This window comes from Erythrolamprus reginae, chromosome Z (genome assembly GCF_031021105.1).
Source record: "Erythrolamprus reginae isolate rEryReg1 chromosome Z, rEryReg1.hap1, whole genome shotgun sequence".
In the NCBI taxonomy this organism is placed as follows: Eukaryota; Metazoa; Chordata; class Lepidosauria; order Squamata; family Dipsadidae; genus Erythrolamprus; species Erythrolamprus reginae.
In genome coordinates, this window is record NC_091963.1 from 89,810,388 (window position 1) to 89,954,566 (window position 144,179).

The window sequence follows — 144,179 nt, forward strand, 5'->3', positions numbered from 1 at the left end:
AGTTCGTACATGCAACAGCACAACAAGCCTTGCAGAGTCCTGCTCCAAGCGACGATGGCAGACCAGCTGCTCAGTTGGCGCTAAGAACACGGAGGGGAGACAGCGGCGATGAGGCATCCAGTCCCACACTTGCCCCCTACTGCAATCCCCAAATAATAAGCCCTCCCAATAATGCCAAGGCCATATTTCAGAGTTCAAAAAATATAAGCCCTTGTCTTATTTTGGGGAAACATGGTATATACACACAAAAATATTATAATATATATACTTATACACACATATTGTTATAAACATATACTCATATATATTCATACACATATAATCATATATATATCATATTCATACACATATAATGTGGTAGGAAATTTGTTGCAACATAATACATTGTTTATTGACTTTATTTCCAATGATAAAGGATATTTGATTTGATTGAACAATATCCATAAAAGTTATTAAAAGACAGAACAAATATGAACGCGTGTTCAAAGAAAGATATATTGAAATAGAGCAAAGGAAAAATAATAAACAAAATAAAGATGAGTTGTGTGACTGAAGATTATCCTTAAACATGACCAGAATATATATTGATGAGTAAACAATAGTTAACATGCAACACTTTCACAAAACTCTGCTAAAACTGAAATTTTGAACATTGAGTAACTGTTCCAAAAACAAGAGCAAACATTTTGCTCACATAGCAGTTCATTATCAGTTACTTAAAAGAGCTTCATTCTGCAAGGACCATATTCTTTGACTGTAGTTTATCCATTTCTTGACCAATATTTCCTTCCACTGTATCACATTGGGCAAGAAAAGCCTGAAAACAAAAGACAAGCAATATTTGTCAAAATGTAATATTCTTATTAGATTTCTAATATAAAAGTGATGATTTAATTATTTTAGTTATTAATTATGCATTGAAAACCGCATATTATTCTATTAGAGCATCTTCTTCCTTATAGTTATTATAATATTAACAGTTTTCTTCTTCTCTTTCATTTTCTTTCTTCCCCCTAGTGTAGTTCTCTTCATTTGACAAAGTAACTGGTTGACAAAATGCATGTAGTCCTTAATGAAATTACTTCTACATGGAGGGAAATAAGCAGTGGGTTACCCAAGATTTCATTTTAGGGCCAAGACTGTTCAATATCTTCATAACGATTTAGATGAAGGAATAGAAGGGAAACTCATCAAATTTGTAGATGACACTAAACTGGCAGTAATTGGCAATATCAAAGAAGATAGGCTTACGATCCAGACAGATTTCTATAGGCTTGAACACTGGATGTTATCTAATAAAATAAAATTCAACAGAGAGAAAAGCAAGAAAAACCAAGTGTACAAGTACAAACTAGGTGAAGCAGTAATTGTGAGAGGGATCTCGTAGACAATCACTTAAATATGAGGCAGCAATTTGCAGCAGCCACCAAAAAAGCCAATACAATCCTAAGAATTCAGGGGAGAGAAACAAAGATGATTAGGGATCTGGAGGCAGGAACTGTTGCAGGAACTGAATATGTGAAAACAAGGACCACGATTCGATAGCAGTGTTCCAATGTATAAGGGACTGTCACAAAGAAGAGAGGGTCAACCTATTTTTTAAAGCACCGGAAGGCAAGGTAATAAACAATGGATGGAAACCAATCAATGAGAAAAACAACTTAGGACAGTGATGATGAATCTTATTTTCTCTTGGGTGCCAAAATTATGTGTGTGCGCACTGTCACACATGCGCAAATGCCCACACACATAATACAATACCCCTTCCACACATCCAACCCACTGCATGTGTATGCACGACCCATCGCGTATGCATGCATGACCTCCCTGTTTTGGCCTCCCATCCCAAAACAGCAGTGGGAGAGGGGAAAAGCCTGCCATCCCCAAACAGAGTTGGAAGTGGGAGGACTTCTTTCCCTAAATGGAGTTAGAAGAGGGGAAAGCCTCTTTCCCCAAACGCAGCTGGGAAAAGGAAAAAGCCTCTTTCCCCAAATGTAGCTGGGGTGGGGCAAGCCTCCCATCCCCAAATAGAGCTCAGGCGGGAGAAAAGCCTTGCATGCCCTTGCAGCGCTGAGGTAGAATCTCCAGATATCTAGGAAGGCACAGGCCACAGAAAGTGAAGAGAAAGCATGAGCTTGTCTGACTCGAAAATCAGCTGGCGAGCGGAAAGCACTCACATAGTGCAATGTAGCTGAGGTGGTCAATGGCTTGCATGCATGCAGAGAGGGCTCTGCATGCCACTTGTGCCATGTGTGCCATAGGTTTGCAATCACAAACCTAGAACTAAGGGAACATTTCCTAAGAGTGATTAACAATTAACCAGTGGAATGGCTTGCCTTCAGAAGTTGTGGGTCACTCCATCACCGGAGCTGTTAAGAAGAGTCTAGACAGGCAGTTGTCTGGAATGATATAGGATCTCCTTCTTGAGCAGGGGAGGTGGACTAGAAAACCTCCAATGTCCATTTCAACTCCATTAATCTGTTTTTCATTTATCCTATTTATATTCTACTTATCTTTTATTTTGTTGCAATTTTTTTGGAAAGGAAGATGGAATTGTACAAGTCTATGCTTTTGTTTATGAAATAATTGCAGCATATGCACATGGAAATAAATTTAGAAATTATTAGTATTTTATTTTACAGATAATTGGTTTAAATTATCATAATCCTTTTTGAATATGATTTCTGGAACAAATGTACAAGCACACAAGTTTACACACACAAAGGTATAAAATATTTATCTATTACATAATAATACATAAGTTCTATTAAGAGGTTTATGTAATCAATGTCAACTATTGTAATACAAAAGTTTGCAAATATTAAATCATGTTCAATTATTTTTTTATTCTTCAAATATGAATGTGTAAGTCATGAAATAATAAATATAAGTACTTGCTGGACAGGCTTCAGAAACTGAGAGGAAGTGGTTGATCTCTTGTCTCTGCAGCTGTTTCCAGATAATATTAATGGAGGAAGAGAGAGCTAGACCTAGGTTCTTGCAATGTGGAATGCTGCAAGGTTCTGATCACTCACCTTTAAATGTTGTATGAAATGTCTGGGTAAGATCATTTGATGGCACAGGATGCAGTATCAGTACACTCTACTTACTCAGTGTATTGTTTGTTGACCTTTTATTTCTTTGGTTTGGACTGATAGATTGATACAACTTCATCTTTGACAAAGGATGTGATGCTATTTCAGTGTTGACTCAGTAAACTTGCAGCAGTGAAGGCTTGGATGGAAATGAATTGTCTCTTATTCAATCCTACAGTCTTGTTATATACAGTAAGTGAAAAAGGATGCTGTGCTGGAATTCTGTCAGCCTTCCGAGTACACCAGACAGGAAATAAGATTTGATAAGCTACATCCATTTTAAAGCTACACTGTATTTTGCAACTCTGAAGGTACAAGCCTCTCAATGCCAATTTTAACCATTTACAATTTCTGATTTCTAATCTCTCTTTACATGCAAAACACTCTAACTTTATTATAAAACTTACCTGAACTTTTTTCACTAGCCCTTTCTTTTTTTGTTTACTATCATTAAAGTTGTCTGGTAGGATCTGAGAAGAACAAAAATAAATATCATTAAAATTGTTTGGAACAACCTGAAAAAAATTAATCTTGGCTGAGAAGTTAAATATCTTTAAGGAAAACAAAGGCAATCCAGTTGCCTCTTGAAAATTCAATTCAATTCAATTCAATTTATGCCGCCCCTCTCCGAAGATTTCAAAATATTAATATCAGTTAAATATCTTTATGGAATCATTTTTCAAAGCGCTTTTTTCACAAAATAGATACAATTAGCTGTTTGCTTTAATTTAAAAGAGAAGTGAAGCTTAATTAAATTATTTTGATCAACAACTCACAATAATATTTTGCAGCTCATTAGATGATATATACTTTGGGAAGCACTGAAATAATTATGTTTCCTGGCCTGCCTCCTCAGATAATTAACAATTTAGTGAGATTTTGTTCTTTCGGGGAAGTAATAGTATACTCTTATGAAGTCGTGGCCTTAGTGGTAGTTCTCCTATCATTTATTAATTTTATTTATTTATTGGACATATGCCGCCCCTCTCCATGGACGCGGGGCGGCTTACATTTCAATAAAAAATACAATATATAAAACACTTCTAATCCAATTAATAGAAATAATTAATGTAAAAATTATCTTAAAAAGCGAAACATTTAAAAATCAAATATTCACATGCATACTACCACATCCTGCACATTCACTGGGCAGAGGCTGAGGTCTAGTGGCCCCAGAAATGATGGCATAAATGCGTTTTCAGATTCGTACGAAAGGTAAGGAGGGTGGGGGCAGTGCGAATCTCTAGGGGGTGTCGATTCCAGAGGGCCAGGGCCCCTACAGAGAAGGCTCTTCCCCAAGGTCCCGCCAAACGACATTATCTAGTTGACGGGACCTGGAGAAGGCCAACTCTGTGGGACCTAACCGGACGCTGGGATTCGTGTGGCAGAAGGCGATCCCACAGGTAATCTGGTCCTATGCAATGTAGGGCTTTATAGGTCATAACCAACACATTGAATCGGGTCCAGAAACCAATTGGCAGACAGTGCAGTCCACGGAGCGCTGGAGAAACATGGGCATACCTTGGCAGACCCATGACAGTTTGCGCGACTGCATTCTGCACAATTTGTAGTTTCTGAACACTTTTCTTTTTTAAAAAAAAAAATCTTTATTGGTTATTTACATTGATAAAACAAAACAACATAAAAAAACATATATACTTACAAACAAGACAAAATAAAGCATTATGCTTTATACATTAAGTAATTTTGGTATCAGAACTTAGGGTAGATACCTGCTATATAGCACGATATATTTTTACTTGCAGCTTATTCATTTGCAACCATTTCAATTCCTACTTACTAATACATGTTAATCTCCTTAAATTATCAATATCTATTTCTCTATGTTTCCTTTCGTTTCAACTATATTTATTCTGTGGTATAATGGTTTATTAAAGCAACTATACTTACATTTGACAACAGTTTGTTTTTTCTCTCCATTTTTCTCCATTTTCATTTGAGTGTGTATTCACAATCAAGATTTTAATTATTTGTATACTTTTTTTTGTTATCCAGACATACCACCTGTTGTGGTTAGCTCTGGCCCAGCTCCTACCCCAAGGAATGTGGAGGTGGAGGTGGGGGAAACATCCACATGTCACAGGCCTGTTTTGCTCCCGATAGAATCTGCCGATGAAGTCTCCTCTGACAAAGGAAGGGTGAGTGACAGGAAAGAGGGGAGTTTGGCAGACAGCCCAGGAGGAGATCAATCATCCTTATCATCCCTGGATTCTGAACAAGAACTTATGACGGACCCACACATGCATAGAGTGATGCATAGGAGAGAACAAATGAAGGATTATTACAGGAGATAAGTGAGGTCACCTGTGGTTGGGTGGGGCTGCTGTAATTAGTGCTACAGATAAAAAGAGCAGTGTGCTGGTTTAGCCTCGTGGAAGTTTATCTGATTCATAGTTTCGTCAAGATCGTGGTTTGCTGTTTCCCTGTTCAAGACTGCGTGTGGAATTTCTGGACTTTGGAATTGGACTCAATTTCCCAGTTACTGGGTGAGAAATTGAATTGCATTTAACCTGTGCCTTGTGTTTACCAGAAAATTCCTTTGACATTTAAAAAGGGAGTTGTTTCTGCTTTTCTGTTGATAAAGACCGTTTGTTTTCCTTCTATCGTGTGGTGTGTGTCTGTTTGAACTAATTACCCTGTAATTAAGGGTGGTTGGGACACGCCAGCAGAACACCACCTGTCCCAAGTATTGTGGAATTCCTTGTTATCTTTATCCTGTAGTTCTTCAGTAAGCAAGCTTAGTCATCTCTACAACCTCATAGAACTTTGATATCAAATTAAACATAGTCGGGAGGGTCTCCTGCTTCCAGTGTTGGGCATATATGATTCTTGCTGTGGTTGTCATATGTAGTATTAAGTGTCTGTCATTTTTAATAATTTTATGCCTAATTGTTCCCAGGAGGAAGAATTCTGGTTTTAATGGTATTTTTTCCCTATTATTCGTTCGATAATATCTCTAACTTTCTTCCAAAATTCCTTGACTAGTGGACACTTGTGTAAACTAGTATCTTTTCTCTTTACATTTCCAACACTTCGGGGATAGTCTAGGGTACATCTTGGCTAATCAAGCAGGTGGCAGGCGCTACCTGTAAAACATTTTATATACTCTGTATAGGACAGATAGCATTAATTTATAGTTAGATGTCCATAGTTTCTCCCACTCATGTAAATTTATAGTATAGCCGAAATTTTGGCCCCATGCTATCGTGGGACCTTTTACTTCTTCCTCCATTAATTCTTCTTGTAAAAGGTACTTATATATCTTGGAAATTAGTTTGTTGATTGGTCCGAAAAGTATTTTATCTAAGATACTTATTTTTTGGAATCCCAGTTTATTTCTGTCTTTATTGTATCTCGATTTGATCTGATAGTATTGGATACAGTTTAGATTAATCCCTTTTTGTTGCAGATCTTTAGTAATTAACAAATTATTCTCATCCAGTATTGATCATATATTATTATTTTATTCTTATTCATTACATCTTGACAACCATCTTGGAATTTGCAAATATTGAGATTTTTGAATTATTAACCTGAATGAACACTTTTCAAAGGTAGCCCCACGTAGAGAGCATTGCAGTAGTCGAACCACAAGGTGATAAGGGCATGAGTGACTCTGAGCAGAAACTCCCTGTGCAAATAGGGCCGCAACTGGTGCACCATATCGGAGCTTGCATTTGCGGAAACTAGTCTGTTTGTGCCCAAGCAGCAAACTAGTTAAACCAGCCCACCAACCCAACCAGCCAGCCAGCCAGCCAGACCAGTAGAAATGGAGTTAAAGTCTTCAATGAAACATAGCAGCAGGAGGAAGTTGTGGAAAATGTATATTTACTACTACTACTACTGTCTATACTATGAATACAATAAACTAGTATATTACTAGTACCTTGCTACAACTATCTTAGTTCAATAACTCACAGGAACCAACTTGTATAGCATTTCAAAGCATATTTCCACGAACGGCAACAGCACACACAGCTAACAGTAAACAAGCAGAGAACAGACAGAGAAAGAGAAGGGAGCTCTTGCCTAATTAAATACTATTCACATAATTGCTAGGTTGCTGCAAGCTGAACTGCCTCTTAATGACAACATTCTCAACAGAGGCCTACTTTCTGTATTAAGATACAGGGGATGGGCATAAAAATGGAAACACCTTGAAAAATCATCAAAATATCTTTTAATATGGAGTTGGTCCACCTTTTGCAGCAAATACAGCCTCAATTCTCTGAGATATTGATTCATACAAATTGTGAATTGTTTCCAAAGAAATTTTAGCCCATTCTTCAGTTAAAGCACCCGCCAGTTCTTTTACAGACGACGGAGGTGGAAATTGACTTCTTACTTGAATCTCTAAAATCAACCATAAATGCTCAATAATGTTGAGGTCTGGTGATTGTGGTGGCTGAACTTCATTAGAATGTTCCTCGTGCCATTCTTTAAGAATTCTTGCTCTATGGATTGGTGCATTATCATCTTGAAAGATGGCATCCCCCTCTGGAAACAGTTCTTGAACCATAGGATGCATTTGGTTGGTTAAAATTCCTAAATAGTGATGGTTGTTAATTCTTCCCTGAGGGGAAATCATTGGCCCGTGGATTTCCAAGAAATTGCACCCCAGATCATCACTGAACCCCTGCCATGTTTGACGGTTGGGAGAAGGCGGTCTGGATGAAATGATTCTTTTGGCTGTCTCCAAATGTAAACACGGCCAGGGGTTGGAAAAATGGTAAATGATGATTTGTCAGGAAAAAATCACATTTTGCCACTGCTCGAGGGACCATTTCTGGTGGTTTCTACACCACTCTAAACGCTTTGAAACATTTGTCTTTGAGAACAGAGGTTTTCTAATTGCAGCTCTTCAGTGGAATCCAGATTTGTGAAGCTCCCTTTGAACAGTTTTTGTGGAAACTGGGTTCTGTATGTGTCTATTGAACTCTGCAGTGATTTTAGGAGCTGTGGTTTTGCGATCCGCTCCAACAATTTGCTTTAGAGTCTGACGGTCTCTCTCTCAGACAACTTCGACTTTCGACCAGTCTGAGTAAGTTTTCCCTTCTCTTTCAAAAGCAGTCATTACTTTTGAGACATTACCTCTTGAAACGCCACGTACCATTCGGGCACTTTCTGTTACACTAGTGCCTGCCATTCGAGCACCAACAATTTGGCCCCTTGGAAAGTCTGAGAGGTCTGCCATTTCTAGAAGGTTATAACTAATTTCCTTAAATTTCTGTAAAAAAAGGGTAGTTTAAAAAAACATCAAATTACAGATTTTTTTTTAAAAAAACCATTAAAATATGTCAAGTTTTGATTGATTTCAACATGTTCAAACATTATGATGCCAAAAAGTCAAGTGTTTCCATTTTTTTGTCCAACCCCTGTATTACCCAGGGGTTTTAAATTCCTGACACCCCATCTAATATCTTAATGCAGAACTACACAACTTGTTTATCAAGGCATTACATTTGCATACATTTACATCATTGCATCTACCTTCCTTATGTACATATACCTCAATTTTAATCCATCCAGATTCTACAAGTTGTGTTACATTCTGTACTTTAAACTCAATATACAGTCTTCATTTCGTTGGCTTCCTGTACCTTCACTTATTTCTACAAATATACAAGCTTTGTTTCCTGGTTTTTACAATATTAACATTCAATTAATATCTTACATACCCCAAATCTGTTAGCTTACATGACTTGTTCAAGTCAATCTATTTTGACCAAGTCCTAGCTATGTGTTTAACTATACAACATAGTTTTCCTTAAAATCAGAAATTCTTTTGATGTTTCACTTCATTTATAGTTTGAACTAGATCATTCTTCACTTGATGCCTTCATTTACTTTCTGAAGTATAACACTGTTTACAGGACAGGTCAGGAATTTCCTAGAAGAGGCATAATTCACTTTGTTCCCTGTAAATATATTAGTTTAATGAAAATCCCTGTGACTATCACTTCATTCCACTGAAAGATGTGCAATTTATTTCTTGGAAAATATCATTTACAGTTTCTTTTTTGGATAGATGAGTTATAGTATATTCCAATACGATATTTAAAACATTCTTCTATGTACTCATTTTTAATTTTAACTAAGATGTTCATAGTGGTGAAGTTGGGCAGTGCAAAAGGAAAAGGTTGACCTCTGCCCTTTGACTCTGCTTTTCTTCGTGTCTGGGAAACCTTTTGAGGCAAGAAAAGTTTGGAAAATTTTGTGAAACAGAGGGGTATCCTGAGCAGCAGCATAGTGGAGAGTAACTGCCCGCTGAAGCAAAAGATGTCCTCTTTAACTCAGCGTGAAAGTGTCCTGTCATGTTATTCCAACATGGTGGACTGGAAGCCATAACTAGCCACAACAGAACTGGAAGAATTGTTCAAACAGCCTACACTTGATTCGAAGTGTGTGGAATATTTTGACTCTGTGGTGAAATAATTTGGACAACCATAATTAAAACTTCAAAAAAACAGACTTTGACTCCATCTTCAACTCCACAAGGATCTCCATCCCCATCTCCATTATAACAAAGAACGATAACAACCATGTTGGCGAAGGAAAAAGATAAGGAAAAGGAGAAAAGTTTGGCCCAGCCAACTCTCCAGACCATTCAAGACTTTATGCAGAAAACTCAAATTTTTATGGAAACGAATAGAGAAGAAGCAAGAAAACACCATGAAGATATAAAAGCAGAAATGGGAGAGCTGAAAGTTGAAATGGGAGATTTAAAAGTTGAAATGGGAGATGTGAAAGAAAGCATGAAAGTAATGAATGGAGAAATAGAAGTTATACAACAAACTTTAAAAGACAATAATCAAAGGATGAAAAAAGTGGAAGAAAAGATGGAGACAGCAGAACAGAAAATCGATGAATTTGAAGAACATAGTAGTATAATCTATAGAGGATTTGACGAAGCAATAACTCATTTAGAGCTACAACACGCTTCACATGGGCTGACATTCCAAAACGTAACTGAAGAAAAAGATGAAGATTTAAGTTAAAAAATGGCCGAAATAATAGGAGAGATTTTACAAATGGATCCTCAAGAACTGTTAAAAGAAATCGATGAAATTTACAGAGTACAGACTAGCTATGCCAGAAAGCATAACCTACCACAGGAGGTCCATATTAAGTTTATCAGGAAGACAATCAGAGATGACATTCTAAAATGGACAAGAAAAGAAAGCTTGAACTACAAAGGAAAAGATATTATAATATTAAAACAAGTCCCAAAAAGAGTGAGAGAAAGCATGAGGGAATACTATTTCCTTACCAGAATATTAATTAAAGAAAACATAACATTCCGATGGCTTATCGCTGAAGGCCTCTACCTATATTGGCAAGGTGCCAGAATAAAGATGGCGAATGTAGATGAAGTTAGGGTGTTTTATGAAGAAAGCGGTTTGAATAGGTCCGAACAACCATGCAAAGAGATTAAAGACAGAGAAGAGGAGCAGGGGGCTACCTGCAAAGAGAAGGAGGAAACACAAGGCACTAAGAGAAAACAAACACAAATACAACAAGAATTGGTACTAAGCAGCAGACTATGAGAACCTAAAGAAACCAAGAAATACTATAAATAGAGATGTCGTCAGACATAAAAATCTTCTCTGTTAATGTAAATGGATTAAATAACCCAAGAAAAAGAAATCAAATATTTGCAAAACTCAAAAAACAAAGAGTACAAATAAATATCTTACAAGAAGTGCACATTAAAAAATCGAATAGAAAATTATTATGTAATTCAAAATTAGGAAATATCTATACAAGCTTAGCTAATAAAAAAATGGTATAGCAATGTATGTTGATGATACAATAGATACAAAACAACTACATAGTGATCAAGAAGGCAGAATTTTCATTGTACAATTAAAATTAGACCCAAAATCTCTCGTCATTATATCTATATATGCACCAAATGACAAACAAAAACAATTCTATAAGGAACTATACGATAAATAATTGAATTATCAATTGAAAATATGATAATAGTGGGTGATTTCAATGCAATTTCAAATAGCCAAATGGATTTTTCTGGTAAAAAGAAAGAAAAGAAAAAGAAAACAATATTGCCAACAACTTTCTGGGAAATGAGTTCAGAATTACTTTTAAAAGATATTTGGCGTGAACACCACTCACGAAATAAATAATATACTTTTTACTCAAATCCCCATAAAATTTGGACCAGGATAGACATGGCTTAGGCCCCAGCCCATACGTCTGAATTAATTACTGACATCGAAATAGAAACAAATAGCTGGGCAGACCACAATCCATTAGCAATTTATTGGAAAGTAAAGAAAAAACTAAATAATTGGCGAATGAATAGAAATATCCTGAGAGATCCTCAATATACAGAATGGATTGAAAAAGAATTAGAAATTTTCTTTAGTATAAATAAAAATACCGAAACAACACCACAAGATTTGTGGGACACAACAAAGGCATATATTCGGGTTTTGACAATTTCTTACACAGCAAAAAAAAAAAAGAGAGAGAAGGACCGTTGAAACTTACCTGAACGGTCTTCTCGATGCACTGCGAGGAGAGTCCAACATGGGTGATACTTCAGCCTGATTGGTTAGGGACTGAGTTAAATTATAATATTAATTAGCTCCGCCCTGTAGTCACCCCCTTATAGCTCAGTCAATAAAAACGAAGGAGTAGTGCAACTAACACAACTTTATTAAGTAAACTTCAACAAACACTGAGCCCCTGGGCCAAACGGCCGGGTTGGGTTTGGACTCTCCTCGCAGTGCATCAAGAAGACCGTTCAGGTAAGTTTCAACGGTCCTTCTCCAATGCACTGCTGCGGAGAGTCCAACATGGGATATACCCAAGATTACGATACCAGGGCGGGAGAAGGCTGGACCAGGGGCGTATGGGCATCACACACCCGCTGCAGCACTTTTCGGCCAAATGCCGCCTCCCAGGACCCGAACGAGTCAAGTTTATAATGCTTTATGAACGTATTCGGAGTGGCCCAAGTCGCAGCTCGGCAAATGTCCTCCAAAGGTGCCTGGGTGGACCACGCCGCAGAAGTAGCCGCACTCCTTGTGGAGTGAGCCTTAATGTTCTCAGGAACTGTCCTAGATCGTGAGGTGTAAGCTGTAATAATACAAGACGTCACCCATCGACTAATCGACGTAGGAGACACCTTAGCTCCCATCGTAGATGTTGCAAAAGACACAAATAAGGCCTCCGTTCTACGGAAAGTGGACGTCCGACGAACATAGATTTTAAGGGCTCGACGCACGTCTATCTTGTGCCAGCGTAACTCCAGCGGATGGTGACCCTGTGCACAGAAATCTGGCAACACAATATCCGTTGATCTATGGAAGAAGGTGTTGACCTTTGGGAGGAATGTCGGGTCCGGTCTTAAAACAACTCGATTCTGTTGGAAAAGACAAAGGTCAGGCCTTACCGAAAGAGCCTCCAAATCCGACACTCTCCTGGCCGATGTGATGGCCACCAGAAAGGCAGTCTTAAAGGATAAAAGGCGCAGGGAAATACTGCGGAGAGGCTCAAATGGGGGCGCCATCAGGATATCCAAAACAAAGGAAAGATCCCATGATGGGAATCTGTGTACCGTCTGGGACCGTATGTTAGCTGCTCCCTTGAGAAAATCCCTCACCCATGGGTGATGAGCGATTGTTCTCCCTTCATCCAGCTTGATGATGGTTGAAATCGCCGCCACCTGTCTGCGCAAGGTGTTAGGGGCGAGACCCCTGTCTAGCCCGGTCTGCAGAAAGGATAGAACGTGTCCTACCGATGCTGATTGTGGATATGTTCCAGCGGCAACACAGAATTTGTGGAAAGCTGACCAGGTGGACTGATAAATCCTTGTCGTTGACGGCCTACGGGCCGCTTGTATGGTGGAAATCACAGCTTGAGGAAGCGCTGCTGCTCTCAATCTGTCCCCCTCAAGCGCCACGCGGCAAGCTTCCACCATTGGGGATCCGGATGGTAAACTGATCCCTGGGTTAGTGAGACAAGGTTGATCGGGAGTCGCCATGGTGATGTGATTGACACATCCATTAAATCCGCAAATCATGGGCGGCGCGGCCAATAAGGGGCAATGAATATCACCTCGGCCCTTTCCGCAATTATTTTGGCCACTGCTCGGTGGATGAGGCACACCGGTGGAAACGCATACAATAGGCCCTCCGGCCACGGGCTCCTGAGGGCATTGATCCTCTCGGCTCCCGGACAAGGGAAACGAGAGAAAAAGCGACACAGGTGTGTGTTTTCTGCTGTGGCAAATAGATCCACCAGCGGAGTCCCATACCTCCTTGTCACCGCCTGAAATGCCTGATCTCCCAAACTCCACTCGGCCGGTTGGAGGGTGGACCTGCTGAGCCAATCCGCTTGCACATTGTCTACCCCGGAGATGTGCTCTGCCCTGATTGAAAGCAAGTATGTCTCTGCCCATGAGAATAGAATATTCATCTCTCGCATCAGTCTTGCTGACCTCGTCCCTCCCTGATGATTCAAGTGGGATCGAGTCGCCACGTTGTCGGTGAGAATTAAGACATGAGTGTCCTGACACTCCTCTAGGAATGCCTGAAGAGCGAGAAATACTGCTCTCAATTCCAGAAGGTTGATGTGGTTGTCTGCTGACTCTGACAATGTCCACACCCCCTGAGCCACTTGAGTCTCTGAGTGAGCCCCCCAGCCTCTGAGGCTCGCATCCGTGGTGATAACCACCTCCCTCTGTTTTAGGAAGGGGGAGCCTCGAAGAAGCGCGGGCGAGCGCCACCATGGGAGCGACTTCTTGACACTCCTTGGGATTGATACCAGACGCTGGGAGTGGCTCGATCGACTCCGCTGGTATGGGAGGAGGAACCACTGCAGGGGCCTGGTGTGGAATCTGGCCCAAGGGACGATGTCTATGCAAGATACGAATGACCCTAGTATCTGAGATAGCAAGGCTAAGGTCACTCGTTGCTGATGGCAAAGAAAGCTTACCATGTCCCGAATCTTCATCTTGCGTTCGTCCGAAAGGAAAACCTCGCCCAGCTGAGAGTCTATCACCGCTCCCAAATGTTGAAGACGGGTCGTGGGAATGAGATGACTCTTTGGAAAGTTGACTGTGAAGCCGTGGTCTTCCAAGGTCCGAATTGTCAACTGCAGGTCCGTGCGAGCTCTCTCTGGACATCTGGACAGAATAATAATATCGTCCAGGTACGCCATGAGGCGTACCGAACTGGATCTTAGGGAAGCTGTCAGGGTGTCCAGAAGTTTTGTGAACGTCCTGGGCGCCGATGACAACCCGAACGGCATCGCCCGGTACTGGTAATGGTGCTCGTTGACACAGAACCTGAGGAACTGGCGATGTTCCGTGTGTACCGGGACATGCAGGTAGGCCTCTTTCAAGTCTATGGAGGTCATGTAATCTCCCCTCCTGATGCAAGAAAGTATCGTGCGGAGTGAGTGCATTTTGAATCGTACATATCGTACGTAAACATTGAGCTGCCTCAGGTTTAGAATAAGCCTGCATCCCCCCGAAGTCTTGGGTACCACGAATACCACTGAGTAGTACCCCTGCCCCCTCTGGTCCAATGGAACCGGCTCTATGGCCCCTATGTCCTCCAGGTGTAGTATCTCCTGCTGTAGGAGAAACCTCTTGTGGGGGCATGCAATCCAAGGGCATTGAACAAAACGCTGGCGTGGCAAACGGAGGAAATTGAGCTTGAGGCCCCGACAAACAGTGTTGATGGCCCAAGAGTCTGTGGTTGAGTCTTCCCATACCAAAGAGAATGCCTGAAGGCGGCCTCCGATGGGAATCCCAGTGGTGCAGTCACTTTTGGCCACGGAATCCCTTCTGGCCTGCATTCCCGAAGGGTTTTCTGGCTTGTTGATATTGCCGCCCTCGGTTACCGTAGCCTCCTCTGTTGCTCCTGAATGTATTTTGATGGAATCCTCCAGAATACGGCCTGGGATTTTGTGTGCCTGCCGTGGCAGGCTCTTGACGAAAGGACTGCCGGCAGTAAAATGGCGTCTGGCGACGATCGGCTCGTTTGGCTGATTTAGGCAGCACCTTCTTCTTGTCCTTATCCTCGATAAGGACTTTATCCAAGGCCTGACCAAAGAGCTCTGAGCCATGAAAAGGAGCCGAAGCTAGCCGCCACTTAGATTTTGCGTCAGCTTGCCAGGAACGCAGCCAGAGCAACCTCCTGGAGGACAATGTGGCCGCCATCGCCTGTGAAGCAAATTTGGTTGCAGTCAGGGTAGCATCTGCCGAGAACTCAGAGGCCAAAAGAAGCTTGCCTATATCCTGCCGAAGGCGCCCCTCCTCCGGTCCTACCCTGGTCTGCATCTCTCGCAACCAGAGAATGCAAGCCCTGTTAAAGAATGAAGCGGATAGCGAAGCCCTTAAAGCCCACGAAGCCATCTGATGGATCTTTCTTATTAGTGTTTCGGCCCTCTTGTCGTCAGGCTTGAGGCCCTCTGCAAGTTCCGACGGGACCAAAGCACTTGAGACCAAGCTGGCCACCGGTTGGTCAATGGTCGGGAAAGCCAGGACGTCCTCAATCTCAGGGTCAAAAGTGTACATTTTTCTGTCCAACATTGAGGGACCCTGAGCTGCCGCCGGTTGTTGCCACGGTCGCTTGATATTGTCCAAAAATATCTGCGATGATGGTATGTGGCATGACTCAGGCTGGGGCTCCGTAAATAGGCGCACTGCTGGTTGAGTGCCCGCTGCTGTTTCAACCGGCTTGGACGCTGCAGATAAGGCGGCCACCTGTTTCGCTTTCCTCAAGAGGACGTCGAACAATGCTGGTTTGAAGAGCATTGCTGAGGCAGGTTGATCAGGAGGAGGCCCCTCATCCTCCGACAGCTCACACTCATGATCCGACTCCCCTTCCTCCTCATCCATTTCAGAATCTAGTGGGAAGGAAGAAGCCGGTGGAGCTGACCAGAGATCCCTTCTGGGCGGCCTTGCTTGCTGCATCATTGGCTTCTGGGGCCCCACAGCCATGCCTTGAGTATAGGCACAAGTCAGCATCTCCTGCAAGGCAGGTGGCATAGACTGCCAGGTTTCATTGACTCTGAGTCCAGCTGCCGATGGGGTAAAGGTTGCAGATGGCAAAGTAGTTGCATATGCTGGTTGAGGCGGTTGGTATATGTAGCCTCCTGCCCCCCATGCATTTGACTGGGGCAGTAAGAACTCCGGTCTAGGAGGTGCTTCGCTGGGCTGGCTCATAGGCTGTCTGCCTGGGGATAGCTCAATGCTGTGCACCGATGGCTCAGAACCCCTCTGTATGCCCGGGGAGCAACCAGGTAGCCATTGTTGTAATTGTGGCTGCACTGATGTTGTGGTCTGAGGAGGAGGTGAAGGAACCAGCGAGGCCTGCCTCTGGGCGGCCTCCAGCTGCGCCTCCAGTGTCCTGATCTTCCTTTCTGCCTCCTTTAATGATGATGAGGAGGTCTTAGATTTGGTTCTGAAGGAGGTAGCCTTTGTGCTCACTTTTGGAGCTTCCTCCCTCCCAGATACTGCCTCAGCCGGGGCACTGGCTGCTTGCTCTGCCATTAGTACAATAACACTCACGGTTGAAATTGAGAATTTAATTGTGTGGCTGCCAAACGTTCGCTCTCTACAAGTAGATCCATGATCGAGCTCACCGACAAGCACAAAATGGCGCTGCCCGGTGGTGCCGTGGGCGTTCCCCAGCTAGCCAGGCAATTTCCGGCAAGCCAAAATGGCGGGCGCCGTTGTGGGGCGGGAAATTTTGGCGGGTGCTTTTAACTGCGTCAACTGTCTTCCTGACAGGGGCCGCGGCGATACCGCTAGCCTTACAGCCACTCTGGGCGCAGTAGGAGGCCTCCACGGCTCGACTGTGATACAGATCGCTTCCTTTATAGCGATCAGCTGTGAGTCGGCCGTTTGACGCGCCGCCGCCGAAATCGGCGATTCTCTGCGGCGTCTTCAAAGGGACCCATCTGAAGCTCCTATTGAAGCTATTGTCCCGTCCGGTGAGCTCAACACAGTAATGCGTAGGGGGGGGGGGGGGGAGCCGCTGAGGCAACTGTACCGTCGCCCCTCCGAGCTCACTGAGGTATGGCCACGGAGGCCAGAGACCTCAGTGTAAGAAAACGGCTCTGGATCCAACCACAAGGCAAAAAGAGGGGTCTAGCCACGGAGGTCAGGGACCCTGCCAAGGGAAAGCCGTTCCTCTGAGCTGTTCCCATGGGGGGAACGAGCTCTGAGGAGGTAGATAGATGCAGGTTGTACCCTCGGGGGGTAGGCACCTGACTCTTCCAATCCGTTTCTGCCTCTGTGAAAGAAAAGAGAGGGAGAAAAAGAAAAACATTAATTCAATGTATTTATTTATATCAACAGTTAAAATTCATTTCATATTCACTTTAAATTCAAAAAACCAAGAGAAGAAAAACTCAAGTCCCTATCACTACGACTGAGTTTTTTAAACTGAGCTATAAGGGGGTGACTACAGGGCGGAGCTAATTAATATTATAATTTAACTCAGTCCCTAACCAATCAGGCTGAAGTATCACCCATGTTGGACTCTCCACAGCAGTGCATTGGAGAAAGAAACAATATCAACAACTAGAGAAAGAATTGAAAGAATTAGAAGTAGAATTACAATGTAATGAATATGATAATAAAGTGAAAAGGAAGATGGAATTATTAAAACATAAAATAAATTTGATAGAACAAGAGGAAATAGCTGAAAAAATAAAAAGAGCTAAACAGGAACATTTTGAACATGCAAATAAGCCGGAAAAATTGTTAGCTTATAAACTGAGAAATGACAGAGAAACTAAAATAATAAAGAAATTGGCAGATAGTAAAGGTATAATAAGACATAGAACAGATGAAAAAAAGGAAACAGCGTTAGTATTTTATAAAAATTTATATCAAAAAGAAGAAATAAAAGAAGAGAAGATTTTTGATTTTTTAAGTTCTATTGACTTACCAATATTAACAGAAGAACAACAACAAAAGCTCAGTGCACCATTTACAATGGTTGAATTACAACAAATACTTAAAAATCAGAAAAATAACAAAGCCACAGGTCCGGATGCTATACCCACTGAATTTTATAAATTAAATAGTAATACAGTGATCCCTCTATTATCGCGAGGGTTCCGTTCCAAGACCTCTCGCGATAATCGATTTTTCGCAATGTAGGGTTGCGGAAGTAAAAACACCATCTGCGCATGCGCGCCCTTTTTTTCTATGGCCGCACATGCGTAGATGGTGGAGTTTGTGTTCCCCGCCGCCCACGCAAAGGGGAAACCCGATTCGGCTCCTCGCTGCTGCTGCGCTACCGAGCAGATCAGCTGCTGGGTGGCCGAAGGAACCTTCCCTGGGTCTTCCCGGCCGCCCACGCAAAGGGGAAACCCCGGCTCCTCGCTGATGCCCACCACTCGCCCGCCCGCCAGCAAGAGGGGGAAGACCCAGGGAATGTTCCTTTGGCCGCCCAGCAGCTGATCTGCTCGGCGCAGCAGCAGCGAGCAGACGAAGATCGGGGTTTCCCAGCCGCCCACGCAAAGGGGAAACCCCGGCTCCTCGCTGATGCCCCCGCTCGCCCGCCCGCCGCCCGCCAGCAAGAGGGGGAGAGATAGAGAAAGAGAGAGAAGGAAAGAAAGAGATGAGAGAGGGAGGAAGAGAGTGTGAGAGAGGAAGAAGCAAGATAGAGAGAGAGAGAAAGAAAGAAAGATGAGAAAGGAAGGAAGAGAGTGACGTCATCGGTGGAAAAATCACGATATAGCGTTTCGCGAAGATCGAGATCGCGAAACTCGAGGGATCACTGTATACTTACCTTGAATATATTAGAGATTTTTAACAAGATAATAGCAGATGGTAAACTGCCTAGATCCTGGTCAGAAGCTTTAATAACATTAATACAGAAATCAGGAACAGAGAAGGAAAAAATTCAAAATTATAGACCAATATGGTTATTAAACATCAATTGTAAAATTTTTGTTTCCATATATGCTAGTAGATTTTAAAATATTATGAATGAAATAATAAGGACAATTATAAGTACATTGGAATTTTATGAACAACATCCAGAAAAACAAATGGCGTTAGTATTCTTAGATGCTAAAAAAGCATTTGATAACGTAAATTGGACTTTTATGAAATTGCAACTAAATAAGATGAACGTTGGTACAAAATTTTTAAATATTGTTGATGCTATATATTCAAACCAATCAGCCAAAATTATATTAAATAATGAACAAACAGAAAGGTTACAAATACAAAGAGGAGTTAGGCAGGGTTGCCCCATCTCACCATTGTTATTTATTTTAACATTAGAAACATTGTTAATAAAAATAAGAACTAATAACGACATTAAAGCATTAGAGATCAAAAAAGAATCTTACAAAGCTCAGGCATTTGCTGATGTCTTTACTATAGAAGATCCCTTGACATCAATATTAAAATTAATAGAAGAATATGGGAAAGTGGCAGGTTTGAAAATTAACAAGAAAAAGATGCAATTATTAACCAAAAATATGACAGCCTTACAGATAAACCAACTGGAAAAGTTGACAAGTATGAAAATAACAAAGAAAGTAAAATATTTGGGTATTTGGATTACAGCCAAAGCCATATCGTTAAAAAATGAGAACTACGTGAAACGTTTAGGTCAAATTAAAGAAGATTTAGAAATATGGAATAACTTACAATTAACATTATTTGGAAGAATTTCTATAATAAAAATGAACATTCTCCCTAAAGTACTGTTTTTTATTTCAGGTAATTCCAATTAACCTGGGAGTAAAAATTTTTAAAGAATTGACTAAGATTACAAAAAAATTTATATGGCAAGGGAAAAAAACAAGAATAAAACAAAGTGCACTAGAAGATTTGAAGAAGAGGGGCGGGCTCGCCCTTCCAAACTGGAAGCTATATTATCAAGCAGCAGCCTTATCCTGGATAAAAGAATGGTTAATTTTGGAAAATAGAAGATTATTAAATCTAGAAGGACACGACCTAATGTTAGGTTGGCATACTTTTGTTTGGTATGATAAGTACAAACAGCATTCCTACTTTAAGAGACATACAATTAGAAAGGCCTTATTGAACGAATGGAATGAGATTAAAAAAAATCATTTTCTAGTAATGCCAGAATGGATCTTTTCTAATAGAAGCTATATGTCCCCCAAATTTATTACAAGAAGGTAAAATATGGAAGTATAGGGACTTACTAGACAATCAACTGAAATTGAAAACGAGACAAGAATTACAAGAAGTAGAAGTAGTAATGGATTGGTGGCAGTATGCGTAGATTAAATCCAGATTTCAAAAAGATGTAAGAACATATATATTTAAGAAAGATAAAAACATATTAGGGAAATTATTAATTAAAAATCAAGGAAAATTGATCGGGAAAGTATATAAATATTTGATTAATTATAGAACGATAGGTTGGATTTTAAAATATATTATGGTTAGTTGGTGTAAAAATTTAGGAAAAGAAATAGATTTAGATACATGGGAAAATGTCTGGACATATAATTGGAAAATAACTATATCGGCTTCTTTTAAAGAAAATCAAATTAAGATGTTTTATAGATGGCATTTACCACCTAATAGAATTTCAAAGATGTTCCCAAGTACATCGCACAATTGTTGGAAATGTAAAAAAGAAATCGGTACACATTTCCATTTATGGTGGATGTGTCTGAAAGCAAAGAACTATTGGAATAAGGTGGAAAGATGGCTAAGAGAAATAACACAATAAGAAATTAGGAAGACTCCAGAATTTTTTTTTATTAGGGATCACAAATAATAAATATAAAAAAGAAATATATTATTTATTAATTCACATTTTAGTAGCTGCAAGGATTGTATTCACACAAAGATGGAAAGAATTGGAAATCCCCAAAGATGAAGAGGTTTCTAGCAAGATTATGGAATGCGCAGAGCTAGATATGATGACGAGGCAGTTGAATAACTAAGTAGAAACAGAGTTTTATAAAACTTGGCAGAAAATCTATAGTTGGTGGAATAAAAGAAATGTTTAAAGATGTTAAAATAAAGAGTATAATAGTTAAATTTACTAGATAGAATATATTATATAAGATATTTTATAGAAATGTTTACTTTTCTGAATTGATCTAAACTATAATTAGCTTTTCCTTTTTTATTAAGAAGACTTCAATACCGAGCGGAGCAACTGTAGCTCCTTTCTATGTTATGTGTTTTGTTTTGTCTATTCTATGTTTGTTCGACATGTTGTGTCTTTTAATTTGAAAAATAATTTAAAAATTTTTTTTTAATGAAACTTATATGGCAAAGTGAAAAACCGAGAATCAAATTAATTGATTTGCAAGATAGTAGAAGCAGATGTGGCTTTGAGCTCCCGGACTAGAGATTATATTATTATAAAGCAGCACTATTGGTTTGGCTAAGAGACTGGATCAATTTGAAGAATAGACTATTATTGTTACTGGAAGGCCATGACCTACAGAAAGATGGCATGCATTTTTAGCGGATAATGAAGGTAAACCACAACAAGATTTCCACTGACATAGGTGGGGAAAAAATTACCTGGAAATTCCTCATTGGCTGTCCACCATGGAGGCAATGATTTACCCAAATATGATTGATATAACTAAAATAGTCAAATACAAAGATATTTTGGATGGATTTGGGAAATAAAAAAGTAGAGAAGATTTGGAAAAACAAGGTAAAGTGATACCTCATCTTACAAACCCCTCGTCATACGAACTTTTCGAGATATGAACCCGGGGTTTAAGATTTTTTTGCCTCTTCTTCCTAACTATTTTCACCTTACGAACCCACCGCCGCCACTGGGATACCCCGCTAGCAGACTTCCGTTGCCAGCCGAAGTGCCCGTTTTCCCCTCCAAGTGAAACCCTCACCTCCGGATTTTGCAATGCTGCAGGGGAATCCCAGCAGGGGAATCCCACCAGTGCGAAAACGGGCACTTCGGCTGGCAACGGAAGTCCGGAGGTGGGGTTTCCCAGTGAGGGAAGCCTCAGCGAAATTGTAGCATCGCAAATGTAAATGCGGAAGTCCAGAGTTGGGGTTTCCCATGGAGGGGATCCTCAGGGAAAACATTGTTTCGTCTTGCGAACTTTTCACCTTACGAACCTCGTCCTGGAATCAATTAAGTTCGTAAGACAAGGTATCACTGTATAACTATAGATTGATGGCCTTACTTCCAATTCAAGATACAAAAAAGACAGTGAAGGAATTGGAATTGAAATGGAAACCCAACAATTAGATAAACTCTTGATGGGCCCAGAAGATAAAATTATTTCCAAAATATACAATTAACTGCTACAATTTGATAGGGCCAAAGACATAGTAATAGGGTCAATAATTGCATGGGGAAAAATATGGGACACAATATACCCTTGGCTGACTGGGAACAAATAGAAACTTTACAATAACAAAATTAACATCATATAAAGAAAACCATTATAAAATGTTCTATCACTGGCATCTGGCCCCTGCACGATTAGCTAAAATATATCCAAATTTTAATTTGATATGCAAAAAATGCAAAAAAGAGCAAGGCAGCATGTGTACATGATGTTCGTGCTATGAAGTGAAGAAATATTGGACAAAGATACACAATTACAGGAAATAATAGGAGCAACAGTAGAATTTACCCCAGAACTTCTCTTATTAGGTATATTTAAAAGACAATGCACTAGAAGTACCAAGTATTTAATTTTGCTTATCAAAACAGCTGCTAGGATTGCATATGCGTAATGCTGAAGGAACCCAATGAGCTCATTGAAAGCTTGATAATCAAGAAGACATGTGATTGTGCAAAAAGGTGTGTTGTTCATACCTAATATGCCTCTTTTAGGAGTGATGGAGATAGCAGCCAGGCTCTCTGATTGGACTGAGTCTGTCAAAAACTGTTAGGTGACATCACTGCTGCTATGCCCTTCAGTTTGAAATGAGGAAGCGAAGCGACAAACTGTGTTGTACCATAAAAGACAAAAGATTCCTCCGTAAAAGTGTCCTGAAGCCAGAGTCTATGCAAACTAATTGGAAGAGGCTGGTTGCTATATCCATCACTCCCAGAAAAGGTATATCAGGTAAGACCAACACCCGTTCTCCCTCATGGAGGAGGCATGGGACATATCAAAGTTGGCTGTCCAAATGTACAGATGATAATGGTTACTAGAATGGAGAGGGTGAAGCCCAAATAGCCGCATGGCAAAACTCCTCGAGAAATGCATGGATAGCCCTAACTAATGAAGTGGCGGTGCTCCTGGTTGCGTTAGCAGTGGCAGTTGGTGAGCCTGTCGTTCATACACCTTCACTATGGTAAAACGAATCCATCTGCTGACCATGGACAGCCTCACCTTGCGGTTGAATAGAAGTTGGTTGAAATGACAGAAACATCATCTCCGACCCGTGAAATCCAGTGATCTGCTTGATGTAGATATGTAGCGCTCATTCACATCCAGGGTATTCCAGCATTTTTCTTGATGATGATGGTCATGAACAAAAACTCAAGGCAACAATCTCCTGCGCCCAATGGAACCAAATATTCACCTATAGCAGGAATGTTGGATGTAGTTAAAGGGCTACTTTATTGACATGGCCTATACACAAATCTGACTGACAACATTGCCAACTCGGACACTCTCCTGGCTGAACTAATGGCCACCAAAAATTCCACCTTACATATAAGGTGACGCAAACTAGCCTCCATGAGTAGTTTGTAGGGCAACTCCATAAGGGACTGCAACACTAGGAAGGTCCCAAGTCGGGTAGTGGTGTACAACTGGAGGGGTGATGTTGGTGGCACCTCACAAAAAACTTTTGATATGTGGATGATGAGACAGCGAACTATGGCGCCTGCCCAACAAAACCAATGCTAAGGTCGCCATCTGCCTATACAAAGTGTTCGGACTAAGTCCTTTATCCAGGTCATCTTGAAGAAACTGGAAAACCTTAATAGACGTAGCCTTAGAAATGTGATATGTGAAGTTACACTGGCCAATTTCACATATCACCCACAGAATGCCCACCAGGAAGTGTCATAGATCTGGGTAGCTGAAGGCCATTTGGTGGCTTGCATGGTAGCAGTGATCCTGTCTGGAATCTTGTCTTTCTTTAGAGCGACTCACTCAAACGCCAGGCAGTCAGTGTGAACCACTGTGGGTTCGGGGGAATCAATGACACCTGGCTGAGCGAGTTTGGCCTCTGAGATAATCTCCAAGGTTGAGACATGGAAAGAATAATCAGATCTGCAAACCATGGTCTGCGAGGTCAGAAAAGCGTTACAAGTATGACTTCTTCCTTTTCTTGTAGTGTCTTCTGAATGACGTGTAGGATGGGAGCATAGAGAGGAGTCCCTTGGGCTGGGGATCCAGAGAGCGTTAGTGCTCACTATTCCTGAGGTGGCAAACTGTGTGATGTAACTGCTGAGTTGTGCATTGTTTGTGTGGCAAAAAGGTCCACTGGCATGCCAAACATGTCCGACAATTCCTTGAATAACAACGGATGTAGTCGCCATTCTGCCTGGTTCACTGATGAATAGCTAAGTCTAGTGGTTTCAACATTGGCTACGCCCGAGATGTGGTCTGCCCAAAGAGAGAAGATGTTGCTCCCCACAAAGGGTGAGATGGCATGCCTCCACCATACCACAAGCTGCCCTGATGATTGATGTGCACCTTGGCTGCAATGTTGTTGGTCATCATCAACACATGATGGCCAGTTACTAACAGGCTAAAATGGCATAGTGTCGGATGTATCACTCTCAACTCCAGCCAATTGATGCTGCACTTGCTGCCCATGGCGGTCCACTGACCTTGGACCATATGTGAGGCAATGTGGGCACCCCAGCATGTCAAACTTGAATCCGTTGTAAAGATCAATCGATCTGGTTCCCAAAACAGGCTTCCATTGGAAAGAGCCTGGGATCTCCACCAATTGAGATTTGCAATGACTTGTGTTGGAAGATGCATGCTGGCTGGAGACGTGCCGGACTTCTAAAAAGGCAATGGAAACCACTGAAGGTCTCGTGAATGAACCCAAGCCCAGGAGATGATGGTGAATGTAGATACCATCTTGTTTAGCAACTTTGCCAAGATAGATATATGTGCTGACCAGCCTCTCTGAATGGTAGCCAACAGTTGCTATTCGCTCAGATAGAGATACACCTTACCCTGCATATAGTCAATTCTGGATCCCAGATGTAGTAATCTAGTGGTGGGAGACAGGTGACTTTTCTCCAAATTAATGGAGAATCCATGTGGTCTCAGGACCTGGACGGTTGTTTGTAAGTCAATCTGAGCCCAAAAAGGAGTAGATGACTGAATTAATATATCATCCAGGTAGCACTGAACACACAAGAGTATGGCCCTTAGTACCGCAGCCAGAGCCGCTAACAATTTTGTAAAAACTCTAGGGACTGATGACAACCCAATGGCATTGTCCTATGTTGGTAATGAGTTCCAGTGAAATGGAACCATAGAAATTGCCGATGATTCAGGACAACAAGCAAATGTAAATATGCCTCAGTAAGATCAGTGGAAGAGAGGACATTGCCCCCCCTCACACCTAAAATAGTGGAATGTGCCTGCATCTTGAACCATTTTAGATAACATAACAGTCTAAACTTTTGAAATCTAGAATTGCTCTCCACCACCCCCTTCGAAGTCTTCGGACTACAAACAAGAATGATTAGAATCCCTGTCCATGTTGATCCACAGGGACCGCCTCGATGGCATGGATATCCAGTAAATGCTGAATAGCTGTCTCTATGAGGATCTTTTTGGCTGGTACTCTGGAAACTAGACAGCAGGGGCAAGGGGAATGGAGTAGAATTCAAGCGAGTGACCCAATCATTTCTTGAACCCAAGTGTCCAAAGAAGACTCATACCATTGGTCCGCAAAATAATTTAGCCAGTCTCTGATGGGGGGTGGTGACTCAGAATCACACTCACTGAGGATGCTGGAAAGAATTACCTCCTCCTCAAAAGGGCCACTGGGATATAAATGGGCAGCCACTCTCAGAGTGGTCCTGGCACTGCCTGGGCTTCTGACTATAAAACCTTTCTGGCCTCTGGGTATTTGCATCTGCACAATAAATTGGTTATCTATGGTTGGCGATGGCCGAAAATCAGGACTCCTGGTCACTGATGGCAGGATCTTCCCATGATCTCTAGTTTCCATCAACAATAGCTCTAAATACTCACCAAACAGGTGGTCTCCCCCAAAACTAGCCATTGCCAACCGCCACTTATGGTGGGTGTCCAATTGCACAGAAGTCTGTGAACCTTCAAAGAAGCACCCATGGATTTTGATGCAAAACGGGCCGCATTTAATGTTGCTTCTGTTGTCAGTTGGTCTGCCACTATCAATGTTGATAACTTGGTGAAGACAAGCATCCATTGGTGGAGCCTTCTCCTGTAATTGATGAAGCCAGATCAAAGATATGCGGGAGAAAAAAGATGCCATCGTCAACACGCAGATCACCCAGGCCACTGTTTGGTGCATCTGTTGAAAGGACTGCTCTGACCTACAATCCTCTGGTCAAAGAGACTCAGCTGGATCCCCAGATAAACTTGATGAGTGTAGCACTGCAATTGATCCATCCACTGATAGTACTTGTAGCACCGTGCTAGGTCCAGGCCCACATTATACAGTTTCTTTTCAGCCACTGATGGATTTGGCCATCCCGAGCCAGGGGATGACCACTGCCTGAAGATGATACCCACAAACATCTTTGGTGGTGGAACCACTTCTTGTGAAGCTGTGCATTCCAAGAACAGTGGGTCTATCAAGTCCTGTACCTATGGCTGATCCAGTTCCCAGTTTATAGGCACTAAATTCGCAGCTATCTTGGCCTTCTGCAGCAATAGCTGGAAAAGTGTATTGGAAAAAGACCAAAGCACAGTGGCTGGTCAAATTGGACTTCGTCCTCCTCTGAGAGATCCAAATCGGATCTAGCTTCTCCAGCTGAAACCTGAGACTGAGCATCCTCTCCCTTGGAATGGTCAGACCCCTGATCCAATGAGGATTATAATTCTCTTCACAAGCATACTCCTGATGTTCTCTGTGTTGACAGGAACTCTTGGGTTGCAAGCGGTCCTGTTTTTGAGCCTGTTGAAGACCCTCTGCAATTTCCGGTCAAAATGCCTCTGCCACAATTGCCTTCATCTAATCAGGCAGGGTCAGTCTGGGTTCCTGTTGGGACCTTAAGCCGGCCACTGGGGGAGTGAATGTAGCCTCAGGCGCTGTCATCCGTTAACTGGACATTGATGGAGCAATGATCGTCAGAGGAAGAAAATTCCCTCCAAGTCCCCAAAGTTGACAATTGGAGTTGTGAACAGTGCAATCCAGCATGGCGCTATCTATGCCCAACATTGCTGCTTCTGAAGTTGCTACCGCAGTATGTGCCTCCATGGGTAGACCTCTCAACTGCACTTTGTTACAATTTATCTAGTGCCTTGTGGCAACATTTTTCAGTCACCTTCACTGCCCTCCAGTCTTTAGAGGAAGTCATCTCTCTTTTTGATGCCTTGGCCAGAAGCTCAATGTCCTTTGGTCTGTGATGGTCCTTGGGTCCCTTGGACTGCTCAGATACAGCCATTGGAGAAGCGCTAGAAGCCATAATAACACCACAGATGAGGCCTGGGACCAGATGGGTCAGGCAGTGTCATGTGCAATAATCAGTCAAAAATCCAATTAACGACCATCCCTAAGCATGAATTAACTGTAACTCAAATTGTGTTGACGGACAGCAGTCAGTATGCTGTGCTCTTTTGGAGCATGACTGCATGTGAAGATGGATGTTCTACCTATTGGGCTGATGCAGCGTGGCCCTTGAATTCCATGCCCTTGTGGGGTGTGGTAGTGCCATTAGCTGATGGTGTGCTCTTGTGATGCATGGCATCCTGCTCACCTGGGGGTGCCCACACTCCACTGATATGGTCAGCAGCCAAGTATGTCCATTTAATATAATTTTTTCTTAAGTAGCTTTGAATGGCACTAGAGCCCTCTCTTTGTGATGATAGGAGGGCTCCCAGTCCCAGCAAGGTAAGCCATTATGTAGTAGGCTGACAAGCCAATATAGTACTTTAGGCTACACAAAAGGGCAGATGATGAATTAAAATGGCCACCACTAACTCATGGGCTTCTAATTATGGTCTCTTCATATAAAACCACTGCTGCTATTCCTGGTCAAGCAGCCAAATTAGCCTTAAACCAGTTAGTGCATCTGCTGACAATTCAAGTGTCTGGAAGCGTAAAATCGCCCCTGCAGCCACTTCCTATGTCACCCAAATCGAGGTCCTAATGAAGGTCAGTGATTTTGGGGGGAATTTGGGGCAAGATAGGAAGCTTTTGGAATGGCAATTTGTGGAGGAATTTGGGGCAAGATGGGAAGCTTTTGGTGTGGTGATTTTCGGGGGAATTTGGGGCAAGATACGAAGCTTTTGGAGGAGTGATTTTGGGGGCAATTTGGAGCGGTGTAGGAAGCTTTTGGAGGGGTGATTTTAGGAGCAAGATGGGGTGAAGGAAGCGGCAGGCTAGGGGGGATTTTGGCAGCAGGATGGGGTGGCTGCGGGGAGCAGAGGAAGCGGAGGGCTAGAGGGGAAAGTGGCAGGGAAATGGGGCAGCTCCGGCATCCCCGCCTCAGGTGCAAGCAAAAGGGGGTGGGGAATTCCGGCACGGAATTTCCATGCAAGCAAATGGGAAATCCCGGCAGTGACAGTCACAAGGCAGAGGAATCCCTTTGGCAGTCAGAGAGCGCATGCGCAGTACGAGAGCGCAGGCGCAGTAAGAGAGCCCATGGACCCGGGCTCAGGTTCTTAAGACGGAAAGGGTTTTTAAGATGAGGCAAAGATATCTTAAACCCCGAGTTCGTATCTCGAAAAGTTCATGATGAAGGGTTCGTAAGACAAGGTATCACTAACATCCATATGGCGAAGTAGAAACAATGGCATATACCTGTAAGAAATACCATCTACCTACAAGAAAATGAAGAAACTAAGGCGGTAGGAAAAGCAAGTAGGATGCTTGGCTGCATAGCTAGAGGTATAACAAGCAGGAAGAGGGAGATTGTAATCCCCTTATATAGAGCGCTGGTGAGACCACATTTGGAATACTGTGTTCAGTTCTGGAGACCTCACCTACAAAAAGATATTGACAAAATTGAACGGGTCCAAAGACGGGCTACAAGAATGGTGGAAGGTCTTAAGTATAAAACGTATCAGGAAAGACTTAATGAACTCAATTTGTATAGTCTGGAGGACAGAAGGAAAAGGGGGGACATGATCGAAACATTTAAATATGTTAAAGGGTTAAATAAGGTTCAGGAGGGAAGTGTTTTTAATAGGAAAGTGAACACAAGAACAAGGGGACACAATCTGAAGTTAGTTGGGGGAAAGATCAAAGGCAACATGAGAAAATATTATTTTACTGAAAGAGTAGTAGATCCTTGGAACAAACTTCCAGCAGACGTGGTTGGTAAATCCACAGTAACTGAATTTAAACATGCCTGGGATAAACATATATCCCTTGTAAGATAAAATACAGGAAATAGTATAAGGCCAGACTAGATGGACCATGAGGTCTTTTTCTGCCGTCAGTCTTCTATGTTTCTATGTTTCTAAAGTTGTGTGGAATTTTAGAATTCAAATAGACAAGCATATGCTACACCATTCATGACAACAACTGTATATAAAAAAGATAAAAAGATCTGGACAGTAGATATGTCAGTACCTGGAGATAGAAGAATAGGAGAGAATGAACTAGAGAAGATAACAAATACAAAGATCTGCAAATAAAAAGAGCAACTGTGGCAAAAGGTAGTAGAAGTAGTGATAGGCGGTTTAAGTGCAATCCCCAAACAATTAGAGTCTTAATGAAAAATGTATGTTTGTATGCAGTAAAGGGCAGCCATTTGCGGCCCTACTGGAACGCTCTGGGGGTAAGCACATGTGTGCATGTGCCCCCATCCTTCAGCTTTCTGCATATGCCCAGAATCATGCCTGAAGCAGTTTCGCCCAGAAGCCACCAGCGGGAAGAAATCCTCCAGGAAGCTCATTGGGGAGACAATATTGCTTCCCCGTCACCTACTTACCAGAGTCTCTCTGAGGAGCTTCTCTCCTTCCTGGAGGATTTCTTCCCGCTGGGGCACCCCGATAAGTCCCGCTCAGGAGCCATCAACAGGAAGAAAGCTAGCTAGCTTGCTTGTTTGCTTGCGTGCGGCGTGCTTGCTCATTCATTTATTGTCTTATATGTTGCCAAACTCCCAGAGGACTCTGGGCAGATTACAACCAAATATACATACAATGTAATATAACCACCCCATCCCCCAAAAAACCCAATTCAAAACAATTTAAAACCAACAGTTAACAATTGAAATGTTTTTTTTTAACCCTGCTGTTCTGTTCGGGTCGTATGTGACCCGAAGCCAAGTTTGAGTCCCTGTAAAAAATTTTCCCTGCATATCTGAAACTTGAAATTTCATGTAGGTTCATCATTTCAGGGGTTCTCTCTATGAGAATTTTTTTGGGGGGGTGGGGGGCTTAGTTTTTGCTGGGCAAAAAAAGTTACAAATCTTATGTTCCTGGGTCACCCTGACCCGGACCGAAAACTCTTCATTTGCAGTGCTTATGTTTGGTCTTTTTGAAAGCTTTTTTCACTTGGAAAGTAGTCTGAACATTTCTGCACACAATGATATGAAAATTGAAATGAAAAAAGTAAATCTTATTGGTTTATTTTGCGGATATAATGCACGCCCCCCCCGTTTTTGTGAAAAAATTTTCAATTTATGGATAGTTTTGCTTGCAAAATGCATTCTATTTTACTAAAGTTGGTGTGGGATTGGTAGCTTGAACATTTCTGAATATAAGAAAAATATAAAGGAACTGAAAAAAATGATTCTTATTGGTTTTTTAACATCAGAAATAAGGCCTCCCCCCCCCCCTTGGCTGCTTGCAACCATTTTTACTTTTTATTTTTTTATGCTCCAAATCCGAAATATTCTTTAAAATCTTAGGCATTCATTTACTCAATTTAACAATGCTGATCATCAAAAAATATTTTTGGGGTGGTGGCTAATTGTTTTCTGGGCAAAAAAAAATCATAACTTTGAATCTGTTTCTGTTCGTATGTGACCGGACCAAAAATATTTTTTTTAGGTACTTGAATTTGATCTTTTTGAAAACTTTTTCAACTGGAAAACTAGTTTGAACATTTATGAACATAATGATATGAAAATTGAACTGGAAAAATTGAGACTTATATTTTTATTTTGATCAAAAAGCCCCTCCCCCCATCCTTTTTTAATTTCGTGTCAATTTCTATTTTTTAAGGCTACAAATCCCTAAGGAATTTTCCCCCAAAAGGTTTGATATACTAAATTGAACATTTCTGAATATAAGAAAAATATAAATGAACTGAAAAAAATGGTTCTTATTGGTTTATTTTTGCCACAAAAGGGCCACCCCCCCTCGGCCTTGCTGTGTGCCATTATTGTCACTGTTTATACATATTTGTCTAGAAATATTTGGAATATCCTTTTGAAAATCAACCACATTGTAGCCAGAGAACTAATTTTATGAAACAAATCCATTTTACTAAAAAAAAGTATGTAAGTTTGAAATTAACAGCATAATGTTTATATACATTGAAATAATTGAGGCATACTTTATGTGCAAAATAAACCAATATGCATCAATTTTTCCAGTTCAATTTTCATATCATTATGTTCAGAAATGTTCAAGCTACCAATCCCACACCAACTTTAGTAAAATAGAATGTATTTTGCTAGCAAAACTATCCATAAAGTGAAGACTATTTAAAAAAAACGGGGGGGCATGCATTTCATCAACAAAATAAACCAATATGCATCAATTTTTCCAGTTCAATTTTCATATCATTATGTTCAGAAATGTTCAAGCTACCAATCCCATACCAACTTTAGTAAAATAGAATGCATTTTGCAAGCAAAACTATCCATAAATTGAAAAACATTTCACAAAAACAGGGGGGGCGTGCATTATATCCGCAAAATAAACCAATAAGATTTACTTTTTTCATTTCAATTTTCATATCATTGTGTGCAGAAATGTTCAGACTACTTTCCAAGTGAAAAAAGCTTTCAAAAAGACCAAACATAAGCACTGCAAATGAAGAGTTTTCGGTCCGGGTCAGGGTGACCCGGGAACATAAGATTTGTTACTTTTCTTAAACAGAACAGCACAAACTTGCATATCTTTACTGCTCGAATCTGGATGGCTTGCCATCTGATCAATGACCCCAGGCTTGCTGGAAAAGCCAGGTCTTTACGGCTTTTCAGAAGGCCAGTAGGGAGAGGGCAGTCCAGATTTCGAGAGGTAGCTGGTTCCAAAGAGTCAGAACAGCCACAGAGAAAGCCTTCCCCAAAGGGCCTGACATTGTTTAGCTGATGGGATCTGGAGAAGACCAACCCTGTGGGCCCTTATTGGTCGCTAGGAGATAAGCGGTAGGGGACAGTCTTGAAGATTCTCCAAGAAGGAGAGCAACTTATCGGGGAGGCTCTGGCAAGCGGGCAACACAGCAGAGCATCGTCTCCCTGTCGAGCTGCTCCCCTTCCCGGTGGGACTGACTGGGGCGCCTCTGCCGCCGCTGCTGCAGTTGGCCAGCGGTGGCTGATATCAATCCCGGCCAGTAGCCACCAGCAGGAAGAAATCGTCCAGGAAGGAGAGCAGCTCGTCGGGGAGACTCTGGCAAGTGGGTGACATGGGGGAGCATTGTCTCCCCGATGAACTGCTCTCCTTTCTGGAGGATTTCTTTCCGCTGGTAGCTCCTGGGAGGAACTGACCGGGGCACCTCTGCTGCTGCAGCCAGGTGGCAGCAGTCAATCCCACCTTGGAGCCACCAGCGGGAAGAAATCCTCCAGGAAGGAGAACAGCTTGTCGGGGGGACGCCGCCACTTCTGGGTTGCCCATTTGCCAGAGTCTCCCACAATGAACTGCTCTCCTTTCTGGAGGATTTTTTCCTGCTGGTGGCTCCCAGCTGGGACTGATTGCTGCCGTGCCTCACAGGACCCAGCCCTGTGGCCGCCGACCAGCAGCATCGGCAGCAGCAGAAGCTTCCCATGCCCACCAGATGAGTGCCGCTCTCTCGGGACTCATCTAGCGGGAAGCACTGTTGCTGCTGGCTGAGGTGGCACGATTCAGCTGCTGCATATGCGCAGAAACCGAATCTCACGTGCACAGCCAGCAGTGATAGAGTTGCACGCGCAGCTACATTTCCACCAGTTGAACAGCATTCCATGCTATTCTCCCTGCTGCCCATCTGTGTGTGTGTGTGTGTGTGTATGCATGTATTTATTTATTTATTTATTGACTTAACTCCCAGAGGACTCTGGCCAGATTACAACCACCCCCACCCCCCAAAAAACCCAATTCAAAACAATTTTAAAACCAGCAGTTAACAATTGAAATGTTTTTTTAAAACAAACTTGCATATCTTTACTGCTCGAATCTCGCTGGCTTGCCATCTGATCAATGACCCCAGGCTTGCTGGAAAAGCCAGGTCTTTACGGCTTTTCAGAAGGCCAGTAGGGAGGGGGCAGTTCAGATTTCGAGAGGTAGCTGGTTCCAAAGAGTCAGAATAGCCACAGAGAAAGCCTTCCCCAAAGGGCCTGACATTGTTTAGCTGATGGGATCTGGAGAAGGCCAATCCTGAGGCCCTTATTGGTCGCTGGGAGCTATGCGGCAGGGGGCAGTCTTGAAAATAGCCAGGTAGGGCTTTAAAGCAACACCTTGAATTGCACCCAGAGACCAACTGGGAGCCAGTGCAGCCTGTGGAGAATCTAATGGAAAACGAACCACTGTTAGATCCTAGATTTAGAAGATTCCAGAACAGACAGCAGAAATTGTATGGGAAAAGGAAGTGATTCTGTACTATGTGTAGTCTAGAGTGACTGATTTGTCACTAGAGCTATATAAAGAATGGGAGCCTGGGTAACTCCTTTGTGGAGTGCAACTATTCTTCATATCGGCTGTTTCTTCCAGGGTGCTCTGATGAAGTTTCTCAGAAATCACAGCTTCTAACAATGAAAGAAACTTGTTTTTCCTATGAAGCTGTAGTAATCTCAGGAACTAAAGATAAAGATACGAAGCATGATCTTCCCACCTGAATTCAGTTTTTGAAGGGTTGCTCAAATAGGTTTTATACACTGGTGAACATTCAAAAAAACATAATTATTTCTTAGCAAGAACTCCTATTATGTTGTAATATCAAAGATATTTTGTTTGACATCAGGGCTAGATTCTTTAAGCTAACTATTTTGCCTAATGTTCAGAAAGAACTAAAAGGATTTAATTGGTCCTTTAAATGTACATAATTTGGCTACATTACTTGGAATATCTATCTTTTTATCAAGCTAATAACTTGACTGCGGAGGGCCTAGATAATCGGCTTCTTCCAAGGACTGCTGAAGCTGGAGGGACACCACCTTCTGAACAACATTCCTCATAAAGGGAATGTTGGAGATTGGACGACAGTTATTAAGCACGATTGGGTCCAGGGAAGGCTTCTTGAGGAGGGGGCACACGAGTGCCTCCTTATAGAGAGCTGGGAAGGTTTCCCCCCCTCAAAGAAGCATTGACAATCTTCTGGATCCAGCTCCGTGTCACCTCTCTGCTGGCCAAAACCAACCAAGAGGGACAATGATCCAGTAAACAGGTAGCGGAACTCACAGCTCCAATGGCCTTGTCCACTTCATCAGGTGTCACCAGGTCAAACTCCTCCCAGACAGATTGACAAGGACAGGCCCCAGTCACCTTGACTAACTTGTTGTCAGCCGACTCTGCTATCCAATTGGAGTCAAGGTCCATCCGGATCTGAGCGATTTTATCAGTGAAAAATGTGTTAAAATCCTCGCCACTGCTCTGCAAGGGCTCCCCAACTCCCCCCTGGTTAAGAAGGGAGTGAGTCACCCTAAACAGAGCAGCCGGGCAAGATTCCGCTGATGCAATCAAGGCGGCATGATACGCGCATCTTGCCTCCTTGAGAGCCATTTTGTAAGTCTTAATATGAGCTCTGACAAGTGTTTCAGAAAGTACTCAGAAAGAGGAAAATTTCACTAAAGGACTTACCTCCTGTGTGGGTAAACATACTGCCTTTTCATTGCTATTGCTGTTGTAGCACTGGGTGTGTGAGGAAAGTTGCAGGGAGCCCCAGTCGCTGAAGATCAGGTGCAAGGGGCGGAAAAAGATGGCGCCGAGAACCCAAGACCCTGACGAGTGAAACGGAGTGCATTCAGAGTGAGTAAGCCTGAGCAACGAGTGCAAAGGCTCCTGGAAAGTCTCAGGAGTAGGGGGAGTCACTGAAAACTCCTGAAGATTGCTAGAAGACCGCCCCGGGAAGCTGGAGAGTAGCAAGGACCCGAAATAATGCCTAACAGCCAAAGCCTGCTCAAAGGGTCGAACAGGGATAATTAGAGGCGGAAGAGTAGAAGACCAAGAAGCCTCCCGGATGCCAGAAAAAGGATGCGAGTGGGGAGTCACTTAAGGTTTGTCAAGAATCATGTCGTACAACACTCAATGATTGTCATGGGGTCAAATAAGCAATGAAGAAACAATCAATATTAATAAAAATCTTAGGATACAAGCAACAAGTTACAGTCATACCATCCTAAGTGGTAGGAAAAGGATAATAGGAATGATGAGAAAAAACTAGTAGAAATAGAAGTGCCAACTTAGTAAAAGTTTGACAGTGTTGAGGGAATTATTTGTTTAGAAGAGTGATGGCATTCAAGGAAAAAGTGTTCTTCTGTCTAGTTGTCTTGGTGTGCAGTGCTCTGTAGCGACGTTTTTAGGGTAGGAGTTGAAACAATTTGTGTCCAGGATGGGAAGGGTCAGTAAATATTTTCATCACCCTCCTTTTTTATTTGTGCAGTATACAGGTCCTCAATGGAAGGCAGATTGGCAGCAATTGTTTTTTCTGCAGTTCTGATTATCCTCTGAAGTCTGTGTAGGTCATGTTGGGTTGCAGAACCAAACCAGACAGTTATAGAGGTGCAGATGACAGACTCAATGATTCCTCGGTAGAATTGTATCAGCAGCTCCTTAGGCAGTTTGAGCTTCCTGAGTTGGCGCAGAAACAACATTCTTTGTTGTGCTTTTTTGGTGATGTTTTTGATGGTAAGTGACTATTTTAGATCTTATAATAGAACCTAGAAATTTGAATGTCTCTACTGTTGATACTGGGTTGTCTAGTATTGTGAGAGGTGGAAGGATGGAAAAGTTTCTCCTAAAGTCTATCACAATTTCTACGGTTTTGAGTGTGTTCAGTTCTAGACTGTTCTGGTCACACTACAAGGTTAGTTGTTCAACCTCCTGTCTGTATTTGGATTCATCATTGTCTCGAATGAGTCTGATCACTGTTCTATCGTCTGCAAACTTCAGTGGTTTAACAGATGGATCATTTGAGATGCAGTAATTGGTGTATAGAGAGAAAAGAAGTGGTGAGAATACACAGCCTTGGGGGCGCCTGTGCTAACTGTACATGTATCTAATGTGATTTTTCCTAGCTTCACCTGCTGCTTCCTGTCTGTTAGGAAGCTTGTGATCCACTTACAAGTGTGTTCAGGTACCGCTAGCTGATTTAGTTTGGTTAAGAGAATGTCCAGTTTGATGGTGTTGGATGCTGAACTGAAGTTTACAAAGAGGACCCTGGCGTAGGTCATTGGAGATTTAAGATGTTGTAGAATGTAGCGCAGAGCCATATTAACAGCATCATCTATCGATCTATTTGCTCAGTATGCAAATTGCAGGGGGTCTAATAGTGGATCCGTGATGGTTTTCAAGTGGAACATCATTAGCCTTTCAAAGGTTTTCATAACTACAGATGTCATAGCAACTGGTCTGTAGTCATTCAGTTCCTGGATTGAGGTCTTCTTCGGCACTGCGATTATAATAGAGCATTTGAAGCAGGAAGGAACAATCACAACTCTAGTGATTTGTTGAAGATTTGGGTGAAGATGGGGGCCAATTGGTCAGCACAGACCTTTAAGCAAGAAGGAGTTATCTTGTCTGGGCCTGGTGCTTTTCCAGGCTTCTGTCTATGAAATACATCTTTCACTTCCTTTTCTGTGAACACTAGGGGTTGTAAACCCAATGGGATGGGTTCAGTTGAAGAAGATTTGGCTGTTGTTGGTGTGTCTGGGATGGAGGTTGTGGAGATAGGTGGTTGTGGTTTCTTTTCAAACCTGCAGTAGAACATATTCAGGTCATCTGCCAGTTGCTGATTTCCTTCAGCTTGGGAATGTGGTTTGCTGTAACCGGTGATGTTTTTTAGAGTTTTCCACATGTTTGCTGGTTCATTTGTTGATAATTGATTCTTTAGCTTTTCAGAATAATTCCTTTTTGCCACTCTGATCTCCCTTGTTAATATATTTCTGGCCTGATTGTACAGCATTCTGTCACCTTTTCTATAGGCTTCCTCTTTGGAATGACATAACTGCTTAGGTTTGGCTGTGAACCAAGGTTTATTGTTATTGTACATTTGTAAGTTCCTGGTTGGTACATATAGGACTTCACAGAAGCTGACATATGATGTTATAGTATCTGTGAGTTCATCTAGGTCTGCAGAGGTGTTTTTAAAAATATTCTTGTATATGCAGTCAAAGCAAGCCTGTAGCTTTAACTTTGCTTCTTCAGTTCAAGTCCTCACTGATTTAAATCTTTATTTGTAAGCAGGTACAAGGTGAATCATGCAATGGTCAGAGTGGCCCACAGCTGCTCTTGGTAAGGAACGATAAGCATCTTTTAGTGCTGTGTAGCAGTGGTCTAAAATATTATTGTCTCTGATGGGACAATTTACAGGTAAATGTACATGTTGAAAGTATTTTGGTAGCTCATCTCTTAAGTTTCCCTTGTTTAAATCTCCCAAAATAATGGCCAGTAAATCAGGGTATTTGGCTTCAGCTTCCGTAATCTGATCAGCTAGAGTTCTTAGTGCCTTTTTTACAGATGCTTGTGCATGGATGAAAACCGCAGATATTAAGAAAGAATTAATCTCTCAAGGAGAATAAAAGGGTTTGCAATTAATAATTAAAGACTCCAAGTTTTCATCACAGAATTTTTGTATAATGGTGATGTCCTGAGACCAGCATTGATATATACACATAAGCATCCTCCCTTTCCCCCCGATAATTCTGTATTCCTATCTGCGCAAAGTATCTGGAACACTGGTATACGCATATTATTATCATAAATTTCCTCATTTAGCCACGTTTCAGTAAAGCATAGGGCAGATGTGTTGTGAATCTCTTGAAACGGTTGGAGATGTGCTTTCCAAGAAAGAATCTACATTGTTACCCTGGGACTTGAATTAATTACAACCTTTGCTAGCGGTTTCAGCATACTAGCTTGGACACTTGTGCTAATTACCATATTTTTTGGTGTATAAGACACATCGGTGTATAAGACGCACCCAGATTTTAGAGGAGGAAAACAAGGAAAAAAGTATTCTGCCACCAGGCATGGGGGGATTCCCCCCCTTTTCTCTGACCTCTATATTGATCAGATGGACCGAGTGTGTATGACTGTGTAGTTAATGGGTTTTTAGTTTAAATTTTAACGTTAGATTTGTATTGTATTGTATTACTGTCTTGCTGTGAGCCAACCCGAATCTTCGGAGAGGGGCGGCATACAAATCTAATAAATTCAATTCAACTCAATTCAAAAATGGTGTACAGTGATCCCCCGGTTATTGCGTTCCCGACCATTGCGAACAGGCTAATTTGTGATTTTTGAACCCGGAAGTCAAAACACCATCTGCGCATGCGTGCCCTTTTTTTCTATGGGCACGCATGCATAGATGGCACCGGGCAGATCAGCTGCTGGGCGGCTTCCCTAGGTCTTCCCCCTCTTGGCGGGCATCAGCGAGGAGTTTCCCCACCGCCCACGCAAACTCCTCGCTGCTGCCGCTTCGCTCGGGCCGCTTCCCAGCTGAGTACTCAGCTGGGAAGCGGCCGAGCGAACGGCTTGTCCGCAGCCTGCCTGCCCACGCGCCCGCGGCTCGCGCGCCCTTCTCCCGCCCACGCCGTTCGCTCGGGCCGCTTCCCAGCTGAGTACTCAGCTGGGAAGCGGCCCGAGCGAACGGCTTGTCCGCACCCTGCCCCTCTTGCTGGCGGGAGGGCTTTCCAATGAGTCCCGAAGACAAACGCGGAAGTTTGACGTTTGTCTTCGGGACTCATTGGAAAGCCGCGCGGCTGTTTTAAAACGTCGCCGCCGGCATGGGCGGCTTCCTAGCAGCCCCCCAAACCCGGGTTGGGGGTCCGGGGGGGTGCTGGCAAGCCACCCATGCCGGCGGCGACGTTTTAAAACAGCCGCGCGGCTTTCCAATGAGTCCCGAAGACAAACGCGGAAGTTTGACGTTTGTCTTCGGGACTCATTGGAAAGCCGCGTGGCTGTTTTTAAACGATCGGAGCCGGCCTGGGGGATCGGAGCCGGCCTGGGGGGGCTTTCCAGCAACCCACGAGCCCGGGTTGGGGGCTCGTGGGTTGCTGGAAAGCCCCCCCAGGCCGGCTCCGATCTTTTAAAACAGACGCGCCACTTCTCCGCTGACTCCTAAAGCGGGGAAGTTCGCCAGGAGTCAGCGGAGAAGAGGCGCGCCTGTTTTAAAACGATCGGAGCCGGCCTGGGGGATCGGAGCCGGCCTGGGGGGATCGGAGCCGGCCTGGGGGGGCTTTCCCTTTCAGGGCGGGCGAGCGGCGGGAGCGGCAGCAGCGAGGAGTTCGCGTGGGCGGCGTGGAAACCCCAATCTTCGGCTCCTCGCTGCTGGGAAGTAAAAACACCATCTGCGCATGCGCAGATGGTGTTTTTACTTCCGCAGCGCTACTTCGCGAAAACCCGCTCGTTGCGGGGGGTCCTGGAACGGAACCCTCGCAATGATCGGGGGATCACTGTAGTATTATATCATTTAATAAAATACCAGTGTAGCAGAATACTTTTTACAACCATGTATACTTTTTAAAACCATGTACACCTTTAACAAACTTCAAACTTGACAGCTTCAAGGTCTTCAAGCTTGTGGACTTCAACTTCCAGAATTCCTCCACCAGTCATGCTACCTTAGGAATGGGAGTTGAAGTCCACAAGCATTAATCTTGCCAGGTTTGAAGACCATTGCACTTCTAAACCTTAACTCAGGGGTCTTCAAACTTGACAGTTTTAAGACTAGTGGACTTCAACTCCCAGAATTCCTCTACCAGTCATGGGAGAAGGGTCTTGGTTGGAGGATAACATTCCACCCAGCTACCCCATCATCATCATCATCATCATCATCATCATCATCATCATATAATAAAATTTAAATTTATTAGATTTGTATGCCGCCCCTCTCCGCGACTCGGGGCGACTCACAACAATAATAACAATAGTGTGACAATGTAACAAATCTAATATTTAAAAAACATATAAAAACCCATCATTTTAAACCATACAACACAAGCATACCATACATAAAACTATATAAGCCTGGGAGAGATATCTCAATTCCCCCATGCCTGGCGATACAGGTGGGTTTTAAGCAATTTACAAAAGGCAAGGAGGGTGGGGGATCTACCTACCTCCCCTAGGCACCACCCAGATTTCTTTCTTGGTTTGCTAAAACCTGGAAGCCCCATTTGCGCTTTTACGGAAGGAGGGACGAGGAAGTAAAGGGGGGGATCCACCCAAAGACCACACACACACACACATCGCCCCTCTAAGATGTTAGCCCAGATGCCGCCCCCTCTCCAAGCCGTCCCCTCCCCCTTCTTCCCCAGTTGGGACAAGGCTTTCCCGTGAGAGATGAACGTAGGGAAAACAACCTTCGGGACCAGAGCTGGTCTCTCGCGGAAGGTGCTTCCCCATCATATCACTCTCTCTCTCTTTCTCTCTCTCTCTCTCTCACACACACATACTCTCCCCTCCCTTCTCCTTCCCTATGGCTTCCTCCAAAGCCTTTTTGAGCAGTCAAGGCAAAACGCCTTTCTCAGGTGGACATTTTCAGGGTCTACCTTTCCTATCTACCTACCTCCCTTTTCTCCATCCCAGTTTGGATGGCGCAATGGGATGCCAGGGTGTGGGGTGTGTTGCTCTCCAATGCAACCCCTTGGATGCGCAGAGCGCCGAGGTGATACCCGCCTGCTTCTCCTCAGCTGCTGTCACGCACTCCCACCTCACCTGCCTCACTGCAACCTCCCAAAGGCACCCTGGAGGCAGAAGATTGGGGTGAGGGCTGATGAAGATGAGCCCCCTCACACCTGCCCGTTTCTCTTCAGCTGCCACCACGTACCCTGCCTCACCTGCCCAGCGGCGGGCATTCCATGCAGGGTCCCTGATGGCACCACCCCCAGTTTGGATGGGGACGGCTAGTTGCCACGGGTATCCAAACTGGGGGTAGTGCTGGCAGGGACCCCTGCAGCTGGGCAGGTGAGGTGGGGCACACGGCAGCAGCTGATGAGAAATGGGCGGGCGTCCCCTCAGTGCTCTGTGCATCCAGCTGGTGGAGAAGGTCCACGGGGCGGCCCTGATTGTCCAGCATGAGGGGGCTCATCTACATAAGCTCCCACACCACCCATCCGTGTTGTTGTGTGGCAGGCTTGGCTGGTGACTGACTGTGGCAGGAGCCGGTTCTCCTCGGCTGAGAGCTGATTCAGCCAGGGAGAACCGGCCCCTGCCCAGCCCCTGCCAAAGCCACCGGAGCCACCCAGCAAGAATATGATATTCTTGATGGGCAGAATAATAAAACCAAGAGCTTCTGGCACAGAGACATTTTTAATTTAACAAGGGATAAAACTTCCAGAATATTAACATCAACTTTGAGCCTTGCATTAACAACATGGTTTGGACTACCTTTTAACCCTTGGAACTTGACTTTCATCGTGCCTTCAGATTGGGAACTATATTTCGACTCTCCACCTCTCCCTTCCCTCACATCTATTGTTCTCACTGGTTTTACAAAACTAAGACCTATACTGACTAGACTAAGACTATTGTGTTATCAGGAGTCTCTTGCTTCCTCAATATTTACATTGGACAGATTGATTGGGATGGTTGTTTTATTTCAATTCTTAAGTATCTGTACTGTTTTTATCTAATTTCTATTTACTGTTATTTTATGGTAAGGGGGAGAATAATTGTTTAGAGAAATTGAATTGATGTATGGACGGGCCGAGGGCAATAGCCGGTGTCCCCTCTGCTGAATGTGGAACACAAGCAGGTGGGGGCCCGACTGTAACCCCCGACTCGATGATGTGAATGGTATGGTATGTGAATATGAATATATATAGTATATGTGGGAATGGGGATGACTGACTGATTAGTTAAAATGAGGCCACCGGGGTGAAGGCCAGTATCCCCCCTCCTGAATGGACTTACAGAGGCAGGTGGGGCATGAATGCATGGGGCCTGCCAGTGGTAAGGGAGACTTATGGGATTGGAGAAGGGATCTCCGGGGAGCACAAGGGATGGAGCATTATAGTTGCAATGGGGAGAAGTGGGTATGATGGAAACTGAGGGGAAGACCGCTCATGGGGAACCAAGTCTTGCTACCTTACAGTGATTCCTTGTTCTGACCCCTCGAGTTCAACCCGTATAGCTGGTGACAGTGAATGTCAGGGTCCTGGTCTCAGGCTGTTGCTGCTGAACGCCAGATCAGTAACCAAAAAAGCCTCTCTGATCCGGGACATGCTCCTGGAGGAGGAGGAGGCTAACTTGGCATGTATAACTGAGACCTGGCTGGGCCACAAGGGGATGTTCCAGTCAAGTTTCAGGTGCTGCACCAGTCACGACACCAGGGAAGGGGTGGAGGAGTGACTATTATAGTCCGGAAAACCCTTAATCTTCGCAGGATCCCTGCATCCGAGACAGTCAGCTGTGAGTCTCTCCACCTGAAGTTGGACCGAGGGGTTCGGGTGGGCTTGTTGCTAATGTACCTGCCTCCCAGCTGCATTGTAGAGCCCTGCCTACGCTGCTCAAGACAGTAGCCGAGTTGGTGGTGGAGTTCCCCAGACTGTTGGTCTTGGGGAACTTTAACCTATCATTACTCAGTGAGTTCTTGGGGGCAGTGCAAGAGTTCATGGCTTCCATAGCAATCATGGACCTGACTCAAGTAGTTGAGGACCCAACTCATAAGAGCCAACACACACTCAACCTGGTTTTACTCTAGGGGCAGTGGATACATGATCTGATTTTAAGGGGTATAGGAACTTTTCCCTTTCCCTTGGAAGAGATGTCTAGAGCGATGCTGAAGGGCCAGTAAATCCAAGTCTGGTCGAACATTACTAAAAACTTATATTAGGACTTATTTAGTGGCAATAGGGGCAGCAAAATGTGTGTATTTTTCAGCTCTTATTGCGTACATAATTCTCACCCGGCTGCCCTGTTTAGGGTGTCCCACTTGCTTCTTGAGGTGCAGAGAGCAGAAGATCCCCTGCAGGGTAGAGCCGAGGAATTTGTTCAGTTTCTGATGAACAAAATCGCTAAGATTCGGGTAGACCTAGACTCCAATTAGGCAATGTCAATCAAGCTGACTGGAGCAAGTCCTAGTCCCGTTGTGTGGGATGAGTTTGACCCTGTGCCCACTGATGGAGTAAACAAGGCCATAGGAACGATGAGTATCCTCACTTGTTAGACCCATGTCCCTCCTGGCTGGTTTCAGCCAATAGGGAGGTGACACGAGGCTGGCTCCAGGTCAACACTTCTTTGAGCAAGAGGCCCTTTGTGCAACCTTTGAAGGAAATGGTTATGAGATCCCTCCTCAAGAAGCCTTCCTTGAATCCAGCCTCATTGAATAACTATCATCCTATCTCCAACCTTCTCTTTGTAGGGAAGGTTTTTGAAATAGTGGTGGTGCTCCAACTCCTGCGGACCTTGGAAGAAGCGGATTATCTGGACCCATTTCAATCTGGCTTCAGACCTGGTTACAGCATGGAAACCGATTTGGTCGCATGGATGGATGATCTCTGGCAGGCCTGGGATAGGGTGCACTCCTCTATCCTGGTGCTTCTTGACCTCTCAGTGGTTTTCAATACCATCGACCATGGTATCCTTCCTTCAATTTTATCAATATCTTTTTGTAGCTGAGGTCTCCAGAACTGAACACAGTATTCCAAATGTGATCTCACCAGTGCTCTATATAGCGGGATCACAATTTCCCTCTTCCTGCTTGTTATACCTCTAGCTATGCAGCCAAGCATCCTCCTTGCTTTTCCTACCGCCCGACCACATTGCTCACCCATTTTGAGACTGTCAGAAATCACTACCCCTAAATCCTTCTCTTCTGAAGTTTTTGCTAACACAGAACTGCCAATACAATACAAAGTCTTGTAAAGTAGACATCTAGCAAAGGCTCCTGATCTTCCTCCTCCTCCAAGTCAGACACTACTGTCATTGGCATATCTGCCATCTCTGGTGGTCCTTCAGGTTCATCCAGGTTTATTTCTCCCTCACTCTCACCATCAGCTGGCAAAACCATTAGCCCAGGGTATCAAGATGGGCCTGGCTCATCCTCAGAATCTATCATTAGTAGAGCGGGATGAAGAGAATCCACAACAACCATCTCCAGCCAACAACTTATCTTCCAAAATCATGTCCATAAACATCAAGAATTCAGTTGAAAATAAAATAAAATAAAACAGCCAAACTCTCAAGAGAATTTGACATTCCACAAAACTTTATAAAAACTTAACATAAATTTTAGCAAATCTTGTGGATTTCAAAACATATTTTAACGATTCAGGAGATTTTGTTGGAGTACAGAAATTATTTAGACCACTGAAGGTTAACCTCTGTGACAAGATGTTATATCACAATAAGGTGACTATAGATTAATTTATTTATGTTGACTATTATAATTAATCACATTTAATAATTCTAAGGTCATCATTTAAAATTAAAGAACTAAGATTTCTTTCAGTTAACCATAATATGTTGTCATTATTTACTTACTATAGCATCTATTTGTTCCAGAATTTTCATAAACTGCTCAGCAGTTCCTTTTATCCGCTTATCCAATTGACTAAGAGCTTCAGTTTGATTATTCTTTGAAAGAAAATCCTATATGAAAAAATACACTGTTTACATTATGCTTAATCATAACTTAATTGGAATAGGCATTTTTATTATAACAACTGTCCTATATTATTCATACCTCTGTAAGTAATTCCATGTATACGAAAGGTAATATGCATCCAACTTTCTACGCAGACAAGGATTGGTCCATATGAATATAAATGAAATTTAATAATATACATCAGTAAGCCTGGATACACCATTCATTTTCATTTAGTCATAAACATCACATACTCAAACTTCCTTTATATGCAAACTTCTATTCTCTCATATTTTCTTCTGTCCTTACTGCTGTAGAAGCTGGCTGTCTTCTTTCTCAATCTCAAGCCCTTCCCCAATATCACATGTACAGATCACACATGCTCTTACACATCTGCATCATTAATTGGGGCGGTTACTTTCAGATCTAGGCTCTATCATAATAATAATAATAATAATTATTATTATTATTATTATTATTATTATTATTATTATTATTTATTAGATTTGTATGCTGCCCCTCTCCGCAGACTTGTTAATATTAACAACATTCATAGTCAAAGTCATATCACTCTTTCCTCACTGAGAGGAATTCCAAAATCTCAATTAGAGTAAATCTATCACAATTCTAGAGTAAAATATGCATGATCTACACATATCTCAGTCATTCCTCCAGAGCCTAGATATTATATAGCAATCATTCAAAAGAAAATTGATTTTCATATAAAGATACCTTTTGACTATGTATTTTGCTAGATTTTATCTGTTTCTAAACTGACAAATCTGTACCTGATTTTTACAAATAGATATTAACTATTGAAATGCAAAATAACTTACTTTCTGAATCTCTCTAAGATCTTTATTTACTTCATCTATTTTTTTAGCAAGCTGTTCCACTGATTTCTCCAAAACTTTTAATTTCTTTAATTCCGTCTCCTCCTCAGGACTGTTCTGTTAAGAGAAGAGAACATTACTATCATGAAGTAACTGGTTTGCTGGTGTGGATGCATTTCAAATAAAAAGTATAAATATTATAATCACAGAACAATATATATAAGGGAACAACTGAACGTCAGCCATAAATCACAACAAAATTTGCAATAAAACACACTACGAGCAAGAAGTTATGTGGCAAAACTACAGCCTATTCCATTTGAACTTAAACTGATGCTAATGTTACTGTCTCAGTATAATTGTTCTGCAGTCTATGGGGAAAGTGAGATGCTAAATTTACTTTTCTGGCTTCAAATTGCTACATATTTACCTATAGCTAGGTTATAGATAACAATCTCCAATTGTCAAAATCTAAGGTTTTTTAGTACAACCTCTGTTTGATTACTGGTGCTATAATAGAGCTGCCCAGAGTCCTTTGGGAGTTGGGTGGCATTACAAATCTGAACAAATAAACAAAGTTAAACTATATTTATACCTAGGAAAGATGGGACAATATTTTTCATCACATGTCTTTCAAATCTTATTTCTAAGAAGCAAGTATATGATTATATTGCAGAATCATTTTATCACAAATGTTGAATATTACAATACTAATATATTATTTTGCAAACCATTTTTGCATATTTGCTAATCAAAATTTATTTATTTTATTTATTTATTTTGTCCAATACACAATGAGGGTTTTAGTGGGTATATATCTATATACACATAGTAAAATACATGATGAAGGTTATAGAGGAGATACTCATGGTAAAATATATTTAAGAGATAATAGAAAAGAAGTTATAGTAATAGAACATATCAATGAAAGAATAGAAGATATATAGGAATAGAAGAAAGGTATAGGAGATATAGGAGAGCAATAGGAAAAGGGACGGAAGGCACTCTAGTGCACTTGTACTCGCCCCTTACTGACCTCTTAGGAATCTGGATAGGTCAACCATAGAAAATCTAAGGGTAAAGTGTTGGGGGTTTGGGGATGACACTATGGAGTCCGGTAATGTGTTCCACGCTTCAACAACTCGGTTACTGAAGTCATATTTTTACAGTCAAGTTTGGAGCGGTTAATATTAAGTTTAAATCTGTTGTGTGCTCTTGTGTTGTGGTTGAAGCAGAAGTAGTCGCCGACAGGCAGGACATTGCAACATATGATCTTGTGGGCAATACTTAGATCTTGTTTAAGGCGTCTTAGTTCTAAGCTTTCTAGGCCCAGGATTGAAAGTCTAGTCTCGTAGGGTATTCTATCTCGAGTGGAAGAGTGAAGGGCTCTTCTGGTGAAGTATCTTTGGACATTTTCAAGAGTCTTAATGTCTGAGATATGATATGGGTTCCAAACAGATGAGCTGTATTCGAGGATGGGTCTGGCAAAAGTTTTGTAAGCTCTGGTAAGTAGTATGAGATTGCCAGAGCAGAAGCTACGTAGGATTAGGTTTACAACTCTTGAAGCCTTCTTGGCTATGTTGTTGCAGTTGGCTTTGGCACTTAAATCTTTTGTTATTAGTATACCAAGGTCTTTAACCAAGTGGGGATTATCTGTGATAATTGATTATTCAGTTCGTATTTGGAGTTCAGATTTTTCTTCCCAATGTGTAGGACAGAGCATTTGCTAGTTGAGATTTGGAGTTGCCATGTGTTAGACCACTCAGAAACAGCGTCAAGGCCTTTTTGGAGAGTAGTTGTGTTATCGGTGGTGTTGAAGAGTTTTACATCGTCAGTGAAGAGGACACAGTTGCTTGTGATGTAATCGCAAAGGTCATTGATGTAGAGCAGGCCAGGTGTGCCACAAAGCTTCAGCTGGGCGGGGCGCTGCCGGTACTTCCGTCCTGGGGCTCCCGCTCGCAGCTGTCCCCCGCCTCCTGCTCGATGCCGCGGTTTTCGCCGCTCTCCTGCTGGGCCCCAAAGAAGGAAGGCAGGAAGAAGGAGAGCTCCATTCTTCGCACCTTTTTCCCGCCTTCCTTCTTTGGGGCCCAGCAGGAGAGCGCCGAAAACCGCGGCATCGAGCAGGAGGCGGGGGACAGCTGCGAGCGGGAGCCCCAGGACGGAAGTACCGGCAGCTCCCCGCCCAGCTGGAGCTTCTCTGGCATCGACGGCAAGTGTCCGATGGGAGCGGGGGGGGTTGCCGCAGCGGCCGCAGGCAGTCATGGGGAGATGGCGGCGGCGAGAGGGATCGCTCTCTCTCTCTCTCTCAGCTGACTGCAAGCGGGAGCCCTGACGGTGGCGGTTGGACGTGCTGCTGGACGTCATACATGCTGGCACTGCGTGCCTGGCATATACGGTGTCCAGCACCACGTCCAGCTGCCGCCGTCAGGGCTCCCACTTGCAGTCAGCTGAGAGAGAGAGAGAAAGAAAGAGAGACATATAAGAGAGGCAGAGAGAGAGAGAGAGAGACATAGCAAGAGAGGCAGAGAAAGAGAGACAGAGCAAGAAAGAGAGACAGCAAGAGAGGCAGAGAAAGAGAGATAGAGAAAGAGAGACATAGCAAGAGAGGCAGAGAGAGAGAAAAAGAAAGAGAGACATAGCAAGAGAAAAAGAGAGACTTAGCAAGAGAGGCACAGAGAGAGAAAGAGAAAGAAAGAGAGACATAGCAAGAGAGACAGACAGAGAGAGAGAAAGAGAGAGAAAGAAAGAGAGATAGCAAGAGAGGCAAAGAGAAAGAAAGAGACATATAGCAAGACAGTGAAAGAGAGAGAGAGAGAGCAAGAGAGAGAGAAAAAAGCAAGAAAGAGATAGCAAGAGAGACAGAGAGAGAGAGAGAGCAAGGGAGAGAGAAAGACATAGAGGAAGGGAAGGAGGGAGAGAGAAAGAGAGCAAAAAAGAAAGGAAGAAAGAAAGAAAGAGGGATGGGGAGAGAGAAAGAAGGGAAGGAAGGTAAAGAGAGAAAGAGGGAGAAATAGAGCAAAAGGGAGGAAGAGAGAGGGTTTTTTTGTCCAAACTTTTCTTTAGCCCGCCCCCCCCTTTCAGTGTTCCCCTGGATTTTGAAAATATGAATAATGTGCCGCGGCTCAAAAAAGGTTGGGAAACACTGATGTAGAGAATGAAGAGCGTTGGTCCCAGTACATTACCTTGGGGAACACCGCTTTTAACTAGGATGGGGGTGGATATGGTGCTTCCTATTTTGACCACTTGTTGTCTGTTTGACAAGAATGCTGTAATCCAGCTGTGGAGGGATCTTGAGATGCCATAGAATTTGAGTTTTAGGAGTAGTTTGTCGTGGACCACTGAATCAAAGGCTTTGCAGAAGTCAATATAAATTGCATCTGTAGATTTCCCTTGATCTAGATGAGTTGTCCATATATTTTTGCAGTGGAGGAGCTGCAGGTTGCAGGATAGTTTTTTTCTGAAACCAAATTGTTTGTTAGAGAGCAAATTATTAGTTTCTAGATGGAGAGTAATTGATTTGTTTATAATTGATTCCATGACTTTGCATGTGACGCAGCATAGTGAAATTGGTCTGTAGTTATCGACAAGAGAGGGGTCCCCTTTTTTGAAGATGGGGATGACCATTGCTTTCAACCATAGCTTAGGAAGTGTGCTGTTTCTGAAGGATTTTTCAAAAATTATGCTTAGTGGTTCAGTTATGGCAGAAGAGAGCTTTTTTAGGAAGTAAGCACATAGACCATCTGGTCCGACTGATAGAGAAGGTTTAAGGTCATGTAATGCTTTTTCAACTCGGTCTTCTGTGAAGTCTACTTGGGTTAGGTCGTTGAGGGAGTTTGAGGTGAGATTGATGAAATTGGGGGATGAGCCATTGCTGTTAACAAAGATAGAGCCAAAGAAAGAGTTGAGGAGGTTGGCTTTGGATGAATCATCATGGTATTCTTTGTTGTTGGGTCCTTTGAGAGGTGGGATAGGTCTAGAGTCTTTGAGTTTATTGTGGACAAAGTTGTAGAAAGCTCTATTAGATTTGGTGCGTAGGAGGTTTTCCTCTTGTTTGCTGTATTAGTTAAGGCATTCTGTTTTTATTTGATTGCAAATGCTTTTATATCGGCTTTTGAAGTTGGAGACTTGTCGTTTTTTGTTTTTCCTCCAGAGAGATTTTTTCTTGTTTGTAATTTTCTTATTGAGATGGGGAGGTTATTTTTTTTGTTTATGGTACATGTTAGAGATACATGAAGTCTGATGATAATTTTCATTTCAAGTAGGAATGTGTTGTAGAGGTCATCAGTAGTGTAACATTCAGAGAATAGAATTTTCTTTAGCATGTTTCAGGATATACTCATATAAGTGAGAGAAAGAAAATATACTTTGAGCCTGAAGCAGGAGACCCTGAAATAACTAAATATCTAGACAACCTTAATGGTCAATATTAAAGGATTCCTATGACCATAGTTGACGGATGATAATGCCAACTGGAATAATGGCACTCTGTCATTGTCCCAGAGGTTAGTCTCTCTGCCATGTCATTTTTTTGAACTTAATAACAGAAGGAACATGCATTCGTTCAGTTTATATGTTTCTCCTTAGTTATGCAGAATCCTTGAATCACCCCATAAGATCCTCCATTTAGTAGTAGTCTGCATGAAGCTTCAGGAGCTGTGCTTCAGAGCAACTGGTGAGCTGTTCTGCTGGGGGTGGGGGCTGCAATCACTTAAATGTTGAAAAATAAACCATTTTGGAATTTATTTTTCAAACAGGCAATAAATTGTGACTTCATTTATAAATTTATGGAGTTATTATATGTGTAAGCTTAAAAAAAAGGCTTGTTTAACTCACAGCTTATTGCCCCTTTTTGAAGCTCTGTGCCATTTTTGAGACTTTGTTAAAACAAAGAAAAGGTTTGCTAGAGGAATGCTAAAATAAGGAAGCATGGAGTATCATTTTATTAAAAAATTGATGGATAAACATGATGAAAATCTGACTACATTTTACTATATTTAAGTAATCTGTGGCTTTAGATTGCTTTGTTGTGGGTGGCTGAAACTTTTCAATTTTTATGAACTCTGATTGGCTAGGAATAGTAACTGCTTTATTAAAAAAATCTATTATTTGACCACAAGAGGGAGCTAGCAAGAATGAGCATATTTTAACAGAAAATCATTCATTTCATTGACCAGAAATTCTCAACCTTCCTAATACCACTATCCTTTAATATAGTCCCTCATGTTGTGGTAACCTCTAATCATAAAATTATTTTAGTTGTTACTTCATATCTGTAATTTTGCTACTGTTATGAATTGTAATGGAAATATCTGATATGCAGATGTATTTTCATTGTTACAAATTGAACATAATTAAATCATAGTGATTAATCACAAAAACATTATATAATTATATATTGTGAAATATTTATTTCTAATTACAAATACATGAAATTTTATCTTAAAGCATTGTTTAGCATGGGTAATAATCTTAATATAACAACAGTAAACTCCATTACTACATTTTGCGACAGTATGCGGTATCTGATGATTTTACAGTACTGTACATGATTTTACATTTACCCAGTAATTATAGTTCATGAAATGTTGTTTTACCTCCAATACTGCTGCTTTCAACACTGTAGCTGCTCTCTACATGTGTGACCGGTCTGCATAGGTACATTATGGCACCATCCCTGTTACATACACCAGTATTTGTACAGGGTGTATCTGATGGGGTTGGTGCAATGTCAACACGTCAGGTACTCATATGTGGAATTATCTGCAGGTGGGGGGACCCACCTGGAGACAGTGGTGTCTCGGTTCCTAAGACCATCAGAAATATGTGTTTTCTGATGGTCTTAGGCAAGCCCTGTGAAAAGGTCATTCAACCCTCAAAGGGGTCACAAACCACAGGTTGAGAACTGCTGTTATACACCAATTATGTTCTAAGCATGTCATAAAAGAAGATCTAAATGTTAAAAATAACACAAAAGAAGAACAAGAGTTCAATCATATATAAAATCACGTATCAAAGCACTGAGACAATTTCACAAAAAAACTGACAATGTAAAGGACTTAGTTGCAACCATGGAATAAAAATATCACGCCCATCTTTATTATGATGATAGATTAAATCCAATCCTTTCAGCACTACCAAAACAAGAGTTCCAAGTAAATCCACAACTCAAGAGGACAACTTTGAGACTTTTTGTTCATGGATAATAACAAGGTTGACAATTATTTGAGAAACAGAGCATAGACATTCCAGAGAAGAATAAGATTTTATTCTACAAGGATAAGCGAAAAGGTGTGCATTTAATTTAATGACGCTATTTATTTATTTATTTATTTATTTATTTATTTATTAGATAGATAGATAGATAGATAGATAGATAGATAGATAGATAGATAGATAGATAGATAGATAGATAGATTTGTATGCCGCTCCTCTCCATGAACTCGGGGCGGCTAACAACAGTGGTAAAAACAACATGTGACAATCCAATACTAAAAACCCTTGTTATAAAACCAATCATACATACAAACATACCATGCATAAATTGTAGAAGCCTAGGGGGAAAGAATATCTCAGTTCCCCCATGCCTGACGGCAGAGGTGGGCTTTAAGGAGCTTACGAAAGGCAAGGAGGGTGGGGGCTATTCTAACCTTTGGGGGGAGTTGGTTTCAGAGGGCCGGGGCCGCCACAGAGAAGGCTCTTAGCCTGGGTCCTGCCAAACGGCATTGTTTAGTTGACAGGACCTGGAGAAGGCCCACTCTGTGGGACCTAACTGGTCGCTGGGATTCGTGCGGCAGAAGGCGGTCCCGGAGATAATCTGGTCTGGTGCTATGAAGGGCTTTATAGGTCATAACCAACACTTTGAATTGTGACCGGAAACTGATCAGCAACCAATGCAGACTGCAGAGTGTTGGTGTGACATGGGCATATTTAGGAAAGCCCATGATTGCTCTCGCAGCTGCATTCTGCACGATCTGGAGTTTCCGAAAACTTTTCAAAGGTAGCCCCATGTAGAGAGCATTACAGTAGTTGAGCCTCAAAGTGATGAGGGCATGAGTGACTGTGAGCAGTGAGTCCCGGTCCAGATAGGGCCACAACTGGTGCACCAGGCAAACACCCCCCTCACCACAGCTGAAAGATGTTTCTCTAATGTGAGCTGTGGATCGAGGAGGACGCCCAAGTTGCGGACCCTCTCTGAGGGGGTCAGTAATTCCCCCCCCCCAGGGTAATGGACGGACAGATAGAATTGTCCTTGGGAGGCAAAACCCACAGCCACTCCGTCTTATCAGGGTTGAGTTTGAGTCTGTTGATACCCATCCAGACCCCAACAGCCTCCAGGCACCGGCACATCACTTCCACTGCTTCACTGACTGGACAAGGGGTGGAGATGTAAAGCTGGGTATCATCTGCATATTGATGATACCTCACCCCATGCCCTTGGATTATCTCACCCAGCGGTTTCATGTAGATATTAAATAGTAGGGGGGAGAGGACCGACCCCTGAGGCACCCCACAAGCGAGTAACCTAGAGTTCGACCTTTGACCCCCCACTAACACCGACTGCGACCGACCAGAGAGGTAGGAGGAGAACCACTGAAGAACAGTGCCTCCCACTCCCAACCCCTCCAGCCAGCACAGAAGGATACCATGGTCGATGGTATCGAAAGCCGCTGAGAGGTCAAGGAGCCCCAGGACAGAGGATAAACACCTGTCCCAGGCCTGCCAGAGATCATCCATCAGAGTGACCAAAGCAGTTTCTGTGCTGTTGCCGGGCCTGAATCCTGACTGTTGAGGACCTAGATAATCGGCTTCTTACAAAGACAATTGGAGTTGGGACGGCTCTTTACACATCTGATATATGTATGAAAGAAAGTTCTAATGCAGTTTTGTGTTAATAAAATGAATTTGAAAATATACATATACAATGTTTAAGTAATTCTTAAAATTTGAAAAATATTATTGAAAGTGAATTTGAAAGTATGAAAATTAGGAGGATGTAAAAAAGACATAATAAAATTTATTGATTTAAGAAATATTTTCAAAGAAAAGTCTTGAGTCTTAAAATGGGTTTAAATAAAAAGCTTTTCTCCTTTCAGTTAAAGAACCTGAAAGAGTTAATAAATTTGGGTAATATGTGAAGCAGTTTATAAATATTAATAACTACAAACAGAAATATGTATTATTTCTCACAGCAAGGAAAAAAAGTAGAGTTAAATTTATTGCGTTATTGTAAGAATAGAACATATCTAATTTGTTTCCATTTGGGTCATTCTTTGTCAAGTGGATCAGGTGTCCTCACTCGACCACCTTCAATTTCAATGAAACTTTGCAGATATATTTCTTAAGGTATAAAACTGAGGTGTGCAAAATTTTAGGCCTAAAAATTTATTTATTTATTTATTTATTTATTTGATTTTTATGCTGCCCTTCTCGGCAGACTCCGTTGCACACCTCAGTTTAATACCATAAATAATATACATTGCTACCTCTACTTAAGAACTTAATTCGTTCCGTGACCAGGTTCTTAAGTAGAAAAGTTTGCAATCAGAAGCAATTTCTCCCATAGGAATCAATGTAAAAGCAAATAATCTGTACAAACCCATTAAGAAAGAAAGAAAAGCTCAGAATTTGGGTGGGAAGAGGAGGAGGAAGAAGAGGAGGACAGTCACTGCTGAAGGAAGACGGTGAGGTGTGGAGAATCAAAAAAATCCAAAACTTTAAGCAGGCGCCTCTCCTACACCTGGCACGAGGCTACCTCTTATACACTGAGCCAGGGAGAGAAACCCTGGCAAGTGAGAGGGGGGAACCTCCCACTCCTTTGACCGAAAGGTGGCTGCTGCTGCTGCTACCTGCTTCCTCTTTATTCCCATGCTGAAAGGCTCCCCTCTCCTCTCGCTCACTCGCTTTGTAGCCGGTGCTTTTCCTTCACTGTGGTGACTCCTCAGTTTGACTGAAGCCAAGTTGATTCAGCCAGGCCGAAGTGCCCCCTTTTGCCTTTCCATGCCCAGATCCTCTGGGAGGGAACCTTGCAGCGGGTGTATGGGAGGCAGCACAAGGGAGTCACCACAGCGAAGTGGTTTATTCCCTCTCCAAGTACCCAGAGAAAGGAAAACGCTTCATTTGCTCTGGGCTGCCAAAGCCTCCTAAATGCTACCAAAAGGCTCCTCTGGCAGCCCAGAAAAGCCTGAGATGGCCTGGATTAAAGGGGAAATGGCAGGAAACTGGCCAGGCCTTCATGCCGCTCTCAAATTTCCTGGGAAATTTTTCCGGGCTCAGGTTCTTAAGTAGAAAATAATTCTTAAGAGGAGGCAAAAAATCTTGAACACACAGTTCTTATCTAGAAAAGTTCTTAAGTAGAGGCGTTCTACAGAAGAGGTACCACTGTGTGTGCAAAGTTTCATTGAAATTAAAGGCGGTCGAGTGGGGAAGATTCTGAAAATTGGTCCACTTGACAAAGAATGAGCCATTTGCAAATTGCTTTTGGATATTTTGTGATAAAAAAACAAAATTTTGATTTTGTTGATTAGATGGACTTGTGCTGATTAAAATGGCTACTTTTTATCATTTTGTTAAAGTAAAAAGTTGGGTGTAGTTTTATTATCTTTGATTGTGATACAAAGAGTTGGAAGTCGGAAGCCATTTTTCTTTTTTCCATCTAATCCATAACTGTTCCATTTCTATTCCCTAGTTTCCTATTATTTTTATTTTCTTTATATTTTATATTTGATAAACTAATAAATTTTAAGTAACAGAGAACTTTAAAGGCCAATATTAATGAGTTTGAAGACCATAAAGTCTTAGATTTTTGCACCACAAAGTTGAAAATCTCAAAAATCTTAGGCCTTCTCTGTGTGGAAGGTATTTCAAAATCACAATAATTAAATGGAGAACTACAAGGGATTGTTGTGTCATGGCTAGATCAAATAATTTTTAATTTATTAAATAAAATTAATTAAATTAAAGAAAAGATGCCCAAGGTCTTGGCCTCCATTCCTTTAAAAAAATATATGTTTTATTTATATAACATGTAAAAATTCAATTGCAATCTAATAGTGTGTTGTCTGGGTACAATTATTTTTAGGAAATCATAATCAAAATGTTTGCAATAGCATTCATCATCATTCTATTAATTCTAATATAATGATATTTTACTTGTCTACTTTAAGAAATCTCCTTTATAATATTTTTGTTGTTGTCAGTTGCGAAGTCGTGTACAACCAATTGCGACCCCATTAGTACTTTTTATACCCCCATATTTCTAACTTCTGTTTTTATTATCTATCTTTTATTATCTATTGGTAAAACAAGTTCCGTGTCAAGAAATATTCAGTTCCTTCTTTTTTATCAAATGTAAGCTTTAATCTGTTCATTTCTGCACATTCTAATATTTTTTTTATTATTCCCTTATCTGTCAGGATCTCTTTGGTTTTCCATTGTTGTGCAAATACAATTCTGGCTGCAGCTAATACATGTACCATGTTCCCCTGAAAATAAGATTGTGTCTTCATTTTTTTTGAACCTTGAAATAAGTGCTTGGCCTTAATGCCATGCACTTAAAAATCTGGGCTTATTATCAGGGGATGTCTTATTTTGGGGAAGATGGGGTAAAATCAAATATATATTTCTTTTATCATACTATTCTGGATGCTCAATAAAAACATTTCTGGTTTCAAATCTATATGCTGCTTTATCATTTTTCCCCAACCAAATATATATTTTCATCCAATTTATTTATTTTTTTGTTTTTGGGCATGTCCGCCACACATGGTAATACAAACCAGGTGTCCATTGGCACTTCCAACATTTAGCGGACTTGTCTTTAAATATTTTTGCCAATCTAGCTCAAGTTCCAGTCCAAAGCTGGGGATAAGAAGTTGGCTTGGTGGATAGTTCTCAATTTGGAAAGAATTAGTCAAATTTGTCATACTAGGATTCCTGGCCATTATGCTTTTACCATGTTTGATTCCTCTCATACAAAATGTTAATAAAAAGGACTATGAGTAGGATGACTCTAATAACAACTTCAATACATGGAGGTGGAGTAAGCAAAATGGGTTAATAATGAAAGTGGGGAAGCAGAGGTTCAAGAAAGAAGAGTCAGCATATGAAAACATACTGCCGCAAGAACTTGAAGAGAAATTATGAATTGTTATGTATATAAAAGAGTAATTCAGGTAGAAAAGAAAAAAGGGAGGATTGGAGGAAAATAATAATAACAACAACAACAACGTACAGTACTAACAAACTTTATATACAATAATCATAATTTATAATACTTGTTTCTAAATTGCCCCAGGATATAGTCAGTAAAACAAATTAGAATGAGATAATTCCACACCCAAGGCCAGGCCACTAGAATATCCATGGTCAGGCTATAATCAGTAAGATAAGAATGTTGGCGAAATTACTGGAGAACAAGATAGCTATGACTATGGAAAAATTGTCATGCTGACCCTTTAGGGTAAAGAATAACATAAAAAATGATTTAGCAGAATAAAGGGGTGTGGGGAGGGATTATTAGGCACGGCATGTATTGTGTAGAAAGTATAAAGTGTATGGATTGTAAAATGTGGTTTTGTTTTTAATCTGCCTCTTTAGCAAAAATCCATTCTGATCTACATGTATAACATTCAAACCCCTTTTTAATCTCTCTGCTATTTTTGAAGTATATATTTTATAGTACATATTCAATATATTGGCCTAAAATTCTTTATCTGCATTAAATCTGAATCCTCTTTCTGTACGAGAGTATTATTTGCTTCCATCAAATTGCTGTGACATGGCTAGCCATAATAAAGAAAATATGCCCAAGGTTTTAGACTCCATTCCTATCATTTATAACTCAGCAGGAGAAAAAACCATTATGTTTTTAAGATATAACGTTTTCTTTGGAAAAATTTTGGTAAAAGTTTAAAGAATAATAAACCACTGGAATGAAGAACTAGTAAGATTTAGAAAATTTTACTAAGCAAACTGGACACAATTAACAGTCATTCTAAACAATTTGTTTAGTGAATATTTGAAGTCACAGTATCACTGAAAAGTGACTTATAACTGATCCCCTAGGCCTTTACAATTTTATGCATGGTATGTGTGTATGTATGTATGATTGGTTTTTATATAATGGGTTTTTAACTGTTTTTAGTATTGGATTTTGTTATATAATGTTTTATTGCTGTTGTTAGCTGCCCCGAGTCTGCGGAGAGGGGAGGCATACAAATCCAATAAATAAATAAATAAATCCTCAAACTAATAACTGTTGAAGTATCCCCAAATGCACATGATCAAAATATGGCAAGGCAGCTGAAGAAAAACCTCTGGGTGTCTGGATTTCTCTGGAAAACTTTGGAGAGACTGTGTTAGTCTTCAGCTAGCGGAAGGCAACCCAAGAAGCAAGATCACCATGGAAGAATTAGAAATTTTTAATTATTTTTAAAATAGACCAAAAAAAGGTGACTTCTATCTCTCGGGCATTTAATTTTGTTCATTTTTCTACTTTAAAGGGGACTTTTTTCAGCTGTAGCCGGCTTTTCTTCAAATTGCATCATTATGGAAGCTCCATAATGGAAAGTTGATGGAGATGAATTGAATAAAAAAGGTTGAAACTACTTTTTACATTTTTGAAACCAAATGAATTAAAAAAAAATTGAGAAGTCTATTCCTTTTACATTGACTTGCGTGATTGACTGAAGTTTTTGAATACTTTATAACTAGTGATATTGAAAAGTTTACTGTGGAGAAATTATGATTGGACAGAAATTATTATCAGATTTAAAACTGTTTGACTTCAGCAAGGCATTTGACAAAGTAGACCACAACCTATTGTATTTTTTGGAGTATAAGATGCACCTTTTTCTTCCCTAAGAGACTGAAAATTCAAGTGCGTCTTATATTTTGTATGTAGCTTTTTTTCCCAGCCCTAACTAGGTGCTAACGATCTTCCCAGCTCTTACCTTACAGGTTCTTTCATTGTTACTCTCTGCAAAGAATACTTTCCAAGCCCTTTGCAGGGTTTTTTCATTGCTCTAACTTGCTCAGAATAAGTTTCTTTGCAGCCCTAACCAGGTGCTATGTTCCCAGCTCTTACCAGCTTGCAAGCTCTTTCACTGTTACTGACTGTGAAGAATGTTTTCCAAGCCCTTTCTTTGTAGTTTCTTTCATTGCGCTAATTTGCTCCAAATAAGTTTCTTTCCAGCCCTAACCAGGTGCTAACTATGTTCCCAGCTCTTACCAGCCTTCAAGCTCTTTCATTGTTACTCTATGTGAAGAAGGTTTTCCAAGCCCTAGTCTTTTCACGTTTTTTGATTGCTCTACTTGTTCCGAATGATTCTTTCCACCCCTAACCAGGTGCTAATGACTTTCCCAGCTCTTACTGGCTTGCAAACTCTTTCATTGTTTCTCTTAATACGTTTTTTTAAAAAACCCAAACCAGGGGATAAAATAATGTGCTGAAGCAGACCAGACCAAGGACGCTAACCAGATGATAAGCAGATTCTTTTCCCTATTTTCCACCCCCAAAACTAAGGTGCTTCTTATACTCCAGTGCGTCTTATACTCTGAAAAATATGGTATTTCTTGGCAAGCTGGAAAATGTGGGATACACAATTTCGCAACTACCATATTTTTCAGAGTATAAGATACACCTTTAGGGTGAAAATCTTAGGCTCGGTATTTCTCAACATCTTCATAAATGACCTAGATGAGAGGATATAGGGGAAACTTATAAAATTTGTAGATTCACTAAGCTGGTAGGAATAGCCACACCCCGAAGACAAGTTCAGGATCCAAAAAGATCTTCACAGTCTGGAAAAATGGGCCCTATCCAACAAACGAAATTTAATGTGGTGAAAAGCAAGGTTTTACACCGAGGCAGGAAAAATCAAAAGTAAAAGCACAGCTTAGGCAAAACCTGGTTCAAAAACAATAACTTTTAGAAAGATTTTGGAGTCCAAGGTGACAATCACTTGAACATGAGCCAGCAGTACGTTACAGCAGCCAAAATATTACAATCCTTGGTTGTAGAATCAGGCATAGAATCAAAACTATGTGAAGTGTTAGTACCGCTTTATAAAAAATGGAAGTAGCACTTTTTCCTTCGCCCCCTTTTTGCTACAGTCCATTCCTCCCTTTTCACTCTTCTCTCTTTTCTTTTTCATGTGTATGCTATTTTTGATACATTTAATAAAATTATATGTAAAAGAAAAATAATTGTCCTGCTTAGCAACGGAAACTCTGGTCACAATTGTGGTCATAAGTTGAGGACTACCTATAATGAATAAAGTGTACTACTGAAATTAAGACTCTGGATTAAAAGTGTTGTGTTCATAAAACTATTGTTTCTAAGTCAGTATTGCATGAAAATCAATAGATTTTAAGATATTTTTCTGTGTAATTTCTTACATACTTTTAATTGTTTGATTAAATTAATTTTAATTTTGTAAAAAGCTTTTAATTAAAATTAATGTATTTTAATCAACATTTAATGTAACTTTTAATTATGTTTAAATTTATTTTTAATTAACTAACTTTTAATTGGTATGGACTAGATATTTTAATTTGTCTTAAGTGCAAAATATGAACTAGCTCATTAACTTAAGGACTGCAATACAGAAGCTCTTTCATAAAGTGAGGCAAACATGAAAAGTACTACAGTATGCTATTAAATATTAATTATTAAATAGCAGAAATAAATAGAAAGGTGTTATCAACTTCAAACACAACAATACAGTAACTGCCAAATGTAGGGAAGCAGCTTGACGAGATGTAGGGCAGGAGCACAACAAAAAATAATTTTACACCCACATCAATGCAATGTCAGTCAGGAACAGGCCTATAAGCTTGCTGCTAGTAGTAATAATAGTAGTAGTGATAGTACTACATTCTTCATTTTGTAAGCCTCCCTAAAAGTTGTATCTTGATTATTTATTGTCTTTCTTATACAATAAAACAACTTTCCATTAATTGAACTCTTTCATGTTTCAATACATGAAATTATTAACATGATTTATTAGGCTTATACAGTAATACCTCGTCTTATGAACTTAATTGGTGCAGGGAGGAGGTTCGTAAGGTGAAAGGTTCGTAAGACGAAACATTGTTTCCCATAGGAATCAATGGAAAAGTGATTAATGCGTGCAAGCCCAAAACCGGAAGCCGGCGGCCACCACCGAAGGAGGCTTGAGCCTCCCGATCCTCCCCGCCCCTTTGCCATGCATGTCATCCTGGGTAAAGCGCTGGGGGGAGGGAGTTAGGAAGGTCTTCCTGCTCCCCTCCCCAGCCAAAAATAAAAAGGCATTCTGCCGCCACCCGCGGAGCAATGGGAAGCTGAAGCTGCCGGCGGTTTCAGCTTCCCGTTGCTGAATGCTGCTTCGCCCTTGGCTGTCATCCTGGCTCAAGCAGGCAGCGGCAGACCGTCTTTGTGTTTTTGGGTGGGGGGGGAGCAGGAAGACCTTCCTAACTCTCTCTCCCCAGCACTTCGCCCAGGACAGCAGGCAGGGCGAAGCAGCGTGGGGCAAAACCGCCCGCAGAGCAATGGGAAGCTGAAGCCACCGGCGGTTACAGCCTCCCTTTGCTCCACGTTGCTTCGCCCTGCCTGTTGTCCTGGGCGAAGTGCTGGGGGGAGAGAGTTAGGAAGGTCTTCCTGCTCCCCCACCGCAGCCAAAGGCGGTCTGCAGCCACACGCGCTGCTTCGGAGGGGGGAGAAGTTTTCGGTGACGGCAAAGGAGAATCCCGGTGCTTCAGCTTCAGACAAGGCTCCCTTGACAAGATGCCCCCTTCCTTCTCCTCCTCTGGAGCCTGTAGGGACAGCCAAATGCTCCCTTTTTTCTCCCCAGACAAAGAAGTGGTGCCCAATTGAAGTAACGATCCAGAGTCCTAATCCGGCCGCTGCTTCTCCTCCCTCTAATCCTGAGCAGCCCCGTCCAGGAGAAACAGCTGGGTCCTCTTCGCCCCTCCTGCCCATCGGAAAGAGAGAGAAGGAGAAAGAGAGGAAGGAAAAGAGAGGTGTGTGTGTGTGTGTGTGTGTGTGTGTGAGAGAGAGAGAGAGAGAGAGAGAGAGAGAGAGGCTGACTGCCTCTCCTTTGCAATGACACCAGAAGCTGCCTGTCTGCTGTGCTGGGCTCGCCCCCTGGACACGCCCGGCGGCTTTGCCTGACAACGAGAGAGCAGCGGAGGGACTGGGGAACACGGGTTTCTTTCTTTATTTCTCCACCCTTCAACCTTCTCCTCAGAGGCTTCCTCCCATATGTGCTTCACGCAGCTTCGCAGCCTCGTGTTTCCCTGGAGGGGTTTGTGTGTGGATGGAGGGGGGAGCTACCCTGTCTTTCCCAGAGCTTTTCCCCCCCCCCTCCGACAGAGCATGTTTTGGTGGTGTGCTGGGCCGGCAATGGGCTGGCCCTCACGAAACCTGGGTGGGGGCTTTCTTTCTTTCTTTCTTTTCTTCCTTCTTTCTTTCTTTCTTTCTATCTATCCATCCATCCATCCATTTTATCTATCTATCTATCTATCTATCTATCTATCCATCCATCTATCCATTATCTTTCACTCTATCTATCTATCTACCTATCCATCCATCCATCCATTATCTATCTATCTATTTATCTGTCTATCTATCCATCTATGAATCTATCCATCTATCCATCTATGAATCTATCCATCTATCCATCCATTATCTATCTATCTATCCATCCATCCATCCATCCATCCATTATCTATCTATCTATCTATCTATCTATCTATCTTTCTTTCTATCCATTATCTATCTATCTATCTATCTATCTATCTTTCTTTCTTTCTTTCTTTCTATCTATCCATTATCTATCTATCTATCTATCTATCTATCTATCCATCCATCTATGAATCTATCCATCTATCCATCTATGAATCTATCCATCTATCCATCCATTATCTATCTATCTATCCATCCATCCATCCATTATCTATCTATCTATCTATCTATCTATCTATCTATCTTTCTTTCTTTCTTTCTATCCATTATCTATCTATCTATCTATCTATCTATCTATCTATCTATCTATCTATCTATCTATCTTTCTTTCTTTCTATCCATTATCTATCTATCTATCTATCTATCTATCTATCCATCCATCCATCCATCCACCCACCCACCCAACCCACCCACCCACCCACCCATCAATCCATCCATTTATCCATCCATTTATCCATCTAGAGGCTTGCCTAAGAAGAAAACTGAAACAGTAGCCAGTCCTGGATACGTTAAGAAAATTGGGGGGGAAGGGTCTTTCAACTGGGATAGGGACGAATCAGCTAGGCAGCTTCGGGTATCATTGCAAAGGAGAGGCAGTCAGCCTCTCTCTCTCTCTCTCTCTCACACACACACACCCATCTTTTCTTTCCTCTCTTTCCTCTTCTCTTTGTCTTTCTGATGGGCAAGAGGGGTGAGACGGACAGTGTAGAAGATGCTTAGACTCGCCCGGCTGCCGAGGATCAAGCTGTTTCTATTCCATTCTAAGGCAAACCGATGGATGGATGGATGGATGTGTGGGTGGGTGGATAGGTAGGTAGGTGATGGATAGATGGGCAGGAGGGGCGAAGAGGAGTCAGAGCTGTTTTTCCTTTGCTTTCCAGAGGCTGGGCGAGATCCCCCCTCCTCCTCGTCCTCCTCCGGGGACAGACGTGCGCTCCCCTTTGTGTCCACGGCCAAAGAAGCGGCGGCCAGTTGAAGTAGCAGCTGCTTCTCCTCCCTCTAATCCTGAGCAGTCCGTCCGGAACTGGCCGCCGCTTCTCTGGCCGTGGACACAAAGGAGAGCGCACGTCTGTCCCTGGAGGAGGACGAGGAGGAGAGGGGATCTCGCCCAGCCTCTGGAAAGCAAAGGAAAAACCCCAGGTGCTTTGGCCGGCAACAATCCGGAGAAAGCACTCTCGCAGCCGCTTCGGGGTGGCTGCAGCGGCAGTGGCAGCTGCGGCTTCTCCTCTGAGCAGGGCGGCTCATAAGCGGGCTCCAGGTTCAGGCGCAGCTCTCCCCCTCCCATCCCACCAGGGGTTGTAATCATAAGGCAGGGGAATTCCTTCAGCAGTCAGAGAGCGCAAGCGCAGTAAGAGAGCCCACGGACCCGGGCTCAGGTTCGTAAGTTGAAAAAAGTTCGTAAAAAGAGGCAAAAAATTTCCAAAGCCCGGGTTCGTATCTTGAAATGTTCGTATCACGGGGGGTTCGTATGATGAGGTACCACTGTACTTCCTATATAATGTGAACCAGGCCACTCTCATTTATTCAGCAACACATGGCAAGAACAAGTCACAACTTTGAACAATATGTGAGTCCAATTGTACTGCTATAACTGCACCAAAATAGTTTGGTAGTAGTTGCACAAGCTTTGGAGTTAAATATAGAACAAGAGCAACAATTGTAGAATTAAATTTTCTTATTGTTCCCTTATTTAGAGGACATATAATGAAATAAAATTATGTAAAAATTCCAAAAACAGACTAAAAAACAATGACATTCTACATTTATTATGTAAGGGATATTCATTAATGTCATTGATTTGCAAAATTTGTATATAGACTTCATAAAAACAGTTACCCTTTTCCCAATCAGCATAACTTTACAACCATTTTTCACTCCAAGCGTTGACAATGGTTGTTCCATTTCTTTCAATGACTTTCCTAATAGAAAAAGAATAACCAAAACCTCAAATTTATTTTGGGAAATTCAACAAAAACAAAAATAAAAATGTAAATGTATTCAAAATATGATGTATGAAACAACCTTATATTAAAATATATATTGTACTTTGTATATACAGTATATGTCTATAAAAACCTAAGTGCAACCTGTTTCCAATAAGATTATTAACCTCCTACCCCAAATGTAAGACTACTGCTTTGGGGAGTGGAACAGGAAGGAGGTGGCATTTTGGAGGCATACTAAATTCAGAACAAGTCTGCTTTAAACAAAAGCAGACCTCCAAAAATGCATGAAGTATCATTACAGGAATGAGATATTTTACAAAAATCTTCCCCCACCATAATGTTTTTAAACCAAAATATTTTTGTATTAAGTTCTTTTCAATCCATCAAGTTAGAAATTATTTCAACATTTCAATTTTATTTCAAATTTAAAAAATAGGGTTTTTTATTTTGTTTAATATTATTATAAACAGAAATCAGGTAAATTAATTTGGAATGGTTTTGTCATTCTTGGATATTGCAGATATTTTTGTTAATGTACATCTTTATTTTTCAACTATTCCTAAGTAAAAAAGTTGATATGAAATATTATGAAACATTTATATAGAAAAATTTCTTATACATTTTCCTCAATAATGGTAAAATAATTTTATATGATTTTAAAATCAATCTACCTGAATAAAATATGAAATTATTTTAACTAGCACAATCTTCCAACTAAGTAGAATATTTAAAACTGAATACATCAAGCATCTTACTTACATTTTTATATCTGGGAGTAAGCCGGGCAGAACTTAACAGGACTTGTGCCTGAATATACATGGAAGTTGTACTTACCCTTATATATCAGTTTCTGAAAAGAAACTGGAACTCCAGTTACTTGTTCAGTTAATAAAGCCAAATCATGTACTGTTGGTGGTTGACCATCTTCTTGAGAATCAACTTGAAGATTATGCTTTTCGTTGCCTGAAAATAAACAATATGAAAATATACTTAGGTTACATCCAGGGAAAACAACTAGAATCAAAATCTACCCCTAGACCAAGCACATTTCTAAATCTTAAATCTGTAAGAAATTAGGTTACAGCAGAAATTTCAAAGATTTTTGTTATTAAAGTTGTTTTAATGCAAATAAGACAGTCATTTGGTATATACAGGCCATAGGAGCTTACTTAAACCATATGCAAATATCAGCCTCATAGATTCAACCTTAATTTTCTTTCAGCTTTAAATTTAAAAACTTTTAATTATTATTATTTTTTGGCCTTGACAACAAAGTCCATACAACAGATATGTCTGGTTTAAATATTATTGGTTGCCACTTCATCTTTAATCATTATACCATAGCTGTTTTCTGAGGTTTTAATCAGCGGTGTTTTGCTACTGGTGCGCCCCGGAGCTTCGTTCCAGTAGCACCCCGTGGATTGCGCAATTTCTGCTCGCCAGCTTCAGTGCTGTCTTTGCCCATCTGTCACACAGCACCATCTTTTTTTGAATTTTTGGCTTTATTTTGCTTCCTGCGCATGCGTAGAAGCTGTTGAATCTTGCCTTAGCTGCCCTGGCTGCTGCCTGATTGGTTGAACTTAATCAGCCAGCATGCAGGAGACTTGGATAGTTTATTGGTCTCCCTTCCCTGCAGCTTTCCCCATAAATAAGGAAGTTGTCAGCCTTAGTTCTGTTGTTCCTGTTTTAACCATAGTCCTTGAATAAACAGCTATACAGTGATCCCCCGGGTATTGCGACCCCGATCATTGCGAAATGGCTATATGGCGATTTTGCAACCCGGAAGTAAAAACACCATCTGCGCATGCGCGCCCTTTTTTCTATGGGCACGCATGCGTAGATGGCGCTGGGCAGATCAGCTGCTGGGCGGCTTCCCTAGGTCTTCCCCCTCTTGCTGGCGGGAGGGCGAGCGGCGGGCATCAGCGAGGAGTTTCCCCACCGCCCACGCAAACTCCTCGCTGCCGCTCGCCCGCCCTTCGTCCGCCCACGCCGTTCATTCTCGCCGCTTCCCAGCTGAGTCCTGAAGCGAATTGGCTTCAGGACTCAGCTAGGAAGCGCGAGCGAGCGGCGCCAGCGAACGGCTTGTCCGCCGCCTGCCTGCCCGCCCGCCGCTCGCCCGCCCTTCGCCCGCCCACGCCGTTCGCTCCCCCTCTTGCTGGCGGGAGGGCGAGAAGCCCCCCCAGCACCCGCTCGCCCGCCATTTGCCCACCCTTCGCCCGGCCACCCGCCGTTCGCTCGCTGCTCGCCCGGCCACCCGGGTTCGGGGGGTGCTGGCAAGCCCCCCATGCCGGCGGCGACGTTTTAAAACAGCCGCGCGGCTTCCCAATGAGTCCCGAAGACAAACGCGGAAGTTCGCCTTTGACGTTTGTCTTCGGGACTCAGTTGGGAAGCCGCGCGGCTGTTTTAAAACGTCGCCGCCGGCATGGCTGGCTTCCTAGCAGCCCCCCAAACCCGGGTTGGGGGTCCGGGGGGTGCTGGCAAGCTCCCCATGCCGGCGGCGACATTTTAAAACAGCCGCGCGGCCCCCAATCTTCGGCTCCTCGCTAGCGCTGCGGAAGTAAAAACACCATCTGCGCATGCGCAGATGGTGTTTTTACTTCCGCAGCGCTACTTCGCTAAAACCCGATCATTGCTAGGGGTCCTGGAACGGAACCCTCGCAATGATCGGGGGATCACTGTACAGTGGTACCTCTACCTACAAACGCCTTTCCTTAAGAACTTTTCTATATAGGAACCAGGTGTTCAAGATTTTTTTGTCTCTTCTCAAGAACCATTTTCCACTTACAAACCCAAGCCGCTGATACTGTAACCTGAAAAGGCAGGGAGAAGCCTCCATGGGGACTCTCTAGGAATCTCCTGGGACGAAACAGGTCCGGAAAAGGCAGGGAGAAGCCTTTGTGGGGCTTCTCTAGGAATCTCCTGGTAGGAAAAAGGCCGGAAAAGATGGGGAGAAGCCTCTGTGGGGCCTCTGTAGGAATCCCCTGGGAAGAAACAGGGCTGGAAAAGGCAGGGAGAAGCCTCCATGGGGCCGCTCTAGGAATCTCCTGGGAGGAAACAGGGCCTCCACCCTTCCTGTTGTTTCCCCAATCATATACATTATTTGCTTTTACATTGATTCCTATGGGAAAAATTGCTTCTTCTTACAAACTTTTCTACTTAAGAACCTGGTCACGAAACGAATTAAGTTTGTAAGTAGAGGTACCACTGTATTTTATGCAAGCTGCCTCCTGCCTTCTTCCTAGAGTATTTGATACTCAGCTTTAACAGAAGCAAAATCTTATGAAGGGACACACACGTGCATGATTTCAGCAATTAGAAAAAATGTGCATTAAAAAAGGACAAAAACGTGTAACATAGAAACATAGAAGATTGACGGCAGAAAAAGACCTCATGGTCCATCTAGTCTGCCCTTATACTATTTCCTGAATTTTATCTTAGGATGGATATATGTTTATCCCAGGCATGTTTAAATTCAGTTACTGTGGATTTACCAACCACGTCTGCTGGAAGTTTGTTCCAAGGATCTACTACTCTTTCAGTAAAATAATATTTTCTCATGTTGCTTTTGATCTTTCCCACAACTAACTTCAGATTGTGTCCCCTTGTTCTTGTGTTTACTTTTCTATTAAAAACACTTCCCTCCTGAACTTTATCTAACCTTTTAACATATTTAAATGTTTTGATCATGTCCCCCCCTTTTCCTTCTGTCCTCCAGGCTATACAGATTGAGTTCATTAAGTCTTTCCTGATACGTTTTATGCTTAAGACCTTCCACCATTCTTGTAGCCCATCTTTGGACCCGTTCAATTTTGTCAATATCTTTTTGTAGATTAGGTCTCCAGAACTGAACACAGTATTCCAAATGTGGTCTCACCAGCATTCTATATAGCGGGATCACAATCTCCCTCTTCCTGCTTGTTATACCTCTAGCTATGCAGCCAAGTATCCTGCTTGCTGTTCCTACCGCCCAACCACATTGCACTCCCATTTTGAGACTTCAGAAATCACTGACAGATTTAGAGGTAAATTACAGCCCGCGTGGACCATAATGAATCATATCTGAGAGTCGATGGATTAAAATAGAGAATCAGCTTTCAAACAAAGTTACTTTTATTACGAAAATAAGAAAATATAATTAATGCCTGTTGGAGGCATCTTACATGCGTGCTACATCATTGCAGACAAAGGAGAAAGAGATAGACAATAGGGAGATTTTCAACAAGGAGGAAATGATGCATGTATGATGTGGAAGGATTTTACATCATAATGGGTGGAGCTAATACAATACACACATTGTTAACTATTTAATTACTGCATAACTCTAAATGACTTAGAATGTCTCTGGGGCTGTCAATATTCAGCATGACAATCACTACCCCTAAATCCTTCTCTTCTGAAGTTTTTGCTAACACAGAACTGCCAATACAATACTCAGATTGAGGATTCCTTTTCCCCAAGTGCATTATTTTACGTTTGGAAACATTAAACTGCAGTTTCCATTGCTTTGACCATTTATCTAGTAAAGCTAAATCATTTACCATATTACAGATGCCTCCAGGAATATCAATTCTATTGCACACTTTAGAGTCATTGGCCAATAGGCAAACCTTCTCTACCAAACCTTCCCCTATGTCACTCACAAACATATTAAAAAGAATATGATCCAGAACAGACCCTTGTAGCACACCGCTTGTAACCTGTCTCTGCTCAGAATACTCACCGTTAACAACAAGTCTCTGATGTCTACACTTCAGCCAGCTGCAAATCCACTGAACTATCCAGGGATTAAGTCCAATCTTCACTAATTTATCTATTAGCTCTTTATGTGGAACCATATCAAAGGCTTTGCTGAAGTCCAGCTAGGCAATATCCACAGCATCACCTTCATCCAACACCTTTGTGACATAGTCAAAGAAATCAATGAGTTTAGTCTTACATGATTTGTCTTCAGTAAAGCCATGCTGGTTTGGGTCTAATAAATTATTGTTTTTAGGTGCTGATCTATCCTCTTCTTGAGTAGAGTTTCCATCATTTTAACTACAACTGATGTCAAGCTTACTGACCTGTAATTACAAGATTCTTCTCTACTGTTTTTGTGGATAGGCACAACACTGGCCATTCTCCAATCCTCAGGAACATCTCCTGTTAACAGGGATTAACAAATCAGTCAGAGGGGGTAGCAATGACAAATCTGAGTTTTTTAAAAACTCTGGGGTGGATGCCATCTGGACCTATTGCCTTATTTATCTTTAATGTTCAAGTTCTTCTAAGACATCGGCTTCTAAGATCACTGGAGCTGAATCCGTACAGCTGGAAGCAATGCTACATCCATCTATAATATTATATTGTAAGGTGTATTTTGAAAAAACTGAACAGAAGTAGCTATTGAAATGGTCAGCGACCTCCTTATTCCCTTCAATGTATGTATTATTGCCAGTACTAAGTTTCATGATGCTGCAGTTTTTCTTCTTCCTATCACTAATATATCTCAAGAAGGTTTTATTCCCCCTTCTTTACAGATTTGGCGATTTCTTCCTCTTTTGAGGCTTTAGTGGCATATATTATCTGTTTTGCCTCCTGTCTCATTTTATGCACCTCTCTATCAGCTATACTTCCAGACTCCTTATAGCTCCTATAGGCAGCCTTTTTTTCATTGACTATAGCCCTTACATCATTGCTAAACAATAGCGGTTTCTTCTTTTTATCTTTAGTTATTTGCCTTACATACAGTCCAGTGGCTTTTAAGATGGCCTTTTTTAATACAGTCCACTGGGCGCTCGCTCCTGCCATTTTATCCCTCCCCTTTAATTCATTATTTAAATATTCCCCCATTGCATTAAAATTTGTTTTTCTGAAATCCAATACTTTGGTTGCAGTATAGGATTGCTCACAATCAGTTTTTACATCAAACTATAAACATAGATGGTCACTGCAACCTAAATTTTCTCCCACCTTAACCTCTGAAACCCAATTCCCATTCGTAAAAACTAAATCTAGAATATTCTCCCCTCTAGTCAGTGTCTTAACCAGCTGTGCCAGAGCTGCTCCTGTAAAGGCCTCTACTATATTCTTACTTTGGCATGTAAGAGCACTGGGGATATTCCAGTCAGCATCAGGCATGTTGAAATCACCCATAACCACAATATCTCCCTTTACTGCCATTTGGGTAGTTTCATCCACCATCTTGTTGTCATATTCCTCAGATTGCCCTGGAGGCCTATAGATCACCCCAATTCTAATGACAGAACTTTCTTTATTTTGCATGCAAACCCAGAGAGTCTCCAGCTCTTTACATGTATTTTGAATTAGTGTTGCTTTTAGACTTTCCTTAACATAAATGGCTACTCCATTTCCCCTTCTCTCTACTCTATCCTTCCTATACAATGTATATCCTGGTATGGATATTTCCCAATCATTGAAGTCCTTAAACCAAGTCTCAGTTATGGCGACCAGATCCAAATTATCTCTAGATATTATGGTCATTAACTCACAGAGCTTGTTGCTCAAGCTTCGAGCATTCGTGCACATTGCCCGAAGAACATTATTATCATTATTAGTTTGCCCCTTATCATCAACAACTATATCTATTTTATTTACAGCTCCCTTTTCATAAGCTTCCAGAAACTGATTTATCCTCATTGGCCAGGGACAGAAATCATCCACATCAGTTACATCTCTATCCCCTTTAACTAGTTTAAATGCCTGTCCAAAAAAGTTCTGAACTCCTCACCGAGCACATGGGTACCTCTGTATGATGGATGCAAACCATCCCTCTTAAACAACTCCCTATTAGACCACCTACTGACATCATGACTTATATAGCCAAAACCTTCAGCTTTGCACCACTGCCTTAATCACACATTAAACTCTCTGATACAAGTTGTTTTATCCTCCTGACCACAAACCGGTAACACCTCTGAGAAAGTCACTCAATCAGTTATTCTGCCCAGTTTCACGCTTAGACATTGGAAATCTCTTTTTACTACATTAACATTTCTCTGGGACAAATCATTTGTGCCAAGATGCACCACCACATCAAAGTTATTACCTTTACTCACAGCCTTGACAATATTTGTAATCCGCCACCTGTCCCTGCTGGCAATGGCCCCTGGGAGACACCTCATCAGCTTCACCACATCCTTACTCTGTCCCAAATCAACACCTCAATCAACATATGTTATCCTCCTTAGTTGAATATGTAGATGACAGATCTATATAGCAATGTATCCACCTCTCCCTTGAAAAACAGGTCCCCAATTTATACATCTACAAATCTATTTGCAATCAATGGACCTAATATCTATCGATGTATAAAAAAGTAATTAACAGGTAATCCAAAAGTGAAGTTAAATTTCAAAACTTTCTGTTAACGATATGTTATTATATTTAACTTGTAGAAGGTCTACAATTGCTTCTTATCTATCACAGACCACCACACTGATGGTCTCTGATTCATCCAGGATCAAATATCTTTGTTTGATTATTAATAATAATACATTTCCTTAAAATTTTAATTAAAATCTTTCTGAATAATTGCTTCTCATTTTCCAAAGTCATAGATCTTCCTCTAAGTTGAGACACATCTCTTAATATTTATTGTCCAATTAAATATAATTCAATTCCTTAATCTTTGAGTCTTTAAGATTCATAGCCCTTTTAGCTGTCACCAAGCACGCTGCATTCAAACTGGGATCTTTGTTCAGCTCTGCCAGTAACAAAGATGTAACTGAGAACATTACTAAAATAATCTACCCCGTGAATTACCGGTACTACATTTTCTTCTCCTAAAGACACAACAATGAATCTAAAAACAATAACAAGAAATTACATACAGCTAGGGGAGAAAGTTGAAGAATTAGAAGCACAAGTGATGTTTTCATCTATACTTCCCACAAAACACCAACATCCAATGAGAAAAGAAAGGATTTCAGAGTGAATCACTGGCTTAAAACTAAGTGTCATCAAAATAACTTTGGTTTCCTAGACCATAATCTGCATTACCATGCAGACAGTTTCCTAGACCATGGTCTGCATTCCAAGGGCTACTGGTAAAGGATGAAGTAAACCTCAAAAGAACTGGAAAGAATATATTCATAAAACAACTAGCTCATCTTATAAGAAAGGCTTTAAAATAAAATTGAGAAGGGAGAAGGAGCCAATCTTCAAGATCTTTAGAACCTAATTCTAAGCAAAAACCACAAGCTAACCAATTATATAATGAGGTAGAGAATAAAGAGAAGGGAGGAGGAGAAGGAGAAAAGGAAAAACACAAAGGTTGGAGAACCCAAGTACAAAATAGAAGATATAAGAAACATACTCAAGGCCCATACAGGACTCAAATGCCTGTACTAAAGCTCAAAGTTTACAGAACATACAGGCTGAACTTGAAGTACTAGTGCATTTTTGGAATCAGGAAGGAAAGTGTTTTCAACTGGCAGTGCTACAATCCCCTCCCCAATTCCAAAAACAGTGCCTATGGAAACAAAAAAGGGCATTGTGTTTTGGGCAGCGGTCAGTGTTGGTTGAACGCCCCATTTTTGGAATTCAGGAGGGGATTGTGGTGTCGCTGCCTGAAAACGTTTTCCTCCCTGGTTGTCTGATGCACATTGCAGAGCTACACGTCCTCCTTCTCCGCAGACTCAGCTTCTCTTTCTTCCAGGCCAAATCCATCCCCTGGGCCAGGAGAAGAGATCAACTGCCCTCCGCTTGGGTCAGCAAGTGGGTGTGGCTACATTTGGAGTATAAGACGTTCCCACATTTTCACTCTCTTTTTTTGGGAAAATGTGTCTTATACTCCACAAAATATGGTATATGCCTATACCCTAACACATACATACATATAAATATTAATCATTGACCATCTTAAATACATTGTGGAAAAAGGACGCTTGAGAATTTACAAAGTTGATACTGTATAGAAGCAAACTGTGACTAAATCTGAATGTCCTGCTTCAGATACCACAAAGCCTCATCCCAGAAAGTAACAAGGAAAACAGGATATGAAGAGGTTGTCCTAGACAATCCTGCAGACCTTGTTCAAGCAAGGGTAATATGCTAGCCTATGGTTAGAAGAGGTAAACAGCCAATTTCTTTCATCCTCATCACTTTCTCCACTGCCTTCCTGTATAAAGCAGTAATGCTTCCAAACTAGACTGTAATGCAATATGACAGGATGCTCTCAATCATCCCTCTATAGAAAGTGTTAAGGACAGGGGGAGGAAGATATACTTTTCTCATGAGATGCAGAAAATGCAGGTGCTGTTATGCCCACTTCTCCAGTATCTTGCTTTTGAGTAACCAAGCCAGCCTACTCATTAGCTGCAATCTGATGCTGCTAACCATGCCCACTTCTCCAGTATCTTGCTCTTGAGCAACCAAACCAGCCTACTAATTAGCTGCAATTTGATGCTACTAATCATGTCCACTGATGAATCATTTATACACAGAATATGGTTGTGCTTATCTTTTCTGAAATTGACAATGATCTTCTTAGTTTTTCCAATGTTTAAACAGGGCTGTTTTTAGTACACCAGTTCACCAAACCCTTTATCGCCTGGCAGTTAGCACTCTATTGTCATCTTGACCAAGGTCCACACTGTTGTATTGTCAGAATACTTCAGAATATAGTTGGTGGTAAGCATTGCACATTGCACAACAGTATAGGTCATCAGGGTGAACAAAAGCGGACTTAGGACACAGCCCTGATGAGAACCTGTGCTCAAGAAAATTGTGCTAGAAATAATAGTCCCAACGTGCACATACTGGGACCCAATGTTCCCTCTAATGCGCGCAGCATGCTGGGGCGCAGAGAAAAACCAAGCTCAGCCCAGAGTTTTCCATGCCAGCGCGATGGAGCTGGCGCCCCGTGGGCTCTAAGCCCCGCCCGGCTTCTCCGGCTCTGTCGCTGCATGCCGCTTCCCCAGGTGGCCTTGACGTCAGCGGGCCCCTATGCTGTGGGGGGGGCGCATGCAAGCCCCCCGCAGCATAGGGGCCCGCGTGCAAGTCCCTTGCCTCCACCGCCTTCTCTTCCATCGCCCCGCTGCCTGAGCCCGTTTACAAGGGGTTGGTGGAAGATCTGATGTCGCTTTTACTCTTTTTCTCCCCTACCTTTAGCAAAAGTGACATCGGGTCTTCACCAGCCCCTTGTAAACGGGCTCAGGCAGCAGGGCGGTGGAAGAGGAGGTGGTGGAGGCAAGGGGCTTGCATGCACCACCACCCCATGGCACAAGGCGAGCATGGCGGTCAGGGCAGCAGGGGCCCCCTGACATCAAGACCTACCACGGCCAGCAAAGCTTCTGACAGCAACCACCCAATCGCTGTAAAGGAGTCTCAAAAGCCTCCTGAGGGGGTTTAAAGCAGGGCCTGGAAGATTCCCCCCCCCCCGACCGCATTTTGAAATGGAGAATCCGGCAGTCAAAAGAGATGCGAGCTGTCCATTGTGAGTCCTGAGACAATGGGAGGAGTTGTGAAACTTCGGAGAGAGGGGTGGGAGTTGGAGAGGGAGGGTGAAGCTTCAGAGAGGGAGGATAAAAAGGTGGGAGGGGCTGGAGCCGAGTGCCTGGCAGCACGTCTCTTCCCCACCCCATTTCCCTCCAACATGACCGGGTCCGTCCCCCCGCTGTTTTGGAGCCAACGCAGGAATGAGAGAGACCTGGAAGGAGAGAATGAGAAAGAGAGAAAAGAGACAAGTGGAGAAGAAGGAAGGGAGGGAGGGAGGGAGAAGAAATGGAGGGAGGGAGGAGGAAGAATTAAATGAATGAAGGGAAAGAGGGTGGAAGGACCTTTTGGGAGGGGGGGGTAATTTTTTTTTCTCACAACATACATTCAAACAATACAATGTACCATCTAATTTTCCATGAATAAAATGTAGTATTTTCTTAGTAACTGTTCTGTCTGGGTCACTCCGGAAGCTAAAACCAACCCAAAAAGATAAGCCAGACACACCGGTAAAAGGCAAAGGCAGTTTACAGAATTCAAAGAAAACACAGGTAACAGAAAATGTCCTTACAAACAGGAAAACGCTGGAACTTGAAAGATATACAGGATTCTTGCTGCCAAGACGAAGCTGTAGATAGCAAACATACGCCTCCCACGAGTCTTCCAGACTGCTAGGCCACAAGCCAAGATCTGAGACGCCGAGAATCAAAGCAGGTCACCACAACTCCAATTGATAACACTCCACATGGCTTCAAGGGCTTGCCTGCCTTTTAAACCCTGCTGATGAGGACCACACCCAAACCCAGCTGTTTCTAATTCAATGGTGATAATATTTCTTTAACTGCTCCTTTCGTTGCTCTGAACGTCTCTGTCTCATGTCAATGACAGCTTGTGCGTCATCACCTAATGACTCCAAGCTACTGATTGGGGAGAGCCCCCCCCCCCCGGGGCTCTCATGCTGTTCTCCTTCATCCCATTCCTGACTCTCCTCTCCCCCGTCCGACTGTTCAGCCCCCTCCTCTGCGCTGTCATCCTCCTCCGGGCATGGAGCCAGCAGAGACGCAGCCGGTCCCTGAGCAGCCTCAGGCTGAACCACAACATTAAATAATATCAATCATCTCAAAAGTTGCAAAAGGTTTTTTTTCTAATTTTGTCATCCAGTTACATACATTTTCTTTTAGTTAAATTCCCTCCTTAATGTTCCTTCAAAAAGTACACCAATTATATTTCTAATTTATTAACCAGTATGCCAAAATGCTAAATTCAATTCCATTTATGCATTAATCCAAATCAGTATCACCTACTGCATATGTTATTATAATCAATACTTCTAACTTTATTAAAACAGATCAGCAATTCCTAAATTCATATATCTAAATAGAAAAATAGAAGTTAAAAAAAGAGCAAACAAAACAATACTCCAATCTTAATCAACCCTTCTCAAACTCCAATTGTTTTAATCTGAGCAGAACTTTGAACCAAACCCTTTTCTTTTTTTATTTTTATGTATCCCCTTTTAATCATGCATGGTATGTTTGTGTGTATGTTTGTTTAGTAAATGGGTTTTCTAAAAAAATATTTTAAATTATATTTAGATTTGTCATGAATTGTTGTATCCTGCTGTGAGCCGCCCCGAGTCTGCGGAGACGGGCGGCATACAAATCTAAATAATAAGTTAATAAGTTAATAAATTAATAAATTAATAAATAAATCCCCTTTTCCATTTTATTCTTTCTATTCTTCCTTCTAGGAAGAAAGGATTTTGTTAGAAAAATAAAGGGGTTATTGGATCAAACTTTGGACACTTGACAAGTTAGTTATGATGGTGGGATGTTCAAACAGCTGCAGGGATTCGCTTAACGACTGTAGCAAGAAAGGTGGTAAAGTGAGGCAGAACTCACTTAATAACCGTGTTACTCAGGAGATAGAAACGTTGGCCTCATTGGTTCATTTACTGACCGTTCAAAGTCGCAACGGCCCTGAAAAAAGTGACTTATGGCCCTTTTTAACATTTAGGACCTTCGCAGCAGCCCGATGATCGGAGGATCAAAACTTTGCTGCCGTTTCATTTTTATGACCGTTGCTGTGTGTCCTGAGGTCACGTGACCCCCTTTTCTTTCTAACTGATCCATGCCCAGGCATGGAAATGTGCCGCTCAGACATTATACTTTTCTGCTCACACCGAAAAAAAATTAGAGGGAACTCTGCTGGGACCTGTCAATAAGACCACTTCACAAGTTCACCAAGGAGACATACTCAATGATTCATCCAAGACCTAAGAGAAGGATTTAGGACAATGACTTTTAAAGTTTCTATGCCTACTCAACAAACAAATCTATTAGGATTTTTCGGAGTACAGTGATCCCTCGATTATCGCGAGGGTTCCGTTCCAAGACCCCTCGCGATAATCGATTTTTCGCGATGTAGGGTTGCGGAAGTAAAAACACCATCTGCGCATGCGCGCCCTTTTTCCATGGCTGCGCATGCGCAGATGGTGGAGTTTGCGTGGGCGGCGGGGAAACCCCGGTCTTCGTCTGCTCGCTGCTGCTGCGGCCGCCCAACAGCTGATCTGCTCGGCGGCAGCAGCAGCTAGCAGACAAAGATCGGGGTTTCCCCGCCGCCCACGCAAAGGGGAAACCCCGGCTCCTCGCTGATGCCCCCGCTCACTCGCCTGCCCGCCTGCCCGCCCGCCGCCCGCCAGCAAGAGGGGGAGAGATAGAGAAAGAGAGAGAAGGAAATAAAGAGATGAGAGAGGGAGGAAGAGAGTGTGAGAGAGGAAGAAGCAAGATAGAGAAAGAGAGAGAGAAAGAAAGATGAGAAAGGAAGGAAGAGAGTGACATCATCGGGTGGGAAAAATCGCGATATAGCATTTCGCGAAGATCGAGATCGCGAAAATCGAGGGATCACTGTATAAGATGCACCTGTTTCCCTCCAAAAAGAGAGTGAAAATCTGGCTGCGTCTTATATTCCAAATGTAGCCCTGCAGACTTGTTCCACGTGTTGCATTTTCAGGTGGTTCCAGGCAACGGGGATCCTCGCTTCCACATGGAGCCTGATTTTCGAAGCGTGCTGGGAAAGTGCATTGAAAGCCGGGCGTCCTCTCAGAAAGGCCCGTTACAGAGGCAGCACATCAGTCCTCCTGGACCTGCCATTTCGTACACATGCTACTGGGCTTTCCAACAAGCCCCTGTGGTTTGGCTGCCTCAGTCGAGCCTAAATCCTGAAGCAGCCCAGGGAACTGCGTTGAGAGCCTTTTCAATGAAAGTGTTTTCAGGCACCAGATTCCCTCTCTTCGATTGCAAAACATGTGCCTGAAATGCAAGGATCATAGAGGAAAGCAGGAAAGCATTTCCAGCCGAAGGATTTCCCCTCCCAAAAATGGAATCCTTCAGCTGGAATTCTTTCTTCTACAATCCTCACGTTTCAGGCACTCTTTTTGCAATTGGAGAAGGGGGTTTGCCACATGAAAACACTTTCATTTAAAAGACTCTCAACGCAGTTCCCTGGGCTACTTCAGGATTTAGGCTCGACCGAGGCAGCCAAGCCGCAGGGGCTTGCTGGAAAGCTCAGTAGCATCTGTAGGAAATGGCAGGTCCAGGAGGACTGATGTGCTGCCTCTCCATTGGGCTGTGCTGTGAGAAAGCCTTGCTTTCAATGCCTATGGTTATAAATAGGAAGATTGGGGCATTTGGGGAGTGGAGCCAACTCCATCTTTTGCCCTCATAAAAATCATACCCCACCCCATCCACTCCAGTTAACTTCCATCCCAATTTCTGCAGAAAAGAATTCCAACAGATGCATAAAACAGAAAGTCTATTATTAAAGGTTTGAAGAATATGTGCTTTTAAAAAATCTCATTATTCTTCTAATTTTTCCTAGTATTACCTGAGGAAGCTTTTCTTGGGAAATTTAGTTAGTCACCTGATACAAATAAACTGACCACTTCCATAGCATGAATCTGAGATTTATCTTATGCAACAAAAGTGGATTCTGAAAAATCAAGGAATATGCTACTAATATATTTTATTAATAAGACAAAAACACAGAAGATTATAGAACCATATGTGACTACTTTTAATTTCTTATTCACTTCACATTTCTGTAATCTTAGAAAGCAAAATTAATTTTTATTATTAGGACATATAAAAAGATCTGTGCTGCTCGTTATCAAAATCTGAGTGGAAGTGAGGATCCCACTAATCCTGATGCTGGTAGGCAGAAGCGGAATTCTTTTTTTTCTTGTTTTCCTCCCCTAAAATTAAGGTGCATCTTATTTTATTATTATTATTATTTATTATATTTGTATGCCACCCCTCTCCGAAGACTTGGGGCGGCTATATATTCCAGTGTGTCTTATACTCCAAAAAATAAAGTACTCGGATAAACAGTGATACATTTCAAACAAAAAAGTAAAAAGTAAAAGTCAGTTTCCATGACATCACTTTCAATTACTTGGAAGACTGGGAATATTATCAGAGAATATTATCACATTGGGTCTAAACAAAGAATTATAGTAATTTATCCTAGAGATTAAATGCAAATTCTCTTTTTATTAAGAGTTGGAAATATAACAAAAATAAGCGCCAATCTCTCTACTCAAATTAAAATTTCATTGAATACTGATTTTGCTCTAAAACCTTTCTATTTCCCATATATGAATTATGAGGGATTTTTTTTTAAAAGTCTAATGGAATTTTTCCAGTTAAGAGACAGAAAGAGCTACGTTAATAGAGGCAGAAATAGGAATTAATTTAGTCTTCTAAATGGGTTTGAATAAATATTAGACCATAGGTTTAGGAAATTATTAGTACGTATATTGTAACAAAACAGGTTGTTGTTAAAGCACTCCTCCTTAAATCTAATTCATCCCGATTTAGCTTCAAGCAACTCTATGGATTAACTCCAAGATGGCTGAGTTCCTTGATTAAATTATGATTTGCTGAATAACCATAATTGGCTGGGTTCATACAGCTTACTAAATTTATAATTAAATGAACCTGTGTGGTATGTGTATGTGTGTGTGAAGGGGGGGAGGGAATCCACTTTGTCTCCAAATCCCATAGCAATTTTAAATTAAAACAGATACACATTAAAAGTTGCTGTAGCATCTCTATGGTCACATATCAAAATTCAAGATGCTTGGAAACGTACTTATTTATGACGATTGCTGTGTCTTAGGAGTCTATGTGATCACTTTTTGCAACCTTCCAATAACCAAAGTTAATTGTAAAGCCAGATTCATTTAATAACCATGTTACTAATTTAACAACTATAGTGATTCACTTAACAACTTTGACAAGAAAGGTTGCAAAATGGGGCAAAATTTACTCAACTGTCTTACCAACATAAATTTTGGCTCAATTGTGACCATAAGCTGAGGAATACCTATTTGGTCATTAGTATGCCATAAAATCTAATATGATGCTTAAGATGGTAAATGAAGATCATAGATGAGATAAACCATAATTCGTTTAGTTTTAGATTAATATGATAACCAAAAATTGATGGATTTATTGGTTGGTTAATTGTTTGTAGAGGGAAGGCTAGTAATTGTACTGTGAATGACAGCCAATTGAGGCTTATCAACTATGATTACATAAATTGTTTTATGTCAGTACATACTATGAATTATGAGTTAGTATCTCAATACCATTTCCAATAATTCCATAACATTGGTCACTGTTACTATACTCATAATATAGATTTTGCAAAATGGAGAATTTAGTTGGCAAAACCACCTAGTTGACTTTGTGACTGTTAGTAATAAAACTTTTATTGATGTTTCTATATGTTGTTCCATTTCAGGAGACCAAAATGTTTTATAGAATTTAAATAAGATTTTTTAAAATAATAACAAAATTTAACAGTCTGATGGACCACTTTTTAGGAACAGATGATGGCCTCTGCTCTATCGACCAGTATCAGGTAGGTAAAAGCTGAAACAAGCATGAAGTAGTAAAAAATTGGTTTTGCTTTTACCATTGTTTTTAAATTTACACACGCACTCATCAAAATACAGTATGGCTACTTCTGCTGGGAGAAATGGTAGATTAAATTCGATCAAAATTCAAAAGAAATGGGAATATGATGGAGAAATGAGAGGCAGAGACATCAACACAAAAAATAGAAAAATAATTCCTATACAGTATCCATGAATACCGTTCCTCCCAAACCAATTAGCCTGATTGCTGTCATGCGTGGCTGCGACAGCCAAGGATCAGCGGTTTGTCACTGGCACCCCGCAACAAGTCAGCGAGAAAGACTTGCCCGCCCCCCCTCTTCTCCCCCCCCCCCCCCGTTTTCTGGCACGACTTCTTACCGTACGTGACTGTTACTGTCACGGCCGAGCTCTCGTAAGGCCCTGCCATTCCTGCTCGCCAACTCTCCGCTGGAGCTGCTTCTGAGATGGCCAGCAGCCGCTTCTCCTTCCTTCTAGTCCGGAAACTGCCCGGCGCCTAGAAAAAGGGGGGGAAGAAGGGGTGTGACGCCAGAAAACTTCCGATAACCAGCCCCTCGTCTTGATAGCGGTAATTGGAGGGCAAAGAAATATCGCCTTCCTTGTACTACAGATAAAGTACTGAAAGCTATTTCTGAAAGCCAAGTTCAAGAAGCGTTTAGACGTCCATTTGTGCAGAAGGAAAATTGTTAAAAGACATAGTTTCTTCCATCACACCATCTCCAAGAATTTTTACAGTAACACAATTTTGAAGGCGGAGGTGATTGTTCCAGCAGTAATAAAGGGATTTTCCACTCCTATTTCATAATTAGCAATTTATTCTATATGTATATTTTTGCTGATCTGTTCAAACTGAATGTCCAAAGCACCGGTAGCACGTATACTGTATATCAATACAAATACAATACTAATATTGCACTACTACCATTAGAGCAAGACTTTGTGATTGGACTCTGATAGAAAAAAATTAGACATGAAATCCAACAGTTGTATGTTTTGAAGTAAATGAAATATTACTTTTACACAACATTTATAAATAAATATACTTTATTAACCTCAGTATTTGAATATTCATAGCACTCTGAATCATAAATATGGTTGGATTCACTCAGCATGCTAGACTAAGTTGGTTGTTTCAAATTAAATGTGGTTCCTGGATGCAGACTAATAGAGAAGCACTTGGAACCATAATTGTTTGTATGCCTGTTTGTAAGGCTCCCAATTTTATCCAGACCAAGAATGAATTTTAGATTTAGATTTATTATTAGAGTTGGAAGGGACCTTGCAGGTTATCTAGTCCAACCCTCCACTCAAGCAGGAGTTCCTACACCATTTGAGACCCCCAAAACTTTACCCTTAGACTTGACCTCACCTGATTCCTAAGAGGTCAGTAAGGAAAGTCCATACGTGCACCAGTGTGCCTACTGTCCCGTGTCCTAATGTTTCTGTCTTACTAGTATCATGTATATAAACATTGCTATATCTTTGTATACTACCAATACATACTTGACTAACTAGATAGATAGATAGATAGATAGATAGATAGATAGATAGATAGATAGATAGATAGATAGGCTCCTTGAATATTTAAGATTGCTGACCCCTGATCTAAAGTGTTTGTATTGGAACTATATTTTTGATTCCTATATGCATGAAATAAAATTCAATTTCAAAAGTTTTATCAATACGTAGCTATTAGTTACACCAGGATCACATATAATTCAAAATTATAATTATATAATCCACAGTCAATGTGTTTATAAATTCATTTCTTAATTTATTATATGAATATCACCAAAGTCTTTTATATTGGCTGAATTTGCATGAGGAACCCACATTATCTGACTATTATGGCTATGTCTAATCTTCTAAGCTTCAGCAGTACAAAGAACCATTAACTTTATAGATTTTTCTTCACACATACTGGAGTATTTTCATTAGTCTTTCCAGAATTCTATAGAAAGCAAGAAATAGATGTACCTAGAATCTGAACATATTAATGGAAAACGGTTTATATTGTTTGTTAAAAATAAACTAAACCAGAAGACCCCTAGATAAAAGCAAAGTGATATATCTTTGCATTATCTGTGGTTGTTGTTTGGAGTCCAGATCTTGTAACCTTTCTTTAGTCCAGTGTTTCCCAAAGTGTGGTACACATCCCCCCAGGGATACAGGAAGTGTTTGGTGGGGGTACGCGTTCAGAAAATGTTCTGAAATACATCTTGCCTTTTCCAACTTCATATTTATGTGAAGTTGCTTTTTCAGCATTTGTAGACATTAAGTCAGAAAAAAGGAACATACTATTGAACGTGGAACGGCATCTCAGATTAACATTAACAACCAGGGAACCAAATTATAACGATCTGTCATCTCAGCAAACAATTTCATCCTTCTCATTGAAACATAGAAACATAGAAACATAGAAGTCTGACGGCAGAAAAAGACCTCATGGTCCATCTAGTCTGCCCTTATACTATTTTCTGTATTTTATCTTAGGATGGATATATGTTTATCCCAGGCATGTTTAAATTCAGTTACTGTGGATTTATCTACCACATCTGCTGGAAGTTTGTTCCAAGGATCTACTACTCTTTCAGTAAAATAATATTTTCTCATGTTGCTTTTGATCTTTCCCCCAACTAACTTCAGATTGTGTCCCCTTGTTCTTGTGTTCACTTTCCTATTAAAAACACTTCCCTCCTGGACCTTATTTAACCCTTTAATATATTTAAATGTTTCGATCATGTCCCCCCTTTTCCTTCTGTCCTCCAGACTATACAGATTGAGTTCATTAAGTCTTTCCTGATACGTTTTATGCTTAAGACCTTTCACCATTCTTGTAGCCCATCTTTGGACCCGTTCAATTTTGTCAATATCTTTTTGTAGGTGAGGTCTCCAGAACTGAACACAGTATTCCAAATGTGGTCTCACCAGCATTCTATATAGTGGGATCATAATCTCCCTCTTCCTGCTTGTTATACCTCTAGCTATGCAGCCAAGCATCCTACTTGCTTTCCCTACCGCCTGACTGCACTGTTCACCCATTTTGAGACTGTCAGAAATCACTACCCCTAAATCCTTTTCTTTTGAAGTATTTGCCAACACTGAACTGCCAATACAATACTCAGATTGAGGATTCCTTTTCCCCAAGTGCATTATTTTACATTTGGAAACATTAAACTGCAGTTTCCATTGCTTAGACCATTTATCTAGTAAAGCTAAATCATTTACCATATTACAGACGCCTCCAGGAATATCAACCCTATTGCACACTTTAGAGTCATCGGCAAATAGGCAAACCTTCCCTACCAAACCTTCCCCTATGTCACTCACAAATATATTAAAAAGAATAGGACCCAGAACAGATCCTTGTGGCACACCGCTTGTAACCTGACTCTGCTCAGAATACTCGCCATTAACAATAACTCTCTGATGTCTACGCTTCAGCCAGCTGCAAATCCATTGAACTATCCATTGATCCAAATAAATGTTATTTATAATATAAATGTTGTTTGTATTTTATTATGAATAATTTTATTTTTCGTTTATTATTATTTTGTGTATGTACCAAAAAAATAAAAATATTTTGATTGTTATTAAAATGCCTCCATTTTTTTGACGAGGGGTACTAAGCGTTACGAAAATTATAGAAGGGGTACACATATGTCAAAAGTTTGGGAAGCACTGCTTTAGTTCAATTGATCATAACATTTGCAAAAGTAAAATGAAGATAATAAATATGACTAATGCTTTGCTCTGTCCCTGTTACTCCATATTTCGTTTCCGTCTTTTCCTTGTTCGAAGCAAATACGCCCTTGCTCTACAGAACTTTCCAAAGGAACCCGGAAGCCTTTGATTTTCCTATAGCTATTTTTTGTCAACATTTTCCGGTCTTTAAACCAGATGTTACTCTATCGTCCGCTGATTGGTCACTGTGTCAGAACGGGGAGATTCCTGAGCAGGCGCAAAGGATAGTTTCCGGGTCTGATGGGCTTGTGAAACTTTTGAAGTGGCTCTTTGTTTTCTATTTGGGCTGCGTTTCTCTGATTAGTTTCCGAGATGAATCGTTTGTTCGGCAAATCGAAGCCTAAGGCACCACCTCCGAATTTGACAGACTGTATTGGCACGGTGGGTACAACAAAGAGAGAGGGTGCTGGCTGGAGCGCTTGTTACTCCCGGCTTCTCTAAGTGAAGAATATTGTCGTCGTATCCGATCCGAAGGCTGAATCCCATTTTTTTCACAACATTTTAATATAGATATCTATTGGCAGATTTGCTATGTTGTTTTTGATAATTCTAGGGCAATGATTCTCAACCTTGGGCCCTTTAAGATGAGTAGACTTCACCCAGAATTCCCCAGCCAGACTTGCTGGTTAAGGAATTATGGGAGCTGAAATCTACACATCTAAAAGGGGCCAAGGTTGAGAAACACTGCTCTAGGCTAGAAAGACGTGGTCTCTATCGTAGCAGAACAGCAGATGCTTTCTCGGGAGCAATATCTCATCAAATAAAGTGTTTTTAATATAGTTTGAGCATTTAATTGTGTACATGTTCCATTCGTTCATTATTATACTATTGCCCTCATTTTTCCATAAAATTTTGAACAGTCTCACAGTTCCTTGGCTCTGACTTGAATTGTTTTGTCAGTAATTTGATTCATGTCTTATGCTGAGGCATGGTTTGCTTAACCATAGTTTGTTGAATAAATTGTTGACTAGATTCTGAGAATGTGCTTGCTTTGGTTGTGATTTATGTAAAACCAAAGAATCCGTATTATGCCTAGTAGTTACTTTTATCTCTTTCCTTTATCTCTCCAAAAAATAATGTGGGTAGTTCTCCCCATTTGTATCTTGTGCTTTCTAAATAACAAGTTTCATTCTACCTGGCAAGCTACTTCAAAACTAGGAATATTGGGAAATAGGGAAAGAAATAATACTGAGCAAAAATATATTTTGATGAGTTATTGAATTCCAGGCAACATAATTTAGAATATATTATGGAGGAAAATCTCAAGATAAGAATTACATTTTTTGTATTTAGAAGTGATGATAGGGGCGCACAGAGGAATAATAAAAAATCTCTGTCAGACGCAATTGTTACTTTTATATGTAGCTAAGAGAAGTATAAGCAGTGTAAGTGGAGACTAATTGTTTAAATTAGAATTAGTTATAAATTTAAGACTGGCAATTATTTTGAGCTCTGAGCATGGCAATTTGGTTGCAAATATTTTGTCACCATTTGAGGAAACAGTGCATTTTGAATTGTGGTGCGCCCGTGTTTCGGTGAGATTTTGCCTGTGGCTCCGTGCACGATTTTGCTGCCTCCACAGGTTCAGCAGCAAAATCGCGCTGGTCCTGCAAGAACTTATGAGCGGCGGCGGCAAGGGCAATTTAGTGTTCCGGCTCGTAACCCACCACTGTTCAAAACGCACTCTCTCAACTGGTGACAAAATGTTTGCAACCCAATTGCCATGCTGGGAGTTCAAAATAAAACAACAACCAAACCTTAGTTTATAACCAGTGAAGGGCTACCAAAACTTTTACTTCCACACTGTGGGCGTGGCTTATGCAGGACACCTTCCATTTTCTTTCAACATCTTTCAGTGCAAATTGGGTGCTCAGGGATGGAGCTCCATTTTTGCTAACTCACTGCGGTTCCCCCCCCCCGGTCCGGGCAGTAGCCCACCCCTGCTTATAACCCAAATTGTAAATCAAAACAATTAATTGACTTAACAGTTGTTCAATTCAAAAGACCTCATGTTTCCTCAAATAGTGACAAAACATTTGCAACCAAATTGCCAAGCTCAGAGCTCAAAACAATAGCCTAATTACTAATCTGAGCTACTAATATTCAAGCTAAAGTTTATTCACATTTGCATACTGTGAGATAGCAATTTTTTGACAACAATAAAAGCCTACAACCTTAATTGCCTACAAATAAATGATGTTAACATAGTTGTTTTTTATTATGCTCTTTTTATATAGGTTGATAGAGTTCTGTCAAGTTAGTTTTTTAAAAATCTCTCGAGCAGCCCCTAGTTTTTTATTTCTTTTTATGATTCTTTTCCTGAATATTTATTGATAAACAAATGTAACAATTTGCTAGACCGCATGTTTAATATTTGAATAAATACTGTAGAATATTTTTTCTTTTTCTTTTGACTATTATCTTTGCTGCCACTTAATAGCTCCTTTATTCATTATTCCTGACTAAAGGTGGACAGCAGAGCAGAATCGATCGATAAGAAAATTTCTAGACTTGATGCAGAGCTGGTGAAATATAAAGATCAAATGAAGAAAATGAGAGAGGGTCCTGCAAAGGTAAAACATAAATAGTTTTATGATGAAGTGATTCATGGTCCCCTGATGACTTGTACCTCTTGATTTTTAGGAGAATTTTTTAATGTAAAAAAAGTTCAGAAGAAAACAAATGAATAAAAGTATATAATCATGGTAGAAGTACGGTCTGGTCTGCTGGGCTTGAAATCAGAAGGGATTTCTGAGTGATGGCATCCTGTTTGTAACTTTTTAGAACAGCTACACACTTTTTAATATATACTACTGTTACTTGTATATTAATTTTGCCAACAAAAGCTATCAGTATTGATGAAGTGTTGATCAGTATCTTTTGCCCGCGCATGCATGCAGAAGTGGATATTCTCCAGTTGGTGGCTGGTCTCACTGCTGCCACCGTGTAGTGAGGTGAATAGCCAACTGCACTGCACAGGAGAGCCAGACCTCTCCCTCCCTGCATCTAGTAGTAGTGGCTGCTCCTCCCCATTCCCCTCCTTCCTGAACTGATTGAAAAGCAAAATTGGCGTACGGAGCTCAATTGAAAACAAACAGCCCTGGCAGCCAAGTAGAGGTGGGTGGACAAACTCTCGCAATTTAAAAAGCACACACATACACCGCCACCACACACACACGGGGGGGGGGGTAGCAACAGATAGAGAGGGAGGGAGGGTAGTTTTTAAATTCCTTTTCTCAACAACGGAGGCTTCCTGGCTACATTTAGCCTCATCGCGCTGTTCTGGGTTGCCCTTGTCTCGCTCCCACCCTAAACAGGCTGATGTGCAAAGAATGAATATTTGGGTTCCCTTCTCGTTGTGTGTTGATTGCATAGAGAGCAGCAGGTTCCCCTCCCATCTGAACAGACAACTGGGGATCCGATGCTTCCTTTTTTTCCCAGCTATTAAAATATATCAAGATCCCACAACTCCCTATTTGCGATCTTTCTGATGTTATTCCTATCCGGGTACATTAAGGTGCTGTGGAAGAGATATCAGAGCAGATAGTGCAATCCATCAAGAGGCATGCAGAAGCCTCCGTTGTTGAGAAAAGTGGGGTGGGTTGGGGAAAAGTGAGTCCAAGAAGCGCAGACGGAGGGGCACAATGAATTGGCCTAGCTCTTGGGCATCCTCTCTCGCAATATAAGGTGGTAAAGCCTGCAAAGGTGCCTCTGGAACCTGCCACTGGCAGTTTGGTCTTTTGCCGGCTTCCAAAAGATTCAAGCTCGCTCTCTCTCTCTCTCTCTCTCTCTCTCTCTCTCTCTCTCTCTCTCTCTCTCTCTCTCTCTCTCTCTCACACACACACACACACACACACACACACACACACTCACAAACACACTTTCGGCCCCTTGGGATGCTCATCTGGCTCCTGCAGATGATGTCCGCATCCTGTGGATGCCGGCTCTGCCAGCCACCCCACATATACATACACACACCGCTGTCACCCCACCATCCCCCGTACAGACACATACACACACATATGGAGAGAGGGAGAGGCTACCCCCTCCCATTCCTTCTCCTATAAAGCACAAGGAATTAAGAACAGGATGGGATTCTTAAGGAGGGGATGTAATTTTGTTTTAGAATTACTGAACCAGAAAAGATTCAATGAAGTAGATTTTTTTTTGATAAAGACAGGGAAACTGCGCTCATTTGTTATTTTGATTTCTGCCTTACTTCTAATCAAATTAAAATCTAAAACTCTTGCTCCTTCTCCTAAAAATGCTGCTTCCACACACATGCGCAAGCAAAGTGGAAGGGAATGAAAAAGAACAAATCCTCTGATTGGCTGACAGGAAATTGTTTCCTATGTCCAAAAGGCCAGGGTGAAAGTGCTTTTGAGCCTTTTCGGCGAAAGGCCCAGGGAGAAAAGGCAGCACCGAATGGCTGGGGAATGAAAGGCTGGGGACAAAACAGGCTTGAAGAAGTGGAGGAGGCAAAAAGTCCTAGACCAGAGATGGGGAACCTATGCCACGGGGTGGCACGTGGAGCCATATCTGCTAGCATGCGAGCTATTGCCCTAGCTCAGCTCCAACATGCATATGTGTTCTGGCCAGCACATTTTTGGCTTGCACAGAGGCTCTGGGAGGGTGTGTTTGGACTCCTGGGAGATGGGGGAGGGCGTTTTTACCTTCCCCCGGCTCCAAGGAAGCCTTTGGAGCCTGGAGATACGAGCCTACTGGGCCCACCAGAATTTGGGAAACAGGCCATTTCCAGTCTCCAGAGGGCCTCCGGTGGCGGGGGAAACTGTTTTTGCCCTCCGCAGTCATTGAATTATGGGTGTGGACACTTGCACATGTGTGACAGCGTGCGTGCATGCTTTCAGCACCCAAGGAAAAAAAGGTTCACCATCACTGTCCTGGACCCTGCAGGAGATATGAGTAATTATTAGTCATACAAGATACATTAAAGTGTCTAAAATAGTGTTTACCTTAGAAATAGCGCAGTCAAGTTAAACAGTCAATATCTCTCAATACAATAATAATATTACAAGCCTGTCTTTGTCTTACATGTCAGACATACATTACAGCTTACAAATACATTAAACTATCATCAAGCTTACTACATCAGTCTCAGTGAATCAGCAGAAAGAACAGAGAGAGCAGAGAGAGAGAAAATCATGCTTTCTAGTTCCCTCTTATGACAATTTTCAACACTATCTCTTAAAGCTATAGTACTTCAATACATACAAACATTCATTGTTAGCTTTTTTATATATTGCAAACCCAACTGTTTTGTACAGAATACTAATAGTAACAGCAAAGGAAATGATGTGATTTGAATTCTTTTAAATAAAATTAATTGAACAATTTTGGAATTTGTTTAAACATATGCTTAATTGGTTGATTATTGCTAATCTTATCAAAGAATGTCTTACTGATATTTATTGATTCTAGGCATTATAGCAAATAGCTTGTATATTAATTTTAAAATACAATTAATTATATGTTTAATTAAACATTTCTATTCAGCTACTAATCATTGAATTAACATCTGCTTTTTATATATATATTTTTTAGAATATGGTAAAGCAGAAAGCCTTGAGAGTATTAAAACAGAAGCGAATGTAAGTGTCTCATTCTCTAAACATTTGTCTTCAAATGGATCATTAATCTGAATGGGTATCAATATTAGTCCTAAATTTATATTTTTAAATAGGCTTCTATTCAGGCATTTTTTTTGAGCTGGACTTGGTAATAAGATTGGTATTATCATTCATTTTGCATTGAATATTAGATACCTCTAACCCAAATTTTCCTATTGCAGTACATTTCATTATTTTATGGCAGAGAAAATTGAAAAAAGCAAAATTCTTAAGATGGAAAGAAAAGGAACTTGTTTTCTAGAATAAATTGGAAGGAATACGAAAGTATGGTTCTTCATTACATTGGAGGAGTCTACGTTAGCAAAAAAAATTAAGAATCTGTTTTGGCTGATCCACATCCTGCTCAGCTAATCATGGAATTTGAAGATCCTAGACTAGTGTTCTTGGCACCCAATTCTGAGAGTGAAGAGGATGAGGAGTTAGAGAGGGAAAGCCAACCAGAGACTGTGATACCACCAGAAGTGTTATCGAGCTCAGGAGCTGGTGTAGCTGGTGTGAGATGTAGTCAGGGCTATGGTCTCAGGCTGCTGCTACTCAATGCTAGGTCGGTTGCCAACAAGACCCCCTTGATCGGAGATTTACTCTTGAAGGAGGGGGCTGACCTGGCTTGTGTGACCGAAACCTGGCTGGGTCTGGAGGGAGGTCCTCTCTTGGAAATGTGCCCAGATGGGGCACAACACCTGCGACACCACAGAAGGAATGGGGAAGTGGCTGTCATTGTCCATGAGACTCTAAGCCCCCGCAAGATCCCTGCTCCTGAGATTGTCAGGTGTGAGTCTCTCCTCTTGAGATTGGATTTAGGGGTTCAGGTGGGCTTGCTGTTAACATACCTGCCTCCCAGCTGTATTGCAACAGCCCTACCTATGCTGCTCAAGGTGGTAGCCAGGTTGGTGATGGAGTTCCCCAGGCTTGTGGTCCTGGGGGACTTTAACCTACTGTCACTCGGTGAAACCTTGGAAGTAGTGTAGGAGTTCATGGCTTCCGTGACAACCATGGACCTGACCCAAGTAATCCAGGGTCCGACTCAGAGGGGGACATACACTCGACTTGGCATTTCTCTCGGAGCAGTGAAAAAATGATCTGGTTTTAAGGGGTATAGTCATCACATCCTTGTCATGATCAAACAATGTTGAGCTGGACTTTGATTGACCAATCCCCCACCACAGGGAGGCGGAACCAATTAGGAGGTTCCGCTCCAAGCCCCTAATGGACCCGAATGGGTTTCAGAGGGAGCTTGGGGAAATTCCTGACTCTTTTGGCTGTAGTCCGGCTGAGTCTCTGATGACAGCATGGAATAAGGCTGCATTGGGGACTCTGGGCTGGATTGCACCTTTGCGGCCTCTCCGAGATAGTAGATCCTGGAGATCTCCTTGGTTCATTGAGAAACTCTGGGGGATGAAACGCCAAAAGAGACTCCTAGAGCAAGCATGGAGGGTCAGTAACTGAGTCTGACCGAACATGGCTACGAGCCTACATTAAGACTTACCTTGTGGCGAAAGAGGCGGCAAAGTCAGCATACGTTACCACCTTTATTGCGTCTGCAGATTCTTGCCCAGCCTCCCTGTTTAGGGTAACTCTCCTGAATAGGGAGGTAGCAGTGTACCCTTACAGGGGTGGGCTGAGGAATTTGTTCAATTTTTTGCAGATAAAGTCGCTTAAATTCGGAATGATCTGGACTCCAATTGGGCAATTCAGATTGAGGTGACAGGGTCAGGTCTTAGTCCTGTTATTTGGGAAGAGTTTCATCTGGTAACTCCTGAGGAAGTGGACAAGGCCATGGGAACTATGTGTTCCTACACCTGTTTACTGGACCCCTGCCCCTCCTGGCTGGTTTTGGCCAGTCGGGAGGTGACACATGGCTGGATCCATGTGTTGATTAATGCTTCCTTGAATGAGGGGTCGTTCCCACAGCCTCTGAAGGAGGCAGTTGTGCGATCCTTTCTGAAGAAACCGTCCCTAGATCCAGCCAAATTGAAGAACTATAAGCCAGTCTCCAATCTGTTCTTTTTGGGTAAGGTTGTTGAGAAAGTGGTGGCATTCCAGCTCCAACAGTCCTTGGATGAAGCTGATTATCTGGATTCCTTTCAGTCCAGTTTCAGGACTGGTCACAGCACAGAAACTGCTTTGGTCGCGCTGATGGATGATCTCTGGCGGGCCTGGGATGGGGGTCATTCCTTTATCCTGGTACTCCTCGACCTCTCAGTGGCCTTCGATACCATCGACCATGGTATCCTTCTGCAACGACTGGAGAGATTGGGAGTGGGAGGCACCGTTTTACGTGGTTCTCCTCCTATCTCTCTGGTCATTTGCAGTCGGTGTTAGTGGGGGAGCAGAGGTCCACCCCTCAGCCTCTCCTCTGTGGGGTGTCACAGGGGTCTGTCCTCTCCCCCCACCTCCATGCTAATGTTTGGCTACCAGCTTATGAAGCTTGGATAGATGAGATGCAACCATGACATGCTGCCCTTCTGGAAACAAGTCTAGCCCTACAAAATAAAATATAATAGTTAGCAGCACATAATATGAAGATGGGTCACTTGTGTTTGTTGAGATACCTAACATGGAATTGGTGCAGTGATGGGTTTCAAATTTTTTAAATACCTGATCTGTAGGCATACCTTGGTGGGTGTGGCAGGGGAAGGCAAAATCCCCATTTCCTCCTGATCAGTTGGGATTCTTCAGGTAGAGAATGGGGGTGAGAGGCAGAGAGTGGGAATGGGGCCAATCAGAGGCAGTAAGAGCTCGGGTGGCGCAGTGGTTAAAGTGCAGCACTACCGGCTACTTCAGCTAACTGCTAGCTGTAGTTCAGCAGTTCAAATCTCACCACCAGCTCAAGGTTGACTCAGCCTTCCATCCTTCGGAGTAGATAAAATGAGGACTGAGATTGTTGGGGGCAATATGCTGATTGTTAGAGAGGGCTGTAAAAGCTCTATGAAGCATTATATAAGTCTAAATGCTATTGCTGTTTACTGTTATCCAAACTACTCAAACTTTCCGCTACCAGTTCTCTGAACTACTCAAAATTTCTACTACCAGTTCTGCAAACTAGTCAGAATCTGCTGAAACCCACCTTTGAATTGGTGGGTGCAGTGGGAGGAGTGTATGCCTCAACCCACTCAATTTCAGAGAGGAGAAAGTGCTTCCATAAAATTTTCCCTACATCAGCAAGAATCTAAGGATTTCTTAACACAAAATGTTCTCCTAATAGGAGGGGTGTGGGCTTCATGGCAGGATAAAAGGGTGAGTCTCAGTGACAGGTTTCAAAAAACTACAATGGAAAACTGGATGGATGAATTATAAGATTCCTAGTCAATTTCAATTCAATTGTCATTGGATTCATGATCCTAGCAGCAGGAAATTGGCCCACATATTTGAGTCCAACTCTTGCTATGACTGCAAAAACATTGTAGAGCGGTAAATTTTATCCCTTACTTTAAACTTCTGTGGGGCTCTCCTCATATCAGCTTGTTTCTAGTACATGTCCTGTAGTTCATCCATCCATAGGAGCGGCCATGTGGGACTTGGTCAATTGAATTAATCTCTTGTCTAAATTCTTTTCAATGAATAATGAAGATCTTCCATTTCTGGAGACATCATTGAGTACAATTTAATTTTTGACAGTTTAGCTCCTAGGACAATCTTAATTGCACATTCTGTAGGGCTTTGGGGCAGAAGTCAGACTCCCTTTCACTGAACACATGGCCCAGGTCCCAGTACTCTAGGAATAGATGGTTCTGGCTCTTCCCCTGTTACAGTTTTTTCTGTGACTACTACTTTTGCTTTTCTTATTCGTGGCTCACGGTGGCTCCTTGTCATTTTTGCCTCTGCTTCTGGGCCAGAAAATTTTTTCCACGCTTTCAACTGGTCCCGATCCAAATCTATGGAGGGATTCCACTTCTTGACATGTGAGTCCCAAGCCTGGATAGACTCTACATTGGTCCCTATCCTCAATCTGACCAGCTTTAATCAGAAATGTGGCTAGTGATGAGATTCAGGTCATTTAACAAACAGTTCTTCCTAATGACTGGCTGGGTAGGTGTAGTTAAGGGGGTATTATGTGACTGAGTGGGCGTGGCCAACTCAATGTCACTTACAGTAAGGTGGGGTGGTGCAGGCAGGCCGAAGCAGCGGTAGTAATGGCCTTAGTGTGAGAGTGAAGTACCCCTATACTTGCCTTTGCATAGGAAGAGAATGCTGCCTTCATCTTAGTACATTTGCTCTCAAGGAAGCCCTCACCTCTTGCCGCTTTCACTCAGAGCTGTAAGCCACATCCAGGAAGCACTGCAGTGGAGAGAAGTGGCTGGATCTGATTCTCTGGCACGTCATCTCTTGCTGGATCTCACTGCATGACAGTCAGGTTTTTAAAAAATATTTTTGCAGCAGAAATGGCAGGTGGCTTACTTCTGCACTATTTGTTGGTACAGCTGGATGTGCCTTGGTCATTTGGGGAGATGCGAGACATGAGGAAGAGGTCGTTGGCTCAGTGAACAGGGTCATGAGGTGATGGCAGTAGCCAGGTTGGGCCAGTGGGCAGACCATGAGGCAGCAGTGGCACACAGGTCAGGTCAGTGGTCAGGCTATGAGGTGACAATGGCAGCACAGCTCAGGTCAGTGGGCAGGTCATGAAGCAGCTGCAGCAGCGAACATAGCAGGTCATTGTTTCGGACTGGATAGCAGGTCACGCATCTCCTTGAGCAACTGAGACATGCTCAGCTGCACCAACAAAGGCTGGAAGTAGCCACCTACTGCTCAAATTTGTTTCCTGCTGCAAAAATCTTTTAAAACTTGATTGTTGAGCAGCGAGACCCAGCAAGAGATGAGGTGCCAGAGAATTAAACCCAGCTGTTTCTCTCTGCCACAATGCTTCCCAGATGTGGCTTACAGCTCCGAGCCCAAAGCAGCAGGAGGTGAGGGCGGCCTTGAGTGCAATGAAGGCAGAATGTTGTTGCTGCACAAAGGCAAATACGGGGCACTTTGCTCCCTCGCTAAAGCTTTAGCCATCGCCACTGCTGCTTCAGCCCACCTGCAGTGCTCCATCTTGCTGCAATAGTGCCATTACCTCATCCTGGCTGGCGAGAGCTGTGCTTCCTCTTGCACCACTTCTGGTACCACCCTCTATGGCACAGATTTCCAGCCACAATGAGAGCAAGTCTTCCTTTCCTGTCATTGCCCTTACTTTCTCAAGCCAGGTAAGGAGTGACTGAGAGGCAATGGGCAGGGAGAGTCAGTGGTGTGATTAGCCAGTTCGTCGAACTGCACAAAAAGCTAACTGGTTCATGCAAACCATTGCAAACTGACTGAATCCTACTACTGGCCAGATTCCCCCCCCCCCTCCCAAATCTGCCATTGTTCCATTCAGTTTCAGGTTTTTCAGTTCCCTCAACCAAATGCACAGTTTTCCCGCCACACCAGGGCTAACCAGACATCTGATGTACCCAGAATCTAGCACGGTAATCAGGAGTCCCTTGCATCCTGAGGAAGCCACCATTAGTTCTATTCTAGTAGTCATGGAGATAATAATGCCACTTACCACCAGGTCATCTTATTCCTCGCTGTCACTCTTGTAAACGATTGAAGGCTTCCAGGTCAGAGTTCTCTCTCCCTCATTGCTAGGTAGAGTGAACTCTTTAATCTCCACTCCTTTTTAGTTAATCTCCTTCAGTTTGGACAGTCCTTTCTCTTTCTTTAGCAGGTCTCAGGACTGGTTGGCAATGGTTGGCCACAGGATGGGGCACTCTAGTACTTGGTGTCCCTCTTTATTGCAGCAGAAGCACACAATGGAGTCCCAACAAGGCTTAGGAGGAACACCTCTCTTTCTCCCCTTTTTGATGCTTCATTTCTCCAGTGTGGTCTGCTCTTGGAATTCAGCGAGATTGATTTCTACTTCATTGGCTTTGGAGGGTCTGGAGCCCCCCAGGAATAATCCAGTAACTATCTTTGAAATATCAAAAACTATTAAAAAATGAAAACAGGTAAAGCTCAAGTCCAGATGGTCTCACAAATTAGTACTATAATTTTTGATGACCAACTGCTTTAGCCATTAAAAAAGAAGTCTACAATTAGATGCGATTTTGGTAAAAAGATTGAAGATTTTATAGTCATATATTCATGAAGATCTGGCTTTTTGTCAAAAAAATCATTAAGAGACAATGTTTTGAATATTATTAAATACTTAAAATATCATAATGAGAAACAGATAGCTTTAATATTTTTGGATGAAGAGAACGCCTTCAACAATATTAGTTTTCATTTTATATATTCTGGAATACATTTGGGAGAAATGTATTCAAGGTGTCAATGTGATTTATACCATAGAAAGCAAAGGTTGTAATTAATGGAGACAATTAAATCATGTAAAATCAAAAGGCATACAAGGCAAGGATGCCCCTTATTTCCTGTTTTTATATATTGGTCTTGAAATTTTGAATAAGGATATTAGAGAATTTTCTGGTTATTTAAATATATACATCAGGCCCAAAGTCAGAATGTGAAGTCAAAGGTTGGCCTGACACAGTTTGGTAGTGAACAGGGGGGGTGGGGGGGCGAGAGAGAGAGAGAAATATGCCACCACACATTCCTTTCTGCTAATGCCATAGTAACGAACACAGGAAGGAATCAGGAATCCTGCATAGGATTGGTCCTCATGACTGCACTTGTGGGTGTGGGGATGTGATATGGGTTTTTGACCCGGATGTAATCTAAGGGATTCAGAGTTTGAATGATTCAAGTTGAATCCAGACATGGCTGTTAATCTGAAGAATGGAACAGAGGGAATTAACCAAGAATCTGGAGGTGGAAGGGCTTGGAATGTTCTATCCCCCTCTCCAGTAGGAGCCAGACAGAGTTCAACATTACAAAGGTAAAGAGGAGAGGAATAGGCTTGGGGTTAAGATGAACAAACCAGAAACAACCTATCTTCCTGAGTAGGGGTGGCTGAGATGCCCATGGGTTTCTGAAGATCCCCTTCCCCATGGCCCCTGAAGTTACCTCTCTGCATGGCAACAATGAATAATGTAGCCTCCCCTTCCATCCCAGTCCCTGGCTCCCTAAGTGAATTGCAAGATAGAGGCAAGCTGCTGTTATATCAAAGGGATTCTTTTGTGGGGGAATTTCAAAACCTGTTCGGCCCCCTTCTCCTGTTCCTCTGATTGCAAACAGCAGACTGCTTCCAAAATTGCATAATGAGAGGGCTCCTGAGCTGAATAGTGTAGCAAGACAAATAGAAGTGGAGACTTGTATTTTTCAATTGAAACAGGCAGGCAAGCCTGTGAAGAATTTTATGGAAGAATTTCAAATGATTGCCTATAACCTGAAGGGGTGGCCAGAAAACTGTTTGGTCCATATTTTCAAAAGTGCCCTTGATCCAAAGTTGAGAGAGGCGTGTGAACTGCAGGTGAGAGGCAGCTGGGCCATTCAAGACTGGTATACTTTTATTTTATTTATTAATAGAGTTGAAAGGGACCGTTAGGTCATCGAGTCCAACCCCCTGCCTGAGCAGGAAACCCTACAGCACCCCAGCCAAATGGAAGTCCAATCTCTTCTTGAAGGTGTCCAGAGTTGGGGAGTTCACCACCTCCCCTGGCAGGCAGTTCCATTGGTTGATCGCTCTGACCGTCAGGAAGTTCTTCCTTATTTCCAGGTTGAATCTCTCCTTGGTCAGCTTCCAACCATTGTTCCTCGTCCGGCCCATTGGTGCCCTGGGGAATAAAGAGACCCCCTCCTCACCGTGGCAACCCCTCAAGTATCTGTAAACTGCTATCATGTCCCCTCTAGACCTTCTTTTTTCTAGGCTGTCCATGCCCAGTTCTCTCAATCTCTCTTCGTAAGTCTTGGTTTCGAGTCCCCTAATCATTTTGGTTGCTCTTTTTTGCTCTTTCTCCACAGTTTCAATGTCTTTTTTGTAGTGAGGTGACCAGAATTGGATGCAGTACTCCAGGTGGGGTCTGACCAGGGCATAGTAGAGTGGTATTAGTACTTCCCTGGTCTTGGAGCGTATTCCTCTGTTGATGCAGCTTAGGATTGAGTTGGCTTTTTTGGCTGCTGCTGCACATTGCTGACTCATGTTTAGTTGATTGTCCACCAAGACTCCAAGATCTCTTTCGCAGTCACTACTGCTGAGTGGGGTATCTCCCAGGCTGTATGTATGTCTAGGGTTCTTTTTGCCGAGGTGGAGGACTCTGCATTTGTCGGTGTTGAACCTCATTTTGTTGGTATGGGCCCACTGTGATAGTCTGTCTAGGTCTTCTTGTACTCTGAGCCTGTCCTCAAGGGTGTTGGCTACCCCCGCCAGCTTGGTGTCATCTGCAAATTTTATTAGTTCCCCTTTTATTCCCTCATCCAGGTCGTTGATGAAGATGTTAGAGTACAGGACCCAGGACAGAGCCCTGTGGTACTCCACTGTCTACTTTTTTCCATGTGGATTTGGTGCCGTTGAGGACAACTCGTTGGGTGCGGTTGGTCAGCCAACTGTTTATCCATCTACATGTGTAGTAATCTACTCCATTTTTTTCTAGTTTGTGGATTAGGAGATTGTGGTCGACTATATCGAAAGCCTTACTGAAGTCCAAGTATATGAGGTCCACTGAGTTGCGTTGGTCAACTGACTTGGTTATGGTGTTGAAAAATGATATGAGATTGGTTTGGCATGATTTGTTTCTGATGAATCCGTGCTGGCTATTGGATATGATCTTGTTTGTTTCTAGGAAGTGGGTAAGTTGTTTTTTGATTATTTTCTCCAGTATTTTTCCAGGTATAGAGGTCAGACTGATTGGTCTGTCTTTTTGCCTTTTTTGTGGATGGGGACTACGTCAGCTCGCTTCCAGTCTTCCGGTAGGTCTCCAGTGATCCAGGATATTTGGTAGATGAGGAGGAGTGGTTCCGCTATGGTGTCTGCCAATTCTTTTAGGACTTTGGGGTGAAGTCCGTCTGGCCCTGGTGATTTGTATTCGTTGAGTTCCCTCAGGTAGTCCCTCACTGTGCTTTTGTCTATGTTGAGTTCGGTTCTGGGGCAGTTTGTTGCAGTTAAATTGCAGATTGGTTGGAGGGAGGTTCCCTTTTGTGTGAAGACTGTTGCAAAGTAGGCGTTGAGTAGCTGTGCTTGGTTATTGCTGTCTGTGATTTCTCTACCCTCTTCGTTTTTTAGTGTGACGATTGTTTCTTTGATTTTCTTCTTATTGTGTTGGAAGAATCTTTTTTTGTTGTCTTTGACTTCCGCTGCAAGGTGTTGTTCATATTGTGCCTTTGCTGTTTTTATTTTTTATTTGCAGGAACTGGCTGTTTGCTGATATTCCGCTTTGGTTATGAGTCCTTCTTTCCATTGTTTGTACTTAGCTTTTTTTCCTTTTATGTCATCTGCGAGGGCTTTGTTTAGCCATGCAGGTTTAGTTTTGGTTTTCCTGTTTTTCCTTTTCATGGGGATTGCGTTGTTTTGGGCGTCTATGATGCTGTTTTTTAGGATCACCCAGGCTTCCTGAGTGGTTTTTCCTTCTAAGAGTTCGTTCCAGGGGCATTGTTCAAGGTTCGCTCTGAGCTTGTTAAAGTCCGCTTTTCTGAAGTCTGGGACTGTAGTGGTGTTGGGTATAGTAGCTAGTGATTGCACTATGTTGAATTTGAGGATGACGTGGTCGCTCTCTCCCAGTTTCCCTTCTTCTTCTGTTCCCTCTATTGTTTCTTCCCTGTTTGTTAGTATTAGGTCTAATATAGCATTCCCTCTGGTTCCTGTTTCAACTTTTTGGGTTAGAAAGTTGTCAGCTAGACTGGAAAGAAATTTGGCAGACTTTCCGCTTGGTGCTGAGTTAGTTTTCCAGTTGATGTCTGGGTAGTTGAAGTCCCCCATTATTGTCGTGCTGTGTTTGTTGCATATGTCTGTTAGTTGGCATGTGAAGAGGTCGTCCATTGTGTCTGTTTGATTGGGTGGTCTGTAGTATACTCCAATTGTGGTGTTGCTCTTTTTTTCTTTTATGTTGACCCATATGATTTCTAGGGGGTTATCATCTTTGGTTGGATGTAGTTCTGTGGCAGTGTAGTGGTCTTTGATGTATAGTGCAACACCTCCTCCTTTCTTGTTTGACCTGTTCTTCTTGAAGAGGTTGTAACCCATTATCTGTGTGTTCCAGGCGTGTGTTTCGTCCCACCAGGTTTCTGTGATTCCAATTAGATCATATTGGCCCTCGTGTATTAATAATTCCAGTTCGTCCTGTTTGTTTCCCAAGCTTTGTGCGTTCGTGTACAGGCATTTTAGATGTTTGTGTTTGTTTGCAGGTAGAAATTTTTTAATCTCAGGTTTGTTTGTAGGCTTGTCCCGTTCCCCTTCCTTGTTTTGTTCAGCGTTTTGTCGTATAGTTTGGTCACCCTCCCCTCTCAGAGCTAGTTTAAAGCCCTCCTGATGAGTTGGGCTAGTCGGTTGCCTAGGAGGTTCTTCCCCGCTCTAGTGAGGTGTAGCCCGTCGCTTGCTAGAAGCCCTTCTTGGAGATAGTGCAGGCCATGGTCGAGGAAGCCGAAGTTCTTATGGCGACACCATCCTTTAAGCCAGTGATTTATCTGCGGGATTTTGCGTTCTCTGGCGGGGTGTCGTCCTCTAGTGGGGAGGATGGAGGAAAAAACAACCTGAGCACCTGTTTTTCTGATTGTGTTGCCCAAGTGGTCATAGTCTTTCATAATTTGGTTCATGTCTTTCCCTGTGTCGTTGATTCCCGCATGAATCACCAATAGTGGGTAGTAGTCCGTGGGTTTGAGTATTTTGGTGAGGTTTTCAGTTATGTCAGAGATTTTAGCTCCAGGGAGGCAGCACACCTCTCTAGATTGGTTGTCTGGTCTGCAGATGGGAGGCTCAGTTCCCCTGAGGATTGAGTCTCCAATTACCAGTACTCTCCTTTTCTTTTTGGCTGGCTTGGGGTGAGGGAGGTTAGCTTCTGTTGTTGAGGCTTTTGGTGGAGTTGTGTTGTGCTTGGTTCTTGGTGGTTCTTTGTCAGATGTTTGCAGGTTTTCTTGTTCCGAGAGTACTGAATATTTGTTGCTTGTAGGCAGTGGGGTTGGGAGGAGGAGGGTTGGAGTTGGTGGAGGCTTGTTTTTTCATCTTAGGGTGATGTGTGTCCAGCTATTTACTGCTTCTGGGGCGTGGATTCGGCTTAGCTCCTCTGGGGTGTTGGTTTTGTTGGGAGTCTGATGGATTTTCTCGTTGTGATGTTGGTGCTTCAGGGTTGTTAGGTTTTTCTCTAGGTTTTCGATTTTTTCCTCAAGTAGCTGGATGAGTTTGCATTTGTTGCAGGTAAAGTTTTGGAGGTTCGAGGGGAGGAGTGAGTACATGGAGCACAAACTGCAGCACACCATGGATTCAGTTCCGTCTTCATCTATGCTTGTTCGGGGAGTGACTTCTGTGTGCATGGTTGGTGTATCTTCTCTCTCACTCTCTGTGTTGTTCTTTATGTGTGGTAGGTTGCAGGGTGGGTGCGGGAGAGTGCAGAGGTGACATGTCTGCTCTTGTTGCTGGGTTGGTGATTTCCTCTGCTTCCCTGGTCAGCAAACCCGGTGTTCTTTTGCCTCGCGGTGAGCTTTTAGCTTCTTCCCAGCATGCACCAGGAGTATGCAAATTACCCCCTGAAGCTCAGATTCCATGGCAGTCGCTTTGTATGATATAATTCTTCCTGAGAAGGGACCTCCTCCACCCCATGCAACAAAGGATCTTTTAAGAGGCCACCTTTTCCCTTGTCAGCTGGGCTCCCCTTGCTCAGGGGTTATGAGGGGCACAAATTGCTACAGATGTGACCAGACTGGCCATAAGGGAACAGACTAATTGACGCCCCTCTCTCCCCCAAAACCTGAGCCATGCCCGGTAGCAGAAAGAGGATCTGAAGAAGCCCCTCTGCAGAGTCGCTGGGCCTTTCAAACTACAGAGCTGTGCCCTCCTGAGGATTTTGTTAAAGGTGAAAACCCTATGCCTTCAGGAACCAGCCCCGGTTGGAATGAGGAGCCCAGTAGAGAGGACGACCCATTTGTGAGTGAGCCCATCCATCCGTTCATCATTAAAGCAAGGATTAAAGTAATGACCACGGGGGAGGAGGAAGAAATATGGGCTCTGATAGATACAGGGTGCTTGAGACGCCTTATTAGCAAAACCGTAGTGGAGAAGTTAAAAATCCAGACCAGGCCTTTAGCGAAACTCATCCGGTTCCAGCAGGTGGATGGCTCTCTAATGGGTGGAGTTCCCGCTACGCTCCTGACTGAGTTAGTGGAGCTGCGGATAGGCGGCACCGTGAATTCTTGAGATTCATAGTCGCTCCCAAGATGTCGGAAACAGTTAAATTGGGTCTGGCCTGGATGGACAAATGGACTCCCACCTTTTGTTGGGTGGGTGGACATCATAAGCTTTTCATCCCCTTGGATTCTAACCCTTTTTTCGGAAACTGATAGGGGAAACCCTCCTCCCCGGCAGGAGCCAGATGGGTTCTTAGCAGTGGTTACAATGAAGGAAGGAGCACTTCCAGATCTCCTGAAGGTGCCCTTGGAATACAGAGACTTGGGAAAAGTTTTCAGTGAGGAAGATTGCAATGGACCTGCCCTGTCATAGACCTACAGACTGTGTAATAGAATTTGAACCAGGGGCAACTCTACCAAAACCTAGGATGTACGTAATGTCACTGAAAGAATTGGGAGAGCTGAGAAATTACATAGACACCAATTTAAAAAAGGGATTCATCCAGTCAGCAAATTCCAGGACAGCAGCCCTTGTTCTCTTTAAGGAGAAGAAGGACGGAGGCTTTCACTTAGTCGTTGACTGCCAAAATCATAATGCGGTGTGTGTGCAGAACACTTATCCCCTCCCCCTCATGAAGGACTTACTAAATCATCTAGCCAAGGGGAAATACTTTACCAAGTTGGACTTAAGGGATGCTTATTACTGTATCAGAATAAATGAAGGGGATGAGTGGAAAACCGCTTTCAACTGCCCATTAGGGAGTTTCCAATTTCGAGTGATGCCATTTGGTCTGAAAGGGGCCCCTGCCATGTTCATGCAGTACATAAATGAAGTTCTACATGCCCACCTCTACAACAGGGTATTTGTGTACTTAGATGACATCCTTATCTACAGCCAGAATCTCCCTAACCACGTCAAGTTGGTGAGGCAAGTCTTGAAGATGCTTTTGTCTGCTAAGCTCTATGTGAAACTTTCCAAGTGCAAATTTCACTAGATGTCAGTAGACTACTTGAGATACCGCATATCCAGCAAGGCATAAAGATGGACCCAACTAAGGTGAAGGCAGTGCTTGATTGGCAAGCTCCCCGCACACGCAAGCAATTACAGAGTTTCTTAGGATTTGCAAATTTCTACCGGCAGTTCATTCCAGCTTTCGCAGAAGTTGCCTTGCCCTTAACCAAATTACTAAAGACTGAGTCAGCCCCTACTAAGCCCAGACCCTCTCAGCCAATCAGATGGACAATGGAATGCCAAAAGGCATTCGAAAGACACAAAAGACTTTTGTGCAACATCCTGACCCTGAGCGGATCCAGTCCAACACCAGTGATGTGCCAATAGCTGTGGTGCTATTATAAGACAATGGAAGGGGACAGTTGCTGCCTTGTGCATACCTTTCCAAGAAGCTGACCCCCACCGAGAGGAGGTGGGCTATCTGGTGTTGTGTATACTCCTGTTCAGTTTGAGGATTTTGCAGATCCTGATTCGGATAGTGTTTATGAATTAGTAACAGGTCCTGATTTACAGGCAGAGGAAGAAGTGGGAGACCAACCACAGGACGTTCCTATGAGCTCCGACTCAAGTGAAGGAGAAACAGATATCAGATGGGTAAATCCTTGTTCCAGACAATTACAGAGACAAAGGGAACAAGTGTCAGGGAAGAAATATTAGGAGAGGAATGGATTAATTAATTAAGTAATTAATTTGTCACGTCCAGGTGTCAGTGGAGAAGAAGGGTGGAGTTTTCAATTCTGCTATGAATCAATATGGAGATGCCTTTCCGCGGTTCTGAAGTAAGCTTTGCTTTATATGTTTTTAATTGCAGTTTTTATTACCTTGGCTAATGCTACCTAGCCATAAATCTTAAGATGAAGGGAGGAATGCTTCGAGAATGTTTATGCTGCTCTTGATTACTAAAGACTGAGATAAAAGTGACTGCATACCGATGATACAGTTTGTAACAGAAGGAAGAAAAATAAAGATGATGTTTTTGTTTTTATAAATCTCTGCATTCAGCAAGCCTTTATTCCAATTGACAGAAGCCTTAGCCGGAGACCAGAACATCTGGGAGAAGGAAGCATTTGCTGTACGTGTAGCATTGGGGACATGGAGGCATTTTGTGGAAAGCGGAGCCATTCCTTTCGAAGTGTGGACTGACCATAAGAACCTTGAAGCATTAAAGACCGCTCAGAGGCTTTCCCCTAAGCAAGTACGATGGGCCCAATATTTCAGTCGGTTCAATTTTACACTAAAACATATCCCGGCTAAAACACTGAGGGAAGGGTTGGCTTGGAAGGGAACCAAGCTATATGTGCCTGCCAGCCTGCGACTAGATATTCTCCAACGGAGTCATGACTCCAGACTAGGGGGCCACTTCGGGTCCCTGAAAACAATGCATCTGGCACAGAGACATTTCTGGTGGCCCAGAATAAGAGCGGAAGTCGAAGATTATGTGAAAAGTTGTGCCACCTGTGCCACCAGAAAGCATAGGCCCGGAAAACCACCCGGATTGCTGCAGCAAGTAGCCAACCCTACTAGGCCCTGGGAAGAAATTGAAATGGATTTCATATTGGAGCTCCCTGAGAGCAAGGGAAACGGTGTTATTTGGACTGTCATCGATTTGTTTTCCAAACAAGCCCATTTAATCGCTTGTTCGGGGCTACCCACAGCCAGACACTTAGCTAGGTTATTCTTAAAACACATTTACAGATTGCATGGAGTCCCCCGCAGAATCATATCAGATCAGGGGGTCCAATTCACAACCAGATTCTGGAGAGAATTTGGTATCTATTTTGTTTTCTAGATTTTGCTTAAAGTGGGAAAAATGAAAGTTGGGTTTGGGGTTATGATGAGTTTGTTATTATAGTAATGGCTAGCTAGTAAATATTATTATGTATAAATTATTATTATGTATAAATAATAAATTTGAAGTTCTATGTTTTACCTTATTCTCCTGTGCCCTAAAGAATCAGAAGTTCTTTTTTCCTTTATTGTACACTTTTTCCTCTTTCATCTTTTCCTCCCCCTTTTTATCTTTTTATCTTTTCCTCCCCCTTTTTCCCATTATTGTGATTTTTATTTGTATTTCCCTATTTTGTATTTTGATAAACTAGTAACTTTGTAACTCAAAAAAGTATCTATTTCAATTGAAATCTAACTTTTAGTTAGTCTTCAAACTAAATAGATGCAGAATTAAAACATGGCAGCACCTTGCTAACTATCACAGATCCCAAAAAGCTAAGTTACGCCTAGTTAATTCTTGAATGGAAATCTTCTAGAGAATTTTGGGTTATAGATTGAACTGCAAGTAAAGAAAATCCCCTGGCAAAACAATAATATATTATTTCCAAGAAAACCTATTTAGTCAGCAGATTTTGTTTTTTAATCGTTGGAAGCTAGTTACATTTACCACAAGAACGCATGCTGCTCTTTGACCATAATAAAGATTTGATTTGATTTATTATAGGAATTGACATCCCCCTTTTTTCCAAGTTCTAAATTTGGAGGCTGGGACTTAGAAACATAGAAACATAGAAGACTGACGGCAGAAAAAGACCCCATGGTCCATCTAGTCTGCCCTTTTACTATTTCCTGTATTTTATCTTACAATGGATATATGTTTATCCCAGGCATGTTTAAATTCGGTTACTGTGGATTTACCAACCACGTCTGCTGGAAGTTTGTTCCAAGGATCTACTACTCTTTCAGTAAAATAATACTTTCTCATGTTGCCTTTGATCTTTCCCCCAACTAACTTCAGATTGTGTCCCCTTGTTCTTGTGTTCACTTTCCTGTTAAAAACACTTCCCTCCTGAACCCTATTTAACCCTTTAACATATTTAAATGTTTCGATCATGTCCCCCCTTTTCCTTCTGTCCTCCAGACTATACAGATTGAGTTCATTAAGTCTTTCCTGATATGTTTTATGCTTAAGATCTTCCACCATTCTTTGGACCCGTTCAATTTTGTCAATATCTTTTTGTAGGTGAGGTCTCCAGAACTGAACACAGTACTCCAAATGTGGTCTCACCAGCGCTCTATATAAGGGGATCACAATCTCCCTCTTCCTGCTTGTTATACCTCTAGCTATGCAGCCAAGCATCCTACTTGCCTTTCCTACTGCCCGACCACACTGCTCACCCATTTTGAGACTGTCAGAAATCACTACCCCTAAATCCTTCTCTTCTGAAGTTTTTGCTAACACAGAACTGCCAATGCAATACTCAGATTTAGGATTCCTTTTCCCCAAGTGCATTATTTTACATTTGGAAACATTAAACTGCAGTTTCCATTGCTTTGACCATTTATCTAGTAACGCTAAATCATTTACCATATTACAGACCCCTCCAGGAATATCAACCCTATTGCACACTTTAGAGTCATCGGCAAATAGGCAAACCTTCCCTACCAAACCTTCCCCTATGTCACTCACAAACATATTAAAAAGAATAGGACCCAGAACAGACCCTTGTGGCACACCGCTTGTAACCTGTCTCTGCTCAGAATACTCGCCATTAACAATAACTCTCTGATGTCTATGCTTCAGCCAGCTTGAAATCCACTGAACTATCCAGGGATTAAGTCCAATCTTCACTAATTTATCTATCAGCTCTTTATGTGGAACCGTATCAAAGGCTTTGCTGAAGTCCAGATAGGCAATATCCACGGCACCACCTTGATCCAACACCTTTGTGACATAGTCAAAGAACTCAATGAGATTAGTCTGACACGATTTGCCTTCAGTAAAGCCATGCTGATTTGGGTCCAATAAGTTATTGTTTTTTAGATGCTGATTTATCCTCTTTTTGAGTAGAGTCTCCATCATTTTAACTACAACTGATGTCAAGCTAACTGGCCTGTAGTTTCCAGCTTCTTCTCTACTGCCCTTCTTGTGGATAGGCACAACACTGGCCATTCTCCAATCCTCAGGAACATCTCCTGTTAACAGGGATTGGTTAAACAAATCAGTCAGGGGGGTAGCAATGACAGATCTGAGTTCTTTAAGAACTCTGGGATGGATGCCTTATTTATCTTTAATCTTTCAAGTTCTTCTAAAACATCGGCTTCTAAGATCACTGGAGCTGAATCCGTACAGCTGGAAGCAATGCTATATCCTTCTATAGTATTATTTTGTAAGGTGTCCTTTGAGAAAACTGAACAGAAGTAGCTATTGAAATGGTCAGCGATCTCCTTATTCCCATTAATGCATGTATTATTCCCGGTACTAAGCTTTGTGATGCTGCAGTTTTTCTTCTTCCTATCACTAATATATCTGAAGAAGGTTTTATCCCCCTTCTTTACAGATTTTGCTATTTCTTCCTCTTTTGAGGCTTTAGCAGCGTATATTATCTGTTTCGCCTCCTTCTGTCTCATTTTATACACCTCTCTATCAGCTATACTTCCAGACTCTTTATACCTCCTATAGGCAGCCTTTTTTTCATTGACTATAGCCCTTACATCATTGCTAAACCATAGCGGTTTCTTCTTCCTTTTACCTTTAGTTACTTGCTTTACATAAAGTCTTGTGGCTTTTAAGATGGCCTTTTTTAATACAGTCCACTGGGTGCTCGCTCCTGCCATTTTATCCCTCCCCTTTAATTCATTATTTAAATATTCCCCCATTGCATTAAAATTTGTTTTTCTGAAACAATCTTGCACTCTTTGATTTGTTGTATTTATGAAAGACAAGTAGTACTGCAATTGTACCTTGCTTTTAAGCTTATATATTATTAATATAGGTATGAAAACCAACGGGATAATCTTGCCCAGCAATCTTTCAATATGGAACAAGCCAACTATACAATCCAGTCCCTAAAAGATACAAAAACAACGGTAAAAATTCATTTCAATACTTTTGTATTTATTTATTCAATGTATTAATGAGTCTAACTATTCTATCTAATAACTTTTCTAGGTTGATGCTATGAAGCTAGGAGTGAAGGAAATGAAAAAAGCTTACAAGGAAGTAAAAATTGATCAGATTGAGGTGAGTTTTAATGTTGCTTATAAAAAGCTCTATAGTCCTCTTTTCTGGCCTGGAATAATAATAATGCCTGCAAGTAGAAGCAAGCAGATCAATAAAATAAAAAATGCAATAGAAAATGAAAAAGCTAAAATGCTTTGGGACTCTAGAATTCAAACAGGCAGGCACCTGTCACATAATACTTCAGACTTTACAATTGTTGATAAGAAAGATTAAAAAATACATACTTCCCAGAGACCAATAAGATCCCACAGGATTGGTTTTCTCCGGAATCCATCAACTAAGCAATGCAGGTTGATGGGACTGTGGGGGAGCGAGGGCCTTCTCTATGGCTGCCTCAATTCTATGAATCCAACTCCCCTCGCCAATGTCTGTATTGCTCCCATTCTACTGGCCTTCTGGAAAGCTACAAAGACCTAGCTTTGCCAGAAGGCCTGGGAGCCATGAATATTAACATCTGTCATGACCAAAATATGTTGATTGGTATGTGTGTCGTTTGATAGGATTGTATGGTGAATTTTATAATGGCTTTATAAAGGGTTTTTTATAATTTGGTATTTATTAGACTACTTACAATTGTTATTATATTGTATTTTATTTTGTTGTAAGCCACTCTGAGTACCCTAGGTATTGGACCGCATAAAAGTCTAATTAAATTAAAATAAATTAAATAAATAATAAATCTGGATAGTGGATGCGGCAATACCTGCCACATCCACTATCCAAATGTCTTTATTTTTCTTGTCAACGATTATTAAGTCTGGAGTGTTATGTGACAGGTGCCTGCCTGTTTCCATATACCTGGAGACAATATAATAGATGAGAAAGAACTGGGGAAGACAACAAAATACAAAAACCTGCAAATAGAAAAAGAATGACTATGGAAAAATAAAGCAAAGATGGTACTAATAGTCATAGACGTAATCCCAAAACAACTGGAGTACCACTTGAACACCATTGACATTGACAAATTCACCTGAGTCAATTGCAAAAGGCAGCTTTACATGGAACAGCTTATATCCTACGATGATATCTGAATTATCTAAATCGACTGATGCAGTCTGAACATCTGACTGACTATGCAGCTAAGTATAATTAACCACTACCTTGACCTGATTCTGCTCTTGTGTGCTTTGAGGAAAATGAGTACTACTCCAGAGATTCAACAGTACTGTTCCGGTCTTATCATAGTGGTCAAAGAGTCTCTCCCATGTTCATATTGACAAATTCACCATCAGTTATTTACAAAAGACAGCCTTACTTGCAATAGCTTACATCCTGCAGTGATATCTATAAAACCATCAAACATCCACATCTGCCTATCTAGTCCTTAGAAATCCAGTCTGAACAATTGGCTGACTGTGCGACAAACCCTAATAATAATGAAAAATTCATTGTTATTAATTATTATTCAAAAATTCATTAGCATCGACAAATTCAATATCAATCAATTGCAAAAGACAGGTTTGCTCTGAACAGATTACATCCTTAATATCATAAAGCATCAATATCTTCCTATACCACATACTTGGGAAGGACTCGATAATAGATAAAAATGACAAATCCAATCCAAACATCTGTTTGGATAGCAATTACGTGACAAATAAATAGTAATACATTTGTGTATTATGTTGTACATATGTTGTAAGCCGTCCTGAGTCCTCAGAGACAGGCAGCATATAAATCCAGTTAATAAAATAAAATAAATAAATTTGTGTAAAATACATATAGTTTTGTTATATAAGTTAAACTGTCTTTGTTAGATTTATATTCCACCTTATAGTTAGTACTTCAAGGTGACATAAATAGCACTTGATCCTTTAGTTTTTCCACAACAACCTTCTCAAGTAAGTTGAGATGAGAGTAAATAGCTTTCATGAGTTGCCAGTTTCAGTTAAACAACATTTCCAGTGTGCTATATTATTCGAATATGAAAATAATGATAACAGCTAAATCTAGACTTAAAGTATTAAATTAGTGGAAATCGTAGTTTACTTTCACTAGTTTCAAAAAGTCTAGTCTTCAGCTTGGTTCTCATACTTGGTAAATAATTGTTAAACAAGTCATGATATAGTATAGTTCAAACTTCAACAGAAATATTTCTTATATCTGTACAAATATGAAATATTGACTAATTGCATGAATTAAAAGAGAATACAGGAAGGCTTTGTTAATATCAGGCAAATAAGTTCTTTCTGTCATGGTGAAAGACAGAACAATCGCAGGTCTCCCCTACTGTGATAGTATATTTTATAATCTAGGACCTGCAAGACCAGTTGGAAGATATGATGGAAGATGCTGGTGAAATTCAAGAAGCATTGGGTCGTAGTTATGGAACGCCAGAGATAGATGAAGATGACTTGGAGGCAGGTGAGTTACCAGTAAATATTGGTGTAGTTGTATATCCCCAACTTGGGGAGTTCAATATATAGGTAATTTAATTACTATTTATACAGTATTTTCTTGATTATAAGCAAACAACAGAAAATGTAAACATATTTTTATGTGGGAGTCAATAATATAGGAAATATAAAAAAATCTGTATTCCCTTCAGTTTCAATTTATTAGAGCCATTTGCCAGCAAACAAATAAAAAGAAATGAAGAAAAGACCAAAAAAAATATTATTGTGTATTGCATTCAGTCTTGCATTGTGGTTCTCCTGCTGCATCATGAAGCTATGTAATCAAACTACAGAAAAGCATATTGTTTCATTAAAATGTTTGTCTGCAAAAAGGAATATTTTTTATAAAAGCCATATATAAATGGGTTTTAATTAATTTTCCAGAGATATTAGGGTTTTTAATTGCTGTACTGTTTGAATTTAAATCAAATATAACAACCTCATTCCAAATTTCAGTCATCAGACATTTTTTATACTCAACATAATTTTAGAACTAGAAGCACTGGGTGATGAACTTCTAGCTGATGAAGACAGCTCCTATCTTGATGAACCTGCAAGTGTTCCATCAATTCCAGAAGGCATGCCAACTGAAGCGAAAAACAAAGTGAGTTACTCTTCAGCTCCCCACTGTTATATAGCACATAGAAATCAATAGACCTTTAAAGAGCAATAGTCACCAAAAGTTAGGGTTTTTTTAAAAAAAATTGTCCCTCTTTTAAGCAACAAACAAAAAGCATATTGTGTTTGTTTTTATTTTCATTTCATTGTTGATCTTTTATTACTGTGATAATTTGAAAAGTTATGCATAGTAGATTAAGGAGTTACTAACCCCTATTGAGGGCTTAATAGGGGTTATTTTCCTAAATTCATGTCAAATACAACAATTACTATAACCATAATTGTTGCCTTTGACTAAGGCAAAGTGATGAACAAAGTTCACATAATACCTATACACCTTGATTTTAAATACAACAAATGAATTCATGACAGTGTAAGGTATTACATCAAATACATTACATATTTTTTAATTTTTACATTTGTAAGGCTGTCCAATTCAAACAATTCTGGGCAATGTACTGTGCAAAAAATGAACAATAACAGAACAAAACAAAACCCACTATGTGCACTAAATATATATAATATATAAAATAGTAAGCAACATAACAGTACCATTAAAAGAGCTGATAATACCTGCAAGAAAAGCCAGGTTTTCATGATTGAGAAGTCTGGGGCCTGTCAAAGATTGTTCTAAAGAATGGGGCAACTACAGAAAAAGCATCTTTCCTTGGTCCTGTAAGGTAGCAAGAAAAAGAAGGAACCTGGAGATTCCTCCGTGTGGGAGTATGTTGGATGAGCAATTATTTTTAGAAGAAATTACCTGGTCTTATGTCATTTCAGAATGGGACAATTAACGCTGGCTGCATTTCCACATCCACTTTTCCATGAGCCCCCTTACTATAGCCAACCCACCACCAGCATTTATGCTCAGCAGACCTCCGCCAGCAGTCTTCCACATCCCATTGTCCCAGGCAATTCATCGAGGGATGTTTTTCCCCTGGTAATTCGCACAGGACAATTAAATGCATCTCTTGGTGGCCAGGTGGAATGGGCAAAAGGGGACAAAAAGGGGCAGGAACTTCTCCTTCCCTCCCAGACTAACCCTCTTGGGCTCCCTTACCTTTTGCCGGATAAAGAACAACTTGCCCTGTCCCTGCCTAAGCCAGGCCACAAGATGAGATGACGCACGCATGGCACAGCCCCTCCAGTTGCAGCAGCCCAGCCAACAGTTTCTCCCCCTGTGGGCAGGCTGCATTTGTAGCCACCAGCCACACCAACTATAGAGTCCCACCAGTATCCACTAGCCAGTGTTCCATTTGGGAAGGGCTGAAAGGGGAGAATGAGTCTCTGCCGTGATTAGAACCTTGTCCCGTAGGGAGAGCATGCATAAGTGGCCCCTGCCCTCCCAGGAAACCCTGTATGCACCCCTTGTAGATGAGCAGCGGGCAGGTGCACAGCAGTTTCCTTGGTGACTTAGATGTTGCAGTGGTCAGCCAAGGTTCAACTGGCCCCAGCCTCTTTCCCTCCGTCTGCACCCTGGTTGTACTACTTCAGAAAGTTGATCTCTGGTACAGCTGGTCTTTCCGTTTTGGTGCTGCAAGAACTACAGTCTGTGTTCCATCTTGGGGGCCACCCATTTCAAAGGGCATCAGTGGCAGGAGGTGAGTGAGTCTCAAGTGGTGCCCTATGATATCCCCAGGGCTGTGGCAGTATGTGTAGGACTTGGGCTTCCTGCCACTGAGCCATCTGTTGCACTGGCCATATGGAATAACTGGCTTGGCCCATTGAACCTGATGCCCCCAACCCGGCCAGTGCCCCGTTGCTAGCAACACTTCCTTGAAGCATTCGGCCCTTGAGCCGGAGCACAACCTGCAGTTCCAGCCATAGAGAAACAGCATGATGCTCCCAACAGCTGCTCCTGGAGATTGACCAACTAAAGGCTCTATTTGGGGGAGGCAAGGGAGCGGAGCCATTTAAACCTTGCTCACCTGACTGCTACAACATCCATGACACAAAGGAGACTGGCCCAATAACTGGCTAGCTGCCTGCCCACCTGCCAGGTGCATGTGCAGGGGCTGTAGAGAGGAGAAGGGCTGCCTATACAAGTTCTCCCTATAAGGCCGCCAAGGATTGCATTCCTCTTTGGGCCCTTCCTGAGTGGAACAGAGGTCAGTGGATGCCTGTATCACTGGAGCCCCCTTCAGCTGGGACATGGCTACAAACGAGTCACAGCAGGATCAACTGCTGACTGAGTTGCTGCCACCATTGCTGATGCTAAGGAACTCATGTCAAGCATGTGTTGTCTCTGGTAGCCTGACTCAGACAGAGACAGGTTGAAGGAATGATTTTAAACATTTTTGAAAGCATTAGGACCAACACTATTCCATGTAGGGAGTAGTAAAAACAGCTTTTAACATCTTTCTGAAACTTAACAGAATGAAACAACACAGTTGCATACTTTTCAGTTTTCTTGTATTGTTGTTTGCTATTATTTGTACATAACAGGCTATTCAGACTTACTCAACTGATTAATTAGCAAAAGCAAAATATGAGAACATGCACACCGTGCTTATATAAAGTAGAACTCAGCAGACCAATCCCTGCACACCCACTATCATCTTTGCAAAGTGCATGCATAAAGGACACAAGCAGCCAAAGCTCAAAAATTTTATACTACGGTATAAAACACACATCCACACACACACCTTGAATTCATACTTCAACAGCATTAAGCAATATTCCTGTATGAAGTCCTTCTGTGAGGGAGATGAGCAGTTTCTCAATTTGAAAATAAAACTAAGAATTGTATACACATAAACATGCACACATACACATTCTTTGTATGTCTGCCAATAAAAATAAAGTTTTCATCATGGGTCCTCAACTACAGCCTGTGGCCGTATGCAGCCTGCCAAAGCCATTAATCTGGCTCATGCAGGACGACAAAGCTGCTCCACCCACATCTGCCCACCCACTCTTCAGCTGAATGCAGCACTTACCTTTGCAAGCTTCGCTGGCTGGAACTGAAAGTTAAGGCCAACCATTTTGGCTTACAGAGACGTTCTGGAGGTGGGGAAGGTGAAAAACAGGGAGCACAGATTCCCCAGGAGGCCAAAAGGGTGAAAATGGGCTTTTTTGGCCAAAAGCCAGCCTGTTTTTGCCTGTTCTGGCCTGCAGAATGCTGATGAAGGTGGGGGAAGTGGAAAAACAGGGCCCCGGGAAGCCAAAAAACATGGGAAAACTTTTTCACTTTCCCTGCCTTCAGAACATAAAGAGAGGTAGACAAAAAAAGAAAGAGAGGGGAGGCAAAAAGAACGATAGAGAGACAGAGGGAGAAAAAGAGAGAGAAGGAGAGACAGAAAAAGAGACAGAGAGAGAAGAGAGGGAGAGTTTTCTCAAGCGCCTTGGGGCTAAAAAGAATTGCTGGAAAACGGAGTTTTCTGAAGTGGATCACTAGACTCCTAAACAACAGGGGGGGAAATGATCTAGTAAAAGGAAAAGTCAACTAAAGAGCAATGTGCAAGCAAACGCAAATAAAACACCTGCAGGAACAAAATAAATTAAAGTTTAATTTGTGTTCATTGTTTAATGGACTATTAAATTGGCCACGCCCACCTAGTTACATGACCTAGACATGGCCACCCATCCGGTCCAGCTCCGGTCCAGTCTGAGGGACCATGAATTGGCTCCCTGTTTAAAAGGTTTGAGGACCCCTGGCTTACATTGTACATAAGGTGCACCTAACCCTATCTCCTAACCCCAACTACATGAAACTTTTTTTCCATAGCAAACTTTTAAAATAAGTAATTTACCAAGCAGGCTGATAGCTCTGCATTGGTTTATCTTGTTCATTTTAAATCCCACATCTTGTCTGTGATAAAGGGTTTTTAAAAAAAAGCCCGATGCTATTTGGTTAGGATGGAAACATTTTGTAATTAGTGATTGGATACTGTTTTCAATCACAGCCCCATTACTTTTCCTAATTATCAGGTTTTGTTTTATTTGGGGTCAGAATATAATTTGCTCTGCCTTCATAACAAACTTCTCCAAACACATGTATTTCACTTCAGACTTAAAATACATTTGATAATCATGTGAAGAGTGAAACATTTTAAGCATCCCTACAATACTCGCAGGAATAATTTCCAGATCATAAACTGGTTAACTCCCTTTTTCATATGAAAGTTAGCTGAACTTTTTATTTGGTTATCCTCATATAGGATTTTGGGTTTATAGCATATCCATTTGTATTCTTAACTTACTAAGCATCTTGTTCAATAAATGATAATACCACAGTTAAATATTTAATTTTTATAAGATCAATATTTGACATATGTGAACACAATATTTCCTGTTTCCTGGGGCAGATTATTCCGAATTTTAAAAAAAGATGATTGTGATATTAATCTCTATTTAAAGTGTATTTTCATCATTTGGTGAAAGAAATAATCATAAATAATTTTCAATTTCATAGGATGGGGTACTGGTGGATGAATTTGGACTCCCACAGATTCCTGCAACATAATTATGAAATTCAAAAGTAAATGTTTTTTCATATACATTTCTGAACAAAAATAATTGTGGAGGTTTAATCTATACTTTTGCAATATCACTATGTTATAAAATAAAGAATGAATGATAATGTTTTTAGAAAATATTACAGCACTACAAATTTTTATTAATGCCAGGAACTTAATATTTCTTTCTGTATTATATATTCAGAGTTCTAAAATTTGGTTTTGTTCTGTGTGTAAAAGTAGTACCTAAAATATTTATAGCTTATTTGTTAGATTATTGTACTTCTGTTTTTGAATTTGCCACCCCATTTGATAGTACATAATTGCACTGTATAATCCATTTTGACATACGCTGTATATTACAGAACAATTCAATTTAACTGTGTGATTTTTTAAAAAGATGTTTGGCTCACATTATAAATTCCAACATTAAAAGGTTCATCTGAAATGTTTCTAGCTGGTATATATGATAATAAGCCTATATTATTTTCAACATCCATAAATTATTTATAAGTATGATTTGAATTGAAGAACATAACCCTGATTAATAGTTTATTTGATACGACAGTCATTTTGAATAGAGAGGAGGATAGAGGAGATGACAGCAGATAATTCTTGAAACAAAATGTTTTGGGTTGTAATAGAAAGTTTTACATCCAAATTTCCAAAAAAAGTGGTTGATGTAAACTTAGGATCTAGAATTGATGGCTTTGCCATGGATGCAACTCTACTTTGTGAAGTTCAGATTAATAATAATAATAATAATAATAATAATAATAATAATAATAATAATAAATGTTTATTTATAATGTCTTTTTAATAAAGGGCATAACAGCAAGGCATAACAGCAAACCAACTCACAAAGACAGACAGTAGGCAATACACACACTTGACTAAAACGCAACTAATAAAATCACAAAACTTGTTGAAAACATTCCCAACCTCTCCATGCTTCTCTGCACAGGAGCAATGGCCGGAGACCAAATTTAAGTCCACCCACCATTGGAGGTTAAGGGTGTTAGCACACTGGCGGTGGTTTTCTCAAATCTGATCAATCTTTTTATTATCACTGACCTGATTGAAACATAGAATAACTATATCCTAGTCAATCAGAAGTAATGTACTTCTAAGCATCTCTTCTCATTCTCGAACCTGTAGCATTGTATGTGGATTAGTTTGTGGATTAGTTATGAGTGTTTTGAGTGGTGAAATGTGAGCAAAAATGGATTGAGCAACTATGGTACTGGACTAGAGGCAAAATTATAATCTTAAAATCTAAAGCAGCAGTATTCAGAGGAAAAAGGCAATAAATTTTCTCATAGGAAGCTTTCTGGGATTGTCAAATAGATGACCCAGCCTTCAGTGGATTTATGATATATCTGGATATTGTCTGCATTTTTTAGTAATAGGATCAAACTTATACCCAGAATTTGTTAGGCTTGCTTATTGCCACTTTGAATAATGCCATACCAAAGTTATCCATTGCAGTGTCTTCTATATCTTTTCTTTTCTTTGCAAATTCCTTGATGGTAGTAGGTAAGATTATTGGATTTATTCACATCATTGTTTTTAATTGCATCCAGATTGCCTTATAAGTACCTCCTAAGTATTTTGTCCTATAGAATCTCCTGCTGACTTAAATAAGATGGTGATGCTATCAACTATCAGCCAGGGTCCAATGTTCTGAATTTAGCCAAGCTGAGACTGCAGTTTGAGTGACTGTAACATTGTCTTCATCCTTTCCTGTTTAGATTTAGATCAGAATTTGGCATGTAGATAGAAAAGGGCACTAAAACAAATACTATACTGTGAGACAAACAAGACAGTGCTTTCACTCATTGGACTTGCATTCTAATTGATCAATTTTCTTTGTGTTACAAGTATGTAATTATAAGACTTTCTGTTTGACCTTTTGGAAATTATTCTGCATTTAGTAATATGTCAACTTACTAGACTGGTCATTGATTACAATAAAGATACTGATTCTAATTTATTTTTGCCTTCCATGTTATTTAATGTCCATGTGAACTCAATGGAAATACCGTTTGCAGCTTTGAAATTACTGGACAATATTCTATTGATATTCAGTTGTAAAAATATCCGTTTTTGGAGCTTGGGATTTGATATTTTCAGGTTATTAGCTTGAGTGTGGAAGACCTGAATTTGGAAGAATAAATTGAAACCAAACTAGATGCTATTGATCTGAGAGATTAGTTAGCTTTCCTTAATAGACATGTTCTGGATGTTTGTCAAGCTGTCCTTCTAGATGACACTGGATTTCTACATAACATTGATGGCAAAATGACCAGTGTCAAGTTCTGGCAGAATTAAATTCACCCTTACCTAAAGGAAATGGACCTGACTTCAGTGCCCACAATTTTTAAAAAATGACAATAAAGGTTCTCTCATTTCTTTCTTATTTTATATGCACACACACACGGGGGTTAATATTATATACTTACTTTTGTTGCCAGCAGTTTAGACCTTAATGACTGTGTGTTGCTTTGTTTTGAGGGGACAATACATTTACATTTTCATACAAGCTGTATACTAAAGACTTTACATTGGAGCCAAATGTCATTTCTTCAGTGATCTCAGAACACAGCAAGGAAACAGGTTCTGAAAAGAGTGTGTAATGTCCCAGACAATGGTCAAGTATCACTTAAATGCTATATCCTGGATAGAACTGGCAATAATGTCCTCCTCAAGACTCTGCACTGCCTTCCTGTCTGAAGCAATACTGCTTTCATACCAGACTAATGCAATCACAGGAGGCACTCTATGGTCTCTGTATAGAAACTGGTGCAATTCAAAGTGTTTTAAAGCCCTACATGGCATAGGATTAGGTTATTTGCTGCCACACCTCTCCCTAAGAATCTCCTATCCCACTAGAATAAATATACTCCAGATCTCTCCCCTAAAACCCTCTCATCTAATGTGATCTTGTGACTGCCCCTATGTTTGGTGATTCGGAAGATACGTCTTTTTATTGAAGCAGTGAGATAGAATGGAATAAAAATAATGGAATGGAATGAAGTTAATTGGAGCTTGATGCTGGGCATCCTAAGGAGCTGCAATAGAAACCACAACCCATGAAGTCATGGGCAGAAGAAGCTTCCCACTGGGCTTACCTATTGCTTTTAGTAAGTCTTTCAGGACTAAAGCAACAGTGGGTTTAAATTACAATGATGTTTTTGTTAGTAAGGGATGGAAACTGCTGTCTGGGAAATATTGGGTTATTTAGATGTTTACATATCCACTTGATGTTTGTTTGCATTGTTTTGAACTGAACTGAATTAAATTGTGTAAACTGATTATAATCTACCCGATCCATCACAGCAGGTAGGCAGGGACCACTAGGGATTCCCTCTCCTAAGAAGGTCCATTTAGCAGGACCAAGTAGAAAAGCCTTTTCAGTGGTGGCTCCCTCTTTGTTGAACATTATCACTTTGGAGATAAGATTGCTCCCATTTTGTCATTCTTTCACAAGGTGGTGAAACATGGGTTTGCCAATGGTCCCGAGGACCTCAGAATGGTATGGAGCCCATCTTGTTTTATTAAATTGTTATCACCAGTGAGATTGGGGCATTATTTCTTCTTTATTATTTTTGTACTGGGCTTTTATATTTGTAAGCTGCCTGGAGTCATGAATAAATTCGGTGGCCCATATACATTTTCTTAAATCAATAAAAATAAAGGCAGCATGTAAATCATATTAATACATATTTTAAAGAAAATAGCTGCTTCATATTCATTGAAAAAATTATGTAACAATTAATTTACCTTAGCTGATAATAATAATAATAATAATAATAATATTTTATTTACAGTCAAAGACCATCAATATAATATTAATAATTAAAAGGAAAAAGAACAGGAAACAGGACTTGACTGAGCAACCAAGATTGACCCATTGTAACTATACAAGAGATGTACATATCTCGCTATGCAGGCACACATTTGCGACGAATCCCTGCTGCTGCTGCGCAGAATCTGGCCACCTGTGCCGTAATCCTGGCCTGCTCATCCCCAAGCAACCACCGAAGATAGGCAACCTCCAAGCGGCCAGGATATCCTCAATAAGTGGTAGAATATGCTTTCTCCTAATGTCAGTGTAAAAGGAGCATCTCAGGAGCATGTGTCCCTCAGTCTCCACCTCTCCTGAGCCACAAGGGCAAAATCTTTCAGTGGCTGGAGTTCCCTTGTACTTGTCGTACAAAACGGCGGATGGAAGCACATGGCACCGTACAAGAACAAATGCCTTTCGATGGCTTGCTGACTCTAGCTGTCCCAGGTATCTTGCAGGAGCCACAACATATCTAGTGGCATCTGGGACCAGAAACAGCAGAGCTCTACCCAAGTCCTCCTGCCTCTCCATGTCCTCCACCCTTTGTCGCAAGGTCTGTCCTGCTAGATCATAGTTCATCTTGAGTATTAAATCTGGGGAGAAGCCTAATTTCTGAAGATTGAACTCGATAGCCTTAATCCATGAGGAGGAAAATTCATCGTGAAGGATTAACGGAGCAAGACCTTGTGGAAAAAAATTAAGCTTTACCCACATATTTAGGGACGCTATACAGATTCTTGCTTCGACATTTATCAGTCCAGTTTCCAGGCACAGAAGTGCGTTTGAGACGCAACGTGGCATCTGGAGAATTGCTCTAATAAATTTGGATTGAACTAATTCTAGTGGTGTAAAGTGTAAAGTTGAGCTAGCGACCTGGCCTTAAAAAGCTTGATAGTAGCAGGAACATAATAACCTCCCTTTGTGCAGAAAAAATTGAGAATGGTGCTCGCTGATCTTTGTCCCAAGGCAACTGCATATTCTCCATGTGCTTTCCTTGAGCCATTGGCCTGAAAGACCACCTCCAGGTATTTAAAGGTGGTTACCTGCTCTATTTTGTGCCCATTAAGATACCATGAGTAAATTTTTGGCCTTTTTGCAAAGGCCATGATCTTTGTTTTTTCATAATTTATACTCAGGTTATCGTTATTACAGTACTGAAGGGCTCGCAAGGCTCTTTTAAGGCCCACTGGCGTCCTGAAGAGGATCACAGCAATATTTCGGTTGCCTATTTTGGGGGGGGGGGGGATTTGGTTTGTTCAACCATTTTGCCATATCATTTATATAAAAGTTGAAAAGTAGGGGGGTCAGGATGCACCCTGCTTTGAGAGGGACCCTTGCGTATTACACCTCACCTTGAGGGACGTCTTGGTATGTAGGGCACATAGTAAATGAAGAAGCCTTTGATCAATGGAGGCAGCTTCCAACTTCTCCCATAATTTAGTCCTAGTTACTGAATCAAAGGCTGACTTGAGATCTATAAATCCAGCATATAGTGATACAGGACTATTTGAGATGTATTTTTCTATAAGATGGCGGAGGACTAAGCACTGATCAATAGTGCCCCTTCCCTCTTTAAAGCCGGCTTGCTCTTCAGTGATCAGATTCTCAGAATCCAGCCACTCCTTTAGCTTGTCTTGTAGGTGTTTGGCGTAAAGTTTACTAATTATATTTAATAGACTTATTGGTCTATAATTGGCAGGGTCATCTCTTTTCCCCCTCTTAAAAATTGGGATCACAATTGCCAAGCCCCAATCCTCTGGGACGTAGCCAGTGGAATCAATATACGTGAATAGTGCTGCCAAAACTGGTGTCCACCATTCTTCAATATTTCTGAGGTAACCGAGTCAGCTCCCAGGGCTTTGCCTGACCTGAGTTGACCAATGAGCGATTTAATTTCAGGCTCTGAGACGGGTCCAATTTGGCAAGTCCTTCTTTGTAGATCTTATACTTTCTTTATATGGGTCTTCGTACATCCTCTGAAAGTAAAGTTCCCAGGTGTTAGTAGGTATAGGAACGTCTAATGGAGCATGTATTTTATCTGAGTGTCTGGCTATTAAATGCCAGAATAGAGAGGAGTTCTTTTGCTTTGCAGTCCCAGTAAGCTGTTCGCAGGAGGTTCTTTCATCTTGTCTCTTCTTAAGGGCAATTAGTTGCTTATACAGTAGTACCCCTAGATACGAACATAATTCATTCCAGAAGGGAGCTTGTATGTCGAGGCAACTCGTATCTGGAACAAATAACTTGAGACGTTGTTTTTCCCCTCCAAGATAACCAAAAGCAAGGATTCTTGCGCCACCTAGTGGACGCTCAGCTCGTATCCCGAATTTGAGCTCAGAACTGGAACAGAAATGTCTCTCCCCTCGTGGCTCGTATCTTGAAATACTCGCATGTAGAGCAGCTCGTATCTAGAGGTACTACTGTACTGTTTTTTGAGGGTAACAAAATGGTTTAGGCTTGTTTTGTTGCCATTCCCTGATAGAGTATCATAGTAACCAATATAAATCATAAAAATAAATGGATTAATTTTGCTTAAGAGAATAATTATTTTGATTTATTTAAAATTTTGTCACTGTTTAATCTGGAAAAACTAAAATATCTAAAATATAATAAAATCTAACTGCAACTAGAAACAAGCATAATACATTTACTTTAGATAAGAACTATCCATTCCTTAATATACATGATGTCTTGTCAGAATGGAACAATCTGATTGGAATACAGTGGTACCTCAAGATACGAACCTAATTGGTTCCAGGGGGAGGTTCGTAAGACGAAAGGTTCGTAAGACCAAACATTGTTTCCCATAGGAAACAATGTAAAGTCAATCCGTGCAACAACAAAAAAACCCCCCGCAAAAAACCGCTGCCGCCCGGCTGTCACCTTTTAAAACAGGGGGGGGGCTTCCCAGCAGCCTCCTGAACCTGAACACCAAACCCGAACTTCCGGGTTTGGCGTTGGGAGGCTGCTGAGAAGCCCCCCGGCTGTTTAAAAAGGTGACAGCCGGGCGGCGGGGCTTCTCAGCGAAAGTTCGGGTTTGGGAGGCCGCTTTGGGTTTTTGGCTGGGGGGAGGCAGGAGGTCCGGCCTGACACCCCCCACCCCAGCGCTTCACCTTCCCCCCCAGCCACAAACCCAAAGGTCTCCACCACAGCACCCGCTGCAGATTTAGCCTCCCGATCCTCCCCGCCAGTCACCCGTGGCCTCCCGAGCACTTTTGCCTGATGGGAAGCGAAGTGCTGGGGTGGGGGGTGTCCTGACAACTCCCACCCCAGTGCTTTGCCACCCGCTGGGCAAGAGCGATCTTCTGCCGGCCATGGGCGAAGGGCGGGGAAGCCTCTTGCACCAGCTGCTACAGCCGCTGGCTTCCCCGCCCTTCGCCCATGGCCGGCAGAAGATCACCCCTGCCCGGGAAACCGGAACATCCTTCCCCTCCATGCACTTCGCCCTGAATGCTCCACCCCTCTCCTCACCGTGTCTCCGTTGCGGAGCCCAGCCATGTGGGCTCCGCTCTGTTCCCTGCCGGCTCCTCCGAAAGAAAAGCGTGGATGCTGCCTCCCTCCCCCTCCCATATTCCGCCTCCCTCCCAGCCCGCTAGGCCGGCCGGCGGTCTCCATTGCGGAACACAGCCATGTGGGCTCCGCTTTGTTCCCTGCCGGCTCCTCCGAAAGAAAAGCGTGGCTGCTGCCTCCCTCCTCCTCCCGTATTCCGCCTCCCTCCTAGCCCGCTAGGCAGGGCGGCGGTGTCCGTTGCGGAGCCCAGCCATGTGGGCTCCGTTCCCCCTCTTACCAGCCCAGCTGGCAGCCGCCGCGGACCCCGGCCATGTGGGTTCCACCCCTCTCCTCATCGGCCCGATCAGCTGGCCGGCAGTCTCTGTCGCGGAGCCCAGCCATGTGGGCTCCGCTCTCCTCCCCGCTGGGTCTCCGTTGCGGAGCCCAGCCATGTGGGCTCCGTTCCATCCCCCACCGGCCCAGCAGGCCGGCCCGTGGTCCCCATCACGGAGCCCAGCCCTGTGGGCTCCATTACATCTTCCGCTGCCAGCCAGGCCATGCTGGCGGCAGCGCAAGAAAGAGCGGCATTCGCCTTCCTCCTGCCCACAGCCGACTGACCGTGGGCTCCTTGACCGTGGGTCCGGCGCTTAACCCTGCCCCTCTGTCCCACCCATCGCCCACATCCAGCAGAGCTGCCTCCGGGAGGAAGATGAATGCCCCTCTTTGTTGCGCTGCCGCCAGCATGGCCTCGCTCGCAGCAGAAGATGTAACGGAGCCCATGGGGCTGGGCTCCGTCACGGGGACCACCTGCCGGCCTGCTGGGCCGGTGGGGGAGGAGAGCGGAGCCCACATGGCTGGGCTCCGCGACAGAGACCGCCGGCCAGCTGATCAGGCCAATGAGGGGCGGAACCCACATGGCCGGGCTCCATGGCGGCTACCTGCTGGGCTGGTAAGAGGGGGAACGGAGCCCACATGGCTGGGCTCCGCAACTGAGACTGCTGGCCTGCCTAGTGGGCTGGGAGGGAGGCGAAATACAGGCGGAGGGAGGCAGCATCCATGCTTTTCTTTCGGAGGAGCCGGCAGGGAACAGAGCGGAGCCCACATGGCTGGGGTCCGCAACGGAGACCGCCGGCCTGCCTAGCAGGCTGGGAGGGAAGCGGAATACGAGAGGAGCTAGGCAGCGTCCACGCTTTTCTTTCGGAGGAGCCGGCAGGGAACAGAGCGGAGCCCACATGGCTGGGCTCCGCAACGGAGACCGCCGGCCTGCCTAGCGGGCTGGGAGGGAGGCGGAATACAGGAGGAGGAGGGAGGCAGCGTCCACGCTTTTCTTTCGGAGGAGCTAATTGGCCAAAGTCGTTCCGAGCCCAGCGGCGCTTTTACATTGATCCCTTTCTCTGGCCACTGAACTCCTCCGCCGAAAGAAAAGTGTGGAGGCTGGCTCCCTTCTCCTCCCGTATTCCGCCTCCTTCCCAGCCTCCGGGCCGCATTCGCCTTCCTCCGCCACCACCAGCATCCACTCCTCCTCCTCTTCTTGCTTCTCTACAAAATGACAGAGGGGCAGCGAAGCTCCCGAAGGTGATCTTTGCGGGGCCCCCAGGAGAGCAAGCAGCAGGTGTGGGCTGGGGTCTTTCCTCTGGGGGCAAAGGTGGTGGTCGCGGGGTGCCTTTGCTGCAGGCAGGTGTCTAGGCACCGCATCTCCCCCCAGTTCTCCTGTGGACCTCTTCCGCACACACCTGCCGCCTCCAGCCTCCGTGCCGCTGCCCAGCTGTCATCTTGTAAAGCAAGAAGAGGAGGAGCAGCTGGATGCCGCTGGCGGTGGATGAAGGCAAATGTGGCTGGGAGGGAGGTGGAATACGGGAGGAAGAGGAGGGAGGAAGGAGAGAGAGAGAGAGAGAGGTTTCTGCTTGAAGTTGAGGGTGGCGGCGCAGCGCGAATCCGGCAAGGGCTTCTCCAACCTTTTCCCTCCCTTCCCTTCCCTCCCTTCCCGGTGAGGAGAGGGGCGGAGCCCACATGGCCAGGCTCCACGGCGGCTGCCTGCTGGGCTGGTAAGAGGGGGAACGAAGCCCACATGGCTGGGCTCCGCAACGGAGACCGCCGGCCTGCCTAGCGGGCTGAGAGGGAGGCGGAATATGGGAGGAGGAGGGAGGTGCCGAACCTCCTGCCTTTCCCCCCCCCAGCCAAAACCCCAAATGTCTACGCTGTAGCAGCTGCTGCAAGAGGCTTCCCAGCCCCTCGTGCTCTTGCCCGGCTGTTTTAAAAGGTGACAGCCGGGCGGCGGGGCTTCTCGGCAGCCTCCCAACGCCGAACCCGGAAGTTCGGGTTTGGTGTTCGTAAGACGAAAAAAGTTCGTCAGAAGAGGCAAAAATTTTCTGAACCCCGGGTTCGTATCTCGGGTTGTTCGTAAGACGAGGGGTTCGTATCATGAGGTACCACTGTATAATGGTTATTCTTCTTGTGTATCTTGATTCCAATTTATATGGCAATGTAGAAAATTAAGCAGATTTCCTGAAGTGTTTCATCTGGTACTAATACTTGCCTTTTTAAAATAGCAGCATATTATTTTTTGTCGTTAATTTTAGGAATACAAACACAACCATGAATAGGTTTTGGACAACAAAACATTTGATTTATATAATTTATTTATTTTTCTGTTTTATCACACACAGTAGCATCACTTAGGACCCAGCATATTTTCTGGCTTTACCCATTGATCAAATTGTTCTGCTGTAAGAAATCCAAGTTTGATAGCAGTTGCTTTTAATGTCATCCCTTCTTTATGTGCAGTTTTGGCAATCTTGGCTGCTTTGTCATAACCTAACAGAAAAAAAAAATGTATTGTAAGGTTGATTCTTATATTTTGGACCATTAAGAAACAACTTCAATGACAAGTCACCCAAGGCAACCAAGTAGAAATTGTACAGTAATGTATAGTATCTATGTGACTAGCAACCCATAAAATGAACCATGATACTGAATGTTGTAGTTATATACTGAAAACCAATTTTTTAAAAAAAAATTATTTAAACTTTTATTGTTAAAAAAAAAGATAATTCATATAATTGTTATTACAGATACAATAGTTTCATTTTGCATATTAAGATTACAAATCATATCTCTGTGTCTTAAGCAAACAATATACATTTCTATGAGTTAATAAAACCTGTGATGTTAGTATATTGATATATTCATTTTTTATTGCAGATCCATTCATGCCATTCTTTACATATCTCTTTGATTTCTTTGATTCTTACTCCTTTGATTGCATTTGCCATTTCATCCATTTCAGCGCATTTATACACTTTCTCAATAATGAGGTTTTCGGACGGGATTTGTTCCTTTTTCCACAATTGGGCTAATGAAATTTTGACTGTGGTAATTATACGCGTCATAATATAAAGTTTTTGCTTGGGGTAATTTTGTTTCCAGATCCCTAAAAGCATGCCTTTGGGTGAATATTCAATTTTATCTTCCACAATTTCGGTAAGCCACTTATGTATAGTTTTCTATAGACTTTGAATCTTAGAGCAGGACCACCACATATAAAAAAATGTTCCCTGTTTCCAACAGGTATCTTTAAGTTTGGGATATATCTTAGCGAGTCTTTGAGGGGGTAAATAGGCTGCTGACAACATGATTTTACAAATATTGTTCCATGATTTCTCCCAATCTGTTAAATGTATATTATGTTGAATGTTCTTGGCCCATGCAATCACTGGGTCTTTAACAATATCCTCTTATCCTGTCTGTTTCTAGCATATATTGGTATATTTTAGTGATTAATTTATAATGGCACTGAAAAAAGTGATTTATGACCATTTTTCACACAGTCATAACATGATCACATGATCACGATTTGGAATTGGCATGTATTTATGATGATTGTGGTGTCCTAAGGGGCATGTTTTCCTGATGAAAATATTGAGTTAATTCTTTTGTTTCCCACTTATCAAAAGACATTACAACTTCATTAGAAAAATGTTGATTGTTGACAAATGTGAGTGTTATTTACATTTTCCCAAAAACAAGAATATTGCCTATTTCTTCCTAGAATCTTTACAAGAGAAGTAGTTTTCAAGATACATTTGCATGCACCTGTGTCTATGTAAGCACGTCTGCATGCTTTTACACACAACACACACACATGCAATTGTATACAGTACAAGAAATAAAATCTACAGCTGGAAGCTAGTATTGAAAGAAATATCTATCAGGTTCCGTTCAAAGTGGGGAGAAAGACACTGGAAACATGGAAACTGGAAAGATGGTTTAATGAAGAACCATCAAGCACAGGGCCCTGGTGCAGCTGAACATATGGAGTGGCGAGCGAATGTTATTTATACCCTCTTTGGGCTTGAGCTTCCTATTCCTGTGGCAAGAGCATGTATTCTATTGGTTGCTGTCAGGGTCATAGCTGATGCAATGAAGGGGCTTGTTGGTAATTCCTGTTGTGACTGAATGGCTTTACCCTGAAGAATAATCACATCTTCTTGGAGCTTGTGGATAGGCTGACCAACTCTTTCTTAAGAGGCTTGGCTTAGGACCAGACTATCTTCAGGGCCGTCTCCTGCCCCATACCTCCCAGAGACCAATAAGATCTCACAGGGTGGCCTCCTCCAGGTTCCATCAACTAAGCAATGCAGGTTGGTAGGGCTGTGGGGGAGGGCCTTCTCTGTAGCCATCCCAGCCCCCCCACGATGTTTGTACTGTATACATCCTACTGGTCTTCCGAAAGGCAGTGAAGACTTAGCTGTGTTGGCAGGCCTGGGCGCCGTGAATACTACATCTATTATGGCCGAATAGATTGGATAGATATGTATGTTTGGTTGATTGGATTACGGTGGGGTTTTTTATTGTTTTTATTATTTTAATGTTTTAGTATTAATTTTGACTTATTTTATTATTGTATTTTATTGTGTATTATATTGCTGTAAGTCACCCTAAGTTCTATGGGATTGGGTGGCATAGAAGTCAATTAAATTAAATTAAATTAATGAGCACCTTAGACTCAGGGCGGCTTACAACATGTTAGCAATAGCACTTTTTAACAGAGTCAGCGTATTGCCCCCACAATCCGGGTCCTCATTTTACCCACCTCGGAAGGATGGAAGGCTGAGTCAACCTTAAACCAGTGATGAGATTTGAACCGCTGACCTTCAGATCTAGTCAGCTTCAGTGGCCTGCAGTACAGTACTCTACCTGCTGCGCCACCCCAGCTCATGTTTCCCAGTGGCCGGTCAGATCCCACAAAGTCAGCCTTCTCCAGGTCCTGTCAGCCAAGCAATGTCACCTGGTGAGGTCTAGGGGAAGGGTCTTCTTTGTGGCAGCTCCAGTCCTTTGGAACCAACTCCCCCCAGAGATTCGCATTGCCTCCACCCTTCTGGCCTTCCAAAAAGTTTTTAAAAACACAACTTTGCTGGCAGGCCTATGGCCATTTAGTGCTGATACCTTCCTCTGGCTGAATACTCTGACTTTGATGAGATGAATGTTGGTTGAATGGTTTTAAATGTTTTGGGTTTTTAAGAGTTGGTTTTAATTATTTGGATTATTAAGTGTAGCTTGTAGAGTAGGATTTTATATTGCTGATTTAGTATTTTTTATGCTGTAAGCCATCCTGAGTCCCCTGGAAAAGGGCAGTCTAGAAATCCAAATAATAAATAAATAATAAATAAATATAATATTCTGCCTTTTTAAACATTTCAAAAAATGTTTCATTCTTCTAGGAGGGGTTACTTCCCTCAGAAGGAAACACAGATCTATGTAGTTGGTTTCTTCTCACACAGGTTTTTGGATAAGGCTGCTGAATTCTATGATTCTATCATTTCTACTCTCCCCATCCCTACCCCAAGCCACTTCAGTCATTATCAGCAACCTCTTGTAAGAATGTTAAAGTTATATTATAATTTTTAATACTGTTTTTGATTGCACTGGTTTATATTGTTTATCAATACTCTTGGACATGGGTATGAAACTCACCATGACTCATTGCCATCACATGATGTTTCATGGCATTTTTCATATTTGTTAAATACTTACCAATGTGGGGATTAAGGGCAGTCACCAACATCAATGATTCATTCATTAACTTATTTATCCTCTCTGTATTCGCTTCTATTCCAATTACACAATTTTCAGTGAAAGAGATACAGGCATCTCCTAAGAGCCGTGCAGAATGTAGCACATTTCTAATCTAAATAAATAAAAAATAATTAATACTTTAATAAAAATTATTCACTAGTACATTGGCTAACAAGAGCTTTACTATAATTACAACAGAACACCAAAGATAAATATTTATATGACAAAATAACAATCCCCAAAGAAGGCATTTGATATTGTAGATAACACCTTCCCTACTTCTTGATAAAATCAACTGCACTTAGTTTGTGATCCTCAATAGAATTACACTTACATGGAGTTGTAAGCAGTAGGTTCCTCAAGGTTTTGTCTTGTGCCCAGTGCTCTTCAACATCTTCATAAATAACCCAGATAAGAAACAAATATATAGAGGTACTTCATTTTGGTATTCACCTTTAGAAGCATACACTCTCTTGAATTTGAAAATAAGGAAAGCAATAACATATAAAGAATTAATGAAGGAAGAAGGATCTATTTAAACAAGAATGGAGTTAAGAGATGAGGGAATAAATTTAGAGTGGTAGGAATACTTACAAGCAAGATCAAGGTTTGAAAAAGATAAGAGAGAAGGGGGAATAGAAACCAAGATAGAATTGGACAAAATTTTGTTGGGTCCAGATAATAAAATGATAAAAAGCCTGTATCAATATTTGCTTAATTATAAAACAGAAACAGAACAGGTAAAGGATAATATGACAAAGTGCACTCAGGACTTTGGGTGTAATATTAATTTAAATGAATGCCAACAAATCTGGGACAAAAACAAGAAATGGACACTAGCAACCGCCTACCAGGAGAATTGGTACAAGATGTTTTTTAGGTGGCACGTAACACCTGTCCAATTGGCAAAAATTGATTAAAAAGTACATAGCAAAATGTTGGAAATGTAAGAAAGAATGGGGCTCATTTTATTATATTTGGTGGGATTGTGAAAAAACTAAATTATACTGGGAAAAAATTAATGTTTGGATAGAAGAGATGGTAGATTTTTTAAAAATGGAACTTTTTCTATTAGGAATAGCACGAAAGAAGCTAGGAAAAAAATCAATTATATTTGATGTTATACATAACTAAAGCTGCGAGGATAACTTTTGCACAAGCATGGAAAAATGATGATGTACTGAAAGAAGTAGAGGTAATTGAAAAAATAACAGTTTGCGCCAAAATGGATAAATTAACATATGAACTTAAAAATAAAGATGATTCAGATTATTATAAATGCTGGGATATATTTTACTGTTGGATGGAAAAATGGAAAAGTTCAAAATAGATAGTTAAAATAAAAGATGTAACGATTAATGAGAAAGAAATTGAAGCTTAAATATCGGGGAGAAGAAAAAAAGGGAGAAAGAAAGACCTATTTAAAAGGATGTATAGAAACGTAAACTTGTCACGTAACATCCAGTTTTTAAATGTTCTTTGTTATTTGTAAATAAAATTTTTCTATAAAAACAAATAAATAACCTAGATAAACAAATGGAAGGGGCCCTGATCAAATTTGCAGATTACAGTGGAACCCCGACATAAGAGCTGCTCTACTTAAGAGCAACTCGAGATAAGAGCTGGGAGGGGAGAGATATTTTTGTTCTACTTACAAGCCCAAATTCGAGATACAAGCGCCAAGGAGCTGTCTCCTGAAGCCAAACGCTAACTTCCGCGTTCGGCTTCAGGAGACAGCTGCGAAGCGGCGCGCGTGTTTTAAAAGGTTGCAGCCGGCCTGGGGGGCTCGGGGGGGTGCTTGCAGCTTTCTTTCTTGCTCTTTTTCTTTCTCTCTTTTACCTTCCCTTCCTCTATTTCTTCTTTTCTTTCTCCTTCCCACCTTCTTCCCTCCCTCCCTCCCTTCACTCATTCCTCTCTTACTCTCCCCTTTCATAAGTTTCCTTGCTTCCTTCCTCTGTTCCTGTCTCTTCCCCCTTTCTTTCTTTCTTTCTTTCTTGCTCTTTTTCTTTCTCTCTTTTACCTTCCCTTCCTCTATTTCTTCTTTTCTTTCTCCTTCCCACCTTCTTCCCTCCCTCCCTCCCTTCACTCATTCCTCTCTTACTCTCCCCTTTCATAAGTTTCCTTGCTTCCTTCCTCTGTTCCTGTCCCTTCCCTCTTTCCTTCCTTCCTTCCCACCCTCCGTCCATTCATTCACCCATTCCTCTCTTGATCGCTTAAAGCCGGTCCCTGGTGCAAAAAGGGTTGGGTACCTCTGTCCTACAGGATTGGGTGGCAGAGAAGTTGAACATATGTAAATTTAAAAGTTTAAGAAAGTTTACAAGTTAAGTGAAAGAAACTTCATTATTCATTTATATGTACATGTACATTTCTTCATTAAAAACATGTCTTTCTGCATAATTTAGACTAACTTTGTGAGTTTTTTGAGGGCTGGAACCAATTAAAATTATTTACATTAATTCCTATGGGGAAAAGTTGTTCGAGATAAGAGCTGCTCGACTTAAGAGCCCAGGTCCGGAACGAATTAAATTCGTATCTCGAGGTACCACTGTACATGTATTTCAAGAAGCACTTTGAAAACAGACTCAAAATTCAGAAGGTGCATTGGACCCTATCCAACAAGATGAGTTTAGTGGAAAGAAAAGCAAGATCTCTTACTTGAGCAGGAAAAAAACAAATGCACAGATACAGGATAAAAATATAATAAAAAGTTAAAGTAATCCTAGACTGCATCAGCAGAGGATTAGTGTTAAGATCTAGGTAATGACAGAATTGCTATACATGCTGTATTGGTGAGGCCACATTAGGGATGTACATGCAGTTCTGGTCACAATACAAAAAAGATCCTAGGCCCTAGAAAGAGTACAGAGAAGAGCAACACAGATGATATTTGGACTGGAGGGTAAATCTACAACTAGATTTATGTTTAGCTTACAAGAGAAAATTAAGAAAAGACATAATAGCAGTTTTCCAATAGAAGAATTGTCACAGGAAGAGGATCTCAATTTATTCTCCAAAGCACCTGAGGATAGGACAAGAACAATGGCTCATCAGAGGAAAATCCAACCAAGAAGTAAGTAAGGGAAACTGTCTTGACATTACAAACTATCCTGCTCAAAAAAATAAAGGGAACACTCAAATAACACATCCTAGATCTGAATGAATGAAATATTCTCATTGAATACTTTGTTTTGCACAAAGTTGAATGTGCCGACAACAAAATGAAATTGATTGTCAATCAGTGTTGCTTCCTAAGTGGACAGTTTGATTTCACAGAAGTTTGATTTATTTGGAGTTATATTCAGTTGTTTAAGTGTTCCCTTTAATTTTTTGAGCGGTATATTAACCAGTGGAACAGCTTGCTTCCTAAAGTTATGGATGCTTTATTGCTGGAGGTCTTCAAGAAAGGTTTGGACAAACATTTGTACAAGATGATTTGGTGAATCCTGGCTTGAGTAGAAGGCTGAATTAAAAACATGTCCAAGATCCCTTCTAATCTTATAATTTGATGTTTTCAGATTTACTTTGGGGGACAGGGAATGTTCATATGTTTAAAAAAATTAATGGCATATGGTCACTAGACAAATGATTATACGTCAAGAAGTACCTGTATTCCTATAAGGCACTGAGCAAATATAAGCCAATAACAGAAAGCCATCAAATTGAACCTGGACTGCTAAGAAGGAAAGAAGGGGTCTTGGTCTTACTTGATACGTTCCTCCTTGTAGGGTGGAGATAGCATCTAGACATGGGTTGTCCTTATCCTTTCATTCAGTGGAATGAGTTTTTTCAGCTGTTTATTCCTGCCTGTCTGCAAGGATCCCCAGTTTTATGAAGGCAGAAAATCAACTTGAAGTGTGGTGCTGCTTACAGGTAGGTACTCCTCTTACGATGGTACGAAATAAGGTCAGTTCAGAAAAAACACAGACATGAGCCAGGACCAGAAAAAGAGGCAGGACAGGGCTAGATGCTATCTCCACCCTATGAAAAGGAGTGTATCAGGTAAGACCAACGCCGCTTCTCTATAGAGGGTGGAGCTAGAATCTAGACATGGGACATATCAAAGCCATGTGTGGACTGATCCTGGTTCCAGAGATATTACTGAGAATGCACCCTCTGGAACACTCTGCGCCTGAAGGCCGCATCCGCTAAGGCAAAGGTGTCAATCTTACAGTGTCCTATGAAGGGCGGAGAAGCCCAAGTAGGTGCTCTACAGACCACCTTGATAGAGGCCTGAGTTGCCCAGGCTGCCATTGCTGCAGCACTGGGCATGGAATATGGTATCACATGACAGGGACGGGGAAGTAACATCAGATTGCATCGGTGATGGTGCCGCTCAGCCAACGCCCAATTGTAGAGAGGTTCACCTTGTGGCCCATCATGGATGGCAGAAAGGAAACAAATTGGGACTCCATCCTGTGAATTGCAGTAGTGCATTGAATGTAAATTCGCAGAGCCCTGCAGACATCCAATGTGTTTCATTTTTGTTCTAATGGATGGGAAGGATTATGGAAAATACCCTCCTGGGCCAGACGGAAACAAGAGTTGATCTTGGGAAGAAAGAAAGGGTCGAATCGAAGCACCACCCTGTTCAGGTGAAAGATGCAAAGGTCCTTATGTACAGAGAGTCCTGCAAGTTCCAAAATCCTCTTGGTGGAGGCGATGGCTACCAGGAAGGCAACCTTGCAGGTGAGATTATGAAGGGAAGCCTCATGTAATGGTTCCTCTGGTGTTGCTGTTAGGGAGTTAAGAACCCTGGACAGATCCCAGATTGGGTATCTGTTGATGTCAGGTGGATACAGATTAGTGGCCCTATGGATAAATCATGGGGATGTTGAGTCAATGACTCCAGAGAGCCATAGAATAATACAGACAATAAGGCTGCCACTACTTCCAGATGCTATTAGGGGAAAGCCTCTTATCCAGACCTGCTTGCAAAACGTAAATGAGGTTTCCTATGGTGAGTTGCACAGGTGAACAGCCCTTTGTCATACATCACATGCAAAAGGCTTTCCAGGTGGCAGAATAGATGCATTTTATTATTATTATTATTATTATTATTATTATTATTATTATTATTATTAATTAGATTTGTATACCGCCCCTTTCCGTAGACACAAAGGTCACCTAGATTCCTGGATAGTTTTGATGGCCCTGGTGGAGATGTTCTGGTGCCTCAGGGCGTACTACTCAAGTGCCAGGCTGTGAGACAGTACCATCAAGAATCTGGATGGATCAGTGCCCCCTGACTAAGCACAGACTTGGTGACTGGTATCTGCCAGGGCTGTGATATTGACAGGAACATTAGATTCACAAACCAGGCTGTCCTGGGCCAATGACGGCCAGTAGTAGGATCTCCATTCTCTCCTCCAAGATCTTGGTGATGACTCTGGCCAGTAAGGGAACAGGAAGAAAGACATAAAATAGTCCATCCCCTCCACGCCCTGGGTCTTGTACCTTGAAAAGAATCTTGGGAGCTGAGCATTTTCCAGGGTGGCAAACAAGTCAACCTGTGGAAGACTTGTCAGCTCGCAGAAGATATCTGGATGCAGACACCATTCTGTGTGGTCAATTATGACCAATTAAGCCAGTCCACTTGAATGTTGGATTCCTCGGACTGATAGCAGATGACATTCATGTGGGAGGCCAAAAGACCAAGTCTCCTGGCCTCTCACATGAAGGAACCCTGTGCCCTCATCTGTTGATGTGGGCCTTCTTGCTCACATTGTCTGTGAGTCCCAAGATGTCGTAGCTGCTTCAGGGCCAGGTAGACAGGTCACAACTCTGATACTGTGACCCATCTCCACTTTGGTGCAGCATGGCTGCCTGGGAGTGGGCCCCCCAACCTGGCAGACTCGTATCTGTGGTGTCTACAATTCTCTCCAATTTGTGGAACAGACACCCTTAGGATGGGGCATCTGAGGACCACCAGAAGAAGAAACTACACACCTCTTATGTGAGGGAAGTCCTCACTGTCAAAGAAACCATTGAAGGTCTATGGAGTGGAGGCGAGCCCTAGGAATGATTGACATACACAATATCATTTTACTCAGGAGTATAGAAAGAGGTTGCAGAGACTCTATGTTGGGTCCTAAATCTGAAACCAGGTTCTTAACACTGTCCTGTCGCTCCTGAGAAAGGTATATCTTACACTCCAGAGAGTCCATAATGGCCCCTAGGTGGTTTAAGTGAGTAAGGGGCGAAAGATGACTTTTTTCCAAATTAATGGAAAACATGAGGCGCTGAAAGATGGATATGGTATCCTGGACATCCTGCACTGTTTGGTGTCTGGATGGGGCTTGAATCACTATGTCATCGAGGTAGCACTGGATGCGAATAGGAATACCTCTGAGGTGAGCAGCCATGACTGATAGGATTGCAATGGCGAAATCCATTAGGGCCCGCTTGGGAGATTGTTTGACACAGGGTAAGGTAGGAAAAACCTCGGGGGGGGGGGATTTGATGGAATTCTGATTGAATGGTCTCCCGGATCTGTCAGCATATAGGGACAGCTGCCTGCCAATGGGAGGGCAAGATGGAGCCTCAGTGGAACGTCTGAAGGGATAACTGCCTTTTCCATGAAATGGCCGCTTGAATGGTCTGCTCCTGCTAGATCTGTCTGGATCCAGTCATTGCCTGCCCCCATACTGACCTTGTGATCTGAAATAAAATCCTAAGGAGTTGGAAGTCTGAAAGGACCGCCTCTGATAAGGCATGTAGCGGAAGGATCCCCTCCCGAAGAAGGAAGGCAAAATTCTTCCTTTTGTCTCTGGAGTCAATGAGAATTGATTCCAGAGACTTCCCAAAGAGCTGCTGCCCCGTGAATGGAATAGAGGTAAGTTGCCACTTATGGTGGGTATCTGCTTGCCACTGTCGCAACCAGAGCATTGGTTGGGCCACCACGGCGAATCCGATGGCCCAGGAGGAAAACCTAGTAGCTTGGAGGGTGGCATCTGCCAAAAATTGGATCACAGTCAGAAGCTTGTTGATGTCCTGGTAAGAACAAACATCTTTGGTGGGAATTATCTCTTGAAGTTGCTGAAATGTGGTGAATGAAGTATGGATAAAGAACAATGCACAAAACAGCACGAAAAATAAGTCTTCAGAAGAGTTTTCTCTTTCCTTCTGGGTTTGAGGAGCTCCTCTGGTTCACCTGGCATGGTGGTGACCGAATAGATGGCCGCAACGGAAACATCAACAGAAGGCAATTGCAGGGACACCGCTAATTTCTGCTATACGTTGTAAATACTTCTTGTCAAAGGACAATGGAATGGGACCTGAAGCTGGGGTGGCCCATTGACAGCGAACAGCAATCAAGAAGAGGAGGGGATGAGATCACATAGATTTCGGGCGTTAGCATCACAAATAATAGATCAATGATGTAGCAAGGAACATCAGTGGACGTTGGAGGGTCGAGGGCTAATAGGTCTGAGCAAGAACTTGTGGAGCGCTCCAAAGCCACCTAGATAGAGGGTGTGGCCATGGTACCTGGGGCAAAGAATTTCACTGAAATTACAAGATCTATTGGAATGTATTGAGGAAGACCTCTCCAATGGATGCATGCCTTCAGCAATGCCCTTGCTAATAGCAGATGAAATTATCTCCTGCATCTCAGCTGAAATTGCAGACCCTTGTTGGCCAGAAGGCCCAGGTTCATGTAAACAACAGCAGCAGTAGGAGTGAAGGTGGCAGATGGTTCTGCCCTGGAAGAGCTACCTGGCCCTGGGCTCACGCTGCTGCTACTCAATGCCAGGTCGGTGGTAAATAAAGCTCTCCTTATCTGGGATTTGACCCGCCCCCTCCTCAAGAAGCCTTCCCTGGACCCAGCCATTCTCAACAACTATTATCCAGTCTCCAGAGAAATTGGTGGCGCTCCAGCGGTCCTTGGAAGAAGCTGATTATCTAGGCCCTCAGTAGTTAGGATTCAGGCCCGAGTACAGCACAGAAACTGCTTTGGTCGCGTTGATGGATGATCTCTGGCGGGCCCGGGACAGGGATTTATCGTCCTAGTGCTTCTTGACCTCTCAGCGGCTTTCGATACCATCGACCATGGTATCCTTCTGCACCGGCTGGAGGGGTTGGGAGTGGGAGGTACTGTCCTTCAGTGGGTCTCCTCCTACCTCTCCGGTTGGTCGCAATCAGTGTTAGTGGGAGGTCAGAGGTCGACCTCTAGGCTTCTCCCTTGTGGGGTGCCTCAGGGGTTGATCCACTCCCCCCTGTTATTTAATATCTACATGAAACCGCTGGGCGAGATCATCTAAGGGCATGGGGTGAGGTATTATCAGTACGCTGATGATACCCGGCTGTACATCTCCACCCCATGTCCAGTCAACAAAGCAGTTGAAGTGATGTGCTGGTGCCTGGAGGCTGTTAGGGTCTGGATGGGTGTCCACAGACTCAAACTCAACCCTGATAAGACGGAGTGGCTGTGGGTTTTGCCTCCCAAGGACAATTCTATCTGTCCATCCCTCACCCTGCAGGGGTCCCAGAGTGGGTCCGCAACTTGGGCATCCTCCTCGATCCACAGCTTACATTAGAGAACCACCTTTCAGCTGTGGCGAGGGGGGCGTCTGCCCAGGTTCGCCTGGTGCACTGGTTGCGGCCTTACCTGGCCCGGGAGTCACTGCTCACAGTCACTCATGCTCTCATCACCTCGAGGATCGACTACTGTAATGCTCTCTACATGGGGCTACCTTTGAAGAGTGTTCGGAAACTTCAGATCGTGCAGAATGCAGCTGCGAGAGCAATCATGGGCTTTCCCAGGTATGCCCATGTTACACCACCACTTCACAGTCTGCATTGGTTGCCGATCAGTTTCTAGTCACAATTCAAAGTGTTGGTTATGACCTATAAAGCCCGTCATGGCATCGGACCAGAATATCTCCAAGACCACCTTCTGCCGCACGAATCCCAGTGACCAGTTAGGTCCCACAGAGTTGGCCTTCTCCAGGTCCCGTCGACGAAACAATGTCGTCTGGCGGGACCCAGGGGAAGAGCCTTCTCTGTGGTGGCCCTGACCTTCTGGAATCAACTCAGATTAAGATTGCCCCCACCCTCCTTGCCTTATGCAAACTTCTTAAAACCCACCTCTGCCGTCAGGCATGGGGAAATTGATTCCCCTGGGCCATTTCCGTTTTATGTATGGTTTGTTTGAGATGTATGATTGTTTTTTATATTAAGGATTTTAAATTGTTTTTAACTATTGGATTTGTACTGTTTTGCTGTTGTGAGCCGCTCCAAGTCTCCGGAGAGGGGCGGCATGCAAATCTAATAAATAATAATAATAATAATAGTAATACCTGGCTAGGCTACTGCAGGCTCCGCTGGCTTCCCCCAGGTCTCAGGAGGGGCTACCTGTATTTGATGCTGAGCTATTAATAATTGGTCAGGTGGCAACCCTGAGAAGTATTATTTGATTCTCTGGTTTATTTGCCACTCTTTTTGGCCTTGTCAGCCTTGCCTGCCCGAGAGCTCATGGTGGTATCAGGACAGATAGAGGAGCACATCCCATAAGAATCTGTTAATAGAAAAATGTCACTGTTCTACAATAATTTTTAAAACTTGGCTCATTTTTTTTAAAAAAAAGTATATTAAAAATGTGTATATAAAAATGTATATTAAAAATGTGTAATTTGTACTTAATAATGCTGGTGAAGGAAGCCTAAGAAGGCAAGTTACCAGGAAGGTAAAGAAAGGAAGTAGAGTCAGCTCCAGAATGATCTGGGAGGACCCAGGATGCCAGCCAAAAGCAATGCCTGTTGCCATGAAGTCTGGTAAAGTGGCTGCCAAGACACAGGGAAACAGCCCCCAGGGAAAATGGGACAAAATGGTGCCCTGGCTCCTCCCCCTGTGGTGAAAATCAGGAGATTTCCCTAAATGGTACCAATTGTGAGTGGCCCTGCTAAGGAAGCCAGTCTGCTGGTCAGAGGGAGCCGCACTAGGTGGGGAGGGAGATAATTAGCCAAGTTGAGACAATAAAGTGCCAGGCACTAGGACCATGAAGGTGACAAGGACTATTGCAAGGCAGATCCTCAGCAGACAGTTTGCTCAGGCTGCTCAGACTGGTCAATGTCTCTCTCTGCTCCAGCCCTACAATACAAGCCACTTTCACACATGTACAAATGGGGAGCATGAGCCGTTCACTCTGCCTCAGATCAAAAGCACTAAGCCCCCACCAACAAAAGCCTGTTTCTTTCTGAGTCAGCGGTTAAGCGGAGGGCAGAAAATTATCTGGCAGCACGGAAGGCTAAATACAGCACTTCTGGCTTTAAAAAGACCTGCCTACAGGCAAAAGAGGCAATCAGTTGCTACAGCTCGAGCCCAGACTCTGAGCTTTTAGGAAAACAGCGATCCCAGTGAAGGGGGATCGGCTGGTAACTCATTGTACCTAGAGAAGAGAGAGAAAAATCAACAAACTAGAAAAACAGCATTTTATCAGAGGAGGGAAGAGCTAGCAACCACACATCTGTCCTTGTCTGAGGACTGAGTAAAGCTGAGGTCCTAGCACACAGACAGGAATAAACAGTTTAAAAGACTCAGTCCTATGGGATGAATGGATTAGAATAACCCATGTCTAGATGCTAGATCCATCCTCTATGGAGAAAGGCAATGAGGTTTCCCTTCCTTAACTAAAGGTTATAGATTTCTTATTGCTAAAAGAGTCAACATCCTTTAAACAACATAAGAGTAAAAGAGAAGCTAATATTCTTCTCTACTTGTTAAACATCCCAAACAGCATAAAAAACATTAGTGTCAGCCTCTCTGTATTGTTCTTCTTCATACCTTCACTGCATTGGCTGTCATAAGGAAACAGGGGTGGGGGGAGGCCTTTTGGATTGGGGGGAAGCAAGCTGGAGGAGTCCATAGGAATTTTGATTTTGCATGAGAAAGAGGAAGGAGGGGGGAATTGCAGCCTGGCACAGATGCGCAGAGCAGACCTGCTTATCACCAACTCAAGGTTAACAAACTGTGCATTCCAAAAGCATGACACGCCAGCGGAGATGAACCCACCTGAAGCTTATGGACATTTTAGGCTGGGTGGACTATCAAAGGAGGGTGTTGCGATTACTTTGTAAAAGGCATCTTGAGCGCCTTTTTCTTCAGACTTTGCTTTTCTTTCGTTGCATTCACTTTTCATTTAGTAAAAGTGACCTTTGAAGTTCAAAATGGACTCTGAGTTTTACTTTCTTAAATTCTGAGCGAAGCAGACCTGACAATTGGGGCTTTTCTTGCATTCAGTAATATTATGGTGAACTGGTTTGTGTGTATTCAGCTAGTTCTTGACTTATAACAGTTCAATTAGTAATCATTCGAAGTTACAACAGCACTGAAAAAAAAAGACTTACGATTGTTTTTCATATTTACCACCAATGTAGTATCCCCATTAAACTTCTGACTGATTCATATTTATGACAGATACAATGTCTACAGTCATGTGATTACCTTTTGAGACCTGCTGACAAGCAAAGTCAATGGGGAACCAGATTCACTTAAAAATTGTGTTACTAAATTAACAACTACAACTATAACACTTAAAAATAGAAATTTTGGGCTCAACTGGCACAAGTCAGACTACTTGTATGTGTGTAGTGTAATACACAAAATCAGGTTTAAGACCAAATTGAAATGATACCCACCAATGCATCGATCTAGAAATTAGATATTACAATTATTTAGTCTCTATAACAGTTAAATTATGTCATTCAATTATAATTTTAGCAAACTTACAATCAGAGGCTTAAAGACATTCAATTCAAAATGACCATTGCTGCCTCCTATTGTAACAGCAGTATGATTTCCCATCACTTGTGCTGCTACCATAGTTATGGCCTCACACTGAGTAGGATTCACTTTTCCTGTGAGGGGACAAAGATTCGTTAAATTATTAAACAGTGCAATATTTATTTTGCTGTTCATTCTCAAATAAACTTTGACAACCAAATAATAACTCAAATGTTCCTGAAAAGTGTAGTCTTATAGTTAAGGTGTTGGGCTAGAACAAGCTAATTCTTAGCTGTGGAATCACTGGATGATTTCAGGCCAGTCATTTTCACAATATATGCTATGGCAGTGATGGCAAATCTTTTTCCCCTCAGGTGTCGAAAGAGCATGCGTGCGCTATCGCACATGCACGAATGTCCACACCCATAATTCAATGTCTGAGGAAGGCAAAAACACTTCCCCAACCCCCTGGAGGCCCTCTGTTTCCCAACTTTTGGTGGGCCCAGTAGACTCGTGCTTCGCCCTCCCCAGGCTCCAAAGACTTTCATCGAGCCAAGGAAGGGAAAAATGCCCTTCCCCCATCCCTTTGTAGGCTCTCTGGAAGCCAAAAACACCTTCCCAGAGCCTTTGTGCAAGCCAAAAATCAGCAGGCCAGCACACACATGCATGTTGGAGATGAGCTATGGGCAACTGCTCGCGTGCCAGTAGATATGGCTCCGTATGCCACTTGTGGCACCCGTGCCATAGATTCACCATCACTGTGCTATGGGAATAGAATGAAGGAAATATCCTTTGAAGCTGCCTTAAGTTCTTGGATGAAAGTCAGGATATAAATCTAGAGGATATAAATCTAGAGGAAAATCAGGATATAAATCTAGAGGATGATGATGATGTTACAAAAATATTGGGTTGATGAAATGAATCCAAATCTATTATGAATCCAAAACAATAATTTTAAATCCCTGCTGAATGCCTTGAAAAACAGAAAATGTGTACTGGAAATAAAATAGCTGAACCTACATTATTTTGGGAAATCTTTTGGTAGCGATTTTATTAAAAATTACAATTACTGTACAATGATAATTACCTCTGAGCAATACATGTTACAAAAATTATTCAATGAAGTTCCCCTCTCCAAAAGATCTAAATATATTTTAATTTATAATGCAAAACGTAATGGACCTTTAAAATTTTAAAAAGCATTTTAAAAGTTAAGAAAAATATACTCTTGAAAGAGGACTTGTTTCACTTTAACACAATTTCCTTTAATGGCTCAATGATGTTCGGCACATTTATAACAGCTGAATATTTCAGCAGACTTAGAACATTTGTTTGAACTGTTTATTTTCTAACTGTAGACTAAATATGTCAAATGCTCTTCAATTTGCTTCTTCCCTTGTTTACTGGTTTTTCCTATGTTGTTAAGCATGTTACAGTGGTACCTCGGTTCTCAACCATAATCCGTTCTAGAACTGTGGTTGAGAACTGATTTGGTCGAGAACCGAATTAATTTATCCCATAGGAAATAATGGAAATGGATTTAATTGGTTCCCAGCCCATTGACTTGCTGGGAACCAATTAAATCTACAGTATTTCCTCTATTTCCTATGGGATAAAGATCTCAGGGGACGGGATGAGAGGGAATGGGAGTCGGAACGCCCCTCCTGGCCGCCCTCTTAATAGCCTTCCAGTCTCTACCTTGTAACTTCTCCATGCAGCATGAAGGGTAGGGCTGGCTACCATACCAGCAGCTTCGTGGGGGCTACTTTCCTCAGCGTTCAGTCGGTTACCTACAAGCAGCTGCACCAATTTTTTTTTCCTGGCGGTGGCGGCTCCGGGGCTTCCCTTAAAGGAGCAGCAGCAGCGTCTGGAATGTCGCGCGGTTCAGTGGGTTACCTCCAGGAAGTTGCACCAACTTTTTCTTTCCCCGTGGCGGCAGCTTGGGCAGCTTCCGGGAAGCCGCCGGAGCCGCCATGGGGAAAGAAAAAGTTGGTGCAACTTCCTGGAGGTAACCCACTGAACCGCGCGACATTCCCGACGCTGCTGCTGCTCCTTTAAGGGAAGCCCCAGAGCCGCCACCGCCGGGAAAAAAAAATTGGTGCAGCTGCTTGTAGGTAACCGACTGAACGCTGAGGAAAGTAGCCCCCACGAAGCTGCCGGTATTGTAGCCAGCCCTACCCTTCATGCTGCATGGAGAAGTTACAAGGTAGAGACTGGAAGGCTATTAAGAGGGCGGCCAGGAGGGGTGTTCCGACTCCCATTCCCTCTCATCCCGTCCCCTGAGATCTTACATTTCGGATAGAAAACAAAATTTTCTGTTCAGTATCCGAATTTTTGTTCGGATACTGAAGCAAATTTTTGCAGAAAATTTTGTTCGGTATCCGAAATGTACGAGAAAGGAAGCGTTCGAAAACCGAGGTACCACTGTATTTAAATAAGCAAAGCAAGCAAAGCACCTTTTCTCACTTCATTCACACCTGAATTAAAATATTGTTAATGAAAATGAAGTATAGAACTGAGGTAGTAATAATTGGAGGATATATCATCTGGAATCCAAAACTTCACAGAAGGCCCATATTATCTATGATAGTTATGATGTTTTTTCTTTGAATAATTTGATGTCATTTTATAATAATTCGTGTCTACTACTACAGTTCTATAAATTCAAACTTGTATCTTTTGAAATTATTAAATCTAATTAATATTTTTCCTTATTCTTAACCAATTAGTACAAGATTAACTAAAAAATAAATATGAACAAGAGTTTACTGAGTAGGGAGAAAATTGTTATAAATAATAAATTATTTTTAAATGTAACCATTGAAATACATTTATTAATACATTTGTGATCAATGTAATCACACATTTTATTTCACTTCAATCTATTCCTATTTACTGTACTGAATAAATATGACAATATATATAAAATAATATGCCAGGTTGTAATTAATAAATACAGCAGTCTTTCAATATCTACCAAC

The 144,179-nt window shown here is 42.0% G+C and overlaps 3 protein-coding genes across 5 annotated transcripts in view; 1 reads left to right on the forward strand and 2 right to left on the reverse strand.

Annotated features, from left to right (window-relative positions):
• Nucleotides 1–365: 365 nt before the first annotated feature.
• Nucleotides 366–81,525, reverse strand: BAG1 (BAG cochaperone 1). 2 transcript variants are annotated; one of them, XM_070729643.1, is made up of 8 exons: nt 81,394–81,525; nt 65,472–65,600; nt 64,528–64,610; nt 45,972–46,085; nt 45,235–45,282; nt 45,033–45,140; nt 3,503–3,565; nt 366–817 (listed from the first exon to the last, which is right to left on the reverse strand). In XM_070729643.1, the coding sequence occupies exons 1-8, from the start codon at nt 81,440–81,442 to the stop codon at nt 728–730; spliced, it is 684 nt and encodes a 227-aa protein (XP_070585744.1). In that variant the 5' UTR covers nt 81,443–81,525; the 3' UTR covers nt 366–727. The 2 variants fall into 2 exon arrangements, with proteins under 2 accessions (XP_070585744.1, XP_070585745.1); XM_070729644.1 differs by lacking the exon at nt 45,235–45,282.
• Nucleotides 81,526–84,969: 3,444 nt separating this feature from the next.
• CHMP5 (charged multivesicular body protein 5) lies at nt 84,970–116,520 on the forward strand. Its single transcript, XM_070726365.1, has 8 exons — nt 84,970–85,158; nt 87,246–87,350; nt 90,340–90,386; nt 108,351–108,444; nt 108,527–108,598; nt 110,857–110,965; nt 111,489–111,601; nt 116,030–116,520. The coding sequence occupies exons 1-8, from the start codon at nt 85,090–85,092 to the stop codon at nt 116,078–116,080; spliced, it is 660 nt and encodes a 219-aa protein (XP_070582466.1). The 5' UTR covers nt 84,970–85,089; the 3' UTR covers nt 116,081–116,520.
• Nucleotides 116,521–126,026: 9,506 nt separating this feature from the next.
• Nucleotides 126,027–144,179, reverse strand: part of FH (fumarate hydratase) — a 51,034-nt gene continuing 32,881 nt past the window's right edge. For both annotated transcript variants that reach the window (XM_070728898.1, XM_070728899.1), the window contains 3 exons: nt 141,205–141,332; nt 129,439–129,592; nt 126,027–126,219 (listed from right to left, as the gene is read on the reverse strand). In XM_070728898.1, coding sequence (XP_070584999.1) covers nt 126,077–126,219; nt 129,439–129,592; nt 141,205–141,332 — 425 coding nt within the window. In that variant the 3' untranslated portion in view covers nt 126,027–126,076. The remainder of the gene's footprint in view (nt 126,220–129,438; nt 129,593–141,204; nt 141,333–144,179) is intronic.

Coding starts and splice junctions, on each gene's coding strand:
- BAG1 (XM_070729643.1), bottom strand. CDS start 81,442: ATGGCAGGGCCTTACGAGAGCTCGGCCGTGACAGTAACAGTCACGTAC. Junction 45,283..45,971: donor ATCTTAGAGAGATTCAGAAA/GTAAGTTATTTT, acceptor TTGTCTGCGTAG/AAAGTTGGATGCATATTACC. Junction 818..3,502: donor GGCTAGTGAAAAAAGTTCAG/GTAAGTTTTATA, acceptor TTTTGTTTTCAG/GCTTTTCTTGCCCAATGTGA.
- CHMP5 (XM_070726365.1), top strand. CDS start 85,090: ATGAATCGTTTGTTCGGCAAATCGAAGCCTAAGGCACCACCTCCGAAT. Junction 85,159..87,245: donor TGACAGACTGTATTGGCACG/GTGGGTACAACA, acceptor TCCTGACTAAAG/GTGGACAGCAGAGCAGAATC. Junction 111,602..116,029: donor CAACTGAAGCGAAAAACAAA/GTGAGTTACTCT, acceptor TCAATTTCATAG/GATGGGGTACTGGTGGATGA.